At 42.3% G+C, this 122,595-nt stretch overlaps 4 protein-coding genes across 8 annotated transcripts in view; 2 read left to right on the forward strand and 2 right to left on the reverse strand.

Moving 5' to 3' along the window:
- Window positions 1-13,562: 13,562 nt before the first annotated feature.
- dpagt1 (dolichyl-phosphate (UDP-N-acetylglucosamine) N-acetylglucosaminephosphotransferase 1 (GlcNAc-1-P transferase)) lies at window positions 13,563-31,627 on the reverse strand. Its single transcript, NM_001139845.1, is given in 9 exon segments — window positions 13,563-14,344; window positions 16,919-17,074; window positions 17,243-17,330; window positions 17,504-17,692; window positions 21,533-21,617; window positions 21,786-21,932; window positions 22,286-22,499; window positions 30,748-30,868; window positions 31,007-31,627. Coding segments are annotated over 9 exon segments (1,221 nt in total). The 5' UTR covers window positions 31,162-31,627; the 3' UTR covers window positions 13,563-14,278.
- Window positions 31,628-36,522: 4,895 nt separating this feature from the next.
- Window positions 36,523-78,033, forward strand: c2cd2l (c2cd2 like). 2 transcript variants are annotated; one of them, XM_014195812.2, is made up of 15 exons: window positions 36,523-36,825; window positions 37,301-37,741; window positions 57,574-57,669; window positions 57,816-57,935; window positions 58,667-58,774; window positions 66,021-66,134; window positions 66,489-66,600; window positions 66,746-66,878; window positions 67,113-67,177; window positions 70,368-70,489; window positions 70,739-70,922; window positions 72,236-72,343; window positions 75,186-75,319; window positions 75,584-75,809; window positions 76,116-78,033. In XM_014195812.2, exons 2-15 carry the CDS (start codon window positions 37,367-37,369, stop codon window positions 76,364-76,366), a joined length of 2,148 nt encoding a protein of 715 aa, XP_014051287.2. In that variant the 5' UTR covers window positions 36,523-36,825; window positions 37,301-37,366; the 3' UTR covers window positions 76,367-78,033. The 2 variants fall into 2 exon arrangements, with proteins under 2 accessions (XP_014051287.2, XP_014051288.2); XM_014195813.2 differs by having other exon boundaries at window positions 70,739-70,907.
- A 22,555-nt stretch (window positions 78,034-100,588) lies between these two features.
- On the forward strand, window positions 100,589-101,202 carry h2ax (H2A.X variant histone). Its single transcript, XM_014195833.2, is given in 2 exon segments — window positions 100,589-100,648; window positions 100,650-101,202. Coding segments are annotated over 2 exon segments (429 nt in total). The 5' UTR covers window positions 100,589-100,603; the 3' UTR covers window positions 101,034-101,202.
- Window positions 101,203-101,910: 708 nt separating this feature from the next.
- The window catches only part of hmbsa (hydroxymethylbilane synthase a), a 23,643-nt gene continuing 2,958 nt past the window's right edge, over window positions 101,911-122,595 (reverse strand). Inside the window, exons 2-16 of one of the 4 annotated variants that reach the window (XM_014195824.2) lie at window positions 115,203-115,317; window positions 115,047-115,100; window positions 110,576-110,648; window positions 110,161-110,210; window positions 109,943-109,998; window positions 109,456-109,551; window positions 109,046-109,123; window positions 108,665-108,742; window positions 108,248-108,323; window positions 106,959-107,072; window positions 105,054-105,092; window positions 103,711-103,830; window positions 103,401-103,454; window positions 103,075-103,161; window positions 101,911-102,834 (exon numbers count right to left, since the gene is read on the reverse strand). In XM_014195824.2, the coding sequence (XP_014051299.1) occupies window positions 102,667-102,834; window positions 103,075-103,161; window positions 103,401-103,454; window positions 103,711-103,830; window positions 105,054-105,092; window positions 106,959-107,072; window positions 108,248-108,323; window positions 108,665-108,742; window positions 109,046-109,123; window positions 109,456-109,551; window positions 109,943-109,998; window positions 110,161-110,210; window positions 110,576-110,648; window positions 115,047-115,100; window positions 115,203-115,232 (1,173 nt within the window). In that variant the 5' untranslated portion in view covers window positions 115,233-115,317 and the 3' untranslated portion in view covers window positions 101,911-102,666. Of the gene's footprint in view, window positions 102,835-103,074; window positions 103,162-103,400; window positions 103,455-103,710; window positions 103,831-105,053; window positions 105,093-106,958; window positions 107,073-108,247; window positions 108,324-108,664; window positions 108,743-109,045; window positions 109,124-109,455; window positions 109,552-109,942; window positions 109,999-110,160; window positions 110,211-110,575; window positions 110,649-115,046; window positions 115,101-115,202; window positions 115,410-122,595 lie in introns of those variants that run through there. The other 3 variants (XM_014195825.2, XM_014195826.2, XM_045716835.1) reach the window with 3 other exon arrangements.

Consider the following 122,595-nt stretch of genomic DNA (forward strand, 5'->3'; position numbering starts at 1 on the left):
GTCACCCGATAGGAAAGGACTGCAGAAACTTACTGATACTTCTAGCCATGGACCTTTGGGTAGTTTCGACATAGACAGTAGTTCCATATGATTTTCTACAGTGGCAGCTTGACATGGAATGCAGTGTGAAATTGCTTTTTCCACCATGTCATCTATACCTGGAAACCAAACCTTCTCTCTCAGTAGCTGTTTTGTTTTCACAATGCCAAGATGTCCTGTGTGAGCTAGGTTGATTGTTTTTTTCTTGGAGAGAGATTGGAAGAACGAGCAGTGTTCCTCTCAGAATGACCTTTGCTTGTGTATTGATTGTTAGTTCATGTTTCATGCAAGAGTGCTTTTAATGTTTGGAAATCAGCATCTTGTGTGTCATGTGGTGAATCTTTCCAGGTTCCTGTGGACAATAGGCGCATCACCTCTGTAGAGCTGAGCCTTTTCTTTGTTTCTTCTCGCACCTCTTCTAAAGTCATCACTTTGGGAACTGTGTTGTCAATGATAACTTTCACATATTTCTGCCATGTGAGAGGTTCTTTGTGGGGTTTCCTTTGCGATGGGATGCCTTGACATGGTCTGTGATGACCGTGAAGTGAGCTCCGTAGAGAAACAAGTGAAAGTTTTCGCATGAACAGATGATCGCCAAAGCTTCTCTTTCGGTTTGTGAGTAGCGCTGGTCAACCTCTGAGAGCGCTCGGCTGGCATATGCAATGATATGGGCGTCTTTGTCACTTGTAGGGTTGTGCTGACTTAGTATGGCACCTAAACCAATTGGGCTGTCGTCAACTAACAGTGTCGACCTCTTGGCTGGGTCAAAGTAGGCTGTCGTCGTGTGCTTCATCAGACGTGTTCTTAATTTTTTTCATCGCAGACTGATGCTGTGGTCCCCCCCAGGTGTGATCTTTTCTTGGGAGCTCGCGAAGAGGCTGTGCGGTTGTTGCAAAGTCTGGTATGAACCGTGAGCACTATTGTGTCATGCCCAGGGGACTGCGAACCTCCGAGGCGCTGGCAGATTCTGTATGGCTTAGATTTTCTTTGGATCTGAGGGAAATGCCTTGCTCTGAGAAAACATAGCCATAAAAACTCAAGTGTTGTTTTGCTGTATTTACATTTTCCTTTGTTCAGCGTGAGATTTTTCTCTCTCAATCTCTGAAACACAGCTTTAAGACTTGCGTTGTGTTCATCTTGAGATCTAGGATGTCATCACTCATGTTTCTCACGTTGGGAATGCTTTGTAGCACTTGCTGTATTGCATTTTGAAACACATCGGCAGCTGAATTTATGCCAAAGTTCAGTCTGGTGTATCTCTAGAGGCCAGTATGTGTAGTGAAGGTTTGTGATGTTCCTTGAGACTGGATGTAACTTGGATTTTTAGTGTGTCAAGCTGCTGTTGAACCTTTTCTCCCATGTGAAAAGGAATCCTCCTGTGTGGTTGTACTGCTGGTTGCACTGTGTCATCAATGTGCAGCTTCACTTGAAAGTCTGAGTTTTCCTATATCTTAGAAGAGGTCCTGGTATTCATTGGTAAGCTGGCTTATGAATGAACCATCAGCTGGTTCACTTGGAGTGGATAGAGAGTTGATTATTTTTAGAAGTCCAAGGTCTGTAGTAGTGAGCCAGAGTCACCTTTGGATTACATAGAAAGTGGTATCTACCATCTTAGTCTTAGAGCGGACTGGTGCTGTGAATTGTCCTCTCAGTGGAAGTGGTTCGGATGGGCCATAAGCAAAGATGTTTGCCTTGGCCTGTTTTAATTCACAGCTGGGCATTAACTTGTCATATGTGACATCATCAACAATGTCAACACTTGCTCCCGAATCAATAATAACATCCACAGTTGTATTCATAATGGTAACTTGGATGTGTGGTTGCGACGGTTTCTTTCTTATACACATAAGCATTATCATGAGCTTGGCGAGATGTCTTGTGTTTTTGTCTTATTGTCATCATGTGACTGCACTTTATGCACTTTGTGTTTCGGACGCCGTTGGGTTAGTTTTTCAGCAACTGGAGGAGTGGACTCTGTGGTTTGTGACCTACAGCATTTTAGAAAGTGATTCAACTTCCACATCCTTTACATTTTGTTTCACCTTGCAGGGCAGTTTGTTTGTCCTCTGTCGTGTGGGAATTTTCCTCTGCGGTTATTGCATGTTCTGTTTTGACGTTTGTCACTTTCATTTATGTAGCCCTGGCTTTTGTTATATTTTTTTATTTTGTACAGCGCACACTGAAAGTAATTTTTGTGATTTTGATTGAACATTCTCCATGCCTGCAGCTTGTTTATCCGACATCTTGTGCACTGCCTGTATCAAGTAGTTGTTGGAGAGCCATTGAACCACCCTTTAGCGCCACCCAGCGGAGGAACGCGGAACTGCAGCTTATTATTATCTGTGGCTTTATTTCTTTATCAACGTTTGCAAACTCGCATGTGGATGCTAGATCTCAATCTTGTGTGGTAAGCGTCCAAGGTTTCGTTTTCATTTTGTCTTGCTTGTCTGAAAACATAGGTTTCATATTCTGTGTTGACTTTTGGACATAAATATGCATTGAGCTGTATCATAGTCATCAGCTGCTCTGGTATCTTGCAGTGTGTCAAATATATCGTACACATCCGACCCTGCATAGTGTAACAGTAATGTCTTTGTCCTTTCTGTTATCCGCGATGTCTAATCCCACTAGAACATTGTTGAATATGTTCATCCATTTTTTTTCCACGTCGAGCCGGGTTCTGTGTGCACATCAAACATCGGAATGTTCGGTAAATTAGCCATCCTGGTATTGTACAGTAATGTACAATGTTAGCTAGCTAATTCCGACGTTAGCTACGCTCAGTTGCTGTCCGCGTTTACTCACATAGGCACGTAGTTCGTCCTGTAAATTGCATTCTTCTCTTGTGCGTTTCACTCGTCGCCAATTGTAACATTCACAGTTGTTCATTTTGCTTATGTTTATAAGAACTGAGGTCGGGGCATTCGTATACTTTAGTTTAACTTTACTCATAAGTATGCTGGCATTACATAGTTCACATGGCATATAACTCTCACTGTCTGTCTATTGTAAAACATGGAACTGGAATCCCACAGTACCAATACACGGACTGGATTATCGCATAATGTTCACTACATTACACCTGTTACTTGATTTGGCACCTAGGCAGTTACTATAGTCATTGATTTATTTAACTTAACATAGCCTTGCAGTCCACCTTGTTGGTATTTTGTACCAATTACCATCTCTGTACAAAGGCATGGTCTTCAAGCAATGGAAGATGGCAAAGCATTTAATAATTGGACTTACATGGCTCTTTTCTAGACACCCAAAGCTCATTACAGTGTAAAAGGAAACTCACCAACCTAACTCTACTTACACTCTTTATTTGTATTTTATTGGCCCATCCACCCCCCTCTTCAGAGGACAAAAGTAACTTTTCTACATTTTTGGTTTTTTACATATATTTTAATGACAAAGTGAAAAAATGTTTTAGTAATGTTTGCAAATTTAGTGCAAATAAAAAACAGAAATACCTGAATTACAAAAGTATTCAGACCCTTTGCTATGAGACTTGAAATTGAGCTCAGGTGCATCCTGTTTCCATTGATCACCCTTTAGATGTTTCTACAACTTGATTGGAGTCCACCTGTGGTAAATTAAATTAATTGGACATGATTTGGTAGGGCAGCAGGTAGCCTAGTGGTTACAGTGTTGGGCCAGTAACTGAAAGGTTGCTGGATCGAATCCCCGAGCTGACAAGGTAAAAATCTGTCGTTCTGCCCCTAAACAAGGCCGTCATTGTAAATAAGAATGTGTTCTTAACTGACTTGCCTAGTTAAATAAAGTGAACATTTTTGGGGACACACCTGTCTATATAAGGTCCCACAGTTGACAGAGCATGTCAGTGCAAAAGTCAAGCCATGAGGTCGAAGAAATTGTCCGTAGAGCTCCGAGACAGGATTGTGTTGAGGCACAGATCTGGGGAAGGGAACCAAAAGATGTATGCAGCATTGAAGGCCACCAAGAACAAACTTCTTCCATTATTAAATGGAAGAAGTTTGCAACCACCAAGACTCTTCCTACTGCTGGCCGCTCGGCCAAACTGAGCAATCGGTGGAGAAGGGCTCCGACAGAGATGGCTGCCTCACTTTTAGTCCTTAGGAAACTTTGCAGTATTTCGTTTTTTTATGTATAATTTCTTACATTGTGAGCCCAGAAAATCTTAAATGTTATTACATACAGCCGGGAAGAACTATTGGATATCAGAGTGACCTCAACTTACCAGCACTACGACCAGGAATACGACTTTCCCGAAGTGGATCCTTTGTCCGCACCACCCAGGGCATTTGAACTGATCCCAGAGGCCGACCCAAAACAACGTCGCCAGAGAAGAGGAATATGGAGCGGTCTTCTTGTCAGACTTCATAGGCGCGTACACCACCCATCGCTTCCTAGTATATTACTCGCTAATGTCCAGTCCTTAGATAACAAGGTCGACGAAATTAGGGCAAGTGTTGCTTTCAAGAGAGACATCAGGGATTGTAACATACTCTGTTTCACGGAAACATGGCTCTCTCAGGACATGCTGTCGGGGTCGATAAAGCCACCATGGTTCTCGGTGTGTCGCGCCGACAGGAATTAGTATCTCTCCGGGAAGAAGAAGGGCTGTGGTGTATGTTACATGATTAACAACTCATGGTGTAATTGTAACAACATACAGGAACTCAAGTCCTTTTGTTCACCTGACCTAGAATTCCTCACAATCAAATGCCCACCGTATTATCTCCCAAGAGAATTATCTGTTGTTATTGGCACAGCCGTGTATATCCCCTCTCAAGCCGATACCACGACGGGCCTCAAGGAACTGGATTTTATGCAAACTGGAAACCATATATCCTGAGGCTGCATTTATTGTAGTTGGGGACTTTAACAAAGCTAATTTGAGATCAAGGCGACCTAAATTCTATCAGCATATCGTCTGTAGCACTCGCGCTGGAAAAATGCTGGACCACTGTTACTTTAACTTGCGTGATGCATACAAGGCCCTCCCCCGCCCTCCTTTTGGCAAATCTGACCACGACTCCATTTTGCTCCTCCCTTCCTATAGGCAGAAACTCAAACAGGAAGCACCCGTGCTAAGGACTATTCAACACTGGTCTGACCAATCGGAATCCACGCTTGAAGATTGTTTTGTTCACGCGGATTGGGATATGTTCTGGGTAGCCTCAGAAAATAATGTCGACGTATATGCTGATTCGGTGAGTGAGTTTATAAGGAAGTGTATAGGAGATGTTGTACCCACTGTGACTATTAAAACCTACCCTAACCAGAAACCGTGGATAGATGGCGGCATTCGCGCAAAACTGAAAGCGCGAACCCCCGCATTTAACCAATATGGCCGAATACAAACAGTGTAGTTATTCCCTCCGCATGGCAATCAAACAAGCAAAATGTTAGTATAGAGACAAAGTGGAGTTGCAATTGGCTCAGACACAAGATGCATGTGGCAGGGTCTACAGGCAATCACAGACTACAAATGGAAAACCAGCCACGTCACGGACACTGACGTCTTGCTTCCAGACAAACTAAACACCTTATTTGTCCCGCTTTGAGGATAATACAGTGCTACCGACGCTGCCCGCTACCAAAGACTGTGGGCTCTCCTTCTCCGTGGCTGATGTGAGTAAGACATTTAAACGTGTTAACCCTCGAAAGGCTGCTGGCCCAGACAGCATCCCTAGCCGCATCCCCAGAGCATGCACAGACCAGCTGGCTGGTGTGTTTACGGACATATTCAATCTCTCCCTATCCCAGTTTGTTGTCCCCACATGCTTCAAGATGGCCACCTTTGTTCCTGTACCCAAGAATGCGAAGGTAACTGAACTGAATTACTATCGCCCAGGAGCACTCACTTCTGCCATCATGTGCTTTGATAGTGTGCTTTGAGAGACTAGTCAAGCATCATATCACCTCCACCTTACCTGTCACCCTAGACCCTGCCCCAATAGGTCCACAGACGATGCAATCGCCATCACACTGCACCCTATCACCCCATCCCATCTGGACAAAATGAATACCTATGTAAGAAAGCTGTTCATTGACTACAGCTCAGCATTCAACACCATAGTACCCTCCAAGGTCATCATTAAGCTTGAGGCCCTGGGTCTCAACCCCGCCCTTTGCAATTGGGTCCTGGACTTCCTGAAACAACATCTCCACTTCGCTGATCCTCAACACTGAGGCCCCACAAGGGTGCGTGCTCAGCCCCCTCCTATACTCCCTGTACAACCATGACTGTGTGGCCATGCACACCTCCAACTGAATCATCAAGTTTGCAGACGACACAACAGTACTAGGCTTGATTACCAACAACGACGAGACAGCCTACAGGGAGGAGGTGAGGGCTCTCGGAGTGTGGTGTCAGGAAAATAACCTCTCACTCAACGTCAACAAAACAAAACAAAGGAGATGATCGTGGAAACAGGAGAGGGAGCACCCCCCGATCCACTTTGATGGGACAGCAGTGGAGAAGGTGGAAAGTGTTAAGTTCCTCTGTGTACACATCACGGACAAACTAAAATGGTCCACCCACACAGACAGTGTGGTGAATAAGGCGCAACAGCGCCTCTTCAACCTCAGGAGGCTGAATAAATTTGGCTTGTCACCTAAAACCCTCACAAACTTTTACAAATGCACAATTAAGAGCATCCTGTCGGGCTGTATCACCGCCTGGTACGGCAACTGCACCGCCCACAACCGCAGGGCTCTCCAGAGGGTGATGCGGTCTGCACAACGCATCACCAGGGGCAAACTACCTGCCCTCCAGGACACCTACAGCACCCGATGTCACAGGAAGGCCAAAAAGATCATCAAGGACAACGACCAATCGAGCCACTGCCTGTTCACCCCTCTACCATCCAGAAGGCGAGGTCAGTACAGGTGCATCAAAGCTGGGACAGAGAGACTGAAAAACAGTTTCTATCTCAAGGCCATCAGATTGTTAAACAGCCATCACTAGCACAGAGAGTCTGCTGCAGACTTGAAATCATTGGTCACTTTAATAAATGGATCACTAGTCACTTTAATAATGCCACTTTAATAATGTTTACATATCTTGCATTACTCATCTTATATGTATATACTGTATTCTATGCTATCTATTGCATCTTAGCCTATGCTGCTCTGTCATTGCTCATCCATATATTTATATATTCCTATTCCATTCCTTTGCTTAGATTTGTGTGTATTAGGTATCTGTTGTGGAATTGTTAGATATTACTTGTTAGATATTACTGCACTGTCGGAACTAGAAGCGCAAGCATTTCGCTACACTCAGAGCCGGGCGGCACCATACGTTCACTACGCAAGTTGCGTTGGGCCCCGCAAAATACGCAAGGGCTCCACCTCCCCCTCGTGTCATTGCAGGTGTCAATGTTAACAACTTCGATGAGAGGATGAAGCGGAACTATCCTTCTGGTCACGAAAAGTTAAGAAAAAAAACAATCATGAGAGTGAATTGCGGGAACAATCAGTTAAACTTGTGTTCTCTCCTCTCCAATTTTGATGTCAGCAAATAATAGTAACGTTAAGTTGATGTGCTAGCTTGCAGTGTATCTCTAGTCTGTCTGTCTGTCTTGCTAACCTAGCTCGGCAGTGCATCTCTTGGTCTGTCTGTGTCTTGCTTGCCGGCCACTTCCAGGGCTGTGTTCTGTGACTTTGTGCCTGACAAAAGTGAGAGTGAAATACAACTATTTATTACGTTTGATAACGGTGTTTTATAAACTGCAGCTCCGGAAAAGATAACACGCGTTCATATGCGTGTGCGCGAAATGAAACTCGTGCTTTCCAGCAGCAACCTCTGTGGGGACCAGTCACAATATATGAGCGTGATGGCACTCCTCATAGGCGCACATCATTTTAAAACAAGACAATGATTATCTAGTCTCTCAGTCAAGGTTTAGTTACAGCTCTGGACTGATGCAAGATGGAAAGCAATGGATTGACATTGACTATTGATTTATACATTGAATTCAAAATGTTGATTAGCTGGGCAATATGGATGCACATTTATCAGTAAATAATAACCACCAAGTATTCAGCCAAGCCATAGTATAAATAGTATTTCATATTTGAAAATGTATAAAAGGACATCTGGGGGAGCCAGTTTGAATGGGCCTGATGCAGCTGATTAAATTAATAGTAGTATTGTCTATAATTTACAGGTGCTATGCTTAAGTTTGTCAGTAGAGGAGATGCTGGATCATCGGCCAGTACAAGAACAGACTCAGTTAATCCACATCCAGCCTCAGCCAGTACTAACACAGACCCAATACAGCCGTCTTCAGCAAATGCTAACACAGACCCAGTACAGCTGGCTTCAGCAAATACTAACACAGACCCAGTACAGCCAGCTTCAGCAAATACTAACACAGACCCAGTACAGCCGGCTTCAGCAAATACTAACACAGACCCAGTACCGCCAGCTTCAGCAAATACTAACACAGACCCAGTACTGGCAGATTCAGCAAGTACTAACACAGACCCAATACAGCCATCTTCAGCAAGTACTAACACAGACCCAGGTGAAATACAGGCAGCCTCAGCCAGTACTAGCACAACCAGAGGTGTTCAGCCAGCATCAGCTACAAGTAGATCAGACCCTAATTTAACAGTTGCTGCTCCACCAAATGACCCAGCAGATTGGCCCCCAGTTTTAACAGACTTTATGAGGACTGAGTTAGTGCGCAGAGGTCCATTCAAACCAGGACTGGATTTTTCTTACCCGAAAGACAAGTCTAGAAGAGGTTTCCTTCAGGCTTATTGCAGAGTGTTGGGTTATATTTTATTAAACTAGATGTGTTGCATAGCATATGAATACATCAATGTTAAACATAATAGGTTTGTATTGTATTAACATAGAATAGACGTGACTAACTGGAGGGTTGCTGGACAGCTAGGGTGTAGGCTGAGTAGACTCGTGACACACACACACACACACACACACACACACACACACACACACACTGCCTGGTTGTGGAACCACTCAAGGACATGTGTACGTGGGGGACTGGTAGAATGGAAGATAGCTGTAGCACAAAAACAGACACTGTCCTTGGGTGTCTGACTCTCGGGTACACACACGAAGATAAGCTAGAAGACAACTATGCTTGGCAACAGTGATGCGCCAGGAGGCTGGGACCAGCCTGTGCGCCTACGATAGGCTGAGTAAGTCTAAACCACACTCAGCCTCTACTCTGACAGGCCGGCTCTGAAGCAGGAACTATCTTTGTCAGAGTATTAAAGAAGAACTTTGGGTGTGACAGTTAGTTCTCTGTCTGCCCTGCGTGGTGTCACAGTGAGCCCGTATATACGAACATCATATTTACCATTTATATATCATTGAATTAATTAAAGTACAAAGAAATCCGAAGTTACTCTGTGCTGACTATTTTGTTCTAATACCAGATTCGAATTGACGTAACCTAACAAGAGACAGCTGTCAAATGGGGAAAAGATTACCAGGAGCTGGCTTTCATACTCAATCAAAAACAACGCTGTGTATTGTTTTTGCTGTAAGCTCTTTTCTACAAAAGACTACAAAATAATAAAGGAAGGCGTGAATGACTGGTCAAATATCAACGGCATTCTGAAACACCATGAGGGTAGTCCTGAACACACAAACAATATGATTAAATGGAGAACTTGATTGGCACCTAAGTCGGGGACAGACTCTTGACCAGATACAAATGACAATTTTGGAGGCTGAAAGAAAGAGATGGCGGGATGTACTTACACGTTTAATAAGTATCACCCAGTCTCTGGCTGAAAGAAACCTAGCATTCAGGGGTTCAGACAAACTCTTCCAACTAGATAATGGAAACTTCCTAAGAGGTTGAATTACTGGCAAAATTTTACCCCATTATGGAAAATCATCTCAGCAAAATTAAAGATGTTGAGAAACATGCTCATTACTTTGGGAAGTGTGCACAGAATGAGCTGATACAGATTGTGAGTGACAATATTCTGGAAGCAATAGTGACTCAAAGTACTTCTCCATTATCTTGGACTGTACACCTAACATTAGTCACCAGGAGCAAATGTCCATTATTCTGAGAAGCGTGGCTTTAAAGGGAAAGCCAGAGATCAAGGAGCACTTCCTTGGCTTTATGAATGTTGAGGTTACAACAGGCTTGAATCTGTTCACTGTCATCTTAGATAAGCTGAACGAGCTGAAGATTCCATTTGAAGATTGCAGAGGGCAAGCTTATGATAATGGGGCAAGCATGAAGGGCAAGCACCAGGAGTACAAGCCAGACTGCTGAAAAAAATCCCAGAGCTGTGTTCATCCCATGTGGAGCACATACTCTAAACCTTGTCATTGCAGATGCTGCCAAATCTTCAAAAGATGCAGTTGGGTTTTTTTGGCAAAGCACTTCACCTTATTTTCAGCTGGCACACAAAGATGGAGTGTTTTGAAGAAACACTTGAACATAACCGTGAAGTCATGGAGTGACACAAGATGGGAGAGTAGGCTCCAAAGTGTTCATGCAATCAGGTATCAGGCTTCTGAGGATCAGGAGGCATTACTGGAAGCCAGACAGACGATCAACGATCCTGTGGTCAAAGTGGAGGCACAAGCACTTGAGGAGGAAGTTGGGTCCTACCACTTCTTGATTTGCTGTGTCGTATGGTGTGAGATACTGACAATGACCAACAAGGTGAACAAGCTCCTCTAATCCCCCTCAATGCAGTTGGATATCACAGTGAATTTAATCTCAAATGCAAAGGTCTCCCTCACTACATACGTACCAGGAAACTGGATTCTCTGAGGCCCAGACAACAGCCAAAAGCATTTGTGAAGAAATGAATGTGGAGGCTGTTCTGAAAGAGAGAGACTGAGAAACAGCAAGAAGCTCATGATGAACCAGTGACTGACGCACTGAAAAACCTTTAAGTCAAGTACTTCAACATTGTGGTCGACTCTGCTGTGACATCCATGGATGAGAGATTTGAAACACTCAACCAGGTGAAAACCAAATATGGAGTGCTGCTGAACTTCAGCACTGCCTCAGATGTCCAGTGAATCTTTAAAGGGTTCACTGCATGGAAGTTGAAAACACTCTAACCTTCAGAGATGACTGTGACATCAGTGGAATGGATCTGGCACACGAGATTCAGAATTGACCTGATCTGCCTTCAGATAAGATGACTGCCTTTGAGCTGCTTTATTTTCTCTGTGAGGAAAAACCTGGAGGAACTCTATCCTAACCTTTGGATAGCCCTAAGAATTGCAGTCACCCTACCAGTAACAGTAGCATCGGCAGAGAGGAGCTTTTCCAAATGAAAGCTCATCAAAAGCTACCTGAGGTCTTCCATGTCACAGGAACGTTTGAGTGGTCTGGCCATCATGACGTGGGGAAACACATGTCCTATGATGACATCATTGATGATTTTACCTCAAGAAAGTGCAGAAGAGGAATATTTTGATGGTAAGATTTTAATTCAAACATTCAAATGTTTGCACACTTAGTAACATTTTAAGATTGTATGTCGGAAGTGCTTTTGTGTAAATGACTGCTTAACTATGTGACATACTTTCTCAATATCTTCCACAGTCCAGATAGACTGGTGCTCATGCTGATGCTGAAAATGCCCAGGCTGTAGAGGGAACCAAAGCTAATCACACAGCTGTATAGGTTTTATTTTACTATTTTAAGACATATAGCTGCAGCCATAGCCTATAGGCTTATGTTTACATTGTATTGACAAAGCTGATTGTATAATATTATGAGGACTGGACTAATTACCAGGCAGCAGAGCCAAAGCTCAGTGTTACATTTAAATCTTTTCTACATTTGATATTTTCTACAATTTCTTATTTATGTTAATATTCACTTATCTTAAGATTCTATAGAAAATATTCTATTCAATAAATATTGTGTGTTTATACCTCATTCTGCTCTGTATGGGTCTACTTATTCTTAGACCGACAGATGGAGCAAACTGTTTTAAAGGAGGGAGGATTGTAGTGGGAGCACTAGGGTGTCAGGTGTGACTGTGTGGCAATGGCAAATGGTTTACATGGCTCACGGGTCAGGTAGGAGGGCCCCTTAGTAGAATTTTGCTTAGGGCCCCAGGGAGGTCAGGACCGACTCTGGTACTCTCGCAATAACATCTGCTAACCATGTGTATGTGACCAATAAAATTTGATTTGGTCAGGGAGATGATCAAGAAACTGATGGTCCCTCTGACAGAGCTCCATAGTTCCTCTGTGGAGATGAGAGAACCTTCCAGAAGGACAACCATCTCTGCAGCACTCCATCAATCAGGACTAGTGATTGATGGAGTGGCCAGACGGAGGCCACTCCTCAGTAAAAGGCACATGACAGCCCACTTGGAGTTTGCCAAAAGGCACCTAAAGGACTCTTAGACCATGAGAAACGCAGAAGTGGCTTCAGGATATCTCCGAACGTCCTTGAGTGGCCCACCCAGAGCCCAGACTTGAACCCGATTGAACATCTCTGGAAAGACCTGAAAATAGTTGTGTAGCAACGCTCCCCATCCAACCTGACAGAGCTAGAGAATCTGAGAAACTCCCCAAATATAGGTGTGCCAAGCATGTAGCGTCATACCCAAGAAGACTTGAGGCTGTAATCGCTGCCAAAGGTGTCTCAACAAAGTATTGAGTAAAGCATCTGAATACTTATGTAAATGTGATTTTAATTATTATTATTTTTTTTAATAAGTGTGCAAAAATGTATTGTTTTTTCTTTGTCATTATGGGGTATTGTGTGTAGATTGAGGGGGAAAAAAGACATTTTAATCCATTTTAGAATAAGGCGTAACAACAACAACAAACGTAACAACGTAAAAATGTGGAAAAAGTCAAGGTGCCTGAACACTTTCCTAATGCACTGTATATTTACAGTTTATGACTGTGTGATATGGGGGTTGGAGACTTGTTATTTAGACATTACAAAGAAAAACTTTTATAAACAATAGCAACACTGCCATGTTGCGCTGAGCCTTGCTGTTGAAAACCACAGTGTATGACTTTTGGCTGTAGTAGATGCATCTCCACCGACTTCACTCCTTGACTTTCATCTGCAGTCGGTTGCTTCAGGCTTACCACTCAAACAAGGCCACGGACTTCTGCTCCATTGAATCGTGCGCATCTTTTTAGTGATGTCAGCATACTAGTCTATAAGCCGCAGGTAGCAAATTAGCAATAAAAACAATGTTTGTGGACCTTATTTTTGTGGATATATTTTGGCCGGACAAAAACCTCTAGCTTCGCCTCTTCCTCTCTGCTGTACTGTCTTCATTCATACTGCACTGTCTGAGTCAGCCCCAGTTCTGTCTTGGCCAATCATGTACTGTAAGGTGGTTCTGTACAACTAGAATATTGTCCTCAAAAAACAGGAACGTTTCAAACCTTCTGGTTAGAAATATCAGTAGGGACTGTATTCAGCATTATTTCAGTGTCTCACAATTATTAAATAACCATTTCAGAAAGGGAATGATTTGTTCTGAGCACTCCCTGGTTGGAGTATTCCATTGCAAGAGTAAAACATCACTCATCAAGTTTTTTACACTTATATTTACATTCCTACAACCAGCAGAATTGTCCAGTGTCAAAAGAAATTAGCATTACGAAGGCAAAGCTTACAAATACATTATAAATTGAGAAAAGTTCACATTCCATGTCCTTCTTGTTCATAAAAATTCACCTCCTAATCGATAATACTAAGAAAGGTAACATCTTCATGTAGCCCTTGTAATCTCACCACTACTGCTCTGAGTTCCCTCCACCCTCAACTCCTCTAGGACTAAAGAAACGCTTTAAACCCCTCAGAGAATAACAAAAAAAGATCCTGCCAATCCCTTCATATGCAATCTGTCTGTCACAAAGAGTAGCCATCCTCAATATAGACTGGGTTTTGACCTGTACATGGACCTCTTGCCTTTCTTTTCACAACAGTATGATTGCCCTTGATTTAGTGCTTAATTGCTCATCCTGAAATAGTTAATTTAGCAGATCCTGAATTCTATCAATTGTGATGCCTTTAAGTGGCATGATTTTTCACCTGTTCTTTTTCCTTTGAAGAACTGAGGTCATCCTCAGCTGTCAGTCTTGTTGTAAACAGACCCATTTTAAAGCAGATAAGGATAGGTGAAGCAATAATCAAGGAATCAATAGTCAAAATCATCATCATGGATGAGACGTTGTTGGTCCAGCATAGTTGGACATCACTCTCTGTAGTCTCTCAGCTTTCTCTCTGTAGCTGTGGCGTCTCTAGACGTCGTAGAAGAGGCGAACCAGGTGATAGCGGATCCCGAAAGCCAACACACTCCCCAGTACCTGAGACGGAGACAAATATGAATTATGCGTTAAAGGTTATTCAAAGATATCTTAGAATTGCTCACAAAGGGGCTTCATATACACTACATTACCAAACTGTTGCCACAAAGTCGGAAGCAAAGAATCGTCTATAATGTCATTGTATGCTGTAGCGTTACGATTTCCCTTCTCTGTAACAAAGGGGCCTAGCCCGAACCATAAAAAACAGCCCCAGACCATTATTCCTCCTCCACCAAACTTTACAGTTGGCACTATGCATTGGGGCAGGTAGCGTTCTCCTGGCATCTGCCAAACCCAGATTAGTCCTTTGGACTGCCAGATGATGAAGCGTGATTCATCACTCCAGAGAATGCGTTTCCACTGCTCCAGAGTCCAATGGCGGCGAGCTTTACACCACTCCAGTCGATGGTTGGCATTGCGCATGGTGATCCAAGGCTTGTGTGCGGCTGCTCGGCCATGGAAACCCATTTCATGAAGCTCCCAATGAACAGTTCTTGTGCTGACGTTGCTTCCAGGGGCAGTTTGGAACTCGGTAGTGAGTGTTGCAACCTAGGACAGACAGTCCCGTTCTGTGAGCTTGTGTGGCCGACCACTTCCCGGCTGAGCCGTTGTTGCTCCTAGACGTTTCCACTTCACAATAACAGCACTTATAATTGACCGGGGCAGCTCTAGCAGGGAAGACATTTTACGAACTGACTTGTTGGAAAGGTGGCATCCTATGACGGTGCAACATTGAAAGTCACTGAGCTCTTCAGTAAGGCCATTTTACTGCCATCTATGGAGATTGCATGGCTGTGTCCTCTTTTATACAGCCTGTCAGCAAACAGGTGTGGCTGAAATAGCCGAATCCACTAATTTAAAGGGGTGTCCACATAATTTTGTATATACAATGTACCTTAACTTATTGATAATATTATAACAATATGGCAATTTTAGCAGACTAAGCGACTTACAGAACTGTCAACATTGACAGTGATACATATGTCACATACATAACATGTATGAATTACATAACATGTATGTGACAGCCGATGTGAGTAAGACCTTTAAACAGGTCAACATTCACAAGGCCGCAGGGCCATACGGATTACCAGGACGTGTACTGCGAGCATGCACTGACCAACTGGCAAGTGTCTTCACTGACATTTTCAACCTCTCCCTGTCCGAGTCTGTAATACCAACATGTTTTAAGCAGACCACCATAGTTTCTGTGCCCAAGAACACTAAAGGTAACCTGCCTAAATGACTTCTGACTTGTAGCACTCATGTCTGTAGCCATAAAGTGCTTTGAAAGGCTGGTCATGGCTCACAACACCATTATCCCAGAAACCCTAGACCCACTCCAATTTGCATACCGCCCCAACAGATCCACAGATCATGCAATCTCTATTGCACTCCACACTGCCCTTTCCCACAATGAACACCTATGTGAGAATGCTATTCATTGACTACAGCTCAGTGTTCAACACCATAGTGCCATCAAAGCTCATCAATAAGCTAAGGACCCTGGGACTAAACACCTCCCTCTGCAACTGGATCCTGGACTTCCTGACGGGCCGCCCCCATGTGCTAAGGGTAGGTAACAACACATCCGCCACACTGATCCGCAACACAGGGCCCCCTCAGGGTTGCGTGCTCAGTCCCCTCCTGTACTCCCTGTTCACTCATGACTGATCAAGACAAAGGAGATGATTGTGGACTACAGGAAAAAGAGGACTGAGCACACCCCCATTCTCATCGACGGGGCTGAAGTGGAGCAGGTTGAGAGCTTCGAGTTCCACCAACAAACTAACATGGTCCAAGCACACCAAAACAGTCGTGAAGAGGGCACGACAAAACCTATTCCCCCTCAGGAGACTGAAAAGATTTGTCATGGGTCCTCAGATCCTCTAAAGGTTTTACAGCTGCACCATTGAGAGCATCCTGACAGGTTGTATCACTGCCTGTTATGGCAACTGCTCGGCCTCCGACCGCAAGACACTACAAAGGGTAGTGCGTATGGCCCAGTACATCACTGGGGCCAAGCTTTCTGCCATCCAGGACCTCTATACCAGGTGGTGTCAGAGGAAGGCCCTAAAAATTGTCAAAGACTCCAGCCAACCTAGTCATAGACTGTTCTCTCTGCTACCGCACGGCAAGTGGTACCGGAGCTAGGTACAAGAGGCTTTTAAACAGCTTCTACCCCCAAGCCATAAGACTCCTGAACATCTAAACAAATGGCTACCCAGACTATTTGCATTGCCCCCCCTCTTTTACACCACTGCTACTCTCTGTTGTTATCATCTATGCATAGTCACTAATAACTCTACCTACATGTACATATTACCTCAACTAACCGGTGCCCCCACACATTGACTCTGTACCGGTACCCCCCCTGTATATAGTCTCACTATTGTTATTTCACTGCTACTCTTTAATTACTTGTTACTTTTATTTCTTATTCTTATTTTTTAAAACTGCATTGTTGGTTAGGGGCTAGTAAGTAAGCATTTCACTGTAAAGTCTACACCTGTATTCGGCGCATGTGACGAATACAATTTGATTTGACTCAGAAATTAGACCTGTTGTCAATACCTGTATGAGCAGCATGATGGTGGTGAGATCTCTCTCGTGTGTGGGTCCCAGTATCTTCAGCACCAGGTTTATTAAGGTCATGTTGTTGCACTCCACAAACTCATCATCGCCCTCCTGTCCACGCTTCACTTCCAGCACCCGCAGCATCTCTGCCACCTGATGGGTGAAAAATAGCACAAACAGCACATTATCCACTCAAGTCAAAGCTTTCTTTTATTCATATCAATCTACCTGACCCAAGTCAAACATTTGCACTGATTCCACTCTTTTGGACAACCAAATAAATGTCAAATTCATACCCCAACATGTGCACATATTGATTACCTGTAAAATAAGATTTCCCAATTTGGAGAGGTCCCTCCTTTTGAATTTAGACCAACTCATTCCTAGTTTTCCTGTGTCTGGGTTCAGTCTTCATGCATCAGGCAAATTTAGGAGGAAAAAAAACACAATGAGGATCACTTTTATAACAAGGGATTATAATCTGAAAAGAAAAGATCATGGAATTGTATCAAAAGTACTATACGATATGTATACTATATCAATGCTATCATAGGAGTAAGGGAGAAAAAGCTGTAGTGTTACCTGGGGAGGCGGTGCCTGGGACAGGGTACTACATGGAATAGCTGGGGTAGTGAGTAGACAAAGTTGACCACTTGAGGAATGAAGAAGAGCAGCATGGTTTTGCTGAAGTGCCCCAGGATTCCTACCACTGCAAAGGTCATCCCCGCAAAGTAGCAAAAGGTGTCTCCCACAAACACGGATGAAGGGTACCTGTAGTAAAGGCAACACATGTTGTGCATGTTGGCAATAATTTACAACATGCTTTATAACAGGAACACCATAAACAATAGCCGTGTCTGAATACCTATACTTGCATTTAAATAGTAGGCATTTTAGGTATGCAAAAAATTAACGTTTTATAGTAAAAATTTAAAAAATCGAGTTTGCTTAAATGCCAGGATATTATACTAATTTCGGTTTTTCACTTAGTAGAATTAACTGCACACTTTTGAGGAAGAGAATTGTCTTTTGACATCAGCTGATAATGAGATAAGAGAGGCACTGTACCCAAATGAACAAATGGCGGTAATGCGCAATTGCACATTAGATGACACACTCTTAGGATGGGTGAGCCTAGTACAGTGCCTTCAGAAAGTATTCACACCCCTAGACTTTTTCCACATTTTTTTGTGTTACAGCCTGAATGTAAAATGGATTAAATTGAGATTTTGTGTCAATGGCCTACACACAATACCCCATTATGTCAAAGTGGAAGTGTTTTTAGAAATGTTTACAAATTAATAAACAATTAAAAGCTGAAATATCTTGAGTCAATAAGTAGGCAATGTGTGTCAATCTAACAAAGAAATCCCCATCAAAATCTGTCAGTTTAAGATAGAGATATGCGGGGGTTTTTTGCATGGGCTGTGTCTCAATCCACCACATCTGCCCATGTTGGCCTTCCGCATCTGCAGTGGAAAGGGGCCGAGGTACAGCGGTGTTTGTCAGACCATTAGAGATACCGAAAATCGTTCTTCTCACGGGAACGTCTGTAGCGTCCGAACGGTTTGGCCTACAAAAAGAGGAGACTCTCGAACACCATGGTGTTCTCCGTTTTGCACTACTACCCCAACAAGTCTCAGTGGACTCGTCTGAAGGTAACTAATACAAATGAATGGAAATATGAAGGTAGTTTTGTGCCCCAAAAAATAAGGGGTTAAATATGTGTTATTTTGTGACTTTCTTTTTGCCATTTCTGAATGTGTTTCTATGGGCTATAGTAGTGTTTCTATGGGCTAATGCAAATAAAAGCCAAATTCAATATTTTATCAAAACATGATCTTAAAATATTTATTTTGATAATTTTGATACAATTCTACATCAAATAGCTAAATGAGCCAATCAACTATTTTACACCATTTGAAAGATAAACATCTCCTTAATCCAACCACATTGTCCGATTTCAAAGAGGCTTTACGGCAAAAGCATAAAGTTAGATTATGTTAGGAGAGTACATAGACAAAAAATTACACACAGCCATTTTCAATGCAAAAGAAAAGCAGAAAACCAGCTAAAATGATGCACTAACCTTTGACAATCTTCATCAGATGACACTCCTAGGACATTATGTTACACAATACATGCATTTTTTGTTCTATCGAGTTCATATTTATATCCAAAAACAGCATTTTACATCGGCGCGTGACGTTCAGAAAATGTATCTCCCCCAAAAATGCCGGTGAATTTACAAAAATACTCATTATAAACGTTGATAAAATATTAAACTGTTATTCAAAGAATTATAGATTAACATCTCCTAAATGCAACCGCATTGACAGATTTCAAAATAACTTTACTGGGAAAGCACACTTTGCAATAATCTGAGTACTGCGCTCAGAAAAATACACTAGGCAATACAGATAGCCGCCATTTTGGAGTCATCTAAATGCATAAATAACATTAGAAATATTCACTTACCTTTAATAATCTTCATCAGAAGGCACTTCCAGGAATCCCAGGTCCACAACAAATGTTGTTTTGTTTCATAATTTATGTCCAAATAACTCCATGTTGTTAGCGCGTTCAGTAAGCTACTCAAAAAGTGTCACGATGAAAAGTAAAAAAAAAAAAATCTATTTACGTTCGTTCGAACATGTCAAATGTTGTATAGCATCAATCTTTAGGGCCATTTTAACGTGAAACTTCAGTAACATTTCAACCGGACCATTCCTGTGTCTTGAAAAACGTTTTGGAACAGAGGTTCCTCCCTCATGAACGCGCGCCAATGAAGTGATGTCCTTCCCTGGGTGACCAACTTCCCAGCCTTCTCATTCGGTCTCTGTTCATCATAGACGCCTCAAACAACTTTCTAAAGACTGTTGACATCTAGTGGAAGTTAATGCTTAGTCACTGTGTGTTCCATTGGCAATGACTTGAAAATAGTACAGCCACAAGATTTTCATTTCCTGCTTGTATTTTTCTCAGGTTTTTGCCTGCCATATGAATTCTGTTATATTTACAGACACCATTCAAACAGTTTTAGAAACTTCAGAGTGTTTTCTATCCAAATCTACTAATAATATGCATATTCTAGTTTCTGGGCCAGAGTAGTAACCTGTTCAAATTGGGTACGTTTTTCATCCGGATGTGAAAATACTGCCCCCTAGCCCCAACAGGTTTTAACATGATTTTCAAATGACTCATCTCTGTACCCCACACATACAGCTAATTGTAAGGTTCCTCAGTCGAGCAGTGAATTTCAAACACAGATTCAACCACAAAGACCAGAGACGTTTTCCAATGCTTCGCAAAGGCCACCTATTGGTAGATGGGTAAAAATAAAAAAAGCAGACATTGAATATCCCTTTGAGCATGATGAAATGATTAATTACACTTTGGATGGTGTATCAATACACTCAGTCACTACAAAGATACAGGCGTCCTTCCTAACTCAGTTGCTGGAGAGGAAGGAAACCGCTCAGGGATTTCACCATGAGGCCAATGGTGACTTTAAAACAGTTACAGAGTTTAATGGCTGTGATAGGGGAAAACTGAGGATGGATCAACAACATTGTAGTTAAGGCACAGTACTAACCTAAATGACAGAGTGAAAAGAAGGAAGTCTGTACAGAATAAAAATATTCAAAAACATGCATTCTGTTTGCAATAAGGCACTAAAGTAAAACTGCAACAACAACAAAAATGTGTCAGAGAAATGAACTTTATGTCCTGAATACAAAGCATTATGTTTGGGGTCAAATCCTATAACACGGAGTACCACTCTTCATATTTTCAAGCATGGTGGTGGCTCCATCATGTTATGGGTATGCTTGACATCGGCAAGGACTAGGTAGTTTTTTAGGATAAAAAGAAAGGGAATAGAGCTAAGCAGAGGCAAAATCCCAGAGGAAAACCTGGTTGTCTGCTTTCCAACACACACTGAGAGACAAATTCACCTTTCAGCAGGGCAATAACCTAAAACACGAGGCCAGATATACGCTGGAGTTTCTTACGAAGATGACATTGAATGTTCCTGAGTGGCCTAGTTAGTTTTGACTTAAATCGGCTTGAAAATCTATGGCAAAACTTGAAAATAGCTGTCTAGCAATGATCAACAGCCAACTTGGCAGCTTAAAGAATTTTTAAAAGAATAATGTGAAATATTGGACGATCCAGGTGTGCAAAGCTCTTAGAGACTTACCCAGAAAGGCTCACAACTGTAATCGCTGCCAAAGGTGATTCTAACATGTATTGACTCAGGGGTGTGAATACTTATGTAAATGAGATATCTGTATTTCATTTTCAATACATTTGCTAACATTTCTTAAAACATGTTTTCAATTTGTCATTATGGGGTATTGTGTGTAGATGGGCGAGATTTTTTAAATTTATTTAATCAAATTTGCATTCAGGCTGTAACACAAAATGTGGAATACGTCAGAGTATGGATACTTTCTGAAGGCATTGTATATTGATATTTGTTGCTTACTGCATTCATTTTTACTAAACAGTGCGTTCTAAATACTCTGTACTAATTGTACTACATACTATGTCATTTTAGTAAGCAGTAGGCAAGACAGATTTCAGACACGGCCAGTGTCTCCAACTCACCAGTTGTGGTAGAAAAGTGCTAAAGTTGTGAAGAAGAACGGGAGCATGAAGTAAAGGGAGAAAATGTGGTCGTCTCTGTAGTCTCCTGCAAAAGTCAAAAAGAATGTGCACAATTACATCCACATTTCTATATATTAGACCAGGAAAGGTTCCTTGATTTATTAATTTTTTTACATTTGGTAGGATGTGTAGACACATAATTGAAGCACTGAGAACAGGGGATATTGATGAAAGACAGAAAAACACCACTTACCACCAAGCTCAAGCAGGTTGAAGATGATGATGGAGCCAGAGATGAAGAGTGCCTGTCCTGACTCGATGCCGTTGATGCCTGCCAGGATGTTGATGGCATTAGTACAGAAAACTGCCAGCATGCCCATGTAGACATAGTAGAGAATACCTACAGAGAAGAGATAACATCAATCAGCATAAGATGTACAACAAAGCATGGAGGATGACTTACAATGTTAATGAAATTGATACAACACTGCCAGCGGGTAAAACTGGTTGAAATTACGTCATTACAACCAGATAACAAATAGATTTACTGTTTGTAAAGTAGTTGGAATTTATATAATTTCAAACATCTTTGCCTGAAGAAACACTATGGATATTTCTAATCCAGCTCTCCTGTGGCTGTGTGCAAACTAAGTGGACCTTCAAGAGAAATTTGCATTGTGCCCAAACAAAATATGTGATACAGATGACGTTATGTTTGCCTCTCCAGTCATTTTTACTGTGACATTCACTCACCCAGATCCAAGTGCATCCCCAGTAAGAGCCTGAAGGGCTTGGGCACCACAATGACAGTGTTGCCGAAGTTGGTGAAGTAGACCATGAGCAGCGGCAGGGAGGCTATGGTGGGCAGCAGGAGCTTGTGTCTCCAGCGCAGGTTCAACACGTCATCAGCGAAACCCAGGAAGATCATACAGCAGATGGCGAGTAGAGCACCGATTAGCTGGACAAACTGGTCAGGACAGAACAAGCAGGCAGAAATGTTGAGCAATGTCAGCCTGTCACGTTACGAATGTTATGTGCTACAGATCCTGAAACAGGCCAGAGATACTTTGTCTGGGATTTTTTTGTCTTGCAATCTCTGATTTTTGTGTATCGTGTTTTGTGTGGACTGCAGGAAGAGTACCTGTTGCTATCGATGGGTTAGCTGATAACGCCACAAAAAACAATTAGCACGCTTCAATGGGGCAGAAGTCCATGTGTTGTTGGGATTGTGGATGGTCAGATAGCTAGCAACAATGACAATAAGCTGCCATGTGGGTACCGTAGGTGGCTTGTTTTAGCTAGTTTTATCTTGTTCTTGATACCATCTCTTGTTTTAAGGTGTTTTGACTGATGTAACGTCTATGCTAATATGGCTAAAATTATCTAGCTAGCTAAACTGTCATCACTGCTAGCTAGCCAACTTCTACCGACTAGCAGCACTGCAGAAACTATTACATTACAACGTAACGACTTGATTAGTGTGGTGTTAGTGTTAGTTAGCCAGCTACATAGTTGTCTTTGCTGTCTCTGTATCTAAGATAATTGTGTAGTTTGAGTAATTATCGAGGTGAGCTAGCCAGCCGCGACGCGGCGCCAGACTTAGTCAACACACCTAGTCATCATTAACCCACTGCTAGCTAGCCAACCGTTACCGACTAGCAGCGCTGTAGATACTAATACTTTACAACGGAACGATTTGACTAGTGCAGTGTTAGCTAGCTAGCTACTTAGTTGTCTTTGTCATAGCTTGATAATTGTGTAGTCTAGTAATTACCGAGGTTAGCTAGCCAGCTATTGAGGTCAGCTAGCCAGCTATTTCCGTCCCCCGCGACGCCATTTTTCCTAACCCAGCCAACTATTACCGACGAGCAGCATTGTAGAAACTAAATACATTACAAGGAACGTCTTGATTAGTGTTATGTTAGCTAGCTAGCTACAAAGTTGCTTTGTATCATGACAAGGGGTAGTACTGAAACTATCGAGGTTACCTAGCCAGCTACACGTTCAAAGTCAACAACGCAGCCACTGCTAGCTAGCCTACTCCACCAGCCAGCAGTACTGTATCATTTTCGTCATTTTAGTCAATAAGATTTTTGCAACGTAAGCTTAACTTTCTGAACATTCGAGACGTGTAGTCCACTTGTCATTCCAATCTCCTTTGCATTAGCGTAGCCTCTTCTGTAGCTTGTCTACTATGTGTCTGTCTATCCCTGTTCTCTCCCCTCTGCACAGGCCATACAAACGCTCCACACCGCGTGGCCGCTGCCACTCTAACCTGGTGGTCCCAGCGCGCACGACCCACGTGGAGTTCCAGGTCTCCTGCAGCCTCTGGAACTGCCGGTCTGCGGCCAACAAGGCTGAGTTCATCTCAGCCTATGCTACCCTCCAGTCCCTAGACTTCCTGGCGCTGACGGAAACATGGATTACCACAGAGAACACTGCTACTCCTACTGCTCTCTCCTCGTCTGCCTACGTGTTCTCGCATACCCCTAGAGCATCGAGCCAGCGGGGTGGTGGCACTGGAATCCTCATCTCTCCCAAGTGGACATTCTCTCTTTCTCCCCTGACCCATCTGTCTATCTCCTCATTTGAATTCCATGCTGTCACAGTTACCAGCCCTTTCAAGCTTAACCTCTATGGGCTAGGTGGGACGCAAGCGTCCCACCCGTGGTGCACTCCATCAACAGCATTTCAAGAGCGGCAAATTTGAATCCAAATAAATGTCAAAATTCAAATTTTTCAAACATACAACTATTTTACACCCTTTGAAAGATAAACATCTCCTTAATCTAACCACGTTTTCCGATTTCAAAAAGGTTTTACGGCGAAAGCATAAATTTAGAGTATGTTAGGACAGTACATTTACAAGAGTTGTGTGTAATGTTGTGCCAATTCAAAGACAGGCGTCACCAAAACCATAAAATCAGCTAAAATTATGCACTAACCTTTTACAATCTCCAACAGATGACACTCCTAGGACATTATGTTAGACAATGCATGCATTTTTAGTTCTATCAAGTTCATATTTATATCCAAAAACAGCGTTTTACTGTGGCGTTGATGTTCAGGAAATCGTTTCCCTCCAATAACCGGCATTCAAGTCAGCACCACAAATTAAATAATTAAAATTAGAAAACATTGGTAAAATATTATATTGTCATTTAAAGAATTATAGATTTACATCTCTTGAACGCAATCAACTTGCCAGATTTAAAAATAACCTTACTGGGAAATCACACTTTGCAATAATCTGAGCACTGCGCCCAGAAAAATACGCGTTGCGATACAGACTAGCCGCCATGTTGGGGAGATCTAAAATCGAAAATACTATGTAAATAATCCATTACCTTTGATTCTCTTCATCAGATGTCACTTCCAGGTATCACAGGTCCATAACGAATGTAGTTTTGTTCAAAAAAGCTCATAATTTATGTCCAAAAATCTCCGTCTTGTTAGCACATGATCTAAGCCCGCCGGACTTCACTTCATGAACGAGGGGAAAAAATATATTTACGTTCGTTCAAACATGTCAAACGTTGTATAGCATAAATAATTAGGGCCTTTTTTAACCAGAACATGAATAAAATTCAAGGCGGACTAATGCAAAATCTTTTAAAACGTATTGGAACGAGGGTACCCAGCATGACCTAGCGCGCCAGATGTCTAATGGGCCATCATCGTTCCATGGCTCTTGTTCGGTCAGATCTCCCTCCAGAAGACTCAAAACACTTTGTAAAGGCTGGTGACATCTAGTGGAAGCAATAGGAAGTGCCAAAATATTCCTCAGCCCCTGTGTTTTTCAATGGCATAGGTTTAAAGGTAATACAACACATCAGGTATCCACTTCCTGTCAGAATCTGTCTCAGGGTTTTGCCTGCCAAATGAGTTCTGTTATACTCACAGACACCATTCAAACAGTTTTAGAAACTTTAGGGTGTTTTCTATCCATATATAATAAGTATATGCATATTCTAGTTACTGGGTAGGATTAGTAACCAGATTAAATCGGGTACATTTTTTAATCCAGCCGTGCAAATACTGCCCCCTAGCCCTAACAGGTTAACATCCTTATCATTTATCGCCCTCCAGGTTCCCTTGGAGAGTTCATCAATGAGCTTGACGCCTTGATAAGTTCCTTTCCTGAGGATGGCTCACCTCTCACAGTTCTGGGTGACTTTAACCTCCCCACGTCTACCTTTGACTCATTCCTCTCTGCCTCCTTCATTCCACTCCTCTCCTCTTTTGACCTCACCCTCTCACCTTCCCCCCCTACTCACAAGGCAGGCAATACGCTTGACCTCATCTTTACTAGATGCTGTTCTTCCACTAATCTCATTGCAACTCCCCTCCAAGTCTCTGACCACTACCTTGTATCCTTTTCCCTCTCGCTCTCATCCAACACTTCTCACTCTGCCCCTACTCGGATGGTATTGCGCCGTCCCAACCTTCGCTCTCTCTCTCCCGCTACTCTCTCCTCTTCCATCCTATCATCTCTTCCCTCTGCTCAAACCTTCTCCAACCTATCTCCTGATTCTGCCTCCTCAACCCTCCTCTCCTCCCTCTCTGCATCCTTTGATTTCCTCTGTCCCCTATCCTCCAGGCCGGCTCGGTCCTCCCCTCCTGCTCCGTGGCTCGACGACACACTGCAAGCTCACAGAACTGGGCTCCGGGCAGCCGAGCGGAAATGGAGGAAAACTCGCCTCCCTGCGGACCTGGCATCCTTTCACTCCCTCCTCTCTACATTTTCCTCTTCTGTCTCTGCTGCTAAAGCCACTTTCTACCACTCTAAACTCCAAGCATCTGCCTCTAACCCTAGGAAGCTCTTTGCTACCTTCTCCTCCCTCCTGAATCCTCCTCCCCCCCCCCCTCTCTCTCTGCGGATGACTTCGTCAACCATTTTGAAAAGAAGGTTGACGACATACGATCCTCGTTTGCTAAGTCAAACGACACCGCTGGTCCTGCTCACACTGCCCTACCCTGTGCTTTGACCTCTTTCTCCCCTCTCTCTCCAGATGAAATCTCGCGTCTTGTGACGGCCGGCCGCCCAACAACCTGCCCACTTGACCCTATCCCCTCCTCTCTTCTCCAGACCATTTCCGGAGACCTTCTCCCCTACCTCACCTCGCTCGTCAACTCATCCTTGACCGCTGGCTATGTCCCTTCCGTCTTCAAGAGAGCGAGAGTTGCACCCCTTCTGAAAAAACCTACACTCGATCCCTCCGATGTCAACAACTACAGACCAGTATCCCTTCTTTCCTTTCTCTCCAAAACTCTTGAACGTGCCGTCCTTGGCCAGCTCTCTTGCTATCTCTCTCAGAATGACCTTCTTGATCCTAATCAGTCAGGTTTCAAGACTGGGCATTCAACTGAGACTGCTCTTCTCTGTGTCACGGAGGCTCTCCACACTGCTAAAGCTAACTCTCTCTCCTCTGCTCTCATCCTCCTAGACCTATCTGCTGCCTTTGATTCTGTGAACCATCAGATCCTCCTCTCCACCCTCTCCGACCTGGGCATCTCCGGCGCGGCCCACGCTTGGAAAGCGTCCTACCTGACAGGTCGCTCCTACCAGGTGGCGTGGCGAGAATCTGTCTCCGCACCACGTGCTCTCACCACTGGTGTCCCCAAGGGCTCTGTTCTAGGCCCTCTCCTATTCTCGCTATACACCAAGTCACTTGGCTCTGTCATATCCTCACATGGTCTCTCATATCATTGCTATGCAGATGACACACAATTAATCTTCTCCTTTCCCCCTTCTGACAACCAGGTGGCGAATCGCATCTCTGCATGTCTGGCAGACATATCAGTGTGGATGACGGATCACCACCTCAAGCTGAACCTCGGCAAGACGGAGCTGCTCTTCCTCCCGGGGAAGGACTGCCCGTTCCATGATCTCGCCATCACGGTTGACAACTCCCTTGTGTCCTCCTCCCAGAGTGCTAAGAGCCTCGGCGTGACCCTGGACAACACCCTGTCGTTCTCCACTAACATCAAGGCGGTGACCCGATCCTCTAGGTTCATGCTCTACAACATTCGCAGAGTACGACCCTGCCTCACACAGGAAGTGGCGCAGGTCCTAATCCAGGCACTTGTCATCTCCCGTCTGGATTACTGCAGCTCGTTGTTGGCTGGGCTTCCTGCTTGTGCCATTAAACCCCTACAACTCATCCAGAACGCCGCAGCCCGTCTGGTGTTCAACCTTCACAAGTTCTCTCACGTCACCCCGCTCCTCCGCTCTCTCCACTGGCTTCCAGTCGAAGCTCACATCCGCTACAAGGCCATGGTGCTTGCCTATGGAGCTGTGAGGGGAACGGCACCTCCGTACCTTCAGGCTCTGATCAGGCCCTACACCCAAACAAGGGCACTGCGTTCATCCACCTCTGGCCTGCTCGCCTCCCTACCTCTGAGGAAGCACAGTTCCCGCTCAGCCCAGTCAAAACTGTTCGCTGCTCTGGCACCCCAATGGTGGAACAAGCTCCCTCACGACGCCAGGACAGCGGAGTCAATCCCCACCTTCCGGAGACACCTGAAACCCCACCTCTTTAAGGAATACCTGGGATAGGATAAAGTAATCCTTCTAACCCCCCCTTAAAAGATTTAGATGCACTATTGTAAAGTGGTTGTTCCACTGGATATTATAAGGTGAATGCACCAATTTGTAAGTCGCTCTGGATAAGAGCGTCTGCTAAATGACTTAAATGTAAATGTAAACAACAACTGCTGATGTATGAGCGAAAACAAGTGTTCATCGTGCACATTTATTTATTATTGGAGATAAAATAGTTTACATGTTGTCAACAATCTATGCCAACCCCCTCTGTTTTGCACCATAGTACACTTGTCACTTCTCTTTCGTAACGGGTTGCCAAATTACTTCATATCAAAGATGTTTAAAGTCACACCACAACCTTACTGTACCCACATGACCTGTCACTATAAAAGGCAGTGTGGCGTGACATACTGTCTTTTTTTTTTACACTATATATACAAAAGTATGTGGACACCCCTTCAAATTGGTGGATTCAACTATTTCAGCCACACCCGTTGCTTAAAGATGTATCAAATCGAGCACACAGCCATGCAATCTCCATAGACAAACACTGGCAGTAGAATGGCCTTACTGAAGAGTGACTTTTAACAAGGCACCGTCATAGGATGCCGCCTTTCCAACAAGACAGTTCGTCAAATTTCTGCCCTGCTAGGGTTGTCCTGGTCAACTGTAAGTGTTGTTATTGTGAAGTGGATATGTCTAGGAGCAACAACGGCTCAGCCGCTAAGTGGTAGGCTACACAAGCTCACAGAATGGGACCACCGAGTGCTGAAGCGTGTAAAAATCACCTGTCCTCGGTTGCAACACTCACTACTGAGCCATTGGATTCAGGAGCAGTGGAAATGCGTTTTTTTGGAGTGACGAATCACGCTTCACCATCTGCCAGTCCGATGGACGAATCTGGGTTTGGCGGATGCCAGGAGAACGCTACCTGCCCTAGTCATTATGGGGTATTGTGTGTAGATTGATGAGGGAAAAAAAACGATTTAATCTATTTTAGAATAAGGCTGTAACGTAACAAAATGTTGAAAAAGTTAACGGGTCTGAATACTTTCCGAGTGCACTGTATATACTCTATTCTAGTCATGCCTCATCCTATATAACTAATGCTGTACACACCTTTTCTATTCATATACTGTCCATGTCTATACACACCATCATATACATTTATATTCCAGACTGTCATTGCTCGTTCTGATAATTCTAAATTCCTTTCTTTTTATGTTTTGTATTTCTGTGTATTGTTAGGTATTACTGCACCGTTGGAGCTAGAAACATAAGCATTTCGCTGCACCTGGGATAACATCTGCAAAATATGTGTACGTGACCAATAACATTTAATTTGGGAGCTAGATGTTGTCCTACGATCACTTATAAGATCACCATTTCAGCCACGGTTTTCACTTGAGCTATGTGAGCTCTCAGTCAAGAATGCCTTTCTATTGGCTATTGTTTCAGCCAAGCGTGTTAGAGAATTACATGCGCTTTATTCCCATCCTTCATGCCTCACATTAGCAGAAGATGGATCTAAGGCAGTGCTTCGGCCAAATCCAGCATTCTTACCTAAGGTGCTTTCATGACTAAACAGCCCTTAATCATAGCGACATTTCACCCGCCTCCCCACAGGAGAGTCGTGAGTTGCATACACTTTGTCCGGTTAGGGCATTGAGTGCCTATCTTGCAGCAAAATATAACTGTTCATCAAACAGAACAGCTTTTTGTGTGTTATGAGGAGAACACCAAAGGGCACGCTGTCTCAAAGCAGAGATTGGCACATTGGGTTACGCTGCAGCAGGAAGACCAACTACAGAGGCGCGGTAGCACACCAGGGGTATGGCCACTTCATGGGCCCTGTTGAGAAGGGCCTCCCTGGACTCTATCTGTGCTGCTGCAAGTTGGGCAACACCAATGACTTTCATGAGGTACTACAGAATCAATGTTATGCCCACACCATCAGTGGGGTCTGTAGTTCTGGACACGGCACGCTCTCTCAACACAGATAAGTGAGCATACCGTGAACCTTGAACCTCATGTTCTAAGTTCTAACTTTCAGCTTGCTTATACAGTTGTATACCACTGTTGTAATTCTGTGGTACCCTGTTGGGTAATTATATTATATTGTATGCAACTCACGACAGGAGAGTCGTGAGTTGCATACACTTTGTCCTGTTAGGGCATTGAGTGCCTATCTTGCTGCAAAAATAACTGTTCATCAAACAGAACAGCTTTTTGTGTGTTATGAGGAGAACACCAAAGGGCACGCTGTCTCAAAGCAGAGATTGGCACATTGGATTACGCTGCAGCAGGAAGACCAACTACAGAGGCACGGTAGCACACCAGGGGTATGGCCACTTGGAAAGAAAACGTTGGGTTATGGATGTAACCTTGATTAGAGTAATGGGTCGCCAAGCTTTCATGTCATTCCTCCGCCTCTGGGGTTCAAGTGAAGTAATAGACAGTATGTCACGCCACACCGCTTTTATAGTGACAGATCACGTGGGTACAGTAAGGGTGTGGCATAACTTTAAACATCTTTGATATTAAGCTTCTCAATCACATCGCTAAACAACCAAACCGTCTATTGCAACAGCTAATGGGGATACAAATAAACAAATAAATAGAGAATAATAGGTACAGTATTGTTAACTCCCCCAGTTCCCTCACCCACCTCATTGTGTGGGAAGCCAGTGCACTGCTCTTCTACAAAGCAGCTGAGGAAAGGCACTGGGATGAAGCAGAACATGATAATGAGGAACACGGTCCCACTGATGACGCCCTGAGACTCTGGCCTGCAAAGAGGAGAAATTAAAATAAGTCAGGACAAAACCACAACAAACAACAACAAAAAAACGAGCCAATGTAAAATAGATTAAAATAGTCTATTGGATAGTAGATCATTGGTAAACAATTTATATTGATAAACGTACACTTCCTTCTTGTTAGTTTTGTTCAGATCCATCCCATAGAGCCTGGCTGAGATGAAGTGGTCTTTGAAGGCTGGAATTAGCTTTAATGTGGCCAATGACCCAAGTGCAGACATACACCCGTTGATAACAAGGGGTAGGACAGGAATTGGCGACATGTTTTCTGGATATTCTTAAGACTTGCCTGGATGAGGTTATATCTGATACCTATCCAACTACCTGTGTTAGATAGCTAGAGATATATGATAGTTAACTTGCTAACTAGCTGAAGCCGAACCTCAAACTTTGAGCAAGCTAGCTTACACTGTCAACAACCCCACATAATGTATCTTCATATTGAGCGAATGAACTTTAACAATAGTAGCTATGTTTATCTGGCAAGCTAGTTAACAAGCATGCTAAATGATCTGACAAGTAGCTAGCTGGTACAGACTCTCTCTTTGCATCATCAGCATTTGCAGAATCGTCTACCGAAGCATGTGTCTAATAATTTTTCAAATAATAGAAATCGCGAAATGACATGCATATTATCTGAAAAATACAGCTTGCTAAAACGACACTCCCTATATTCTCAGTTCTTGTTCTTTCCTAGTTTATAGCGCAGTAGTTCCAAATTGAACGGTGGGACAACCATAGAGAATGCTAGAGAGTGCATCGCTATGTACTATTATTATGGCGTCTGTGAGCGCACAAGCAGCGCTATTGAGGCAATCTCCATTTTGAAGTAGTCAATGTTCTTCTTCACAATTGGCTGATCCCTCCTGATGACCCGGTTGGACATGACTCCAACATGGTCATCAGGAAGGATCAGCCAATGAAGTTGGAAATACCACCCAGTTGACTACATTAAAATGGTGGAAATTATCTTTTAGCTACTAGATGCCTTTATCATTCTCTATGGGGACAACCGAAGTTCCACGTCTACTTCCGGTTATGTGAACTTCTAAAACCCTGGTAAGGTTATTATTAATGTGACAACTCTCTTCACAATTATTTCTCACGTAATTGGTTTCACAATCTATCAAAATTAGACCTCTTCATTTAGATCGAAAATGGGTTTTAATCAGTTTCAGACGGACGCATTACAGGGTAACACGGAAGTTTGCTGTAACTCTTCTTCTTCGTTTCTGAATGTATCGTAAATCCGATGTCGTTGTATACAATGACACTTACTCAGTGGCGGTTGTAGCTTGTATGGCTCCCTGGGCGACACCCCCCCCCCCCTGCAGCGCGCCCCCAACCCCCCCCCCCCAAAAAGCACCATTCTACACTAACTGTAATTTTTATTTAGACATTTGGAACAGCACAAATAAATAATCATAACATTTAAAACTATATAAATATGAATATATCTACAAAAATAACACTCATAAATATCAAAAAGAAGTAACAAAGACAAATAGAAACAAATTGTAGTATATAAATACAAATTGATAAGATAATCTAATAATTACACTTACCCTATTGCTAACAAAAAACACACAAATAAAACTACATTTCACAAATCCTATATCACACAAATAGAATAACACACTTATAAGGAAGAGAACCTGATTATTACACTATTGCACTTCAAACAAGAAACACACAAAGTAAATTGCACAACTAATTGAATTACTAATTGCATCAGTACTGTACAAATTTAGAGGTGCGCTATTTGTTAGCGCACCTTTGTTAGCGGTCCCCCTACCTCGGGCTTCCAGTGGGGAGACCTGAGGACCTGAGTGGGAGACCTTCCCAGGCAGTAGGCTGCCTAGCTCACAAACTAGAATCAGGGCGCCCACTCCGACCAGGTTAATTGACCCACAGTCCCACACGGTGACATGATATCATTGATGTGACTTGCAAATGAGCGATAGAAAACGGATTGCGCAAATGTCACCATTCTGAATATTTATTTAAATTTGTTTATTTAATTTATTTTGTGCGGGTGCCCCATGCCGCCCCCGGTAAGATGCTGCCCTGGGCGGCTGCCCATGTCGCCTATGCCTAAATCCGCCACTGCACTTACTGTTGGACTGTATGAGCAGCAGTAGGTGCGAATTTTTCCTCTCCTCTGGTAATACTTTCGTTAGTTTGCATTATTATCAGGTTGTTGTGTTGTCAATTTATGACTGGCATAACGGGATCGCTATATTCTCCTCCGTTAAAACATGTTACACATATTCTTGTACAAGCCTTAATTTCTATAAAATGTGCGCATATGGCTGACAATGGCTGAATGCCATGGAAAGTTCCAATCCTTCCACCAGCAGTAGCGGTGCGTGGGTAAAATCACTGAGGAAGCCTGAAAAAAAGCCATATGACAACCTACAGTTGAAGTCGGAAGATTAAATACACTTAGATTGGAGTCATTAAAACTCGTTTATCAACCACTCCACAAATTTCTTGTTAACAAACTATAGTTTTGGCAAGTTGTTTAGGACATCTACTTTGTGCATGACACAAGTAATTTTTCCAACAATTGTTTACAGACAGATTATTTCACTAATAATTCACTATATCACAATTCCAGTGGGTCAGAAGTTTACATACACTAAATTGACTGTCCTTGGAAAATTGCAGAAAATGATGTCATGGCTTTAGAAGCTTCTGATAGGCTAATGGACATCATTTGTGTCAATTGGAGGTGTACCTGTGGATGTATTTCAAGGCCTACCTTCAAAATCAGTGCCTCTTTGCTTGACATCATGGGAAAATCAAAAGAAATCAGCCAAGAATAGAATTGTAGACCTCCACAAGACTGGCCCATCCTTGGGAGCAATTTCCAAACGCCTGAAGGTACCACGTTCATCTATACAAACAATAGTACGCAAGTATAAACACCATGGGACCACGCAGCCGTCATACTGCTCAGGAAGGAGACGCGTTCTGTCTCCTAGAGATGAACGTACTTTGGTGCGAAAAGTGCAAATCAATCCCAGAACAACAGCAAAGGACCTTGTGAAGATGCTGGAGGAAACGGGTATAAAAGTATCTATATCCACAGTAAAACGAGTCCTATATCGACATAACCTGAAAGGCCGCTCAGCCTGACTCAGCTACAAACCTGACTCAGTTACAACAGCTCTGTCAGGAGGAATGGGCCAAAATTCACCAAACTTATTGTGGGAAGCTTGTGGAAGGCTACCCGAAACGTTTGACCCAAGTTAAACAATTTAAAAGCAATGCTACCAAATACTAATTGAGTGTATTTAAACTTCTGACCCATAGGGAATGTGATGAAAGAAATAACATCTGAAATAAATCATTCTTGCTACTATTATTCTAACATTTCATATTCTTAAAATAAAGTGGTGATCCTAACTGACCTAAGACAGGGAATTTTTTACTAGGATTAAATGTCAGGAATTGTGAAAAACTGAGTTTAAATGTATTTGGCTAAGGTGTATGTAAACTTCCGACTTCAACTGTATATATATATATCTTTTTTTTTTTTTCTTGGTCAATCTTTTGGGGAAGCCTGGCTTCTCTTGTCATCCATGAATACACACCACTGTCCACCAGGAAGAAAAGGTGATAATGTATCATGTTATCATGTGCCAGTAACCATGTCAGTAGGCTATCATATTTCGTCATTGTCTCTCGGTGTTGGGGCATTTGATTGTTGCTGCCAGGACAACCGTAAAACAGTGCAGGTTCCGGTCAAGGCACACTGATCTGAAGATGAAGCATTCTAATTATATGGACATAACATGGACCAATAAAAGACCAGTTCTCATTTTGTTCTGAATTTTTACAGTAATTTACTCCATCTTGGCACTTCCCCATTGTAAAAAATATTTTGGAAGTTATAGAAATGCATTTATTAATGTCTACATTCATTTTTTGCCATATTTATTATCTTACAAACAACTTAATGTATGGGCTACTTTTAAGGTATACAATGTGAGCTAAACATACACCAACAAATATATATAAAAACATTTTCCTTGGAGTATCATTTTAAAGATGACTAATGTTACTGTCCCCACTACAACAACAAAAAATACATAAATGCATGTCCTTGAAACATGTAATTGAAATACTGTAGAATTCCATTCATTCCGTATGGAGGCCTGCGTCTACTGGGAAGTGCCAATATGGCCGACCGGCAGCTTTGAAATGCCTTGAAATGGCCAATAGTATTTATTTTAATTTAAAATTTTTATGTTATTAACGACAAATCAATACAGAGAGTACATGAGGGAACACAAGTGTTTATAGATTATATACAATGGACAATTGAGCTAGGGGGTACAATATCACATTACACAAAGACCTTAAGGGACATACATACACTTATAATTCTAACAGCTTTTTTGTTAGTAGAGTATTTAATTGTCTTAAAATACAGTTCAATTTCTTTTTGTAGGTTAAGAAAATATGTTTTTTTGTTTGTAAATTTACATTAGGTAAAGAATCCAAGCAGCACATCTCTCCACAATAGTGTAAGACCTTCATAAAAGTGTTCAATTATAAATCTACTGATGTCTTGCCACAGTTTTCTTACATGAATACAATGCCAAAAAAGATGCAACACTGTTTCTGGGTGGTCATTCCAAAAGTAGCAATTTGAGTTTATGTTTTCCTTAAACTTCTTCATATGGTGGTTGTCAGGATAATATTTATGAATCATTTTAAAGGAAACTTCCTTAATTTTGTTAACAAGTAGGTATGTGTGTGGCAACATCCAAACTTTTTCCCAACAGATATTATCAATAAATCCATTCCAATAAGGCATGACGTAAGGTATAGATACAACATCCTGCTGAAACAAGGTTCATATCGCTCTGTTGTTGAATAGACCAAAAGAGAAACAAATCTTTCCTACTGATGAGTCAACAGGGTCAATAGAAGGTAGGCTCTGAGGGTCAGGTCTTGACATGTTCCTGAATAATAAAGCAACACCTGAGGGAATGGCATCTAAAACAATTGCAAAATCTTTAGGTGTTACAGGGACCTTGTAAAGTGATAAGAATTCCTTATAACTGAGTAAAAGACCCTCTGCATTTACCAGTTGGCTCACCAATAGGATATTATTTACCAGTTGGCTCACCAATAGGATATTATTTACCAGTTGGCTCACCAATAGGATATTATTTACCAGTTGGCTCACCAATAGGATATTATTTCGGAACCAATATTCTAAAAAGAAATAAGTATTTTTATACAATATATCCCGATTATTCCATATATAATATCTGTGTGGAGAAAAATTGTGTTTATAAATTAAGGACCATGACAAGAAAACCTGCCGATGAAAAGCAGAAAGTTTCACTGGAACTTTGTCAACATTATAATTGAAAAACAACATGAAGTTAAGGCCACCAAAAGTAGAGAAGAAATGATGAGGAATAAAATTCCAGATAGAAGTGGGTCTTCTTAGGAATTGTTTTATCCAATGAAATGGCCAATAGCAGCAAAAGCAATCCCGGGTTGATATACATCATTGGTGCGCGCCCAAGGAGGACTTGCCGAAAAATAAAATGTTGGTTGGCCCTTTAAATATATGGTTCAGAGTGGTTGTGCACGCGCTGTTTGTGCGACTTGACAGTTTATCAGTTCCTGCGCAATAGCGTACCATTGCCGAATTTGTACTGGATCAGATGATCGGAGGGCATGCAGGCTATAAACCAGTTGATATCCAATCATGCAACTTATTGAGGATATAAATAGCAGTTGCACGTTGATCGGGAAACGGCACAACCGCTGATCATGACAACAGAAGCACATTCGGATGACGGACACAATGTATCCCGCTGTTACCGATTTCTTGCTGTCGCTGCCTCCACTGACTTAAATGGTGGCGCTGTCAGATCCGACCTTTCGTGAATTACACTGTAGGCTAATTCCGTGTTTTACTATTTTAAAGGCTATTGCAATAGGATACACTCACTCTTCAATCAAGAGCAATAATATAGCACCAGCATTTGTTTTATTTATGCATGGTTTATTCTACTGTAGAGTTACGTAATGCATGTGGTGTTACTAAATATGGCAACCTTTTGATATGACGACGCAATGTGCCTGCAAACGCACATGCAGCGTTTTGCATGTGACTACAGCCTATACTGCCATACGTGCACAGCATTTTAGTAACGCACAGTTGTAATTACAGTTTTCATGCATTACAAATCAAACGTGTGATTCTTGTCATGGCTAGATCTATTCAGGCGGAGTTCATTTCAAATGACCAACCTAATTCATCCAATCCTTCTTGAATATTTCTTAATAGATTATTAATAAATATGCTCTTGAAATATGTAGACCTAAATGACTCATGAATGACTGTTCTCTGGCCCTCCACCCCTATAGGCATACAAAAGAAGACCCAAACTTAATCCTCCAGTCTGATGATATGAGAAGCCCAAGAAGGTCTGCATGATGATGGAGATGCTCCAGTACATCAACTGGCTGTGCCTGGTGGGTCTTTTCCTGGCCTCCCTACTCATCGTGTTGGCCTGGCTGGTCCAGTACTCCCTGGCCGTACTACGCCCCAGGAGCCCCAAGTCACTCACCCAGGGCTGGGGTGCCACATCCAGCCTACTCCCACCTATCACCCTCTCCCACCGGACTCAGGCTGGGGGTGTGTGGGGCACCCTGTTCAAGCTCTGGCTCGGACGAGATCGAGGAGGAGCAGCGTCCCAGGCCGGGGTGAAGGGTCTGCTCACGTCACTGTTCTCCTTCAAGTGTTTCCGGGAACATTGGCAGAGGGCTTGGGTCAAAGTGCTCAATGAACAAGCCTGCAGACATGGGGTAAGTTATTTTTGTTGTTGCTCCTGGCCGTTCTATGGCAAGATTTACTAATTCATTAGACGTGGAAGAAATCATGTCCATAAGAGCATTGCGCATCAAAACCCAATATATAATTAGCCTGTTACAGATTGCTTGTTTTGACATTAACTGTCAAGCAACACGGCAGCAGTTGCAATGTTGAAATCTGAAAACATTGTGCCATAATGTGTGTCTGTGTGCTGTAAGTATGTGTAGGCACTGGTATCTCCATCATTCCAGGCAGCAGGCAGGGAGGCGGGCAGTGCTTCTCATTGTTGGAGTTTTGTGTGGGAGTTTGAGTGTCACGATAAGCAGGCGAGAGAGAGCGGTTATTGTGTAACAGCACTGAATCAATCCACATGTGAGTGGTGAGACCATAGAGATGTGTTATAATATGTTCGACTTATTTCTGTGGGTGTGAGACAATCCCACAAAGCCCAAAGTATGAACAATCAGCTGTGTCCCAAATGGCACCCTATTCCCTACATGGTGCACTATTTTTGACCAGGGCCCATAGGGCTCAGGTCAAAAGTAGTGCACTATATAGTGAATAGGGTGCCATTTGGAATGCCGACCATATGTTATTGATTATATAACTATCCCCTTTTCACCTGTATGGCAACACAGAGATAGTGGTATCAAGGAAAGGGCTGAAATAAGCAGCCACTCTCTCTGATGAATGTATGCACTCAAATGGATGCCTATACACAATTTGTCTATCTTCTCTATTACTGGGTAATGCACATCCACTTTCAGTACAACGTTCGAGCCTAGAAAACCCTTTGATTTCTCCCTGTCATGCTGCCAGTCACAAAGAGACAGTCTATCCCCTACTGTTGTAAGTCCTGTGTTTGCGGTGGACACCAGACTGTTAATGTACTCTTACTTTATTCAAACTCTATGTTTGATGTGCCTGTATCAAATCCCACTGCTCCGACTACTGCCCTAGTGGGCACCTTCGACCATCACGATCTGTATGTGTGTGGGTGAGTGCATGTGTAAGGACGTGTGCGTGTTAAAGTTTTAAAGGGGCTCAAACTACCACCAGTCAGCTCAAAATGTGTGTGCCGTGTGCGTGCGCAATTGTACGTGCGCAATTGTACGTGCGTGTATTTGCGTCTGTGTGTGTGTTAGTTTAAAGGTAGTCGAACTGCAACTCCCTAGGGTGAAAGGGGACACTGCTCAGAGCTCTCCTCTTGTTCTGACCTACAAAGGCTATTGTAGACCCGAAGATGGTACTGTACAAAGACCAGAGCGTCAACAAAACCCTGTAAGTCTAGTCCAGGAAGACACTGGAAAATCCAGTTTGTGTGTTACGTCAATGCAGCCAACAATAACATCCTGGTGCAATTGATCAGATGCAATTGTAATGTTGAGGCATGGTCCAACAGCATTCTTGTAGAATGTATCTCTTCATATATTCCACACTGCTTTATTCCTTCAACAAGCTCTGCAACAGAACTCTCTTTCTAATCAAAGAGGGTCAAATGGGTGTTTTCTAGAGAACAGAAGGCTTGTTAAGTTAAATGCTTTGCACACCGTTTCCACTAATACTAGTGTTTGTTCAGCAACCCAGATATAGCCTCCCCGTTGTCAGGGGGTTAAGAACATGGTTACATTATTTTTTTGCTTACATTTCACAGCCAGTTTGCAAATAAATGCGCCAGGAGAAGACGAGGACAAGACCGAGTCAGAAAAAAGCTGTTTACCCATGTGGTGTTTAATTTGTACTCTGGCCAACCGCCAAAGCTGGTAGAGGCACCTAATGTTGCTATTTCCTCTGCGTTACGAAAAAACCCGCAATCAACTCTCATTGGTGTAATCTGTGCGGTATCTTGGATTAGGCCAAGAAGTATTTTGTGTGGGCAGCTGGGCATCCCAAGCACATCAAAGTCTCTGGTTAATTTTACATCTGTGAGTAGGGTGGTTGAAGAAGGAATGTCATTGTATTCTTCACCGACTAAAGCTTTACATGTTGACCTCACACAATCATCCAATAACACTTGACTTCAAGTGTTCACCCCCTCATTTTGCTAGGCCCAACAACTGACTCTTACTGTACTTAATGGACTGTACGTATATTAACCTACATTTTAACCTATAACCTACTGTATTTGAAGGCAAAACACAGCTCCACAATGAACCTGTGGTGTTTAGCATGAGGTGGTCACATGCCTGTGTCTTAGTAAGAGGTCTTTGGTTCCTCCTTACCAGCTCCCCTCATCTTCAAATACACCTGACCTGACAAAACAGCCGGAAGGGTTGTGCTGCTACAGTATGACAAGTGTTAGATAACCAAGGGTAGGGCTGTGGCGGTCATGCCATTTTGTCAGACGGTGATTGTCAAGCAAATATCTGCCAGTCTCGCAGTAATTGACTGTTAATTAACATAAACACATTTAGCATCTCCTGTCTTCTACGCATAGCCTACAAGCCACTGATGCAAACCTTTGGAACATCTACATTTTAAAAAGTCAAATAAATCCATGTAATGTAGCCTATACCATCACAATAAATCCATCAATTATTTTAGACGGGTCTAAAGAAACATGATATTAAGAAAATCTAGTCTATTTCAGGAGAATAGAATAGCATACTCTGAGTTGTCCTTATGTTAGGCCCAGAACTGGCTATGCGACAGTGGGTTCCAAAATTACTGGCACCCCTGACTGGCAATGCACAAAATATAAACCATCAAAACACTAACATGTGAGAAATACTGTACTTTATTGTTTCAATAGAACCCACCAAAATTATTTATTGATTTAATTAAAAATCAATCTCCTCCAAATCAAGGTTTCACAATTAATGGCATCCTTAAAGATTATTGTAAATAACAACTACCAAAATTAAATCAGGAATTAAATTCCACTTATTTAAGTTTATGTAAGTCTTAAGGAACTATATTGAGCCGTTACATCACTTCCTGTTTCACTAGTGTATAAAAATGAGGTAACACGCTGGCTAATATTAATAATATGCGTGTCAATCTTTCCTGGCTGAACGTGGAGGAGAGATTGACTTCATCACTACTTTTATTTATGAGAGGTATTGACATGTTGAATGCACCGAGCTGTCTGTCCAAACTACTGGCACACAGCCATGACTACATGGAACTCTATTCCACATCAAGTAACTGACGCAAGCAGTAAAATTAGATTTAAAAAACAGATTAAAAAAACGCCTTATAGAACAGAGGGGACTGTGAAGCAACACAAACATTGCCACAGACACATGCATACACACACACACACACACACACACACACACACACACACACACACACACATGGATTTAATACTGTAGATATGTGGTAGTGGTGGAGTAGGGGCCTGAGGGCACACAGTGTGTTGTGAACTCTGTGAATGTATTGTATTGTTTTAAAATTGTATAAACTGCCTTAATTTTGCTGGACCCCAGGAAGAGTAGCTGCTGCTTTGGCAGCAGCTAATAGGGATCCATAATAAATACAAAATACAAATATCCCTTTTGTCATCCAACACCATTAAGAAAACAAAAGAACTGGCAGTTCAAAAGAGACAGATGGCCATAGACCTTCATAAATCTGTTAATGACTACAAGAAGATCCACAAACGATTGAATATATCACTGAGCACTGTCAGGGTAATTTTTGATATTTTTTTAAAGATACGGAACAGTTGAAAACCTCACTGGTAGAGGACGCAAATGCATTTGACAGAGATGCATTCGAGGAGAGGCACCTCATACCCACAGTGAAATATGGTGGTGGGTCAAAGATGTTTTGGTGCTGTTTTAATTCCAGATGTCCAGGGGCACTGGTTAAGATTGATGGCATAATGAATTTTACCAAGTATCAGGCAATTTTGGCTCACAATCTGGTTGCCTATGCCAGAAGGCTGGGACTTGGCCGTAGGTGGACTTTCCAACAAGACAATGACCCAAAACATACCTCAAGATCCACACAGAAATGATTTTGTTGTCACAGAACCAATGTTCTGCCATGGCCATCTCAGTCGCCGGACCTCAATCCAATCAAAAACCTGTGCGCTGAGTTGAAGAGGGCAGTTGATAAGCGCAAACCCAAGAATGTGAAGGATCTTGAAAGGATCTGCATAGAGGAATGGTCCAAAATCCCTCCAAAGGTGTTCCTTAACCTTGTCAAACATTACAGGAAAAGACTCCATGCTGTTATCCTTGCTAGAGGTGGTAGCACTAAGTACTAAATGAGGAGTGCCAATAATTATGAAACCTTGATTATCCTTATCCAATTCCTGAGACGCATATTGAAGATATTGGAAGAACTGTCCACATTTACTTTTCGTCAGCCAACAAGATGAGTAGGCCTAACGAACAGCAAAAGCACTAGTTTATGTCAATCTACTATCCCCCATAGTACAAAAGTTGACCTATTCTGTGGGACAAATAAATATTCCAAACATAGTCCGGGACAGTTGTGGGATGCGATAGATCCCAAATGAACACAACACCAGCATAAAACAAACTGTTTTAAGCAATGAGCCTGACGCAACAGATGAGAACGTTTAGCTTAAAATTTGATAAACTATTAGGCTATTTCTTCACATTATAAGCACAGCAATGTGCATACAGCAGTAGGCTATAAGTGCGAATGTCCCAGGGATGCAAACTAGTCACCTTTCGCGAAATGTATTGTTTTGAATCCAAAATAGACTGGATGCCACTTTCCATCTTTCTCACTTTTTCAATACAGTGGATAAAAGGGGTATGCCAGGTGTACTCTCTGCCTGAAAGAGATCAATTATGCCAACCAATGGTATCATGCTCTGCTGGCACATTGTAGAACAGATGTCCACATGAAAGTGGACACATGAAACAAATGTTCATGAAAGTGTACAATGTAATAATGTGCAGTGTAGCCCAAAGATATTGTTTTTGTTGTGTTGAACTTGACAGTAACACGTGTGAGTGTGGGGGGATTATTGCATTGTTTTTACTCAGTGAACGTTATTTTTGCACACATGTTGCCTTGTGCACTTGATCGATGTCTACTATAGTGGCCACTATAATAGAGCAAAAATAGAATGCCTGTTTGTTTCATTGTATTTCTACTTAAGATTTTTTTCCCGAAGGGACATATTTAGATGTGTGTGTGTGTGTGGTCACAAGCGTTCTATTATAAAGGCTGTCATGGCTAACTGCAATATTAGTGTATTGTTTTTTGATCAAGATCAGAGAGTTATCAGTCACGCAGAGTTACAGCGGTGCAGTACAGCACCGATTACACGGAGTACCAGGCAGTTAGCAGGTTTGGTAGGCTACTAATGACCATCAGAGCTTGGAGAATCCTAATTACCGTGACTAAATGGTCACATGGAATTTGACTGCCTTCATGACTCTTGGCGGGATTATGCTCACCGTAACAGCCTTAACCAAGGGGTGAGCCATGTCACCGTCGTCAAGCTCTCCGCTCCTCACACACAGGCACCTGCCAGGCATGTTGCCCTGGACACTCGGTAACAGATACCTTGGCAACAGTCCCAAACCATGGTGTCTGCGACTGTGACTCACGTTCACACTGACCTGTGCACTGTCACGATTATGTCTGAAATTCGGAGGTTGTCATCATGTCTCGTCGTGAAATTATTACATTATCCTAAAGTGCTGCTCTGGCATCATCCACTGATGTTGTCATAGAATACTTGTGCTATGAAGACATGGCTATTCAGGTTTAAGATTACCACCAAGATTACGATTACCATATCCTACACAGCATCATCAGATATGTGATAGTCCACTAAAGGCTATATTTTGTAATAGAAATGAGAAAAGTTGTATCTTACTCATAAATAAGTATGTCATGTCTGTCTTTGTTTTCTGATACACTTAAATCCTTACACTCTAGGCATACAGTATGTCACCACCTGACATCACACGGTAGAGTCACATGGCCTTAGTCTTGCATTACCAAACTCCCAGGTCTCATTCCCACGTGTCGTGCAGGGAGCGTGGAATCAATTGAGGCTACCATAGCCTTGACCTGAGTGTATACCCAAGTCCGTCTTTGCTTGGCACTAGGCTGTCATGCTGTAAACCATGGCCCAAACACGCAGCCACTTTGAGGCTAACAGCTGTGGTGAGGAATCTATGAGCGCATACAGTGCATTTGGAAAGTATTCATACATCTTGACTTTTTCCACATTTTGTTACATTACATTCTTATTCTAAAATTGATTAAATTGTTTATTTCTCATTAATCCACACACAATACCCCATAATGACAAAGCAAAATCAGTTTTTTAGATTTTTTTGCAAATGTATTAAAAATAAAACACTGAAATATAACATTTCTATAAGTATTCAGACCCTTTACTCAGTACTTTGTTGAAACACCTTTGGCAGAGATTACAGCCTCATCTTCTTGGGTATGATGCTAAAAGCTTGGCACACCTGTATTTGGGGAATTTCTCCCATTCATCGCCACAGATGCTCTCAAGCTCTGTCAGGTTGAATGGGGAGCGTCGCTGCACAGCTATTTTCAGGTTTCTCCATAGATGTTCGGGCTCTGGCTGGGCCACTCAAGGACATTCAGAGACTTGTCCCGAAGCCACTCCTGCGTTGTCTTGGCTGTGTGCTTAGGGTCGTTGTCCCGTTGGAAGGTGAACCTTCACTTCAGTCTGAGGTCCTGAGCGCTCTGGAGCAGGTTTTCATCAAGGATCTCTCTCTAGGCCTCCCGAGTGGCGCAACGGTCTAAGGCACTGCATCGCAATGCTTGAGGTGTCACTACAGACCTGGGTTTGATCCCAGGCTGTGTCGCAGCCAGCCGCCAGGGAGACCCATGAGGTGGCGCACAATTGTCCCAGCGTCATCCGGGTTAGGCGAGGGTTTGGCTGGCCGGGATGTCCTTGTCCCATCTCGCTCTAACAACTCCTTGTGGTGGGCCGGAGCGGATGCACACTGACTTCGGTTGCCAGTTGTACGGTGTTTCCTCCAACACATTGGTGTGGCTGGCTTCCGGGTTGAACGAGAAGTGTGTCAAGAAGCAGTGCGTCTTGTCAGGGTTGTGTTTCGGAGGACACATGACTCTTGACCTTCGCCTCTCCCGAGTTTACGGGTGTTGCAGCGATGGGACAACACTGTAACTACCAACTGAATATCACGAAATTGGGGAGAAAAAGGGGTAAAAATTAAAAAGGATCTCTCTGTACTTTGCTCCGTTCATCTTTCCCTCGATCCTGACTAGTCTCCCAGTCCCTGCCACTGAAAAACATCCCACAGCATGATGCTGCCACCGCCATGCTTCACCGTAGGAATGGTGCCAGGTTTAACGCTTGGCATTCAGATCAAAGAGTTCAATTTTGGTTTCATCAGACCAGAGAATCTTGTTTCTCATGGTTAGTGTCCTTTAGGTGACTTTTGGCAAACTCCAAGCGCGCGGCAGGCAGCCTAGTGGTTAGAGCATTGGGCCAGTAACCGAAAAGTTGCTAGATCGAATCCCTGAGCTGACAAGGTAAAAATCTGTCGTTCTGCCCCTGAACAAGGCAGTTAACCTACTGTTCCTAGGCTGTCATTGTAAATAAGAATTTGTTCTTGACTAGTTAAATAAAGGTTAAAATAAATAAAAAATGCTGAAGAAATGTTTTGGTACTCTTCCCCAGATCTGTGGGGAAGGGTACCGGATTCTAACCTCAACATCCAAACCTTACTACCAAGGATTATCAAGAAAAAAAACTTCTAACAAACAAAACCTGCAGAAGAAACACAGCAGAACCTGGAAATACTATCGAACTCAAAACTGAGTGAGTAATGTTCAGTCTGAACCTATTTCTGAAGTCAAGTTTTTTTTACTGAGAAGTGGCTTCTGTCTGGCCACTACCATAAAGGTCTGATTTATTTGAGAGCTGCAGAGATGGTTGTCCTTCTGCAAAGTTCTCCCATCTCCACAGAGGAATTCTGGAGCCCTGTCAGAGTGACCATCGGGTTCTTGGTCACCTCCCTGACCAAGGGCCTTCTCCTCCGATTGTACAGTTTGGCCGGGCGGCCAGCTCTAGGAAGAGTCTTGGGGGTTCCAAACTTCTTCCATTTAAGAATGATGGAGGCCACTGTGTTCTTGGGGACCTTCAATGCTGCAGAAATGTTCTGGTACCCTTCCCCAGATCTGTGCCTCGACACAATCCTGTCTCGGAGCTCCTTGGACAATTCCTTCGACCTCATGGCTTGGTTTTTTCTCTGACGTGCACTGTCAACTGTGGGACCTTATATAAACAGGTGTGTGCCTTTCCAAATCATGTCCAATCAATTTAATTTACCACAGGTGGACTCCAATCAAGTTGTAGAAACATGTCAAGGATGATCAATGGAAACAAGATGCACCTGAGCTCAATTTTAAGTCTCATAGCGAAGGGTCTGAATACTTATGCAAATAAAATATATCTGCTGTTTTCACTTTGTCATTATGGGGTATTGTGTGTAGATCGACGAGGAAAACAATTAGTTTCATTCATTTTAGAATAAGGCTGTAATGTAACAACATGTGGGAAAAAAATCAAGGTGTCTGAGTACTTTCCGAATGCACTGTAGGTGAGGAAGCCAGGGACACACGAGTGTGTGTATGTCTGCGTGCGTGCACCGTGCGTGTGTTATTCCGCAGCCTGGGCTGGTCTGACATCCAAGCGTCTGATACTATGTGACGGATGTATTCCATGTCCACACACAGACTTTGGCGTTGATACCCACACATAATTTGGTGTGACGGACACTGGTGTCCCCCTTGTTCCCCCACTCTCCTGAAGATGCTGGATCAGGAAATTGTCATTTGTTAATTGGTTCTGCAAACACAATTCCGTAGTGCCATTTTAGTCCGATTACCACCCGTGTGCTGCTGATAGAGAGGGATCACAGGAGTGCATAGGCCTATGTGAATGGAAGAAAGACTGGAGAGGAGGAATGCAGAAGTGGGTGTGTGTGTCCGGTTCAATGATGATGATCAACAGGGTAAAACTAAGAAGCTTTGCCGTCTCTCTCGCTCTCTGTAATCCAGGGATTTGGCGTGAGGCCTCAGCACAGCTGGTTACGTGTGACGCGGATGTCAACAGAAGGACATCCTCTGGGCGGACACACACAATTACACATGGTGCTGTGTAATTACAATTATAATCACCTCTATTGACTAATACTGTACAAAAACATAAGTACATGCCTCTGGCTAATGTACCAACACATGCTCCTATCCACATGGTGGGTAGCCCATATGATGGCGGATCATATAGATTTTCATTTAACACAACGCAGATGAACACATCAGACAGACACAGCTCTGACCGGCGGACTCATTCCACAGCGTAATGCTCCAGGCTAATGCACGCAGAGAGAGTAGAGCAGATGCTTACAAACACTAACATAGTGGCTCCAGCTTCACTTATACATGAGAATGCTAAAGCAAGAGCAATTAAGCACACACACAAACACTGAGCTCTTTGATACTGCGTATGTAGAAAATGCACATATACAGTACTCTCCTCTGATGGATGCACATGAGGGTCCTCTCTCTGATTTAATGCTGCACAAAAATATAACTTAATTTAACATGTAAAACACACAGTATGAGTCACGGGTAGTAGCGTATCCATTGAAACGTGATTTGCCGACTGCAGTATGCCATGTGGGCAATTCCACTCCAGCGGGAGCGGGAAATATGTTGTTGTATGCCAGATTGTGTTTCCATTGCAGTCATTTGGCTGTGGCGCTGTCATTATAAGTGTGTGTGGGTAGAGTCCAGTGTGTGTGCATAGAGTCAGTGCAACAGAGTTGTTAAAAAAAAGGGGTAAATGTAGGCATCCATTTGAATAGCTATTTAGCAGTCTTGTTTAGAAGTCTTATGGCTTGGGGGTAGAAGCTATTCAGGGTCCTGTTGGTTCCAGACTTGGTACCGCTTGCCGTGCAGTAGCAAAGAAAACAGTCTGTGGCTTGCGTGGCTGGAGTCTTCCTCTGACACTGCCTGGTATAGAGGTAATGGATGGCAGGGAGCCCAGCCCCAGTGATGTACTGGGCCGTACGAACTACGCTCTGTAGTGCCTTGTGGTCAGATGCCAAGCAGTTGCCATACCAAGCGGTGATGTAGCCAGTCAAGATGCTCTCGGTGGTGCAGCTGTAGAGCTTTATGAGAATCTGAGGACCCATGCCAAATCTTTTCAACCTCCTGAGGGGGATGAGGCATTGTAGTGCCCTCTTCACGACTGTGTTGGTGTGTTTGGACCATGATAGATCCTTGGTGATGTGGACACTGAGGAACTTGAAGCTCTCAACCCACTCTAATACAGCCCCATCAATGTGAATGGAGGTGTGCTCGGTGATCAGCTCCTTTGTCTTACTGACGTTGAGGGAGAGTTTGTTGTCCTAGCACCACACTGCCAGGTCTCTGACCTCCTCCCTATAGGCTGTCTCATCGGTGTCGGTGATCAGGCCTACCTGCGTCGTGTTGTCGACAAAGTTAATGATGGTGTTGGAGTCGTGTTGTGAACAGGGAGTACAAGAGGGGACTAATCACGCACCCCTGAGGGGCCCCCGTGTTCAGGGTCAGCGTGGCGGATGTGTTGTTGCCTACCCTCACCACCTGGGGGCGGGCCATCAGGAAGTCCAGGATTCAGTTTCAGAGGGAGGTGTTCAGTCCCAGGGACCTTAGCTTAGTGTTGAGCTTCGAGGGCACTGTGGTGTTGAACGCTGAACTGTAGTCAAGGAACAGCATTCTCACATAGGTGTTCCTTTTGTCCAAGTGGGAAAGGGAAGTGTGGAATGCAATAGAGATTGCGTCATCTGTGGATCTATTGGGGCAGTATGCGAATTGAAGTAGTTCCAGGGTGTTTGGGATGATGGTGCTGATGTGAGCCATGACCAGCCTTTCAAAGTATTTCATGGCTACAGATGTGAGTGCTACAGGGCGATAGTCATTTAGAAAGGTTACCTTTTGCGTTCTTGGGCACAGGGACTATGGTGGTCTGCTTGAAACAAAATGGGAGAGGTTGAAAATGTCAGTGACACCACTTGCCATCTGGTCAGCGCATTCTCTGAGTACGGTCAGCGCATTCCTGGTATTCCGTCTTGTGAATGTTAACCTGTTTTAAAGGTCTTTCTTCGGCTATGGAGAGTGTGATCACAAAGTCATCTGGAACAGCCGGTGCTCACACATGGTTCAGTGTTGCTTGCCTCAAAGTGATCATAGAAGGCATTTAGCTCGTCTGGTAGGCTTGTGTCATTGGGAATCTGTGGCTGGTTTTCCCTTTGTAATCCGTGATAGAGCCGGTGTAGTAGGATTCGATCTTAATCATGTATTGATGCTTTGCTGATTTGATGGTCCGTCGGAGGGCGTAGCAGGATTTCTTTTAAGTGTCTGCCATGTTCTTTATACCATGACTGTGGAACAAACCAACATATCCATTAACTTCAATATTCACCAATTTACATGTTACCTCATTATCCTTAATTAATTAACAGTTATACAACTTTGCCAAATGATATCAAACGTCATGACTATTAATTACTTCTAGAAATTCACATGATCAACAGTGATGGGAACCCTTTCATAAAAAGCGGCTGAATGTGCCGTCACTTCCTTTACAACACCCAGAGTGAGACGAAGCAAATGGAATGCACATCACGCTAAGTACACGGCTCAGCTTCTGAAAACAAATGCAGTTAGCGAACAGACATTCAAATACAGAAGGAGCACAACATAACGACTCTTAACAATATTAGGGGATTGGTTTAACAATGGACCAGAGATCACTGAAATGTGGTGTTTGTTTGTTTATGTTACAGCTTGCTGTGTGCCCACTGTTTGTCTTCCCCCGGCTCCCAACACCTCGCGCATATGGCACTCTGTTGCACATTACACACCGGTGCTCAATAAACAAATAAATAGTAACTTGTAATTCGTGAAAATTTCTAATAGATGGTGACGGAAATGAGAACCGTCACAGGGTGTGAATACTTTCTGAAGGCACTGTAGTTACCCAGAGGCCCGTGGGCCTTAGGACAGTGACACAAACACAGAGTGACACCCTGGACATCCTCAGGAAGGATCTCGCTCTCTAAATTCCCCCTGTAGAGACTCCCACTCTCTCAAGAACAAAGCTGTAACTGGGACTGTCAGTTCTCCCACATGAGGAGTAAGCCAATCTTTAACGACTCGGTTGTTAAACCATATAGCATCAGGTGCAGTAAAGAATGGATTTAAGAGGATTTAAATAAGAAAAGTTTCATTGTAATGACTCAGGATATATGAATGTAGTCTCATTGTATTACACAAATAACTGAGGATGATGGTATTGACCATTCAATGTTTTTTTGCACAGGGTTGGGATTCAAGGTGAATGATAATAGTGGGGGAAAGTACAGTAGATGCTGCTCTACACTAGCTTAACCTCATGGTGAGGGTAAATGTTTGTCATGCCATGTTTTGATTTATTGAAATGATATGGTCATAGCTATTATTGAAGGCAAAGTGATATCCGAGAGTTATGCAAAGTTATATAAACTGGATGGTCGAGTCATTGTCTATATAAAATCCTTCACTGCACACAGCGTAGCTATGGGGGGGTTGAGTAAGCACTCCATATGCCAGGGAAAACGGATGTTGCCTCATGACTCAAACTGAATTATTCTGCTGCTCTATGATCGCTACATATTTCTGTCTGAGACTGTCATCATTGAAGTCGTTCGTGGTGATGTCAAAATGAGGGGCGTTGTACAAAACAAAGTCATCAGCGATTGGATCGTCTCTAACCAATCAAGAGTAATAAAAATGATAACATATACATATTTACAACTGTAACAATGATAAATGTCCATTGGGGGATGTGAGCAGGGTAAATGTCCATACAAGGTGCAGCAGGAGGTGTAGGTAGCTGCCTAGTATTCAGCAGCCTGATGGTCTGGGGGTAGAAGCTATTGGCCAGTCTGACAGTTTTTGCCATTATTTTTTATTTTTTATTTAACCTTTTATTATTTATTTATGACGCTCTTATACTGCATGCGTCTGAGTGATGGAAGCGGGGAGAACAGGCTGTGGCTCGGGGGCTGAGGTACTTCATGCTCTTTTTGGCCTTCCTGTGACACTAGAGATGTAGGTGTCCTGAAGGGCAGGCGGTGTGCACCAAATGTTGCGTTCGGCTGAGCGTACCATCCTCTGTAGAGCCTTGTGGTCAGCAGTGATGCAGTTGCCGTACCAGGCTGTCATGCAGCCTGACATTATGCTCATGATGGTGCTCCTGTAGAACACTGAGGGCTCTCGGTGACAGGCCAAATTTCTTCAGCTTCCTGAGGTTGAGGAGTCGCTGTTGGGCCTTCTTCACCATGACGCACCCTTGTGGGGTCCCCGTGTTGAGTATCAGTGTGGAGGAGGTAATGTTGCCTTCCTTCACCACCTGGGGATCGCCCATCAGGAAGTCCAGGACCTAGTGGCATAGGGAGGAGTTCAGTACCAGGGCCGTGAACTTTGTTGTTTGCTTAGAGGGCACTGTGGTATTGAAGGCTGAGCTGTAATCAAACAACGTCCTCACATATGCATTCATTTTGTCCAGGTGGGTGAGGGCAGTGCATTGGCAAAAAAGGTGTTTAGTTCGTCCGGTAGGATGGCATTGGTGTCCGCGACGTGACTGGCTTTCTTTTTGTAATCCGTGATCTTTAGAAGCCCCTGCCACATACCTCGTGTCCTACCCGCTGAATTCCTCCTCCACTTTATCCTTATACCTGTGTCTTGCAATCTTGATCGATCTGCGTAGGTCGTATTTGTACTGTTTAACCATACAATTCTCCCTGGTTACCTTGTCGTGTTTATAAGCAACATCTCTCTCCTTCAGTTTTCTGACAAGGCTGCAATCAATCTATGGTTTTTAATTCAGTAAGTTTTGAAAGACGCCATCGGTATCACATCATCTGTATGTATTGATGAATCCGGTGGCTCAGTCAGTGTATACCACAGGCCACAATAATCATCCTGATCAACTCTATGTGAAGGAGATGTGTCGCGTTGCATGAGGAAAATGGTGGTCACACCAGATACTGACTGGTTTTCTGATCCACGCCCCTACCTTTTATTAAGGTATCTGTGACCAACAGATGCATATGTGATATTGTGTTGTTTTTTTACATTGAATAAAAGCAGAGACACAGAGCTACAAAATGGTATATCATACACTGCAGTTGAGGAACAACGGGAAAGTAATCCTGATTTGAAAGTTGATAAACTTGTAACTTCACTTTGGAGAAAATGTCCTTTTGAATGTTTTGGTACCTACTGGAGAGCTCTTCTTTGTCTACACCCATTCAGCATCGTTCATTAGCACCACCCTTCTCTTTAAGGGTTGATTGAGTGTTCTGTCCTAACAACAACAGTCAGGCACTCAAGCTAACTGGCTAGCGTAAGAGAACCATTCACTGACCATTTTACTCGCCCTAGCAGAGATGTTTAGGCTGTTTTTATGTTATTCAGAGCATTGGTGACTGAAACTGTGCTGCTGGCAACAATTTACGCTTTTTTGCCAACGTTTACTGACAACGCCCACATTCAAATGGTGTTGAGCATTTGTAAATTCGTCAGTTATTCTGCGCTCTGGCACACTCAAACAAGAGTCCTCTGAGATCTGAGTAGATAGCCAGAGTGAATTTACCAGCTACATCTATCAACAGTTGTCACAGTGATATTCTATTTAAATGGTTACTTGTATAGTGGAGTCTTTTGTTAAGACGTGTAGCTAGCTAGCTAGGTAAACAATGAACCATAATCCTAACTCATGGCATTACTACCCTGCATTTATCTGCAGGTAGCTAACCAACCAGGTTCAATGTTAACTAGCTGACATTAGGCTATAACTAGCAAAGCAAATGGCTCTGAGCTACAAATAGTAAGATCAGACGCATAACGTTAGCTAGCTAGCTAACAGTACACTAACTTGAAATGAAAACAACTTTGTCAAAATTAGAAATGTGTAATATCTAAAAATGTAGCTATCTGAAATTCCAAATACTGTACCACTTGGCAGTTGTTATGTACATATTGTTGTTTTATTCCTTTTGCTTATTTTCTGAATAACTGTAAGATGTAAATATTGTGTCGTTCCTGGAAGCTGTTGCCGTAGTGATAACCAAAAGAGACCTGTGTTGTCTCTCTGTCTGTAATAGTAAGGGTTTATTCTTCTATGCTGTCACAACGTTTAGTTGCTCAGTTTTAACCCGAACCCATACTAAACGTTGTGACAGCGTAGAAGAATAAACCCTTACTATTACAGACAGAAGCAACAATGCTAGGACCAATATGTACAGACAATAGTCTAAAGATATATTTTCCCCCCAGGTCAAAGAGTTCAATCTTGGTTTCATTAGACCAGAGAATCTTGTTTCTCATGGTCTGAGAGTCCTTCAGGTACCTTTTGGAAAACTCCAAGCGGGCTGTCACGTGCCTTTTACTGAGGAGTGGCTTCCGTCTGGCCACTCTACCATAAAGGACTGGTTGGTAGAGTGCTGCAGAGATGTTTGTTCTTCTGGAAGGTTCTCCCATCTCCACAGAGGAATTCTGGAGCTCTGTCAGAGTGACAATCGGGTTCTTGGTCACCTCCCTGACCAAGGTCCTTCTCCCCCGATTGGTCAGTTTGTCTGGGCAGCCAGCTCTAGGAAGAGTCTTCTTGGTGGTTCCAAACTTCTTCCATTTAAGAATGATGGAGGCCACTGTGTTCTTGGGGATCTTCAATGCTGCAGAAATGTTTTGGTGCCCTTCACCAGATCTGACATGCACTGTCAAATGTGGGAACTTATATAGACAGGTGTGTGCCTTTCCAAATCATGTCCAATCAATTGAATTTACCACAGGTGGACTCCAATGAAGTTGTAGAAACTTCTCAAGGAAAATCAATGGAAACAGGCTGCACCTGAGCTCAATTTTAAGTCTCATAGCAAAGGGTCAAAATACTTTTTTATGTAAATAAGGTATTTCTCTTTTCTATATATTTTTTTTGTGTTTCGATTGATGAGGAAAAATGTTTATTTAATCTATTTTAGGATAAGGCTGTAATGTAACAAAATGTGGAAAATGTCAAGTGGTCTGAATACTTTTTGAATACCACATCTGGAGTCGATGTGACTTTTGGTTCATGAGAAGATTTGAAAGTATTTTCTGCGTTAGCATATGTGCTAACAAGCATCTATAGGTCCAGTGCGACCATATTTGAATGCAGCATCTATTGAAGACATTACATTTTTTTGTAATGAGTCTAAATACAAAATCTGGAGGGAATCTGACATATGTTTGAAGAGAATAAGATGATTGCAGATAACTTTGAGCATTAGCGTTACATATGCAAAGAATGAGTTGTTAATAGTTTCCTTGTTTTTTAAATATCAATACCAAATTCAGTATGGTTCATCTTAGGGACGTCCATGATAGCGATGACAAAATTGATAGGCCACTGTGGAGTGGATTAACAGTAGCTTAAATGGACACGTAAAATCAGAATACTTTTTTTTACTCAGGCATCTTTTGACCAATTGCTTAGCTTTTCTCAAACTAAGTAAACCTTTTACTGCAGTGGGCAAATCAGGGTCACGCAGAGTGTTTCTTGGTAGTCTTAAACAAAACTACTTTGAAACAAAAGTTGACACCTCAAACACATGGTTATGGGCTTAAAAAAAGAAGACCCCTGTACCATGTCAGATATAGAAATGTATTACATCCAAATATTACACTTCATATACAGACTGAAATATAACAAAACCTTTTGACTAAGAAACACCAGATTTTCGGCGGGTTTTTAGAAGTAATGTTTATTAATCATGAAATTATTAATTATAGGGCTTTTTGAAATAATGTTTAATAATTTAAAAAAAATGAATAACATTCCACCCATCTACTGGTGGCTATCTTTGAATGCATCAATGTTATTTTCTCAAACTCTTTAGGGACTCCCATACGTCTGTCAGCTTCATTAAGTAGTACCCGCAAAACACCAGTCTCAACATCAACAGTGAAGAGGTGACTCGGGATGCTGGCATTCTAGGCAGAGTTCCTCTTTCCAGTGTCTGTTCTTTTGCCCATCTTAATATTTTATTTTTATTGGCCATGGCTTTTTCTTTGCAAGTCTGTCTAGAAGGCCAGCTTCCCAGAGTCGCCTCTTCACTGTTGACATTGAGACTGATGTTTTGCGGGTACTATTTAATGAAGCTACCAGTTGAGGACTTGTGAGGCGTCTGTTTCTCAAACTAGACACTATTGTGCTTGTCCTCTTGCTCAGTTTTGTACCAGGGCCTCCCACTCCTTTTTTTATTCTGGTTAGAGCCAGTTTGCGCTGTTGTACGAGATCTTCAGTTTCTTGGCAATTTCTCGCATGGAATAGCCTTAATTTCTCAGAACGAGAATAGACTGCCAAGTTTCAGAAGAAAGTACTTTGTTTCTGGCCGTTTTGAGCCTGTAATCAAACCCACAAATGCTGATGCTCCAGATACTCAACTAGTCTAAAGAAGGCCAGTTTTATTGCTTCTTTAATCAGAACAACAGTTTTCAGCTGTGCTAACATAATTGCAAAAGGGTTTTCTAATGATCAATTAGCCTTTTAAAATGATAAACTTGGATTGGCTAACACAACGTGCCGTTGGAACACAGGAGTGATGGTTGCTGATAATGGGCCTCTGTACGCCTATGTAGATATTCCATAACAAATCAGCCATTTCCAGCTACTATAGTCATTTACAATGTTAACAATGTCTACACTGTATTTCTGATCAATTTTATGTTATTTCAATGGACAAAAAAATGGATTTTCTTTCAAAAACAAGGACATTTTTAAATGACCCCAAACTTTTGAATGTCTTTCAGAGGTTTTCCAAAAAGGAAAATCCATCCTGATGGACCTTATGGGTCCTCATGCAAATTTTTTCAGCATGAAGAAAGACACCTACATACAAAGTTGACATTTTCTAGGTCAAACGAGGTGGCGAATATGAGGATTTAAGTGAGACTGCTTGTAACTGCGCCACCTATAGGCCAATCAGTGACATTCTTTTTGACAAAGTTTCTCATGGCTTTTTGTTTCTATGTCCCTGGTCATCGCCTTGACCCTGAATTATTTTAAAATTTTTTGCCTCATTTACCTGGTCCTCCATCAGTGCGATCAATGGGAATATGACAATGATTATGGGCCTTTGAAAACCCATTTCTTTGAGTACCAGCGGGGGCTGCTGGAAAATTAAACTCTTCCCAAACCCTGTGGGAAGAATCCCGAAAACGTCTTCTCCTCGAAGGAAGGTCTTCAACACTGAAAACTGTTCTTCTTTCAGAGCATGTATCTCCTCCAGTCTTTGTAAAACTGTCTTTGTAAAAATGCACAAACATGCACATGTGTACTTATACACAGACACACAGACAGACACACACAACCTGGCCGCGTCACACCAGCCACCTCTTGCTTCCCTGCAGTTCCATTTGATGGAGATTTCAGTAAGACGATGAGCAACACATGCTCTGACAATAGGGGATTTGTTTCCCCCTCCCAGCCTCTCCTCCTGAGCCAGTTAAAGCTACCTATTGAAACTTAACTTCTAATCCTCTGGCACAGGTACACAGAGATTCACAAAGGGGTCTCCAATCTCAAGTCATATTGGGGGGCGACAGGTAGCCTAGTGGTTGGCCAGTAACCGAAAGGTTGCTGGATCGAATTCCTGAGCTGACAAGGTACACATCTGTCATTCTGCCCCTGAACAAGGCAGTTAACTCATTGTTCCCTGGTAGGCCATCATTGTAAATAAGAATTTGTTGTTAACTGACTTGCCTAATTAAATAAAGGTTAAATAAATACAAAATAAAACAGTTGAAATATCAGAGCTCTGCTCTGAATCTAGTTGACTGGGTTATGTATTACAAATTGGCTAAATATTTAGCAGAATTTGATCAACACGAACTGACAACTCTCCGACTGTGGGATTTGGTTTTCATCATGGAGACCAGAGACTAGGATGCGATTGCTGCAGTCAACCACATGCACCTGGTCTGTGATGATGGCACTGGCCCTGCCCACAACACAACAGGGAAATGAACATGTGAATGTATCATGGCAGTTCATTAAAAATAAGCCTTTTCAATGAGCGTGCCATGGCAGCCGAGCCGGGCTACTGGAGCATTCAGAGCATATGTTTCATCTCCTTGCCAATTCCTATGCACTTGCCAGCAGCACAGAGAATCTAACCGTATTTTCCTTTGTACTAAAGTGACTGCAGTCTTTGCGCTGTCATTCTCACATGGCACAGATGGTGGTAGCGGACAGACAGACGTATGGGAGCACCTGTGTGGTATTATGCCACAGAATGGATTCAATGGGTACATGACGTCATGGGTCTTGAACTAATGTACTATGACAGAGAATGTGTCCCTATCCTTACAATAAATATATTCTGTTGGTATTGCAAGGAAGCATTTGCATTTTTCACATACCAGCAATGGATTTGTGTCAGCCACATGCTTTGCATAGGCATTGTATCTATCTGTATCGGGTGGTACAAAGTGCTGTGAATTGTTTAATTGATGGGAAGCATATACAATTTCTTTCAAGAGGAGTGTTACTAGAGGTACTTTTCACTGCAGGAAAAGCTCAGAATCTGATGTATTTGCATTTCAATGAAGTCAAGTGGTAGTGAAGTCTCTTAGCAGCTGTTGGAGTTTAAGCCTGAGCAGGCAAGGTCATGCAAGGCCAACTCTATTATAATCTGTATCATTGCTACAAAAATCTGCTTAAATACTTCCTCCTTGCGTGTTTAAGTCCTCTAGATTAGACTGATGTACAATGTCTGATGTTTTTGCTTTTTGCTCTCTTCCTCAGAGCTCCATCCAGATCACCTTTGACAACAGTCTCCAGCTCCCTGCCTCTGCTATTGTAGATAGTGTGACCTGCACAGACCAATCACCTACCACTATGGTGAGTATCAACTAAACATGCATGCCTTTTCTAGAGGTTAACATGATATAGAACCCATGATTTGTTATTTTTAGACTTCTCATAGATCCATTTCTTCTACAACATTATAGATTCTAATGGTTGTCTTTTCCCTCTCCCTGCTCCAGGTCTTACAGTGTAAGTGTGCGGTTGACACTGTAACGTTCCCAGTGACTGTCACCCAGCAGTCACCTGCAGCTGTTTCCATGGATACCTACCAGATCACCATAAAGCCAATGCTGGCCCAGGTATGGTACATCACCATGGTTTTGCATTTGTAAGTTTGCATGTGTGTGCGCCTCAAAAAAGTTAACCCTGTTGAGCTTTCACTTCATTGAATTGCCCTCAAGTGGAATGGTGTACCTGCGTTGGATGAAACTTCATAGGCTTACGTATGCATATGTAAAATCACTTTCATTATAATTAACTCGCCCACGCTTCATGAGTATTCCATTGAGTTGAGCTATACTAAGTAGGGATAGTTCACTCAAATTACAAAATGACATTGGTTTCCTTACACTGTAAGCAGTCTATGGACAAGGTATGAAAGCAGTCCATGCTTTGGATTTGTTTACCTGGCCACGGTTTAAAATGCAAACTTTTTAGCATTTGTGGCAATAATCCAATACAGGTCAATTTGCACCTTTGCGCTTCATGTCCAAATCATCCTAAAGTATCCAAAGATGTATTGTGTAACTCAATGAAGTTACTTTAAGATGGTTTGGACATGAAGTGACAAAATGCCAATATAGATACCATTGACTTGCATTGGAGTTGTGCCACAAATGCTAAAAAGTTAGCATTTGAAACAGTGGCCAGGTAAACAAAACCAAAGCATGGATTGCTGTCATACCTTATCCATAGACGGCTTTCAGTGTAAAGAAAGCAATTTGTCCTTTTGTAATTTGGGTGAATTATCCCTTTAAACCAGCTTGCGACTGCCTCTTGTAACATGCCTGTCCCCCTCTCCCCCTATCAGTTGGTGGTGCGTCTGGAGGAAGTAGAAGAAGAGGGTCTGCTGGTGTCCTGGACTTTCTCTCAGCAGCCGATCTCCCTCACCGTGGCACCACGCAGGATCCAGAGAGAGGTGAGAAACAGTCACACTAAAGGTCCGTTTATATCTTGCCAAGTCTGAAGAATGAAGTACCGTCGCTTATATGTGAATTAAATTCGGAGCATGTTGGGACCATGTCGGGAATGTGTTGGAGGCCGTTGGTTGAAATCGTCCCCCTTATGGAGAATGTGATGGTCTCATCGGTTCGGCCTCCTATGACACTAGAACATTACGATGGTCCTAGTGACAACAGACCTAGATATGGGGGAGGTTTTAGTCGGTGAAATTGTCATGGAAATTGCAAGATTATGTTATAATGCTTGTATTGCATTATAAAGGTTGTTTTGTTCGACAGAATAGAGTATTCTGTTAACTATTGTGTGTGTGTGTGTGTGTGTGTGTGTGTGTGTGTGTGTGTGTGTGTGTGTGTGTGTGTGTGTGTGTGTGTGTGTGTGTGTGTGTGTGTGTGTGTGTGTGTGTGTGTGTGTGTGTGTGTGTGTGTGTGTGTGTGTGTGTGTGTGTGTGTGTGTGTTCTACTGAGGATGGGCCTCTATGAGAACACTGACAGAGGAGATTTACGATGTCTTTGGGGGATAAAACCTAAAGAGCATTCCAGAGAACATGAGTTAATGTTTCTGCTCTATAACCGTACCAGGGAGAGATGGCTATCCAGTTTGGAGTCTTAACCTTGTGACACATTCTATGTATCTGTTGTTCGTCATGTAGGTTGAAAGGGGTGTATCTTGGCTATAAAAGACCTTTGTACTTTACGGATCATTAGAAATGGTGAACTGTTGACAAGTCATTGCTATTGCAAAGCTCTTATAATTAAAGATTTAGTTTAAGTATAACTCTGACTTGTGTGATAAGTTTGTCTCCTCATTTGATAGTAAAGAAATAAACCACCACAGAATATTAGGACAATTGGAGGTTTACAAAGTTCCAGCTACAGTATGTTTAACAGTGCAAATATTATGGTACAGCTATGTGGACACTCAATCATCATGGTGCTTTTTAATGGTATGTTTTTCAAACATTGGTTGTGGTAAGTATAATTGAAACTTATCATTATGGTAAGTGGGAAAATACAGTTGAAGTCGGAAGTTTACATACACCTGAGCCAAATACATTTAAACTCAGTTTTTTGCAATTCCTGACATTTAATCCTAGTAATAAATCCCTGTCTTAGGTCAGTTAGGATCACCACTTTATTTTAAGAATGTGCAATGTCAGAATAATAGTAGAGAGAATGATTTATTTCAGCTTTTATTTCTTTCATCCCATTCCTAGTGGGTCAGAAGTTTACATACACTCAATTAGTATTTGGTAGCATTGCCTTTAAATTGTTTAACTTGGGTCAAACGTTTCGGGTAGCCTTCCACAAGCTTCCCACAATAAGTTGGGTGAATTTTGGCCCATTCCTACTGACAGAGCTGTTGTAACTGAGTCAGGTTTAGGCCTCCTTGCTCGCACACGCTTTTTCAGTCCTGCCCACACATTTTGAAAAGGAATGAGGTCAGGGCTTTGTGATGGCCACTCCAATAGCTTGACTAAGTTGTCCTTAAGCCATTTTGCCACAACTTTGGAAATATGCTTGTGGTCATTGTCCATTTGGAAGACCCATTTGCAACCAAGCTTTAACTTCCTGACTGATGTCTTGAGATGTTGCTTCAATATATCCACATAATTTTCCACCCTCATGATGCCATCTATTTTGTGAAGTGCACCAGTCCTTCCTGCAGCAAAGCACCCCCACAACATGATGCTGCCACCCCCGTGCTTCACAGTTGGGATGGTGTTTTTCGGCTTGCAAGCCTCCCCCTTTTTCCTCCAAACATAATGGATGGTCATTATGGCCAAACAGTAGTCTGGCTTTTTTATAGCGGTTTTGGAGCAGTGGCTTCTTTCTTGCTGAACGGCCTTTCAGGTTATGTTGATATAGAACTCGTGGATATATACATACTTTTGTACCTGTTTCCTCCAGCATCTTCACAGGGTCCTTTGCTGTTGTTCTGGGCTTGATTTGCACTTTTCGAACCAAAGTACGTTCATCTCTAGGAGACAGAACGCGTCTCCTTCCTGAGCAGTATGACGGCTGCGTGGTCCCATGGTGTTTATACTTGTGTACTATTGTTTGTACAGATGAACATGGTACGTTCAGGCATTTGGAAATTGCTCCCAAGGATGAACCAGACTTGTGGAGGTCTACAATTTATTTTCTGAGGACTTGGCTTATTTATTTTGATTTTCCTATGATGTCAAGCAAAGAGGCACTGAGTTTGAAGGTAGGCCTTGAAATACATCCACAGGTACACCTCCAATCGACTCAAAGGATGTCAATTAGCCTATCAGAAGCCATGACATAATTTGGAATTTTCCAAGCTGTTTAAAGGCACAGTCAACTTAGTGTATGTAAACTTCTGACCTACTTGAATTGTGATACAGTGAAATAATCTGTCTGTCAACAATTGTTGGAAAAATGTCATGCACAAAGTAGATGTCCTAAACCAATCAATCAATCAATCAAATTTATTTTTATATAGCCCTTCGTACATCAGCTGATATCTCAAAGTGCTGTACAGAAACCCAGCCTAAAACCCCAAACAGCAAGCAAAGCATGTGAAAGAAGCACGGTGGCTAGGAAAAACTCCCTAGGAAAAACTCCCTAGAAAGGCCAAAAACCTAGGAATAAACCTAGAGAGGAACCAGGCTATGAGGGGTGGCCAGTCCTCTTCTGGCTGTGCAGGGTGGATATTATAACAGAACATGGTCAAGATGTTAAAATGTTCATAAATGACCAGCATGGTCAAATAATAATAATCATATAATAATAATCAACGACTTGCCAAAACTATAGTTTGTTAACAAGAAATTTGTGGAGTGGTTGAAAAAATAGTTTTACTGACTCCAACCTAAGTGTATGTAAACTTCCGACTTCAACTGTAAGTATAGCCAGTTATAATTGTAATAGCTTAGCAGATCATAAAAAAAGATACATATTTACCTGGCTAAAAGAGAAAGAATATAATATCTATTGTTTACAGGAAACTCATTCTACAAATATAGATGACATTGGGTGGAAAAAGGACTGGGAGGGAGAAATATATTTTTGTCATGGGCAAAGAAACTCAAAATGGGTGATTATACTAATTAATTAATACAACATTTTGATCCGATTGTGCAAACAGATTTGCAAGGAAGATGGATTCTTTTAAATATTTTAAAACAGATCTGGCTAATTAATCTATATGGGCCAAATAATGATGATCCACACTTCTTTGAAAATATATATAATAATCTATTGAGCTCACAAGCAACGAATGAATCTATTATTATGGTGGGAGATTATAATGCGGTTTTTAGTACCTCAATGGACCGTAAAGGAAATCACACTACAAACTGTCACCCTCAAGCACTTAAGGAGATCATGAAGATCATGGATACATTAGAACTAGTGGATATATGGAGGCTGAAAAACCCTGACCTAGTGAGGTATACATGGAGGAAGCTTAATCAAGCTAGACGTCTTGATTACTTCCTAGTCTCATTCTTGCTGGCATCAAAAGTTTAAAAAACGATTAATAGGAGACCGAATGTGATCGGACCACCATCTAATTGGCCTCCATATAACTCTTACTGTCAGAACCACTCTAAATAGCAGGAGGGTGAAGTCAGGCGCAGGAGGCCGAGGTACGTGAAACACATGTTTAATGAGTAAGTCCACAATAGCAAAAAACAAGGCAGGGTAACAAATCTCCAAAACAACAGGAACAATGAATCCTAGAAAGAGTCGGGACGCAGCCCAGCAACCCTAATGCCCAAAATGACAGTGGCAGAGGAAAACACAAATCCCCAACATACTAAACGGACGACACGAAAATAGTCCCGCACAATACCCCACTAATGACCTAACACAAAACAGGTGCTACCCTAAACAGACATAACCAAATGACACAGAAACAGAGATCGGTGGCAGTTAGTAGGCCGGCGACGACGACCGCCGAGCGCCGCCCGACCAGGGAGAGGCGCCACCTTCTGTGGACGTTGTGACACTTACAGAATTTCCAGATGGATGGGGATATTGGAAATGTAATCAAAGCCTATTGGATGACAATTTGTTCTTAACTAAGACAAAATAATTAATTATTTACTTTTTTTGCACAACATAGGTACAGCAGATCCCCTTATTGTATGGGACACTTTTAAATGTACTTTTAGAGGACATTCAATGCAATACTCATCATTAAAAGAAAAGCAGTTTAGGTCAAAAGGGATTAGACTAATAAAGGAAATAGAGGAAATAACAGTGCAAGTAGATGGTAATGGAAACTGTACTGTAGAGGCACAAAATAAGTTAGAGGAAAACAAAAAGAAATGGAAGTACTTATTCAAGAACGATCACGTGTAATGTATTACAAAAATAAAGCAAATTGGATGGAAAATTGTAAAAAATTCACAACATGTTTCTTGAATCTTCAACATAGAAATGCTATCAAAATGAATTTACAGAAACTCGTTACAAATTATGGAGTTATCCATGATTCACCAAATTATATTTTGAAAGAGGAAGCAAAATATTTTCAGCATATGTTTTCTTTTCAGTCTCCTCCATTTCCACTGAATGATGTTAACTGTAAGGATTTATTTCATAATAATAATAATAATAATGTAAAATAAGCAAATTTACAGAAGATGAACTTTGAGGCAATAAAATATTTTCAGTCTAGAAAAATACCAGGGCTTGATGGTATACCAGTAGAGGGATATCAGACCTTTTTTGATGTACTCAAAGATCCATTATTAGCATATTTTTATTACTCCAATAAAAATGGTAGACTTTCAGGTACTCAACAAGAAGGTCTGATTTCATTACTACTAAAACAGGACCCAGGTGGTAAGTATAAAGATCGAGTCCATTTAAAAAAACTGGAGGCCTCTTACATTTCAATGTTGTGATGCGAAAATCCTGGCGAAATGCATAGCACATAGAATATAAAAAGGTTTTACCAGATATTGTTTATCCTGATCAGACAGGTTTTTTACATGGATGATATATTGGAGGTAATATACGACAATTACTTGAAACAATAGAAAATGATGAAACATCAAAGATACCAAGCATGGTCTTCATAGCAGATTTTGAAAAGGTGTTTGATAAAGTATGACTAGAATTTATCTATAAATGCCTGGATTACTTTAATTTCAGTGAATCTCTTATACAATGGGTTAAAGTTATGTACAGCAACCCCAGAGGTAAAATAGTAAATAATGGTTCCTTCTCAGAAAGTATTGAACTTTTTAAGAGGAGTAAAACAAGGCTGTCCGTTGTCTCCCTATCTATTTATTATGGCCATTGAAATGCTAGCTATTAAAATTAGATCCAACAAGAACATCAAGGGGTTAAAAATCAAGGGGATAAAAACAAGTGTCGATGTATGCAGATGACTCATGTCTTTTCTTAAGTCCGCAATCTGGATCCCTGCACAGTCTCATTGAAGATCTTGATCACTTTTCTAGCATCTCTGGACTAAAATCTAACTATGACAAGTGTACCATATTATGTATTGGATCATTAAAAACCAGTGTTTACACTACTTTGTAGTTTACCAATAAAATGGGCGGATGGTGAAAATATATAAATGAACTTACCAGAATCAACTTCAAAAGAAATCTTGCAAAAATAGATAATATTCTGCAACCATGGAGAGGTAAATACTTGTCTATTTATGTAAAAATGACATTGATTAACTCTTTGGTCCTATCACAGTTTACTTACTTACTAATGGCACTGCCTGCTCCAGATGACTCGTTTTTTAAATCATATGCATTTTATTTGGAATGCTAAGGCAGATAATTAAACGTGCCTATTTATATAATGAATATGAGTTTGAGGGACTAAAATTATTAAAGCTTTAAACCTCTCACTAAACGCTTCACTCATACATAAGTTATACTTAAACCCAAAATGTTTTTCCAGTAGATTATTAAGAAAGGCTCATCCTTTGTTCAAAAATTGCCTTCATACAGATTACAACTTCTCATTTCTGACTAATTGAAATTACATTTTGTTTAAAGTATCGCCCTTTCTTAAACAAGGCATACAAAGCTGGTTACAATTTAAGTTTTATCCTCCAGAAAAGATAGAACAAATGTTATGGTTAAAGTCAAATATACTGATTAATTAAAAAAAAACATTCTTTATGGATTTTTTTTAAAGAAATTGCACCATACAGGTTGTAAAATAAGTAAGAAAAAGTAAGAGATTTTCAATGTACCGATTCCATGACACATGAACTGGTACAAAAAACACTTGATTCAACACTTACAGTTTTTCAATTTAAATAAGTATATACAATTCTTGCCAACAACAGAATGCTATATATATGGGGCATACAACAATCTCAGCTCTGTAGACTTTGCTGTGAAGAAACAGAATCAATAGATCATTAATTCTGGTATTGCCCCTAAGTAGCTTGTCACTGGTCACAGGTTCAGGAATGGTTAAAAATTAACAACATGCAATTAAAATTAACCTTACAGATAGCAGTGTTGGGTGATTTGGAAAGCCATAGTCAGTCAATAAATAATATTTATTTTATCTTTATTTAACTAGGCAAGTCAGTTAAGAGCAAATTCTTATTTTCAATGATGGCCTAGGAACAGTGGGTTAACTGCCTTGTTCAGGGGCAGAACGACAGATTTTTACCTTGTCACCTCGGGGATTCGATCTTGCAACCTTTCGGTTACTAGTCCAACGCTCTAACCTGCCGCCCAATAAATAATATAATACTCGTAGGAAAGGTTTTCATCTTTAGCTCACAATTTGTCGATTACTATACGATTAGAAAGGTACATTTTGTTTTAGATTTTTTGGGATCTTGTGCGTATTGTTTTGTATTGCTAGGTATTACTACTGCACTGTTGGAGCTAGAAACAAGCATTTCGCTGCACCTGCGATAACATCTGCAAATCGGTATACATGACCAATAAACTTTGATTTGATTGGAACCCTCTATGGAAAAGGTTCTACATGGAACCCAAAAGCAAAAGGGTTCTACCTGGAACCAAAAAGGGTTATTCAAAGGGTTCTCCTATGGGGACAGCCAAAGAACCCTTTTAGGTTCTAGATAGCACTTTTTTTTCAGTGTGGGGCCCAGAGTTTTTTTCTTCAGTCCAGGTCACCATACACCTAATCTGTTTACTATCTAATATATGTTAGTCTGTTTGGTGTATTTCTTGGTGGCAGGTAGTGCTTACTTTAGTGGTGTTTTGTGCTCAGGAGAGTGATGCAGAGATAGACCCGGACATGATTCGGGAGCTGGTGAAGGATACTCTGTTCAGCACACAGCCAGCCATGATCCTCAACCTCAGGGCCTGTGTGTCCAGCACTACGGTAAGACCATTGCACTACAACTACGCTGCAAGTGTTTTCCTTCCATTAGCGTTGTTTTTAGCCTGCTACATCAGACTAGAAGCATCAAAACTGAAGCAGAAATCAAAAGCAGCGAGAGTTCGCATCACTGACTTGATGCTTCTGCATACGTAATAGCGTGTCACATTGAAACGCACCCACTGTAATGAACTGTGGCTAATAGGCATGGGAAAAACCAACATGCAAAACTTGCAGTATAATTACCATTACCATTGGCAAAACCTTCCTGATAGGATGAACCAAGAGCTATGACTAAATGTTCTAGTGATTTGACTCTCTGGTCTTTAATTCCATTTCTCTCTTTATTACTTCCAGTTCCCCAGGGGAACAGGTCTAACCCCGACAGGTCTGACCCCCCCATCCCAGAGTTTACCCCCCATACGAAGGCTCCTGCTTCGCCAGCTCAGGGGAACCTGCCTCAGAGCAGGTCAGCTATATCACATCAACCACGACCCACCAACTTCTCTCAAAAACCAGAGTCGATTACTGTGTGTGTGTGTGTGTGTGTGTGTGTGTGTGTGTGTGTGTGTGTGTGTGTGTGTGTGTGTGTGTGTGTGTGTGTGTGTGTGTAGCCAAGTCATGCAGTTCAGGGGAGCTGTGCTGTACTGTGAGTCTGGACCAGCCATCAACAGAAAGGAGGACCTGCTTCCTACCTGCAACCCCCAGCCCTGACACCTCACTGGACTGGAGTGAGGACATCTCACTGTAAGACAGCCAGCTATAGCCCAGCCAACCGCTGGCAGTCACACACATACGACCCGATTTATAGATGTGAATTATTGATATTATACAACAACAATATTTCTACAATAATAGTTCAACAATGATTTTACCATCAAGTGAAAACTCTAAATAGCATGCACTCATATTCTTTGACACTGTTATGCCTACTGTGAGTCTAACATACAATCTTTGATTATCTGTGATTGTGTTTTGCAGGGATCTGGCTCCAGAAACCAAAGAGCTGAGAGTGAGAATGCTGGAGAAGACCACCAAGGGGGAACGTAAGGCTCCTCTCAGTTAGATACTTATTATTAACAGTCATAGATTAATGAGAAATTCTGGGGAACCTGCCTCAGAGCAGGTCAGCTATATCACATCAACCACGACCCACCATCTTCTCCCAAAAACCAGAGTCGATTAGTGTGTGTGTGTGTGTGTGTGTGTGTGTGTGTGTGTTTATATAGCCAAGTCATGCCGTTCAGGGGAGCTGTGCAGCCGTAAGGCTATAGACCCTCTAGACCAGTGGTTCCCAAACGTTTTATAGTCCCGTACCCCTTCAAACATTCAACCTCCAGCTGCGTACCCCCTCTAGCGCCAGGGTCAGCGCACTCTCAAAAGAAAATGTTTGTTGCCATCATTGTAAGCCCGCCACACACACTATACGATGCATTTATTAAACATAAGAATGAGTGTGTCACAACCCGCCTCGTGGGAAGTGACAAAGAGCTCTTATAGGACCAGGGCACAAATAATAATATAATAATAATCAATAATTTTGCTCTTTATTTAGCCATCTTACATATAAAACCTTACTTACTTGTTCATCCAAAGTTGTGAATAACTCACCACAGGTTAATGAGAAGGGTGTGCTTGAAAGGATGAACATAACTCTGCAATGTTGGGTTGTATTGGAGAGAGTCTCAGTCTTAAATCCTTTTCCACACACAGTCTGTGCCTGTATTTCGTTTTCATGCTAGTGAAGGCCGAGAATCCACTCTCACATAGGTATGTGGTTGCAAAGGGCATCAGTGTCTTAACAGTGCAATTTGCCAAGGCAGGATACCCTGAGCGCAGCCCAATCCAGAAATCTGACAGTAGCTTCTGATTAAATTCAATTTTCACAGAACCGCTTGTTGCAATTTTGATGAGGCTCTCTTGTTCAGATATCGGTAAGTGGACTGGAGGCAGGGCATGAAAGGGATAACGAATACAGTTGTTTGTGTCATCCGTTCTGGAAAAGTACCTGCGTAATTGCGCACCCAACTCACTCAGGTGCTTTGCTATATCACATTTGACATTGTCCGTAAGCTTGAGTTCATTTGCACACAAAAAATGATACAATGATGGAAAGACCTGTGTGTTGTCCTTGTTAATGCAGACAGAGAGGAGCGCCAACTTCTTAATCATAGACTAAATTTTGTCCCGCACATTGAATATAGTTGTGGAGAGTCCCTGTAATCCTAGATTCAGATCATTCAGGGGAGAAAAAACATCACCCAGAAAGGCCAGCCGTGTGAGAAACTCGTCATCATGCAAGTGGTCAGACAAGTGAAAATGATGGTCAGTAAAGAAAACTTTTAGCTCGTCTCTCAATTTAAAAAAAAACGTGTCAATACTTTGCCCCTTGATAACCAGCGCACTTCTGTATGTTGTAAAAGCGTTACATGGTCGCTGCCCATATCATTGCATAATGCAGAAAATACACGAGCGTTAACAAAGTTAACCATTTTCAGTGTAGTGTCCAAAACGTCTTTCAAGCTGTCAGCAAGAGCTGCCAAGGGAATGGTGGATGCTGCAGTGTACCCAAGTAGCTTCGGGAGCAACTGCTTGCATGCGCGTTACCACTCCACTATGTCTCCCTGTCATGGCTTTTGCGCCATCACTACAGATACCAACACATCTTGACCACCAAAGTCCATTTGATGTCACAAAGCTGTCCAGTATTTAAAAAATACCCTCTCCTGTTGGCCTGGTTTTTGGTGGTTTGCAGAAGAGGATGTCTTCCTCTTCTGCAAACCACTGGAAACGGACATATACCAGGAGCTGTGCCAGGCCTGCCACGTCTGTTGACTCAGCCAGCTGTAACGCATAGAATTCTCTGGCTTGTATGTGAAGCAGGAATTGTTTCAAAACATCTCCTGCCATGTCACTGATGCGTCGTGAAACGGTGTGGTATGATGATAGCATTGTCTGTATTGTTTTTTTGGCCACTCGGTAGCTCACCATATATGACGCTTCTAGCCCCTTCTTATTAATGGTATCTGTTGCGTCTTTATAAGGACTGTGGCTCAGTTGGTAGAGCATGGTGTGTGCAACGCCAGGGTTGTGGGTTCGATTTCCACGGGGTCCAGTACAAAAAAATACAAAAATAAAAATGCATGAAATTAAATGTATGCATTCACTACTGTAAGTCGCTCTGGATAAGAGCGTCTGCTAAATGACTAAAATGTAAATGTAAACAAGGCGAGACCCAAATGCAGACACAGGAAGCAGATGGTTGATCTCTCATATTTATTAATCCAAGGGGTAGGTAAAAGGTAGGTCGGGGACAGACAAGAGTTCAATAACCAGATCCGAGTCCAAACAGTACAAGGGGATAGGCAGGTTTGAAGACAGAACAGGCAGAGTGGTCAGGCAGGCGGGTTCAGAGTCAGGACAGGCAAGGGTCGAAACCAGGAGGACTAGAACCAAAAGAGACTGGGGGGAAAAAATAGGAGCAAGGAAAACTGCTGGTTGACTTGGCAAACAAGATGAACTGGCACAGAGAGACAGGAAACACAGGGATAAATACACCGGGGCTAATAAGAAACACCTGGAGGGGGTGGAGACAATCACAAGGACAGGTGAAACAGATCAGGGTGTGACAGTCTTAATTCTCGCTCCAAAAACTCCTGTGGCTTTTTTTTTTCAAATTTTGTTTTGTTTCTAAATGTCTGTGAAAGAGTAAAGGTTTCCCGCGAGAGAGTTCCGGGTAATGTGATTGGATGTTAATTATTTGACTAGCCTACCTGTATTTGACATTGTGTTGTTATTTCACTGAGCACTGGATGGTTTAATTTTATTTTGGTCAGTGAAACGAGGCTATTCAGGCAAGAAAAAAACTTCACTCAAATGTATAGTCCTGTTAAAAAAATGTTTTTATGTGAATCGCATTTTTATTTGGCGTACCCCCGACGGCATTCATTCTGGCATGTCTACCTACAGGTTATGGTAAGACTTTTTCATGAGCACAATTCCTGCCTGCATTATAAGCCAAAACTTGTGCCCGAACTTTTGATTTTTTTGAGAGATTTGTCCAAGAGAATCCTTTGTGATTCCCAGAAGTAGGGCTGTTGCCCTAGTTTGGGATTTCCGATACTATAAAGACTATATTCAAACCATTTTTCAAATGTCATGTTATACTCTAAGTAAGCAAAACACTGTGATGTTGTCTTCTCTGTATTTCTATTCTTAGTCTTTCTCTTTTGGCAGAATTCTTGTCTGGCTTTGCCTCGCTACCCTTGGACCTCGCCCGCAGAGCTCCTACTGGTCAGCATGTGCTGTCAGTCAGCCCAGGGCACGGCCTGGCACCCAATGCTACGGTCACCTTTGAGGTGAATGGCATGTGATAGGTGGAATGCTGTTCCAAAATGTGTAGATAATTAGTTGGTGTGTTACAACATAGATGACACAGAAATACAATTACAGAACATTGACTTGAATGGAGAGTGTTCTCTCTTATCATATCAATGTATTGTGGAGCACTCCACATGATAATCCTAGAGGGTATAACATAATACATAACAATACTTCATACACAGTCCATAACATTTATGGTAATTTGGGTCCCTCTCCACCTGTAGCTGTTGTACCTGGAGGTAGTGGACCCCCTTGGAGCTCACCACACCACACCCCTCCGCACCTCCATCACCCCAACCAAGAAGGTGGATGTGGACCGAACCATCATGCCAGACGGCACCATCGTCACCACCGTTACCACCATACAGTCACGACCCAGACTGGGAAAACTAGGTACAGTAGGTCTGGGTGAGTTAGCATATGGAGGGGCTGGAGAGTGGACTGTAGCTAATGATAATGGCAAATATGCTATTGATTTCTTGATAGTACTGATTCTATGAAAAAAAGAGGATTGCAACCCTGTACGCCAATCCTTCATTTTACTATACTCTATTGCAGTGGTGGAAAAAGTACTCAATTGTCATACTTGAGTAAAAGTAAAGATACATTAATAGAAAATGACTCAAGTGAAAGTCACCCAGTAAAATACTTCTTGAGTAAAAGTCTAAAAGTATTTGGTTTTAAATATACTTAACTATCAAAATTAAATGCAATTTCTAAAATGTACTTAAGTGTCAAAAGTAAAAGTATAAACCATTTCAAATTCCATATATGAAGCAAACCAGATGGCACAAATTTGTATTTTTATTGACGAATAGCCAGGGGGCCTCTCCAACACTCAGACATGATTTAGTGAGTCCACCAGATCAGAGGCAGTAGGGATGTTCCCTTGATAAGTGTGTGAAGTTGACCATTTTCCTGTCAAAATGTAATGAGTACTTTTTGGGTGTCAGGGAAAATGTAAGTAGTAAAAAGTAGATTATTTTCTTTAGGAATGTAGTGAAGTAAAAGTTAACAAAAATACCCCAAAAAATGACTTAAGAAGTACTTTAAAGTATTTTTACTTAAGTACTATACACCATTGCTCTATTGCAGTGGTCACCAACCTTTTCTGAGTCAAGATCACTTTCTGAGTCAAAATGCAAGCCGAGATCTACCACTCAGAATGTATGCCAATGCAACATTAACCTCTAAACATATGGAATAGTGAGAATGTGTATTTTATGGCTTATAAAAGTGTTGAACAAAGTGTTGACAGTGCTGAATAAACTAAATCATAAATCTACTCATAAAAACATCAGCTCTTTGCTGTATTCATTGAGTCGCTCTCTAGTCATGGTTTTTAAATCTCACAGTATCAACTTTGCTGTGCGTTTGAGGCTTCTTTTTACAGTCTATGGCTTGAGGAAATCTGATTGGCCAGCGGTAGGCCTATAGGTGCACTTGATTTGCTCTCTGGGCCTGCCGGGTAGGTGGAGTTCTACCTTCAGACACATGACATGGTTCAAAATGGGAACACTTTTCCTTCCCGGTGCTAGGGCTGCTGAATCAAGTGCACCTACCGCCAATAGCACGAGACAAAAAAAAAAGGCTTTATCAATGGGTTTTTTAATCAAAAAGTTTGGTGATCGACTAGGAATGCGTTGGAGATCGACGAGTTGGTGACCACTGCTCTGTTGCTTCTATTGACCCTCACATCCTCTGTCTCTGCGTTTACTCAGGTGACTCTCCCTCGCGGTCCCCGTCCAAAGTGGAGGTTACAGAGAAAGGGACCATGTTCCTCACCGATGGCTGCCATAGCAGGACCAGCTCCAGCCCTACTCTAAGCAGTGAGTTATGTTCCTCCATCGTTTCATAGCCTGGTCTCAGATCTGTTTGTGCTGTCTTGCCAACTCCTATGTTCATTGTTACAGCCATAGTCATTATTGTCACAAACAGATCTGGGGCCAGGCTAATGGCTCCACACTCTTCAACACTTACTTCCACAGATATTTATTCTAGTATTTTTCAACATGATACATCCAGTGGGTCCTCATTTAGTAGTTGTGTCACGTTATGGTGCATTACAGAGCTTGCCGTTAATGCTCATTCAAGGCACCAGAGGGCATCTTTGAGCACATCTACTCCAGCCTGAGTTAAATAAATACTGAGGTGAGCACTAGTGGTGCGTGGGTCAGCTGTTTGTACACCCGCACCCGCAATTACTAATAACTCATCTGCGACACCTGACTATATGTGAAAATCTGAGGCCCGCACCCGACCCTAACCCTCAAATATATAAAATGTGCTGTAGGCTACAGTTAGAGACAGCAGAAATATTTCTTGACAAGGGGTGCAGGATTTTCTGTTGTTGCCTAATTTATATATGTTTCTGCTTATAATTTCCAGCATTTTGGTAGGCTATTTGTTAGTCAACTTGTCTATAATTAGATACATGCAGCTTCTCTTCTGTCATTATATGTTGCCCTAGAAGACTTCAGAAACCCTTGCTCACCAGAATAATGTCATAAATGATCAAATGAATGCTTCAATCTAGTTGACATCAGTAAAGTTTTCTCTGTCATCTCTGTTTCTTTCATGGTGCAAAGATGTGTTAAGGAAATAGAAAGCTGTGAAAACGATCCAACATGTTTCTGATGAGATTTCAGTTTGCATATATTATGTGGTTGAAATACTATCAGCTTTTATGACGCAGACGGTCCCTAACTGCGCATTCACATTCTCTCAAGCTTAAATGCTTAATGAAATAAATCATATTTCCCCACTCTTGTTCCCGAGTGAAAATGTACAATTTGTGTATTATTTTACTGCAAGAAATGCTTAATTCTGCAGGAGTTAATATTAAGACTATGCGAGTGGTTATAGACCTACAGTCAGTGTAATAATTAAAACATAAATTGGATTGGTGTTCTCGGGGTGATGAGAGGTGTTGGGTTTGCGCCAGACATAGCGTTTTCCTTGATGGCCATAAAGCTCAATTTTAGTCTTATCTAACCAGAGTACCTTCTTCCATATGTTTGGGGAGTCTCCCACATGCCTTTTGGCGAACACCAAATGTTTTTTTCTGGCCACTCTTCCTAAAGCCCAGCTCTGTGGAGTGTATGGCTTAAAGTGGTCGGATGGACAGATACTCCAATCTCCGCTGTGGAGCTTTGCAGCTCCTTCAGGGTTATTTTTGGTCTCTTTGTTGCCTCTCTGATTAATGCCCTCCTTGCCTGGTCTGTGAGTTTTGGTGGGCGGCCCTCTCTTGGCAGGTTTGTTGTGATGCCATATTCTTTCCATTTGTCAATAATGGATTTAATGGTGCTTCGTGGAATGTTCAAAGTTTCTGATATTTTTTTATAACCCAACCCTGATCTGTACTTATCCACAACTTTGTCCCTGACCTGTTTTGAGAGCTCCTTGCTCTTCATGGTGCCGCTTGCTTGGTGGTGCCCCTTGCTTAGTGGTGTTGCAGACTCTGGGGCCTTTCAGAACAGGTGTGTGTGTATATACTGAGCTCATGTGACACTTAGATTGCACACAGGTGGACTTTATTTAACTAATTATGTGACTTCTGAAGGTAATTGGTTGCACCAGATCTTATTTAGGGGCGTCGTAGCAAAGGGGGTGAATACATATGCACGCGCCACTTTTCCGTTTATAATTGTTTCGAATTTATTATTATTTTTTTCATTTCACTTCACCAATTTGGACTATTTTGTGTATGTCCATTACATGAAATCCAAATAAAAATTCATTTAAATTACAGGTTGTAATGCAACAAAATAGGAAAAATTCCAAGGGGAGATGAATACTTTTGCAAGGCAATGTATACAGGGTATTGTTAGAAAATATCATATTTTGGAAGTTTGGAACAGTGCTGAAGTTGTCTATCAACTGTTAAAATTGAGCACAACAGAACCAGTTAAAACTGAAGTATCTGACCATCAATGAATTCAAGAAAAAGGCATTCATTGTTTAACACATCAGCCGCATATCATCAGGTAGGCCTATGTGCACTTGTAAAAAATGATTTGTGTTGACTGTGATTAGGGCATGGTAATAATATAAGAGCAGCTGCTAGGCTAAATTAACAAACTAGGCATGATCCTCAAACCAAAGACTGGCCAAACTCATGTTTCTAAAAGTACATTCAAAAAGGCACTGTAGATTGACTGTATAGCCTAATAAGGCATTTTACATTTCATTATTATTTAATTGTTCCTCCCTGTACTCTTTCATTCAGTTTCTTCTTCACATCAGAAAAGAATGACTCTCGTCCTTAATAAACTCACTTTATATAGACTAGAACTATTACTCTTTCCACACTGTGGTAATTAAAGCCAGTTTGTTATTTTAGAATTATTTCTGTTTTTCTTTGTCTACTGCCCACATCTTATTGTCACAATAGAAACATTCTCCATTTATTCTTATTTGTGCTTATGAATTTAACATGTTAAATCTGACTGTACTATTTAATTTGTTTGTTTGTTTGTTTAAAAGAGAGAGGAGAGGGAGAGAAAGCAAATCAGCATTCTAACTCCCCCTTGCGATGGTGCGACGCAGTCTACCACGATCTGCCACAGTTTACCGCAAATGTGCTACGGCATAACCTCAACTTTTAGTTGAGGAACAACTGTGTATGACTAGTGTTTTGTGACTGTGTGTTTTGTGACTGTTTGTGTCTAGCTGATAGTCCCCTGTCCAATGGGCTGGACCCAGTGGCTGACACGGCTATAAGACAGCTGACAGAGAACGCCAGCAAGGTGTCCAAGAAGACTCCCACTAAACGGAGCACGCTCATCATCTCTGGCGTGTCAAAGGTTAGAAACAAACAGTGGTGTCCAAACCATAGAAATATAATCTAGAGCAGCTAGCTGTTCTCTGTCAATCTCACAACACACTGCGCTGAAGGGTCTGGTGCTGAAGTAGCTAGGAATACATATATTGTGTACATACTGTATATACATATTTTTACATTTAGGTTTTGTAATCATGTAGGACATTAGGCTCAAATACAAGTACTGTAATTTGGGCCTCAGTGTCTTGTTTCCTGTGTGTGAATTTAAATTAATTTAATACCTCAGGTCCCCATCTCGGAGGATGACTGTGGCCTGTCTTGTGGCTACGCTGCAGCCATGGATGCTGCCCTGCAGGGAGGAGGAGCCTCCAACTACTATGGGGCGGGGCAACATCAGGAAGCAGACGAGACCACGCCCTCGGATGTGTCTGAGCGGCCGTCTGTCGATGACGTGGAGTCAGAAACGGGCTCCACTGGGGCCCTGGAGACACGCAGCCTCAAAGACCATAAAGGTACCAGGCTGCCAGAGCCCTGGCTGGGCCTGCTCCAGACCAATTCCACTCCATCTCTATGGAGAGATACTCTGGCTGTCCCGAGTACTTCTCTCTGGAAATGTACAGCATTTTATAGAATCAAGAAAATACGATAAGAGGAAATTGTGTTGTGGTTTGCATAATCTTATGAGCATAATTGGATATGGATGTAAATGTTTTGATATAAATTTACGGTATTTATGTAAACTGCAATATCAATATAGTATTTTCCAAATCACCGTAATAAACCATGATGTAACTCCTGTCTTTATTACGCTCTTCTAGTGGGCTTCCTCCGCAGCGGAACCAAGCTACTATTCCGTACAAGACACCGAAAGAAGGACCCGACCTTCAGCCAATCCCACGAGGACCTCTCCAACCTGGCCAGTGTCTCTGCCTCTTCTGCCTCTGGCACCATTGTGCGTAAGAAGTCCGGCAGCTTCTCCCGACGACTCATCAAGCGCTTCTCCTTCAAGTCGAAGTCGAAGGACAAAGCCAGTGCCACCAATGGAGGGCCGAGCACAGCAGACAACTGATAATGGTGTAGCGGATGGCTAATAGCATTGCTACCGCCTTCCTGAGACCTAGAAGTAGGCTACTGTTGCCGTGGACCCAGAAATCGCCCTGGCTTTTCTGGGTCAATGGTATTGGGTTGGGTAGGATCGTAGGACTGCTTGAAATGGTTGGAAGATACTTAGCATTGGTCATCCTGTCCCACCATTTCTTCCTCTGTGTTCACCATCAGAGGAGGAACCCAAATTTGCCACTTTTATCCAGTTTTTGCAGGCAGTACACGTACAACCCAGGTTGGTGGTTACCTATCCTGCATCTCTTACCTCTGATAGGACTCATTTTCCTCTGGATGAGAAACACACACGTCAGGGACAGATAGATGGATCCAGGGACTGTTTGCTTATTATCAAAGCCATTTATTTTCAGAAGTAGCCTCTGCTGCTCTGGTGGATGTAAAGGGGGATAACGAAAGTAGGAATAAACTTGAAGATGTTGCAATTCAACGCTAAAGGGGCAGTAGGTAGAGTGAGTGTGGCCTCTTCCAAATCAATTTATTTAAAAATATGATTTTCTTGGTTGCACTTTATCGGATTGTTTACAGAACTTGAAAGCTTCTTCTGATGTTAATTTTATTGGTATTTGTATTGTTTGCTCTCTGATTCACATGATTATCCTTCTGTCACCCCCCAAAATATTGGGTCACAGTTGGTGGTTTGCATTATGTAGGCCTAGTAGAGACATGACTATCTTTCTTTCCTGCTTAGTTGTAAATGTAATCTTAAATAACAAACTTAGTTGAAGAACAAATATCAACCCCTCGCATAGGTCTTCAGTTGGTGGTAATGTTGACATTCATAGTGGCTTATACATTATGTTTTAACAATGTTGTTCATAATTGTAAGTTGTACAAAAACCAAATGCAGGCATACTTATGTCTGTGTTTTGTATTTTGTTATTTTAGAAAGAGAAACCTTCAAGGCATACTGTTATAAAAAAGGCAAACTGATTTAAATGATCAGCTCAGACCCTTTTTAATTTGGCAAGTTGAAATACCTCCATCGCCTGAGTACTAACGTTACACATTCTCTGGGTCAGAATTATTGATAGTTGAATGGTAAATGATATACAGATTGAGTCCTCTTAATATTAATATCAGGGAATTATCATGGTTGAGGTAATTAAAAAAAGATGGTCAGATGGTTATGACTTTTAAGATGTCACAGTCCTCCAGGACATGCGTTGTCATGCACAGAACATAGGGTAGTGTAAAGATGTACATAAAAGTAGTTATCTTGTACAGTATTGGCATATGCGTTTTGTAAGACAATTATTTTGCCATCCTCTCAGAATTTGTATTGTGTATCCCTAAAGTTTATTTGATGTTATAGTAAGGGAATGTGGTTCAGTAGTAATAGACAAGGAAATATTGTTACTTCTGCCCCACCTCTACTCTTTAAGACAGACTCCCATAATCATCAACACATAGTATTGTTTGCCAAGCAAAGTCACACACATAATTAAGTTTTCTTTATGAAATTGTCACTGAGGTTACATTAACTTTTTTGTTGGTTGAAACCCAACATTACTACTTGAATTTGCAGCTTGTCTGAAGACAATGTATAACAGCATATTGTGCCTTCAGAAAGTATTCACGCCTCTACAAATTGGGATTAAAATTGATTTAAGTGGGGAAAAAAATCAAAATCATTCAAAGCTTAATAAAAAAATAAAACACTAATATATCTTGATTCGATAAGTATTTAATCCCCAGAGTCAATACATGTTAGAATCACCTTTGGTAGCGATTTACAGCTGTGAGTCTTTTGGGTTAAGTCTCTTAGGAGCTTTGCACATCTGGATTGTACAATATTTTCCCATTTATTATTTTTTAAACTCTTCAAGCTCTGTGAAGTTGGTTGTTGATCATTGCTAGACAGCCATTTTCAAGTGTTGCCATAGATTTCAAGCAGTTTTAAGTCAAAACTGTAACTAGGCCACTTAGGAACATTCAATGTCGTCTTGGTAAGCAACTCCAGTGTATATTTGGCCTTGTGTTTTAGGTTATTGTCCTGCTGAAAGGTGAATTTGTTTCCCAGTGTCTGTTGGAAAGCAGAATGAACCAGGTTTTCCTCAAGGATTTTCCCTGTGCTTAGCTCTATTCCGTTTCTTTTTATTGAAAAAATTAAATCCCTAGTCCTTGCCGATGACGAGCATATTCATAACATGATGCAGCCCCCACCATGCTTGAAAATATGAAGAGTGCTACTTAGTGATCTGTTTTGTTGGATTTGCCAAAAACATAATGCTTTGTATTTAGGACAAAAAATATTACTTTAGCGCCTGCAAACAGGATGCATGTTTTGGAATATTTGTATTCTGTCATTTAGGTTAGTATTGTGGAGTAACTACAACGTTGTTGATCCATCCTCAGTTTTCTCCTATCACAGCCATTAAACTCTTTATTTATTATATTTTATTTATTTAACCTTTTATTTAACTAGGCAAGTGCGTTAAGAACAAATTCTTATTTACAATGACGGCCGACATGTAAAGCCCAAACCCTCCCCTATCCCGGACGACGCTGGGACAATTGTGCGCTGCCCTATGGGACTCAAGATCACAGGCGGTTGTGATACAGCCCGGGATTAGACCGCTGCACCACTCGGGAGGCCTGTAACAGTTTTAAAATCACGATTGGCCACATGGTGAAATCCCTGAGAGGTTTCTTTCCTCTCCAGCAACTGTGTTAGGAAGGACGCCTGTATCTTTGTAGTGACTGGATGTATTGATACACCATCCAAAGTGTAATTATTAACTTCGCCATGCTTACAGGGATATTCAGTGTCTGCTTTAAACATTTTTTTTACCTATCTACCAATAGGTGCCCTTCATGCGATGCACTGAGGGACCTTACAATTATCTGTATGTGTGGGGTTAATTTAATTTATTACCCCTTTTTCTCCCCAATTTCGTGGTATCTAATTGGTAGTTACAGTCTTGTACCATTGCTGCAACTCCCATACGGACTCGGGAGAGGCGAAGGTCGAGAGCCGTGCGACCTCCGAAACACAACCCAGCCAAGCCGCACTGCTTTCTTAACACAATGCCCGCTTAATCCAGAAGCCAGCCACACCAATGTGTCGGAGGAAACACCATACAGCTGGCGTCTGAAGTCAGCGTGCATTGTGGCCAGCCCGCCACAGGAGTCGCTAGTGCGTGATGGAACAAGAACATCCCTGTCGGCCAAACCCTCCCCTAACCCGGACGACGCTGGGCCAATTGTGCGCAGCCCCATGGGTCTCCGGTCGCGGCCGGCTGCGACAGAGCCTGGACTCGAATCAGGATCTCTAGTGGCACAGCTAGCACTGCGATGCAGTGCCTTAGACTACTGCGCCATTCGGTTGGCTGTGGGGTAAATGTTTACTCCTGAACGTATTTAGGTTTACCATAACAAAGGGGTTGAATACATATTGACTCAAAACATTTTAGAATTTTTTTACAAAATAAAATCTAAAGCTGAAAACTAAATTCCACATTGACATTGTAGGGTGTTGTGTGTAGATCAGTGGCAAATAATCTCAATATAATAAATGTTAAATTGAGGCTGTAACACAACAAAATTTGAAAAAAGTCAAGGGATGTGAATACTTTCTGAAGGAGCTATATGTTTTTTAGGGGTTCAAGCAATTTGGTGAAAAAACTCAAATTCCTGTGAGACGGTAAGCCACGCTGGTGCAACATTGTAGGATGGTGAAGGGCCATGGGCCACACCGTCTCATGCCATGCCAATTTCCCACATGGTGGCGCTAAAATAAACCATTGAAAATGGAAACTTTGAAAGCTCACGTCCCTCTGCCCGTGTGATGTAGCGTCAGAAATTCGGTACATAGGTCCCTCTCCTCACAAGGAACAAGTTTGCGTTAAGGACCCATAACAAAAAAAATGTTTTAACTAACCCAAGCTAGACCACAGCCTGTCGTTTCCAATGGGAACAAATGAATCAGTGGGCAGAACCAGCAAGAAGGGGCGAGCTAGATCCTTTCTATTTGAATCCTATAAAGTATGGTGTGATCATTTAAATGTTTAATTTATTTTAAATAAATAAAAAAAATTAAACGCACTGATACTCATCATTTGTCACATCTCTAGTGTAGTGATGTGTTGTTTGAATGTCATACTGTATGTTGAACAATACTGAACATTATGTTGAATTGACCAACTTTAGGTTTCCTACCCAAAATACTTTCTCTACCTCCAAGACAATGGGTCATAATAATGGCTCTAGACGCCTAGGTGTGATACCATGTGATCAGGCAGGATTAGAAAAGTAATGCTCCCCTTTCTCTCATTCTCTTAACTCTGGACCCAAACGAGGAAGAAGCACCTCGAGCTCCAGCAGGCTGACGACAGGCCCTGGTCTTTGCCTTTAATGGCCAGAACTGCTAACTGATAAATTAGGGGGAAAAGTACCTTTTAGGGAATTGTACTTGTAATCCAGTACAGAAATTGGGACGGAGGTTCCCACGCACTAAACAGGCTCAGAAGAAGACATAAGACTTAAAAGTGCTAGTGTAGCCTGAACAGTACACTTAAGCTAACCTTCTTCAAAGAAAGAAGGAGAAGACTATTACAGCACAGCCTCTGCAACTCAAGCAAGGAGCCAACAGAGAAAAGCATCAAGCATAAGGACACCAACGCCGCACCAAAGGAGCAACCTGAAGGAGGAACCCCAACTCAAGCAGAAAGGACATCTTCTTCCTTTGTTCTTCACATGCAGCCTGAACAATCACGAAGCCACAACAGACTTTGATCACAGACTGAGAATAACATAATTTAATGTTCAGGATCTCAAGCCCTTCAATTCTTGTCTTTCATTCTATTTCCTAACTTTTCATGATCATTCTCATTATGTTTGTAAATATTTAGATTAGTGTTATTAAATGGTGATTGTATAAATAAATCGTGTTTGTCTTGTTATTCTGGTAAAGAACTCTCAATTGATTCTCAAAATAATTCATACCTTCAGATAAGTCAACTATTACTATTATTCTTATTTTAGTCTTATAGAGTTATTCCTAAAATATCTCATAAACCACATCTTCTTAGAATACTATTTTTGTCCAATACTGGACTGATGCCTTGTTAATAATCTAATAGAAATGTGTACCACTACCACACTAGGCTAAATGTGTGACTGAGAAAGGAACCCCAAAGATTCACTTTCGCGTGGGGGTAGAATGACAGAGACGGTGTAGATTGCCCAGTGAATATGCCGACCAGTGGAGGCTGCTGAGGGGAGGACGGCTCCTAATAATTACTGGAACAGAGCAAATGGAATGGCATCAAACATATGGAAACCATGTGTTACATGTATTTGATACCATTCCACTGATGCTGCTCCAGCCATTACCACGAGCCAGTCATCCACAATTAAGGTGCCACCAACCTCCTATCGTGCTGTCTCCTGTGAATGACTACAGAGAGAGACTACAATTTCCATAAGTGATGGAGGCAGGCGATGGCCCATACCTAGCCCATTTAGCCATCTAATCAAGGGACACATTACATTTTATTCATTGATGAGGGATAATTTTTTTGCAGGTGGGGTGAGCAGATTATGTTCCAAAACAGATTCCAAACTAACAACACGGCTGTGCAGATATATTAATATCTTTTTATGGAAAATAAATAATGCATTTTATTTTTTTTAAAGCAGATCTGACCTACCCTATATACCCAGCTACCTCAGGAGTAGCTGGGTATATAGCAATGAAATGAAAAGACAAAACTACTTTGCTTGAATTGTTAACCCAACCTGTAAACGGTGACTGTACACTAGATTGCGGTAAATTGCCGCGTGCCGTTTAGGCCGCCCATTGTGACTCGCTTGTGGGTGTGCTGGCAGCATGATCGATTGTGCGTCAAGAATTCAGCATAGCAAGTTTGTATGAAGGTCTGGTTATTAAATGGGTACATAGTTCAATAGTAAAATCCTCTAAAATGCTATGGTGATAAACACTCTGCTGCCCTGTTTCCAATTGTCCACATGGCTGGGAGAACCTATTAAAGTAAGTAAATACTTTTCGAAAATGTAAAAAAAAAGAGGTATTATTAGCTAACTAGCTACAGTGCAGGCTAGCTCAAATGAGCTAGCTAGTTGGCTAGCCAACATCTAGCCAACTTCACATACTGTATAGATAGCCAGCGAAGTGAATTAAATATCACCAGCTACCTAACTTCATATTAGCTAGCTATCTTGATGTATTTATCACTGTAAAAAACAAACTCCAAATGTATTTGTAGGTAGCTAGCTAGCAGCCATGGAGGAGGGTGAAAGGATAGCAGCCCCAACTGTCAAAGTGAGAGAGTAGGCTTTTCTGGATAGGGCAGGTAACGTTACTTTTTTGTAGTTCCTGTCCCTAGAAGTGAGGATGGAGATAATAGTAATATCATATTCAGTGCTGTGTAATTTGGCTATAATGAAGTCTGTTTCTTGTGAGGATTTCTGTCCTCAGATAAAGAGAGCTATGAAAGCCTGTCTACATATGAAGAGGTCCCAATGAAGAGCAGTGGTTCTCAGTCCTGGTCCTGGGGACTCAAAGGGGTGCACATTTTTGTTTTTGCATTAGCACTGCACAGCTGATTCAAATAATGAACTTATCATCAAGCTTCAAGTGGTATTTATGTATTAATTTGTGATGCTATCCTTGATAGGATCCTGTTATCACATGCACATATGTGTGCCCATGCATCTATCAATCCAATGTTATCATGATTTGTTATCAAGGATATTATACTTTAGTATTCCACAATGACCTGGTGATGTAAAAGTCTAATTATTACATTGTCTTCCATATTCCTAGATACCTTGTAACTGGAGATTCCTTCACAACGATTGCCTACAGTTACTGTGTAGGGCACTGCAAGGTTGGGTGACCAGGGCTATCTGGGACTGCCTCCTGGAGAAATTCAGGTATGTGAAGGCTACCCGTGTCCTGCATAACTTCATGAAGATGGACACGAGGACCAGGAGGGGATCTGCAGCTCGCCGTCGTGTGCCAGAGGAGAAGTCTGCTGCTCTGCAGGATGTTTCAAGGATGGAGTCCAACAAAGCAGCAAGAGAGGCAATCCGTGTGCGGGAGATCTTCACCTACTTCTTCGAAGAGGGTGCTGTTCCCTGGCAACACCATAGACTACACTATGCACAACCAATGGCTCTTTTAAGAGCCATTCACATTGCAATAAGAGTATTCTTCCATTTACTTAGCTATGTCAACTGCAGTTATTCAATTCCCAGTTTCTCTCCCTTTGATTTCTACTTCTCAGGTGAGGGTGCTGTTTAGGTAAGGGTGTGATGTCTGTACAAAAACAAAACAGGCTATTTTAAATCACCCATATTGAAAAAATGTAGAACAATTAGACACCCTATAACCCACACCTACACACTCATGTATCAATCTGATTGATGGATTGTGTTGTGCAGTAAGTAGGCTCGTGTATATAACTATGGCTTTTTCTACCTTCAAAGAATAGGCAAGAGGGCCAAACATGGAGAATAGTAAGACACTTCATTATTTCTATAACTACGCTATATTGTTTGTCCTCGTGTGTCCGTTCATGTTTTTCAGCATAAAGTACTCTGCAGCCACTTAGTGTGGTGTGGACACCAGGTGAGGCCACACACACACAGATTCCCGTTGAACACTGTCTCTTTAACCTGTTACGGCTAGGGGGCAGTATTTTCACGGCTGGATAAAAAACATACCCGATTTAATCTGGTTACTACTCCTGCCCAGTAACTAGAATATGCATATAATTATTGGCTTTGGATAGAAAACACCCTAAAGTTTCTAAAACTGTTTGAATGGTGTCTGTGAGTATAACAGAACTCATATGGCAGGCAAAAACCTGAGAAGATTTCATGCAGGAAGTGGCCTGTCTGACAAGGTGTCGTTCTTCTTGTCTCTGTTTATTGAAGAGTGAGGATCTTAGCTGTCCCGTGACACTTCCTACGGCTGCCATAGGTTCTCAGAAGGCGGCAAAAAGCTGAATCGTGGCTTTGCAGGCTCTGGCTGAAACAAAGTAGCGCGTTTGGGTAGTGGCTGGTTACAGTACTGTGAGACTCAGGCTCGTGCCCGCGTCGACCGAAAGCTTTGTTTTCTTTCCTCTGTTTAGCTAAATGGACATTCCCGGTCGGAATATTATCGCTTTTTTACGAGAAAAATGGCATAAAAATTGATTTTAAACAGCGGTTGACATGCTTCGAAAGTACGGTAATGGAATATTTAGATTTTTTTGTCACGAATTGCGCCATGCGCACGACCCTTCTTTACCATTCGGATAGTGTCTGGGACGCACTAACAAAATGCCGCTATTCGGATATAACGATGGATTATTTTGGACCAAACCAACATTTGTTATTGAAGTAGCAGTCCTGGGAGTGCATTCTGACGAAGACAACAAAAGGTAATCAAACTTTTATAATAGTAAATCTGATATTGGTGAGTGCTAAACTTGCCGGGTGTCTAAATAGCTAGCCCGTGATGCCTGGGCTATGTACTTAGAATATTGCAAAATGTGCTTTCACCAAAAAGCTATTTTAAAATCGGACATATCGAGTGAATAGAGGAGTTCTGTATCTATAATTCTTAAAATAATTGTTATGCTTTTTGTGAACATTTATCGTGAGTAATTTAGTAAATTGTTAGCAAATTCCCCGGAAGTTTGCGTCTAGTTCTGAACGTCACATGCTAATGTAAAAAGCTGTTTTTTATATAAATATGAACTTGATTGAACAAAACATGCATGTATTGTATAACATAATGTCCTAGGTGTGTCATCTGATGATGATCATCAAAGGTTAGTGCTGCATTTAGCTGTCTTTTGGGTTTTTGTGACATTATATGCTAGCTTGAAAAATGGGTGTCTGATTATTTCTGGCTTGGTACTCTGCTGACATAATCTAATGTTTTGCTTTCGCTGTAAAGCCTTTTTGAAATCGGACAGTGTGGTTAGATAAAGGAGAGTCTTGTCTTTAAAATGCTGTGAAATAGTCATATGTTTGAAAAATTGAAGTTTTTGTATTTTTGAGGAATTTGTAATTCGCGCCACGCCTATCATTGGATATTGGAGCAGGTGTTCCGCTAGCGGAACGTCTAGATGTAAGAGGTTAATTAACTACCTTATTTCCTCAATAAGTCTTTCTCCTTCACTTCATCTCTCTCTCCTCTAGGTTATCAGCTGTGTCGGTGAACCCCTCCTGCATCTGAACTATCTACATACAGTGGGGGGGGGACAGTATTTGATCCCCTGCTGATTTTGTACGTTTGCCCACTTACAAAGAAATGATCAGTCTACAATTTTAATAGTAGGTTTATTTGAACAGTGAGAGACAGAATAACAACAAAAAAATCCAGAAAAACGCATGTCAAAAATGTTATAAAATGATTAGCATTTTAATGAGGGAAATAAGTATTTGACCCCTCTGCAAAACATGACTTAGTACTTGGTGGCAAAACCCTTGTTGGCAATCAGAGGTCAGACGTTTCTTGTAGTTGGCCATCAGGTTTGCACACATCTCAGGAGGGATTTTGTCCCACTCCTCTTTGCAGATCTTCTCCAAGTCATTAAGGTTTCGAGGCTGACGTTTGGCAACTCGAACCTTCAGCTCCCTCCACAGATTTTCTATGGGATTAAGGTCTGGAGACTGGCTAGGCCACTCCAGGACCTTAATGTGCTTCTTCTTGAGCCACTCCTTTGTTGCCTTGGCCGTGTGTTTTGGGTCATTGTCATGCTGGAATACCCATCCACGACCCATTTTCAATGCCCTGGCTGAGGGAAGGAGGTTCTCACCCAAGATTTGACGGTACATGGCCCCGTCCTTTGATGCGGTGAAGTTGTCCTGTCCCCTTAGCAGAAAAACACCCCCAAAGCATAATGTTTCCACCTCCATGTTTGACGGTGGAGATGGTGTTCTTTGGGTTATAGGCGGCATTCCTCCTCCAAACACGGCGAGTTGAGTTGATGTCAAAGAGCTCCATTTTGGTCTCATCTGACCACAACACTTTCACCAGTTGTCCTCTGAGTCATTCAGATGTTCATTGGCAAACTTCAGACGGGCATGCATATGTATTCTTGAGCAGGGGGACCTTGCGGGCGCTGCAGGATTTCAGTCCTTCACGGCGTAGTGTGTTACCAATTGTTTTCTTGGTGACTATGGTCCCAGCTGCTTTGAGATCATTGACAAGATCCTCCCGTGTAGTTCTGGGCTGATTCCTCACCTTTCTCATGATCATTGCAACTCCACGAGGTGAGATCTTGTATGGAGCTCCAGGCCGAGGGATATTGACAGTTCTTTTGTGTTTCGTCCATTTGCGAATAATCGCACCAAATGTTGTCACCTTCTCACCAAGCTGCTTGGCGATGGTCTTGTAGCCCATTCCAGCCTTGTGTAGGTCTACAATCTTGTCCCTGACATCCTTGGAGAGCTCTTTGGTCTTGGCCATGGTGGAGAGTTTGAAATCTGATTGATTGATTGCTTCTGTGGACAGGTGTCTTTTTTACAGGTAACAAGCTGCGGTTAGGAGCACTCCCTTTAAGAGTGTGCTCCTAATCTCAGCTCGTTACCTGTATAAAAGACACCTGGGAGCCAGAAATCTTTCTGATTGAGAGGGGGTCAAGTACTTATTTCCCTCATTAAAATGCAAATCAATTTATAACATTTTTGACATGCATTTTTCTGGATTTTTTGTTGTTATTCTGTCTCTCACTGTTCAAATAAACCTACCATTAAAATTATAGACTGATCCTTTCTTTGTCAGTGGGCAAACGTACAAAATCAGCAGGGGATCAAATACTTTTTTCCTCCACTGTAGAGGGCACAACATGATCACAGGTGAGAGGTCACTTGGTCAGGTCAACAGGAAGTATTGTTAGAGATGCTTTACATTGAAATACAGATAGATGCAGTAGTCCCAGAATTAATGATCCAAGGTCAGTTTTGCATTTCACCTCCTGATTATTATGATGACTAACAATGTTAGAATAAAAAATAAAAACAAAGCTTAAACATGCTCTCTCTCTCATCTGCAGATATGTTTTGATGTGAGAGGATGCCAACCCCCCAGTCCCACCATCGCCACCTCACCCGCTTTTAAGATAACCTTCGGGCTGACTAGAGATTTTGTAAATGTGATGAACTGAGAGAATATTTGGGTGTGATTCATTAATCATATGCTGCCTTCCCTGCTCCTATGTTCTTACCTCTTTCCCTGTCTGTCTTTTACACCTCTCTTGCCACCTCTTTCTTCCGGTTTTTATAATGCACAACAGAAGTACAGATTGAACTTGTATTTATAATATTACAATTATAATATTTATAATGCATGTATTCATAACACTTGAATAATGAACTTTCAATAAGGTGTTTCACATTCTCTACTGGTTGAAATTAAGTCTAATTTGATGAAATACTACACCTTTCCTGTTTATCAGATCAATGCAGATGAAGGGCATTAGATATTGAGATGAACCGGTTTTAGAGTATTTACATGATAGGAAGTGTAGTGTACTGTTTTTTAAAATTATATTTCTGTATATATGAATTACAAATCAGCCATTAACTAGTAAAATCCTGTTTCTAGTCTATTAGTTACAATGTGTAACCATTGATGTCCCAGGACCAAATTGGTAAACACTGTTGAAGTGTATAATTGTAATACATACATGCAGACACAGCATCATACAAAGACTGGAAGACTGAGGTTCATAGCTAGGCTCTGAACTAATATGTATACCAAACATGTGGGTCCATACACAGATCAGCTAGATAGCTAGCTACACATCCATAGGCATACAGGTATTTTTATCTGCCACTGCACAATAAGCAAGAACATAGCTAGCTACGTTATTTAATCTATCTGCATTGCATAGCAAATATCAGCAAGGCAAGCTTACAAACTTGTACATTCAATTTGCAGTAAATGCTTTAGCTAGCAAGATTCTTTAGATCCACTGTTTCACAAGATGACAGCCTGGTTTGCTGGTTGTTTCAGGAGTCCCTAAAACATGAAACAACCAGAATTACAATTTCATACTCATGTCACAACACCCATAAAGCTAGCCAACCAGCTGGCTAATGTTAGGTAGTAAGCTAGTTTGCTAAATTGGGATTTTCATAAATGAACTTTATGATTAAAAAATATGCATAATCGTTTGTCTCTACATTAACTAACATATTCCTGTCAACTGTACATTTTTTGCATGATTCATCATGACATTATAATGACTTACATTTGCTTCCATCCTAGTATTTTTGTCTGCCATCTTTGCTGAAGAAAGTCTCCAGCCTTGGGTCGCATAGCGTCAAATTCGTCATGGGAACCACTCTATGATTGGTCATCGCCCAGCAGTCGCCGATGGTGATTTGCATAATGTTGGGAAAAGTGTATTTTTTTCACCGCCTCCCACACTACCTTCACACCGCCCAAAGGTCCCCTGCCCTCTCCACTTTCCTTCCATTGAAATGAATGGGAAGCGGTGTTTCACCGCGCTGCATCCTGTGCTAGTGTATCATGCCCGTAAGGGTGTTGCACCCATTCATACTTCTGTAGGCCTATACATTTTTTCATTCTTCTGTTTTTGTTGGGGAGGGGGGATACAACGAAAGGATGCATTTTTCAATGCATGAGAAGCTAAAATGGTTTGTTTCTGTCGTGCATGTTTACTGCAGGTTTGAAAGCATAGCAAGACTAAGCCTACTTTGCGGGTTTGTGGTGCTTTCAAGACAACTGGTGCCATGTTCAGAACAACTGGGAACTCGGAAATCTCCGACTTCAGTGTGTTCAAGACAACTGGGAACTAGGGGAAAAAATTAGCTCCGACTGGGAAAAATCATTTTGAAAGAAAGGTCATCCAACTCGGGAACTCCTGTACTCTTTCTAGAGCTCTGACTTTCCGACCTGAAGATCACTGACGTCATGATTCAACCTCGTATTTTTCTGTAAAAAAACGAGGTCATATCATTATGTTGGTGATCAGAGCTTGAAACATCGCATTCCGAGTTGGATGACCATTCAAAACGATTTTCCCCTGTCGGAGCTCATTTTCTTCTGAGTTCCCAGTTATTTTGAACACATTGAAGTTAGTGATTTCCGAGTTCCCAGTTGTTTTGAACGCAGCATAGAGCTCGCCAGTTTGTAGTCTTAAAATCGGGAAATAAATTACCTCTGGTTCATTCAGCCATCCCTTTGGGAAAAATAAATAGGGAAAGAATAACGTTTTGGAATAAACAGCGAAAATAAAGTCTGACGTTAACACAAGTTTAGGAGCAGGGTTGGAAACTAACACCCCCAAAAGCTCAGTCAGAGCTCAGTGTAGCTGCTCTTCAATGGCGGTGTTTGTGGACTCACGCGACCTATGTTTCTTGGGTTTGGGACCACAGCACACCAGGAGCGGCCTCACGGATCCCCCGCAATGTGCCAGCTGCGCCCTCCATCCTTTGAAGGAGAGGAAGCAGCGGTGGCCTTTTTTTCAGGAGGACATCCATCTAGAGGACGTACTCTTGGTGATAGCCTCAGCTTCTGAGGCATAATCTAAGGACGCCGTCTCAGGAGATGAAGGGATATTGGGGAAGACATGGACATTCCCTTGGAACAGTCCATACCGTTGACTCAAACACGTGAGCCCTCCTCCCTAGAGAGGGTGTGCGGGCTCACACATCCTTAGGCGATGAGGAAACGGGCTCTGAATTTTCAGCAGCCCCGTCCTACAAGACTAGAGATTAAGCTGACCCCATTCCCTCCAACCCGGAGGTGGATATGATGGAGGGCAGCCCTTACTCTCGGCCAAAGAAGACTGTGGAGCCCATGGCCCCTGCCATGCCTTCTCTCCACAGATATGTGGAAGGCTCATGGAAGTCACCTCTAACAGCATGTTCGCCGGTTAGAGCGTATCTCCGGTTCACCAGAATGGATGGTAGAGAGTAGGGAATTTCCCAGGGAATCCCCAGACTTGAGAGCGCCATGGCTGCTTGTCTCGTTCCATGTTGGAGTTCCTGGCCCTCGTCTAAGAAGGCCACGCTGCGAACACTCAAGGAACGATTCACGGAACAGCTGGTAGAAAAGTCCTTTGTATTGGGAGCCCGTGCTGAAGCAGCAGCAAACAATATTGCCCTCCTCACAGCCTCTCTGTCCCGTCTCACCACGGGTAGGTCAGCACTCACAGGAGAGGAGATCGAAGAGGCGTCGAGAATTACCGGCGCCGTACGTCATCTCCATGGCCACTTCGGTGGTTGTGGAGCAACACTGTGGAGCAACACTTCCGGCTGTCCTTGACGGCCATGAAGGAAACCGACAAAACCATGAAGGAAACCGACAAAACCATGCTGCTCACACTGCCCTACCCTGTGCTTTGACCTCTTTCTCCCCTCTCTCTCCAGATGAAATCTCGCGTCTTGTGACGGCCGGCCGACCAACAACCTGTCCGCTTGACCCTATCCCCTCCTCTCTTCTCCAGACCATTTCCGGAGACCTTCTCCCTTACCTCACCTCGCTCATCAACTCATCCTTGACCGCTGGCTACGTCCCTCCCGTCTTCAAGAGAGCGAGAGTTGCACCCTTCTGAAAAAACCTACACTCGATCCCTCCGATGTCAACAACTACAGACCAGTATCCCTTCTTTCTTTGCCAGCTCTCCTGCTATCTCTCTCAGAATGACCTTCTCGATCCAAATCAGTCAGGTTTCAAGACTGGTCATTCAACTGAGACTGCTCTTCTCTGTGTCACGGAGGCTCTCCGCACTGCTAAAGCTAACTCTCTCTCCTCTGCTCTCATCCTCCTAGACCTATCTGCTGCCTTTGATACGGTGAACCATCAGATCCTCCTCTCCACCCTCTCCGAGATGGGCATCTTCGGCGCGGCCCACGCTTGGATTGCGTCCTACCTGACAGGTCGCTCCTACCAGGTGGCGTGGCGAGAATCTGTCTCCGCACCACGTGCTCTCACCACTGGTGTCCCCCAGGGCTCTGTTCTAGGCCCTCTCCTATTCTCGCTATACACCGAGTCACTTGGCTCTGTCATATCCTCACATGGTCTCTCCTACCATTGCTATGCAGACGACACACAATTAATCTTCCCCTTTCCCCCTTCTGATAACCAGGTGGCGAATCGCATCTCTGCATGTCTGGCAGACAAATCAGTGTGGATGACGCATCACCACCTCAAGCTGAACCTCGGCAAGACGGAGCTGCTCTTCCTCCCGGGGAAGGACTGCCCATTCCATGATCTCGCCATCACGGTTGACAACTCCATTGTGTCCTCCTCCCAGAGTGCTAAGAACCTTGGAGTGACCCTACTAACATCAAGGCGGTGACCCGATCCTGTAGGTTCATGCTCTACAACATTCGCAGAGTACGACCCTGCCTCACACAGGAAGCGGCGCAGGTCCTAATCCAGGCACTTGTCATCTCCCGTCTGGATTACTGCAACTCGCTGTTGACTGGGCTCCCTGCCTGTGCCATTAAACTCATCCAGAACGCCGCAGCCCGTCTGGTGTTCAACCTTCCCAAGTTCTCTCACGTCACCCCGCTCCTCCGCTCTCTCCACTGGCTTCCTGTTGAAGCTCGCATCCGCTACAAGACCATGGTGCTTGCCTACGGAGCTGTGAAGGGAACGGCACCTCCGTACCTTCAGGCTCTGATCAGGCCCTACACCCTAACAAGGGCACTGCGTTCATCCACCTCTGGCCTGCTCGCCTCCCTACCTCTGAGGAAGCACAGTTCCCGCTCAGCCCAGTCAAAACTGTTCGCTGCTCTGGCACCCCAATGGTGGAACAAGCTCCCTCACGACGCCAGGACAGCGGAGTCAATCACCACCTTCCGGAGACACCTGAAACCCCACCGCTTTAAGGAATACCTAGGATAGGATAAAGTAATCCTTCTAAACCCCCCCCTTAAAAGATTTAGATGCGCTATTGTAAAGTGGTTGTTCCACTGGATATCATAAGGTGAATCCACCAATTTGTAAGTCGCTCTGGATAAGAGCGTCTGCTAAATGACTTAAATGTAAATGAACACCCCATTTCTGAAGGCAGCTTTTTTGGGGTTGCCGTCAAGGAAGCGACTGAGCGTTTTGGAAAGTTGGATGAAGAAAAGAAGCAGCTCTCTAGACACCTACTATTAGCAGGCAGATCTAGTTCCCTGCCCAGATCACCATCCAAACCTACCGCCTACAGCAGACTATTGCTCGGAGTCGTGCCCGGCGCCAGCCTCCAGCAGCACGGGAGCGGGCCATGCCCCCCCTGCAGCACCGGAGATACTAGCCGTCCCACCGAGAAGAGAGGTCATCAGCGCGTCCACCTGGTGTCACCTGAAGGGCAGCCAGAAGTGACGCCGCATTTGACTGAATGCGGGGGAGAGAATGGAGGACGCCACAGTACCATGTTTAACTGTGCCCACATTCCCCCCTCCCACCCCATTCTTAACTACAGATCGGTGTGTCCCCCACGGGACGGTTGAGCTAACGTGCACTAATGTGATTAGCATGAGGTTGTAAGTAACAAGAACATTTCCCAGGACATAGACATATCTGATATGGGCAGAAAGCTTAAATTCTTGTTAATCTAACTACACTGTTCAATTTACAGTAGCTATTACAGTGAACGAATACCATGCTATTGTTTGAGGAGAGTGCACAGTTATGAACTTGAAAATGTATCAATAAACAAATTAGGCACATTTGGTCAGACTTGACACAACATTTTCAACAGAAATTCAATGGTTCACTGGATCAGTCTAAAACTTTGCACATATACAAAATCTAAATTACACCTAAACTGGAATAATACATTGTGGCCTTTCTCTTGCATTTCAAAGATGACGGGAGGAAAAATATGCATGTTTTCTTTTTTGTATTATCTTTTACCAGATCTAACATGTTATATTCTCCTATATTAATTTAACATTTCCACAAACTTCAAAGTATTTCCTTTCAAATGGTATCAAGAATATGCATATCCTTGTTTCATGTCCTCAGCTACAGACAGTTAGATTTGGGTATGTCATTTTAGGTGAATTTCTTTTTAAAAGGGTCCGATCCTTGGGATGGAGGAGCCTATGTGTTGTTTGCTCAATAAAGAGATTACTTTTCACAAGAGAACCTCTTTTCCATGACAAACAAGGAACTGATCAGGTTCTCTTTGCTCTCTCTCGCTCTCTCTCTCTCTCGCTCCTCTGGTTGTAGGACAGCCCACCGCGGGTGCGTAGTTGAGCACTCACACAAGGTTGGTTTGAGTGGGGCTAATGACAAGGTAGCAGGGCGGACACCTTTGATGAGCACCTGCGCTACACATCATAAAAACTCACACCACAGTCTCCTATGAGCAAGGTGGCTCGGGTTTCACATAACAGCCTGCATACACAGCCCGTTTCTGGGCAGGTAACGCAATCCCCTTTCCTACTGAATACTGGACAGGACGCTGGAGAAGGGTTATACCATCCAATTTCGCCGGACCCCTCCCCCATTTACGGGGTTCGTGGAGAAGGTAATGAAATCGCCCCAAAAAGTCGCCGCTCTCATTGCAGAGATCACAGAACTTTTGGCGAAGGAGGCGGTCACAGTGGTTTCCCGAGAGCAAAGGAACAGCAGGCTATATTCGCCCTACTTCCTAGTGTCAAAAAAAGACAGGGGGATGAGGCCGATTCTGGATCTACGCGTTCGCAACGAGAGCGTAGCCAAACGGCCCTTCCGAATGCTCACGACAAAATGTCTGCTGGAATGTGTCCATGCGAAAGAATTTTGCATAGACCTGAAGGATGCATACATTCATGTGTTGGTGCATCCGCATCACAGAAAGTTCCTGCGTTTTGCCTGTCAATGGGTGGCATACGAATACTAAAGGATGCTGTTTGGGTACGCCCTGGCACCTCACATCTTTTCCAAATGCGTGGAGGTGGCAATAGAACCGTTGCATCGCCAGGGGATAAGGGATTTGGCCTACCTGGACGACCTACTGGTTCTCACCCCGTCAGCAGAGATGCCGATCGCACACACAACACAGATGGTGTTTCCTCTCACACATTTGGGGTTCATGTGAATTGGGAAGAGCGCACCTTGGCCCAGTCAACAGATTGTCTACCTGTGTATACAGATAGACAAATAAAATAAAATGTTATTGGTCACATACACATGGTTAGCAGATGTTAATGTGAGTGTAGCGAAATGCTTGCGCTTCTAGTTCCGACCTTGCAGTAATATCTAACAAGTAATCTAACAATTCCACAACAACTACCTAATACACACAAATCTAAGTAAAGGGATGGAATAAGAATATGTACATATAAATATATGGATGAGCGATGACCGAGCGGCATAGGCAAGATGCAATAGATGGTATAGAATACAGTATATACATATTAGATGAGTAATGTAAGATATGTAAACATTATTCAAGTTGGATTATTAAAGGGACTAGTGATCCATTTATTAAACTGGCCAATGATTTCAGAGAGTCTGTAGCCTCTCTGTGTCACTGATGGCTGTTTAATAGTCTGATGGCCTTGAGATAGAAGCTGTTTTTCAGTCTCTTGGTCCCAGCTTTGATGCACCTGTACTGACCTCGCCTTCTGGATGGTAGCGGGGTGAACAGACTGTGGCTCGGGTGGTTGTTGTCCTTGATGATCTTTTTGGCCTTCCTGTGACATCGGGTGCTGTATGTGTCATGGAGGGCAGGTAGTTTGCCCCCGGTGATGCCTTGTGAAGACCGCTCCACCTTCTGGAGAGCCTTGCGGTTGTGGGCGGTGCAGTTACCGTACCAGGCGGTGATACAGCCCGACAGGATGCTCTCAAATGTGCATCTGTAAAAGTTTGTGAGGGTTTTAGGTGACAAGCCAAATTTCTTCAGCCTCCTGAGGTTGACACCATGACTATGAAGGCTCAAATTTCACATCCTTGACGGGCCGCCCTGTTGCTAGCCCTATGAAGGTTTCCTCCGAATCACTCGCAGCATCGTCGTCGATTGTTGGTGGTTCCCCTCTCGCTCAGAGCGGATCTGAACTATTGGCGCACGGGGTCCCGATAGGCAGAGTGTCCTCGTACACCCCAGTGTTTACAGATGCTTCTCTGAATGGATGGGGCGGGACATTTCAGACTCGGGCAGTAGGAGGTGTGTGGCCTCCTTCAGGATGTCACATCAACCTCCTAGAACTCCTACCCTTCGGGGTTGTGATGTGCTGGTCTGGTCGGACAACCGAACCACAGTAGCCTACATCAAAGAGGAGTCAGGTCTCCTGCACTCCACCATTTGGCGGAGGAATTGTGGCTGTGGGCTCACGAGCAACTTTGCTCATTGAGGCCAGCACACATTCCAGGCTACCAGAACGCAGGGGGCGGACCTCATGTCCCGAGGGTGTCCTCGGTGCGACGAGTGGTGTCTACACCCCGACTTTGTTCTCCAAATATGGGAACGGTTCGGGAGAGCCGAGGTGGATCTATTTGCACGCCGACCGTGGCTGAAAGTTCTCCTGTAAGCATTTCCACCACTGCGGATTCGGCCAATGCCTAGAGCCACGCTCCCTCAGTGGGATAAGACTTTGGTACTCGAAGTGCTTTGTAAGCCTCCTTTCGAGCCATTGAACCAAATCCCCTTCAAAATGTTATCTTTGAAGATGGCACTGTTACTCGCTCTGACCACTGCTAAGCGTGTCAGTGATTTGTGCGCTCTTTAGATGAGACCCGACTGCCTTGCCATTAATGGAAATCAGAGCAGGGCGGTGTTACGTCCTAACCTTTATGCCTACATTTATTACGATTTCATACAGATAACAGATTGTAGATTTGTGGGCCTTCTCTACCCCTCCGCATGTTGAGAGGAGAGGAACGGCTCCATCGCCTGTGCCTTGGTGTACTACTTGGAGCGCACGGCGGCCATTAAGTCATCGCCTCAGCTGTTTGTGTGTCATGGTGCTGCGGCACTCGGTAGACCACTCTCTAAACAGCGTCTGTTTCATTGGCTTTGTGAAAGCATTGAGATGGCTTATGAGGCTGCAGGGCGTCCATTGCCTCTGGGTAGAAGAGCCCACTAGTTGCGGCTTCTGCTGCTCTTTTCAGAGGAACAGGGGTAGAGGATATTTGCGCGGCAGCGTCCTGGTCGTCACAGTCCCCTTTTATCCGTTTCTATCTTTTAGATATGTCTTCCAACTCTCTGGCTCAGTCCGTACTAAGTGTTGCTGATGGGAGGACTTGAACTAAAGGAGAAAGATGCTGGGTCAATGGGAATATTCCCAAGAGGCCCACTTTTTCTCTATTAGAGTGACATATGAGACTTGTCTCCTGACTGACGTTCAGTGCAGTAGAGTTCATGTATTTTTTATTACATGCCAACAGTTTAAGACTGTGTTGGGGCGGAATGATGAGGGAAATAGTATTTGTAACCTTGTATTACATTACTATTATACCAATCTTTGAAATTACATTGGAGCATTATTACTGTCTGAGCGTTCAGTTCAGTATTTGCCCATGTTTTATATACTCTTATACCTATCATCATATATTAACTGTGCATGTGCAGTTCAGTTTCTGGGTTGATGTTTTTTGAGTGAGGCGGATTTACTGATAATACGGTCTAGGGTGACACCTTGTGAAGATTTATTGTAATATCAGTTGTGCGGGAATATTGGAATGCAAACTGCCTGATGGTTCAGGTCGTCCTTTTCTCTGCCCGCTAGTCTGTGGATTATTCCTCAGACTAGGTGCGGTGGATTTACTGATGACACGGTGAAGGACGACACCTTGTGTCACATCACTGTTGAGTGTCAGTTATTGAAGGGATATTGGAGCGGTAACTGTCTTGCTTGTTCAGTTCAGTTGGGCTCTTGTAATTACTTTTCTGCCCACTAGTCTTCCGTTTCCTTAGACTAGGGGAAGCGGATTACTAGAAGCACACTGTAGGGCGACACCTTGTGTTGCAAACACTGTAGTACCAGTTGTTACAGGGATATTAGAGCATTAACTGTCTGCTTGGTTCAGTTAATTTTAGCTCATGTCCTGCATCTCTACCCACCAGTCTTTGTGTTCCTCAGATTGAGTGTGGTGGGTTAACGAAAACACAGTGTAGGGTGACACTTTGTGTCACTTCTCTGGTGGGCCTGTTTTTCTTGACAGGATATTGGAGCACTATCTATCTGCTTGTTCAGATTAGCTGTGGCTCATATTCTAGTTGTCTGTTGACTAGTCATTGGCTTTGCCTTAGACTGAGTGTGGCAGGTTTCCTGAGGACACAGTATATTGTGACACCTTGTGTTACTGTACTGTGGGACTCAGTCAGGGGCGGACTGAATTATAATTCAGGCCGGGAATTTGACTCCATCCCAGGCCAACCTGTTCACGCAAACCACCAAACCGCTAATTTTGTAGGCTAACCCTATTTGTTGATGCAACGGGTACCAAACTAGTTATACATTTGGTCACTATGTTCATCTGGGAAGAAAGTTACCCACATTACAAAATACAAACATTTGGGACTGACCAACAAGTAGCCTATCTGAACACTGAGTTTTCAAGGTATGCTATGGCTATGGGTGCACCCTCAAAAACTCACTAGGAATACACCAATAATAGCACATACAAATGTACAAGGTATGCCCCCGATTACAGTCTTACTGATAATCTCATAAATAAAGCACATATTAATCTAAAATCATAGCCTACATGTTTAGGTTTGTGCCTTTAAGTTGTACCTGAAGGGTTCCTGCTCTGAGTCTGACTCTGAACTGACCACCATCTCCAGTTCTGCAGGAGCACCTGAAGCTCTAGTGCTGCTGCTGCTTCCTTCTTCACCTTTGCAAAGAAAATTACTGTAGCCTGTTTCTCTGTACAGTGTATGTGCACTTTCCCTAGCTTATGTGGCATGAGTCATGACCGAATGCTGGCAAGTCCATAGTCTAAGTTTACTATTTTTTACTAGTTGAAACATATTGCCTTCAAATGTCATATTATGATATAATTCCACCAGGAAGACGTAAGATGTGCAAACTGTTTAGCCTACCGGCCGTTAGCCATGCTACTTAGCTAGCCATGCTGGGTGTCGTGTGTGTGTTTTAGCTAGTGTTTTTGACTGACCTGGTCCCTTACTGGCGAACATGTCGCTTATTTTGCAGCATTTAGCTGCGTCTGTGGCAAGGGCCTTTCTCTTTTTTATTCTCTCCCTCTCTGCTCCACCTTTCCTTTTCTGACCGTCCATTTCACCGTGCGACTTGTCTAAAATGTTATCGGTAGAGAAGCAGGTAGACGGTTGTGATATGCGTCGTGGAGAGACCTGGTGTCATTTTTGGCGCGGGGACACTGCAGCGAGAGAGTGAGAGTCGCGCCTGATATGTGGATTCTCCGTCAACTCATTGCTGCTTGCTATATTATCACTGGTCAAGTTGACTATTCACGGCAGGCCAAAACGACCCTCAGGCCACCGGGAAATGTCTCGGTGCTCCTGACGGCCAGTCCGCCATTGGACTCGGTCACAGCTATTGCTAGGCCCGACCTTGTCATTAAGTGTTTGGCTCGGCAGGGAGTACATTTTGGAGCGTTTCGCTCCGCCTTAAACCAATAGGAGCAGAGGCGGAGCGCCACGATATAGAACGATAGTTACTGAAGTTGTAACTCCAGCTCTATAAGTGGAGCAGAGCCCCATAGGCCTTAAGGCCCTGCCGACCCCCAGTCTCGCTGAAGATCATTTTCAGGAGGCTGATTGTGGGGAGGCATCCCCATATATAGGGACACCTGTACTCCCATTGGCTGCAGGTGTGTGCATAATACATTTCTCAGGCGATTCCCTGCCTCCGCAGCAAGGTAAACCAACAAGAGCAGAGTTCCGTTATGGGGCTCCGCGCCACTCATAGAACTGGAGTTACAATTTCAGTAACTGTCGTTACCACGGGCCACCTGAAATGTTTTTTGCTCACCTAATGATTGTGCTTGATTGAGTATGGATCACTCCCCAAAATGTTTATTCATTAAGTTTTAGTCATTGTTCTCTTAGATTTATTTGTGTACTTCTACATTTCTAATTAGGGGCACATCATGTAGGCCCTATCCTTGTAAAAAAAAAATCATTGACCCCTGAACTATAATAATGAATAAGCTGTATCACTCAGCATTTTGTGGAAGGGCACTTTGTTGATTCTTGATGTTTATCTTTTTATTATTGGATCTAAATTATTTATTTTAACACAAATTGAGGCAGGTCACAAAATTGTTCTTAAACATACCCTATTACTTAATAGTAATACATCTCATCTTTTAAATTAGAAAGCATGCTCACCGTTGTTTATGTATTTTCTTTGTGTAATTAAGGAGCAAAATATTATTTTGATAGGTAAAAATCTGAGTGGCTGCTAGATTTTTTTGTATCTACCTGCCACATTGGCTGTGGAAAGAAAAAGTTAAATTTCCCACCCTGCTTATGAGACGTTATGTTTTGATCTATGATATAATGGCAGTCAGTTAACATGACCTTTACGAATTATGAAGCCTTTGTGATTTGTTTTTATTATTAAATAGGCTAAATTCTTCAAAATAAAAAAAAAGTGAGGTTAGATTAAGATTATCTCATAGAACAAAACATATAAGATGCCTAAACCTGTGTTAACCATAGACTGAACGGCGTTCATCCAAAAACGCCATCCATTTTCTTCATAGGCTTTGTCTAACGAACCATTGCCTACAAAAAGACGCCATTAATATTTCTCTCTACCGTTGGTAGCAATAGCTATACCCCCGCTCCCCAACAATTCGTTGTTTACCAAAACATACTTTCCCCTATTCATCTGTGATAGAGTTTGAAAGAACACCTTGTTGCGAACACGCTGATTCATGTAACAAATAATTGTTTCGGCTTCATAGACTGCTGGCTTTCCTCCAAAAATTTAAATTGGGAGGGAGGGTATTTGATTGGCGTGACATTTCCCCCCAAATTTGATCGAGAGCAATGTGATCCAATGACAACAGCGATAAGCACAATAAACCAATCAAACACGGTCCTCAGACTACTCTGATATGCACAGAAATTCCAGGCCAATGAGGGTTCATCTCTTTCAAGCAGTTACCGCTCAACGCCAATTATATGCGCCTTCTCATTTCAATATCCAATAGGATTTGAAGGCGGGATTAAATTGCAGCGTTTATATTCCGCAGTAGTTCCTTTAATGCTCATTATTTCCTTGTACCACAGCCTGTTTGTTTCTCTGATATACCTGAGTCTTGAAAATCTGCATCATGTCTGGACGAGGCAAAACCGGAGGAAAGGCCCGCGCAAAGGCGAAAGTCCCGCAGCTCCCGCGCTGGTCTTCAGTTCCCCGTAGGTCGTGTCCACCGTCTGCTGAGGAAGGGCAACTACGCTCATAGAGTAGGTGCTGGTGCTCCCGTGTACATGGCTGCTGTCCTCGAGTACCTGACTGCTGAGATTCTGGAGTTGGCTGGCAATGCCGCTCGGGACAACAAGAAGTCCCGTATCATCCCCCGCCATCTGCAGCTGGCCGTTCGCAACGACGAGGAATTGAACAAACTACTCGGCGGTGTAACCATCGCCCAGGGAGGTGTGTTGCCCAACATCCAGGCTGTTTTGCTACCAAAGAAGACAGGGGCGGCCGCTGCACCAAGCGGGAAGGCGGGAAAGAAGGCTTCTTCACAGTCCCAAGAATATTAGTTGGCGATTTAAATAAACCTCCAACGAACTCTTCAACCAAAAGGCCCTTTTAAGGGCCACCCACACATTCTGAAAATTTGTTAAATTTCCATTCCTATTTTCCTTTGTTGGAAATGTGCTGTTTTTTCGCGCTTAAAATTCTTAGGTTGCAATAAATGTTCTTTTGATACATCTTGTCACGTTTTGTATGCTATCGAAGGTTTAACAAGTGAGTGAAATCAATGTTTGAGAAAGCTGACCTTAAGTGTTTACGACAGGTTTGAGCATGCTAACAGTAGCCACTACACTACTGTTGGGGGAACTTGGCTAACCAATATACCAACCGTAGTTCTCAAAGGACCTGCCATGGCGATTACCTTTGCCTAGTTTGTCCAGACCACGAATGTACTGTCTAAATCTATTTTTGGGAAATGTCGCTAGCCCTGGTTGTGAAAGGTTCGCGTAGAGTCCAAACTAAACAATCTGGTGAAACAAAGGCGTTGTGTAGTTTGTACCCAAGGAAGTGTTCAGGAGCCGCACTCCTGCAGCTGAATTATCTAACAACCTGGTTGGTAGTGCTGAGCAATTAAACGAATAACTGACCTACATCGGTTCAATTTGAATTCCATTTCGTTCTTCCTGTGCGCAGTTTCTCTAGAGATAAATCAGATCAAACCCAAACTGCGATTTAGGGAGTTGTAGTTTTATACAGTTTAACGCAGAAAACGTAATTAACTACAATGACCATTATCCATTGGGCGCATACCCGGTCTGTTTCTCTTTTACACCTGCTACAGACATAATTCGAGAGGGATACAGTCAAAAGTATGCCCTTCAATAACTAAAATAGCTCCGCCCGAATGAAATATCAAACATGTAATTTACACATGACATTCGGTAAACTGATGGGCAGTCACTACCATCATGGGACTTTTATTTAATCTGTTACTGCATTTAATGTATAACATTTAACTACAAATCTAAACCAGTGATAATTTTTTTAATAATCGAAACGACCTCAAAGCACTAATCACTCAGTACAACTGGTCGGTATTTATAGAGCTGAAGCAGATATGAAGGCTTCATAGAAAGCACATACTGTATACAAACATGGCACTATCGGTATGAGACATTTTCCAGTAAGAGTTGATAGTTATATATTCACTTGTGACAACATTCTCTTGCTGTCAATATATTCCAGGTTTTATCATTTTGTTCTGGTTTAGAAAAGTGATTAAAAAACGGCCAGGGGCCTTGCCTGAGATGTGTCATACGGTTCAGTTGTAATACTGTGTGTGGAGTTGGTCAGTCATACTCACAGAAATCTTTGTTTGGTACATTCTTAACCCTCAGCATCTATACAAATTTTCACCTAGTATTTACCCATTCTCAAGAGTAGTAGCTCATACATACATAGGATCATATACATTTAGCTTATACAATACAACTGAGGTAAATCCATACATATTCAGAGTAAACATTATTCAAGACTCTGCCGACTTCTGCTGGTCTTGGATGCTGATCATGGCTTGCACAGTGTTTGGCAGCCGGTCCCAATCCGCTTCCTACTTATTCCCCTTAGCCAAAAGGTTAGAGAGCCAAAGGAAGGGGTAGGGAGCAAATTGGGACCTGCTGTAGGAGTGGAGAGAGGGCCTTAGCGTGCGTCGTTGAGTTTCCGAGCAGTGGTCAGGATCTCCATGGCTCCTTTGCTGAGCAGGAGATCGGCCAGGTCCACCCCCAGCTTCTCAGCTGCTACCTGGGCACACTGAGGCACATTGTGGGCTGTTACCCCAACATGCTGGATGTCTGCCGCCGACTCTAACTGAGAAGAGGAAAATGGAGACAATCAATTGGCTAAAATATCACATTCACGTTCTAGGTATAAAATGAAACTAGCCATAAATCCAAACTTTCACCACAATGTTGAAACTGAGCATACCAGTTTACATTCCAGAAAATCGTAAGCATGACGACCATACAAAAACAGTAAATATCACATACAGTAAATAATAAATTAGGAATATGGCATGACGGCCATATAAAAACAGGTCCTGTCCCCAACCTTATTTCCTGGGTCTACATTGGTTTCCATGGCCTCCTTCAAGCTGTCAGCTCCATCCAGGCTGTACACAGCACCAGTCAGAGAGAGCTGGAACAGGAGAGAAGAGCATTAAACTCATGAGCACACCTACTCTCATCAATTACAGAAAACTTCCATCTGTAGATAATTTCTACAGTCTACTGATTATTTGAAATTGGCCATTGGAAGTGACTGAATAAAATCAGTACAGTACAGCAATCTGCTTAGAGGTAATTCTGCTCAGCTCTATGGTTGGTGGTTTCTGCATCTATTCCCGATTCTGATTAGATGTCTAACTACTTCCTTACCACCGAGTCCTTCACTTCTGTGTTCACAGCAACTGGTACACTGCATCCTCCCTCCTGTGTACAAAAAGGACCAAGCAGCAAGGGTCAGAGTGATAATATAGGAGAAGGCTTTGTAATATTGATGCACACAAATTATGATCCATGCACCAAATAAATTGATTGTGTGAGGCAAGAAAAATACACACATTCAATTCTATAAGCTGCAGCTTTTGAACCGCAGCTATTCAGCATCAGCAGGTGCAGCTGCCAGCTGGTGTCTTGTTTATGTTTTTGTCAGGCGTGTGTATGGGGAAACGCATGGTTAACTTGCCAGGCGTCTGAGGAAGGCCCTCTCTGCGATGCAGCGCAGCACAGTCTCTGAGTGGTGCAGGGTAGACACCATCTCCAGGATGTCACAATCTCGCGCCCGCACCTCCACGGCAAGGGCACCCTGGGGGATACAGACTCTCTTAAAGTCTCAGTGCAGTCAAAAATGTGATTTCCCTGTGACACTTGTCCTTTAGTAGTGGTTTCTTTGCAGCAAATCGACCATGAAGGCCTGATTCATGCAGTGTCCTCCGAACAGCTGATGTTGAGATATGTCTGTTACTTGAACTCTGAAGTTTTTATTTATTTGGGCTGCAATTTCTGAGGCTGGTAACTAATGAACTTATCCTCTGCAGCAGAGGTAACTCTTGGCCATCCTTTCCTATGGCGGTCCTCATGAGAGCCAGTTTCATCATAGCGCTTGATGGTTTTTGCGACTGCACTTGAAGAAACTTTCAAAGTTCTTGACATTTTCTGGATTGACTGACCTTCATGTCTTAAAGTAATGATGGACTGTTGTTCCTCTTTGCTTATTTGAACTGTTCTTGCCCTAACATGGACTTGGTCTTTTACCAAATATGGCTATCTTCTGTATACCACCCCTACCTTGTCACAACACAATTAAATGGTCTCAAACGCATTAACAAGGAAAGAAATTCCACAAATGTACCTTTAACAAGGCACACCTGTTAATTTAAACTAATTAAAGCAGCATGAGTCCATGGCCCCATCCTACCTGGTGTCAACAGTACAGGCTGGTGGCAGTGGTGTAATGGTGTGGGGAATGTTTTCATGGCACATGCCCCAAAGATTTCAGGCTATTCTGGGTGAAAAGGGGGGTCCGACCCAGTACTAGATGGGTGTACCTAATAAACTATTTCCAAATTGAGGTTGGAATAATACTGTGAAATTGTGAAAATGATAATGACCTTTTAGTAAATTAGTTAATAAACCAACAAGAAAGATCTAAAGTTCTCTGCCAACAATAGCTCGTTTTCAATTTTCCCCTCCCCAATCAGACCACTCCCAGACAGTCCTAACAGAATTCTTGCTTGAGAAATGTCTGCTATTTTTTGAAATATTTTGATTGAAAACAATCACAGTAATGTGCTTTATTGTTACCTAGACATGTTTTAATATTGCGATAAAAACAGCTGTATTGGACCTTTAAATATCATCAAAGGATTCATATGTGTTCGGTCTTCCAAGATTAAATATTTTACAGTGAATCTATGCCAACATGCAGAATGGATGTACACGGTGTGGCACTCATGGTGTAACGGTTATAACGGCTGGCACCCCAGGTGCTTCCTGTAAACATCAACAATAGCTAAAAACTGTACCCACCTGGCCAACAGCATACATACAGTCCTCAGGGCCAAGAACCTGTAGAGACAAACCCAACAAACATTTAATTTCTACAGCAGCTACCAAGAGACATACAGCACAACAACATTATCAAATCAATTTTCCTAGCATATTTATCAATTTAGGGAAAGGGGGATACCTAGTCAATTTATAGGTATGCACTGTGAAATTGTATTGTTTGGTGAAAAGTTGTGTGTCTTGTATTATGCCATGACATTTGCCTTGAGGGCCAGGCACACCAGAGACCTTCTCCCCTTCCTCACCTCGCTCATCAACTCATCCTTGACCGCTGGCTACGTCCCTTCCGTCTTCAAGAGAGCGAGAGTTGCACCCCTTCTGAAAAAACCTACACTCGATCCCTCCGATGTCAACAACTACAGACCAGTATCCCTTCTTTCTTTTCTCTCCAAAACTCTTGAACGTGCCGTCCTTGGCCAGCTCTCCTGCTATCTCTCTCAGAATGACCTTCTTGATCCTAATCAGTCAGGTTTCAAGACTGGGCATTCAACTGAGACTGCTCTTCTCTGTGTCACGGAGGCTCTCCGCACTGCTAAAGCTAACTCTCTCTCCTCTGCTCTCATCCTTCTAGACCTATCTGCTGCCTTTGATACTGTGAACCATCAGATCCTCCTCTCCACCCTCTCCGAGTTGGGCATCTCCGGCGCGGCCCACGCTTGGATTGCATCCTACCTGACAGGTCGCTCCTACCAGGTGGCGTGGCGAGAATCTGTCTCCGCACCATGCGCTCTCACCACTGGTGTCCCCCAGGGCTCTGTTCTAGGCCCTCTCCTATTCTCGCTATACACCAAGTCACTTGGCTCTGTCATATCCTCACATGGTCTCTCCTATCATTGCTATGCAGACGACACACAATTAATCTTCTCCTTTCCCCCTTTTTGATAACCAGGCGGCGAATCGCATCTCTGCATGTCTGTCAGACATATCAGTGTGGATGACGGATCACCAGCTCAAGCTGAACCTCGGCAAGACGGAGCTGCTCTTCCTCCCGGGGAAGGACTGCCCCTTCCATGATCTCGCCATCACGGTTGACAACTCCCTTGTGTCCTCCTCCCAGAGTGCTAAGAACCTTGGCGTGATCCTGGACAACACCCTGTCGTTCTCCACTAACATCAAGGCGGTGACCCGATCCTGTAGGTTCATGCTCTACAACATTCGCAGAGTACGACCCTGCCTCACACAGGAAGCGGCGCAGGTCCTAATCCAGGCACTTGTCATCTCCCGTCTGGATTACTGCAACTCGCTGTTGGCTGGGCTCCCTGCCTGTGCCATTAAACCCCTACAACTCATCCAGAACGCCGCAGCCCGTCTGGTGTTCAACCTTCCCAAGTTCTCTCACGTCACCCCGCTCCTCCGCTCTCTCCACTGGCTTCCAGTTGAAGCTCGCATCCGCTACAAGACCATGGTGATTGCCTACGGAGCTGTGAAGGGAACGGCACCTCCATACCTTCAGGCTCTGATCAGGCCCTACACCCAAACAAGGGCACTGCGTTCATCCACCACTGGCCTGCTGGCCCCCCTACCTCTGAGGAAGCACAGTTCCCGCTCAGCCCAGTCAAAACTGTTCGCTGCTCTGGCACCCCAATGGTGGAACAAGCTCCCTCACGACGCCAGGACAGCGGAGTCAATCACCACCTTCCGGAGACACCTGAAACCCCACCTCTTTAAGGAATACCTAGGATAGGATAAAGTAATCCTTCTAACCCCCCCCTTAAAAGATTTAGATGCACTATTGTAAAGTGGTTGTTCCACTGGATATCATAAGGTGAATGCACCATTTTGTAAGTCGCTCTGGATAAGAGCGTCTGCTAAATGACTTAAATGTAATGTAAATGTAAATGTTTGGGGAGGCTGGTTGCACTATACCTGGCTGACTCGTGCCTCCCACCCCATCCTCTTCAGCCCTGCTGCCGCCAGGATGATGGCAGCATAGTCTTCCTTCTCATCCAGCTTCTTCAGACGAGTGTTGAGGTTACCTCGCTATAGTGCTCAGGTTAAGGAACAATTACTAGGGGAGACTGGGGGCAATTGTAACACCGTGAATTTTGCCAAACAGAAGCTAGCAAGAGTGATGAAACACACAGTACATGCCCATTTAGTTTTTTTCCTGCTTGAAAAGTTACAGCCAAATATCTCACATTTTATGGGCAATTTTTGAAATATATTTTTTTAGGGGTGAAAGTAGTTTTGTGTATTTAAAAAAATTGGCTGTATTTTTCTTATATTGCACTGAGCATTAATGTCCAATAAATCCAACTAGCATAATTTGTTCACTATATGTTGGCTAAACATTGACATGAATGACATGTGGTCACTATTCAAGATGGCACGACAGATATGGCAGCTCTGCTTCTAGCGCCTAAGCAACTTTACAGTAATTATTTTTTGGGGGGTGTTATTTCTTACATAAAAATGTTCACAAGCGTTTCAATACACTGCAATAACATCTGCGAAATATGTGTATGTGACCAATAAAATTTGATTTAATTTGTTGTCTCTTGCTAGGCACATGATGTTGTGACATGGCTGCTGGGTTGGGGGCATTCGTAACACAGTGTTAAAATGACCCTGAGCCAAGCAGCAATATGATGAAAACAAGTGAATTTAACTTTAAGATTGTATGAATTATACATATAATAACTCTAAATAGCCTTGGGGTCCTGTAAAGTGCCAAATAAGTTGTAAACGGATATAATCTCGGCACCATCGACTATTCAGATGTTTTGAGAGGAACCAAATGGCCATGTAATTATTGGTTACGTACATAGAAATAGTCACATTTCTTGCAAAATCATTACATACGTCTCTGATATGATTATTCATAAACATTACTTTTTTCATTTTAATACATTTATTTGGTTGATTTTGTAGGTGTTACATTTGACCCCAGCTACTGTTACAATTACCCCTGCATGACTTTTCGGATTAAAATCAATATTGTGATCCGACAGGTATGAATGATTAGGTGACAGATATATAAGAAACTTGAATGACTGGCCTAGTTCAAGTCTTCTCTGAGCAATAGAGTAGGACAAAAAGTGTTATAATTGCCTCCAGGCTCCCCTACAATAGCTACATGCATGAATACTGACAGCAATAAGACACACAGATGGACAGACAGTAAATCATAGCAGTTCTGCATAAGAAAACGATACAATGTCTTTAAACTCCAGATGAGGAAACCTCTTCTTCAGCTGAGCTGCCCGACGCAAAGAGCTAGTACCAATCACACTGTGAGAACAAAACAGACACAGACGTCAGTGGAGTTTGGTCTGAAAATCAGCCATTGAAGTTCTCAAAATGATCAAATATAGACATACACACTGACCATTGCATTGTAAGTGTCAGTAATTCAAAAGGACATGGTCGCAAAAAAAAGAATACTAAGTTCTTTCTTTTTTTGCAGGTGCAGTTTTGCAATTACTCCAACTGAATATCATAGGATATGCCATGTCCTAGTCTTAAAGCTTGATGAAGACATTATAGGCTGTGTGATGTGTCAAGTTTACCACAGAACACTGAGAATTGGTCTCTTTCATTCACTATTCTCCCTGGCATAGTGGCACACCTACCTGCCATCTGGCAAAGTGTCCAGGGTCAGTCCACTGTTCTTTGGATGTAGCACCACTGCATCATGTGGGCTTTCACGCCTTTGAGAAACATTGGAAAGGAAGAGAAAACATATACACAGAAAATCTTAGTATTCAAAAGGGAAACTTATTTTGCAAAAAAGACAGGCCCAGTCTCAATGAATGTGAAAACTAAAACTAATTTCCATAGATCAGTTCAAAATCGATTTGTATGAATGGACATTTATTGGAAGACATCAGCTTCCGGCTGTTGTTGTTCGTACTATCCATCCCACAACACTGTCACTGCTTAGTCCATCTATAAGAAGAGTGTGGATGACAATGGACAGTATTGATGATGTACTAAGTAGGGTTTGTACTCACTGAAGCACTGCTCCTATAGTGAAGCCATTGGGCAGAGTTGTAGGGAGGTCTTTGAGAGAGTGCACTACTAGGTCTACCCTGTTTGAAAGAGAGATGCTGGTTATAGAATAGTTGTACACTCCAAGTTTTTGCATTAACTCCACAGCCTTGTCATTTCAAAACACCAAAAATAAACCCCCATTTCACAATATAGTTATTACTATAATAAAGAACTGCTCTTTATTTTTCAACCTCTAACGCACTCATCTACAAGTAACTGACAAAATAAAGGAAACACCAACATTGTGTCTTAATAGGATGTTGGGCCACCACGAGCCGCCAGAACAGCTTCAATGCACCTTGGCATAGGTTCTACAAGTGTCTTGAACTCTATTGGAGGGATGCAACGCAATTCTTCAATGAGAAATTACCTAATTTGGTGTTTTGTTGATGGTGGTAGAAAACGCTGTCTCAGGCGCCGCTCCAGAATCTTCCATAAGTGTTCAAGTTGGTTGCGATCTGGTGGTCTAGCCATGGTAGTCAAAATAATGGGCAACTGAGCATTTTTATACATGACTCTAAGCATGATGGGATGGGGGCTTTGTCATCCTTTGGGGGCATAGCCATGGTAGCCAAAATAATGGCCTTCCCACCATTTTTATACATGACCTTAAGCATGATGCAATGTTAATTGCTTTATTAACTCAGGAACCACACATGTATGGAAGCACCTGCTTTCAATATTCTTTGTATTCCTCGTTTCTTTATTTTGGCAGTTACCTGTATGTGTTCTTACGCAATGAAATTTGATAAAGTTCAGAGTTCTGGCAACAGAGGGCGCTGTTTATCAGACTTGCTACTTGTCACTAGGAGAGTGTCACTCAAATCAATACTGTCATTAACATTGTCCATACTTACTCATTCCTCTCCAGAGCATTCTCGAGCTCCTTTGTGAAAAGACTTTTCTCACCTATCTGAAACAACCAAGACACATTTCGAGACGCTAAATACAGACATACCATCCACGTTGCCATACCACCAGCACTGATAAAGTTAATAAAATAGCATCCTGCAAAGGTTTGACAATGATCTCAAACCTACAAATACATTTCAAGCATTATTTATTCTGAACTAACCTTTGATAATGCAGTGTCCAAGATTTTGTCACCAATTGTGGACATGGCAACTGGGATGAATGAAAAAGTAGTGTATTACAATCATGACTATGAATGACAGTGGTAGTGAGGTCATCAGTTCTATTTCAGCAGATTCTCTTTAAAAGACAGTCAGAGCAACAAAGCCAAAAGACAGTAAACTGTGTGTCAGTACAGTTGTATGCTTTACACCATCTTCTCCCAAACACAATCTACTATTTGTTCAGAAACTGAAAGGCTGACAAACAGAGGAAAGAAATACAGAGAGAGAGAGAGAGAGAGAGAGTCAGGGAGGGAAAGAGAGCGGGAGGAAAAGTGAGAGAAAGAGAGTGGGAGGGAGAGAGAGTGTGTATGGCTGTATGAGTGTTCTTGTATTACGCATCTCTACTTTTCTCACCTATTTCCAGATGGACATCTGGATAAAGTGTCTTCAGTTTCTCTGCCACATAATCAGTCTGGATGCGAGCCAACTGAAATATAAAAATACATTATTTTATATTATTACATACATTATGTAGATATGTAAGGAATGATGTGCCAGGTGAAACTGATTTATCATCATTGCTTAGAGCAAATGTGGGCACTTAACTTTCCTTGATAAAGGCTACGACATGGACATTAAAGTGAAAAAATAAAAATTGTGAAATTACAACATTGAACAGTGAACCATTGTATTTTTGTATAAAAGATCTAATAATGAGAGAAAGAATAGCGGGTTTTGCATTTGGTCAAGTTAGTGTGGGAGAGGTTGAAGAACTATTGTTATCCATCAATAATGATAAGCCACCATTTATTGGTATAGATAACCTAGATGGGAAACTATTGAGAATGGTAGCAGACTGTATTGCCGCCCCTATTTGTCATGTCTTTAACCAAAGCCTAAAAGGAGTGTGTCCTCACAGGCGTGGAAGGAAGCTAAAGTAATTCCACCACATAAAATTGTAAAGCACCATTTGCTGTCTCTAACAGCCATCCAATTAGTTTACTGCCTATTCTTAGTAAATGCTATTTTTCTAAACAACAAGTTAACTACTGACCATTCAGTGACCACTCGTGTCCTGTGGATGGGGGCTCTGTCATCCTATGAGGGCATAGCCATGGTAGCGAAAATAATGGCCTGCCCAACATTTTTATACATGACCTTAAGTGTGATGCGATGTTAATTGCTTAATTAACTCAGGATCCACACCTATGTGGAAGCACCTGCATTCAATATACTTTGTATCCCTCATTTACTCAAACGTTTGCATTATTTAGGTAGCTACCTGTAACTCTCCAACCATGTGATGGCAGGTGATGTAAAGGTGATATTTTTTCAATAACAAATGAGGATCAATAAAATTAAAGGCTGCACTGAAATCTAACAAAACAGCTCCAACTATCATCTTATTATACATTTCCTTTAGCCAATCATCAGTCATCTGAGTCAGTACAGTACAAGGGGGAGTCCACACCGGAGTAGGCAGAAAATATTTTTGGTATCTCAGAATTGGGATAGGCAGGATGCTTGACAAACATTTTTTTTTTTTTTTAAATCATGATGAAACTGGCCATTTCAGGTCCTTTTTTAGACCTATTCATGCCTCCTGTAAGATGTTACGACATGAGAATTGTACAAAAGACAGACATCTTGGTGGCATTATCCTCCTTATAGTGTGCTCTAACATATGGAGTATATCTGGATTCTGAAATAAAAATGTTCACATTCATTGAACATAAAAAATATTAATATCTCAAAAAGTACACTTTTTTCTTTTGCCTTTTAGACATTATTTGGAACAATATACTCTTTAAACATGTCACATTTCCAGAGTAGGCTCTCTGCTAATTCTGAAGTGATGATACATTTTATGAGCAACACCAACACAGTAAATGGGTCAATGGAGCTGTGCATAACGAGTGTGACCATTGAGCAAGTTGAGGAAGCTGAACTCCTAGGAGTAACATTGGATGGTCAGTTATCATGGTCAAGTAAGTCATATTGACTAAGTTGTATTAAAGAAGGGGTGAGGTATGTCTGTTACAAAAAGTTTCTGTGTTTTTGACTAAACTCGACTGTACTAGTTGTCCAGGCGCTGGTCTTGTCCGATCTTGATTACTGTCCAGTAATATGGTCAGCTGCAGCAAAGAATGACCTAGTAAAGCTGCAGCTGGCTCAAAACAGAGCAGCACAACTTGCCCTTAACTGCACACACAGAACTAATATCAACAACATAAATGACAGTCTTTCCTGGTTGAGAGATTGACTATTTCTCTTCTAGTCTTTTTAAAAACATTTGTGTATTGAAAATTCCAAACCTCTTGTATAACCTATTTGCATACACTTCAGATAGACATACATATCCCACTAGACACGCCACTATGGGTTTCTTCACGGTACCCAAACCAAAAAAACTGATTTAATGCGTCAATCAGTCATGTAGAGCAATGTCATCATGGAATGCTCTGCCACCAGAGGTTACTCAGGCAAAAAGCAAGTTTAGTAAAAATGTGCACCTCTCCTCTTTCTAAAGATCTAATTTAACTGTACTGTATATACAGTTGAAGTCGGAAGTTTACATACACTTAGGTTGGAGTCATTAAAACTCGTTTTTCAACCACTCCACAAATTTCTTGTTAACAAACTATAGTTTTGGCAAGTCGGTTAGGACATCTACTTTGTGCATGACAAGTCATTTTTCCAACAATTGTTTACAGACAGATTATTTCACTGTATCAAAATTCCAGTGGGTCAGAAGTTTACATACACTAAGTTGACTGTGCCTTTAAATAGCTTGGAAAATTCCAGAAATTATATCATGGCTTTAGAAGCTTCTGACAGGCTAATTGACATAATTTGAGTCAATTGGAAGTGTACCTGTGGATGTATTTCAAGGCCTACCTTCAAACTCAGTGCCTCTTTGCTTGACATCATGGGAAAATCAAAAGAAATCAGCCAAGACCTCAGAAAAATAATTGTAGACCTCCACAAGTCTGGTTCATCCTTGGGAGCAATTTCCAAACCCCTGAAGGTACAATGTTCATCTGTACAAACAATAGTACGCAAGTATAAATACCATGGGACCACGCAGCCGTCATACCGCTCAGGAAGGAGACGCGTTCTGTCTCCTAGAGATGAACACACTTTGGTGCGAAGTGCAAATCAATCCCAGAACAGCAGCAAAGGACCTTGTGAAGATGCTGGAGGAAACAGGTACAAAAGTATCTATATCCACAGTAAAACGAGTCCTATATCGACATAACCTGAAAGGCCGCTCAGCAAGGAAGAAGCCACTGCTCCAAAACCGCCATAAAAAAGCCAGAATACGTTTTGAAACTGCACATGGGGATAAAGATTGTACTTTTTGGAGAAACGTCCTCTGGTCTGATGAAACAAAAATAGACCTGTTTGGCCATAATGACCATCGTTATGTTTGGAGGAAAAAGGGGGAGGCTTGCAAGCCAAAGAAAACCATCCCAACCGTGAAGCACAGGGGTGGCAGCATCATGTTGTGGGGGTGCTTTGCTGCAGGAGGGACTGGTGCACTTCACAAAATAGATGGCATCATGAGGCAGGAATATTATGTGGATATATTGAAGCAACATCTCAAGACATCAGTCAGGAAGTTAAAGCTTGGTCGCAAAAGGGTCTTCCAAATGGACAATGACCCCAAGCATACTTCCAAAGTTGTGGCAAAATGGCTTACGGACAAGAAAGTCAAGGTATTGGAGTGGCCATCACAAAGCCCTAACCTCAATCCCATATACAATTTGTGGGCAGAACTGAAAAAGCGTGTGTGAGCAAGGAGGCCCACAATCCTGACTCAGTTAAACCAGCTCTGTCTGGAGGAACGGGCCAAAATTCACCCAACTTATTGTGGGAAGCTTGTGGAAGGCTACCCGAAACGTTTGACCCAAGTTAAACAATTTAAAGGCAATGCTACCAAATACTATTGAGTGTATGTAAACTGACCCACAGGGGATGTGATGAAATAAATGCAAGCTGAAATAAATCATTCTCTCTACTATTATTCTGACATTTCACATTCTTAAAATAAAGTGGTGATCCTAACTGACCTAAAACAGGGAATTTTTACTAGGATTAAATGTCAGGAATTGTGAATAACTGAGTTTAAATGTATTTGGCTAAGGTTCCGACTTCAACTGTAGGTATGTGAATATGAAGTGTGTAAATAGTTTTTAAATAATTGTCTCTTGGTGCCTTGACAATATATTACTTTTAATTTTAATGTAATAATATCTAATGCCGTTCTTGTCTATAACTGTTCTTTACCCTTTCATGTATTTTATGTTTTATGTGGACCCAAGGAAGAGTAAATGCTGCAAGTGCAACAGCTAATTGGGATACGAATAAACATCAAGTTAACCACAAATGTATGCATTGTCATCAGTTAAATAGCCTGTGCAGTATCTGTGACACATGGCCACAGACACTTGTGTGACTATCACAATGGTGACAGATCAGGGATGAGCTCTTATCAGATGAGTACACACAGACCCACCCTTTTCAAGTTGACCTCCCTTCCTAACCTCTCAACTGAAAAATCCTTACTAATATGGAGGTTGAATACAGAGGCTTTTTGAGAGGACATTTTACTATGATGACTGAATGATTTTAAGTCAACATTTGGTGACCAGAATTAGTGAACGGTAATATTAATGACATGAAGTGATCAAATATCCTACAGTAGATCATCTGAACAAGCTTGTGAATCAATTAATGATTCCATTTTTATTTAGTCACATGCACAGATGTAGTTGCTGTGTACAGTGAAATTCTTAAGCTCTGAGCGCTAACAGTGGAGGTGTGAATAAAAATAAATATTATAATGATATACATTTACAACTAAATGAATGAATGAATTTACCTGGCTCTTCCTGGTCCCCATCCTAATGACCCGATTCACTGTTCCGTTTCCATCCTGTTAAGAAAATAATAAAAAGACATCAACTTCCTTATAAGCCATCTTCCTAATAACTCCAGCTTATTAGGAAAGTACCAGGTTAAACCTTAAACCACTCACTCTAACACACTTATAAGGTCCTTCCTCCATTCTTTCGGGTGACTTAAAAAGGGGGATCTTCCTGGTAAGGGTGAAAGAAGACGAGAGTTCTTCCTCAGGCTCTACAATGATGTGTCTGTGAGGAGTATGTGAAGAGCACAGCTATGAGTGTCTTTGCCCTGTAGTGTCTTAGACTCTAGCCTCCACCCTCGGTCTCCTGGCATATGCTGATAAATTAAGAATGCAGATTCATTGTGTCAGTTGTTGGGTGCGTGTGTGTGTGTGGTAAGCCTACACATAGCCTTCACACTGTATTATTTAGGGACAAATTAAGAGTTTAGGCTATACTTTTCGCATGTTTTCTTCTCATTGCCTGTGCATGTAACACTTATCATTACAATAATAATACAATCATTCAAATTGAATAACAGAATATTATTTTAAATGTAAAAAAAAAAAAATGTCTGATCCACTCAGAAAATTGAAAATGTTCAACCCTGCAAAATTGAGATTGATATAGTTTTTCCAATTTTCTAGTTGATATTTTTTGTTTGTAGAGTCTAACAGCTAGCCTATATGTCGAAGCGGAAGGTTAACTTACAAATCTGCACATAATGGTATTTTATGTACACTTCCTATGAAATAGCCTTATAGGCCTATGCTTATCTTGTGAATTTAGCCTAATGCATGGATTGCGTAAAGAAGAAGGATTAAGCTTCCCTGCCGGACCCCAAACCCCTGTGATGGCCACCTTGCATAGCCACTGGACAGGGGGCATGGGTAAAGACCCATCTGAGGCAAAAATGGGAAAAAGTCAAGCGGTCTGAATACTTTCAGAATACACTGTAGACAGGTGTGCCTTTCCAAATCATGTCCAATCAATTGAATTTACCACAGGTGGACTCCAATCAAGTTGTAGAAACATCTCAAGGATGATCAATGGAAACAGGATGCACCTGAGCTCAATTTAGAGTCTCATAGCAAAATATCTGAATACTTATGTAAATAAGGTGTTTATTTTCAAAAAAATTGCTAACATTTCTATAAACCTGTTTTCACTTTGTCATTGTTGGGCATTCTGTGTATATTGATGAGGATTTTTTTATTTTTTTATCAATATTAGAATAAGGCTGTAACGTAACAAAATATAGTCGAAGTAAAGGGGTGTGAATAGTTTCCGAAGGCACTGTATGTAGCCTATAGGCCTACTGGATTTTGTTTTTTAATGCAGTCATCTCGTTTTGCATTTGAAATATATTTTTATCCTTTGCTTGTTCAATTGCAAAGACATTGCCAATTGTGTATTTTAGTCAACTTTGTTTCCGAATTATCAACGGTCACAGAGAGACAAACACAGCTTGATTCTATGTTGAGCAGAGATCTTCTGTGTATAAAGTGATGCGGAATTGCAAAAAAAAAACATCTAACGACCCTGTTCTACGAGTAGTCTGAGGCAATCAGTAAATAAATAGCATTTTGAAGTGCAACTTTAGTAACGATGGATTTGGGAAACAGCTTGTCGATTTAACAATGTTCCTAAGAAGGTTATATAAATTCAACTTAGCCTTAAAATGCTTTTGTCAAACCGGGCCCTGATGAATTGCAGATACTCACGGCCAAGACACTTTGAATGCGTTAATTCAGATTGCCACGTCAAAGATTTGTATAACTAAACTGATATAGACCACAGCCTGTCGTTTCCAATGGGAGCAAATGAATCAAGGTGGGCAGAGCCAAGCACGAGCTAGCGAAATCCTATTGGCACGCTCTAGCATGTATTTGCATATTTCTGTTAGGGAATGCCTGCTCTGAAGTTCGTGTGTGCAATAACTCAATTCGCCCTTACACTCCAAACAACGTCAGGGTATAAAACAAACTGTTTTGTATTCCAGCCAATGTGGCAGTTAGATTTATTATTTAGATTATTATTATTTTTTATCAACCAGCCACTCAGATTTTTTACCAGACAAAATATTTTTTTCTGCCATAATTACACACAAAAAATGGATGAGCATTCTTAATTATGCTTCTTAAACAACAAATGCCGTACTATTAAGAAGTAAATGTGGTATATTGCTCGATTTAATATTCTGTGACCTGAGTTTTCAGAGACTAAAATGTTCAGCTGCCCCTTTTAATTGATAACAGGGCCACTGAGCATAGATAGAACAATTAGAATATTTCATATATAAATGTGAAGCATCCAGTTGGTTTCCACTCACTACCAAAGTGGTGGTGAGAGGAAGCCCAGTGGCCGGCAGTGGTGAGACATGGATTTTGGTCGACGTCCTGCAAATTCAGCGAAGCATTTGATGTCAATACAGTTCTGTTTCCAACTAGAATATGTTACTAACAGAGTGGACTAACTTTTGTAAACTTTACCTAAAGTTTTTTTTTTTTTTTAAAGCGTTGTTTAGAATGAGTGCAAGTGCGAATTGAGTTATTGCACTTCAGAGTAGGCGTTCCTTAAGGAAAATATGCAAATACATGCTAGAGCGAGCCAATAGGCTCTCACCTCCTTGCTTGTTCTGCCCACTATGATTAATTTGCTCCCATTGCAAAAGACAGGATGTGGTCTATCTTGCTTTAGTTATACAAATATATGACTCGAGTCGTCACGTGTGCCTGTGGAATCTCACTAGTAGAGGCTGACGATGTCTATTTCTGCTAGCTTGTGAACAAAACAATGTAAATATCCAAGATACGAGGACAAAGGCACAATTTAGTAGACTTGAGTAAATTAGACCAACTTTTATGCCTGTGCGCATTGCTTCTATAAACAAATATTTTAGCACTTCACTCGCAGTGCTCACAGCCCCCCAGACAGGCAGTGTTGCTGCGTGAGGTGGGATATCTTTAAGATTCTGATTTCTTTGTGCATTACAAGATATGAAACAAAACAGCAGAAATACTTTGAAAACAGCTATTGCAGCATTTATTTAGCTATAAATCACAACTCGCACTATTTGTATGAAATGCTGCACTGTAGAGCCTTGACTGTGAACCTCCGCCAACGTGGCTGGTGAATTAGAGAATCTTACCCGCCAATGTCAAAATCTACCCGCATTTGACGGGTGTCGGCTGTTAATTTTAGGCCCTGATTTAGGCAAAAGGGTCAAGTCTACAAAACGTACTCCACTCTGTGCGTAAACTGAACAAAAATACACCGATTTACAGTTCATATAAGGAAATCAGTCAAATAAATGAATTATGCCCTAATCTATGGATTTCACATGACTGGGCAGGTGTTGTAAGTCGCTCTGGATAAGAGCGTCTGCTAAATTACTTAAATGTAAAATGTAAATGTATGCAGCCATGGGAGGGCATAGGCCCACCCACTTGCCAGCCAGGCTCACCCACTGTGGAGCCAGTAGCAGCCAATCAGAGCTTTTCCCCCACAAAATGGCTTTATTACAGACAGAAATATCCCCCCCGACAATCCCGCAGGTGAAGAAATCGGATGTGGAGGTCCTGGGCTGGCATGGGTACACGTGGTCTGCGGTTGTGAGGCCGGTTGGACATACTGCCAAATTCTCTAAAACGACATTGGAGGCAGCTTATAGTAGAGAAACGAAAGTAAAATTCTCTGGCAACACCTCTGGTGGACATTCCCGCAGTCAGCATGCCAATGGCACACTCCCTCGAAACTTGAGACATCTGTGGCATTGTGTTGTGACAAAACTGCACATTTTAAAGTAATCTTTTATTGTCCCCAGCACAAGGTGCACTTGTGTAATGATCATGCTGTTTAATCAGCTTCTTGATATGTCACACCCGTCAGGTGGATGGATTATCTTGGCAAAGGAGAAATGCTCACTAACAGGGATATAAACAAATTTGTGCACAAAATCTGAGAGAAATAAGAAAATGTCTGGGATTTTTTCATCGGACCAACACTTTACATTTTGTGGTTATATTTTTGTTTAGTGTAGTTTTGGGAACAGAAACCCATATTGAGATCAAATGTTTCATTGATCAGACAATTTGCAGAATGGTGGCTAAAATTCATCTCGTTCCATCTTCTCCCAATGCCAGCCACTAGGCTTCCTCTCATCACCATATTTGGTGGCGAGTGGAAACGTCAACTGGATAATTATACATCCGGTGAAACATCTGGCTCATTGTTCCATCTGTGGCTATGCTAGCTTCAACCTTATGTTGGTGCTAGCAAGTAAGCTAGGTGTCAACAGCCAATCCGCTTTCCACAACTTTGGTCACACACTGTTCACACTCCCTTGCGTCGCCCAACGGTCTCATGCCCAATACGCTTCCCTTATTTGGAAATTAATGGGAGTCTGTTGTTTCACCCTGGAAATCCACCTTGCACGTTGGGGGAAATGAAACAATGGAGTCCCCTTCTGTTCAATGAAGGGAATTATATATTGTTGATTAAGACGACATGGAAGTATGTTAAAATTGACCAACCATGCATATACAAAAATGTTTATAGAATGATAAAAATAAGTAAAAAAATCTATGCAGCCATTGTCGGGTTATGCACAATGTAGGCAATTTAACATGGGAGTAACAGGAGTACCCTACTCGGGTGCGTGGTCACGTTAGGCCATGCCACGCCGTGAGTATCTATGGGTGAGGAAGCGTGAACAGGGCGGGACCAAAGTTTGGGAAAGCCAAAGATGGAAATACTGACAAGATACACTATATATACAAAAGTATGTGGACACCCCTTCAAATTAGTGGATTTGTTTATTTCAGCCAAATTCGTTGCTGACATGTGTATAAAATCGAGCACCAAGCCATGCAATCTCACTAGACAAACATTAGTAGTAAAATGGCCTTACTGAAGAGCTCAGTGACTTTTATTGTGGCACCGTGATAAGAACTAGTCAGTTCATCAAATGTCTGCCCTGCTAGACCTTCCCCGGTCAACTGTAAGTGCTGTTATTGTGAAGTCGAAGCATCTAGGAGCAACAACAGCTCAGCCGCGAAGTGGTAGGCCACACAAGCTCACAGAACGGGACCACCGAGGGCTGAATTGTAGAACGGGACCACCGAGGGCTGAATCGTAGAGAAATGGTCTGTCCTCGATTGCAACACTCACTACAGATTTCCGAACTGTCTCTAGAAGCAACGTCAGCACAAGAAATGTTAGTCGGGAGCTTCAATGGGTTTCCATGGCCGAACAGCCACACACAAGCCTAAGACCAGCGTCGGCTGGAGTGGTGTAAAGCTCGCCTCCATTGGACTCTGGAGCAGTGGAAACGCGTTTTCTGTAGTGATGAATCACGCTTCACCATCTGGCTGTCCGACGGACAAATCTGGGTTTGGTGGATGCCAGGAGAACGCTACCTACCCGAATGCTTAGAGCCAATTGTAAAGTTTAGTGGAATAAGGATAAGGGTCTGGGGTTGTTTTTCATGGTCCGGGCTAGGCCCCTTAGTTCCAGTGAAGGGAAATCTTAACTCTACAGCATACAATGACATTCTAGACGATTCTGTGGTTCCAACTTTGTGGCAACAGTTTTGGGAAGGCCCTTTCCTGTTTCAGCATGATAATTCCCCCATGCACAAAGCTAGGTCCATACAAAAATGTTTTATCGAGATTGGATGCTCTTGTGGCTGAAAGTCCCCACGGAAATATTCTGCTAGTAAAAAGCCTTCCTAGAAAAGTGGAGGCTGTTATAGCAGCAAAGGGGGAACCAACTTCATATTAATGCCAATGATTTTGAAATGAGATGTTCGACGAGCAGGTGTCCACATACGTACACTACATGACGAAAAGTGCCTCTCTGCCCTAACAACTGCAGTCGTTGTCCACCAAGCGGCACTACGGCATCTTCATGCATGCTTCACACTTGAATTTGCGTCAAAAAGGTACAAAAATATGTGTTTTTATACAGTGTCCTTCGCTTCCCGCCTGCCGAACACCTGTCCTCACTGTCATTAACAGAGCTGCAGGAGAACCGTGCCCGACAGGCGGGGGTGAAGGACACCGTCGACCTGTCGTCCACACCTCCCGCTAGCACAGCATCAGATGGAAGGCTAAGGCGACACTGTGTGGCTTGCTAGTTAGCTAGCACACGGTGTCGCCCCTGCCTCCAGCCTGCTGTGTACCAGAGTCCTCCTTAGGACTAGTTGGCAAAGCTACCACAGAGTCCTTTGCTCCCGCCTGCCCACGCCATCTTTAACAGAACTGCGAGAAAACAGTGCTCGACATGCGGGGGTGAAGTACAGTCTACCAGTGTACGGATTACTAGCAACCGTTAGGCTGGACAATAGAATGAGTCAAAATTCACCCAAGGCTGAAAAACAGCCAAGGAACGTTGGCTGAGCTGGAACACTAGAGCAAGGCAATAGAAAATAAACTTTGCAGAGCCTCTTCTGATTAGAGTGATGCTTAGAATTCCATTTACCCTAAATGTCACAAAAAATGTATCCTTTTTATTTTACCACTACAATCTGTTCTTAGGACAAATCAGAAAAATAACAACTTGTGTAGAAAGTAAACATCCGCACCTCGATGGTGTCAACTGTGCTTACATCTGCATAATGAGGAAGTATTGAAAAAACATAATTACAAAAGGGAGATTCTCCTGATTAAAATGGTGTCAGACTTGAAAAAATATATATATATACACATTGTGAGATATTTGCCGAAACAATGGGCGGAGCTCAGGGTTCCAGGGGCAAAAAGTATTTTGGGGCTAGCATTTGATGACAACCCGAAATTGCTGCCCAGACTTACATCATTATAAAGAGGAGATTCTCCTGATTAAAATGGTGTCTGACTTGATAAAAAAAAAAAATACACATTGTGAGATGTAGTAACCGCAAAAAAAAGTGTTAAAAAAAAATCCAAAAATATTTTATATTTCAGATTCTTCAAAGTAGCTACCTGTGTTTGTGTTAAAGGAGAATCAACAGTTACTACATTTATTTTTAGATCCAGATCCATTTTTGAACTTTAATGAATTAATGATATCTACTCATTGATTCAGAAAATAACTTATTGCCTCATGAGCTTAGTTCAACTGCCATTCTCTATCAGAACCCAAAATACAAGCTTGTTTTACTTGTTCGTAAAAAAAAAGTTATTTTTTTTTACAAAAAATAAAACATGGTTAAAACTTGTTGTACCATGGATGGTCAAATCTTTCCATCCATAACTCTGTCTATACATTTTAGTGGTTACATTTCTCCAGCCCCATCACAGCGTTTTACCAAAACATTGTCGGGAGTCCACTTTGTTATTGTTTCAACTACTGATTGGTGCATAAGAAAGATATATTTTTTTAATTAACTAAATGTATGGTGTTTTTGGTTTAAGGGTATATGGACCATTGTTGCATTGTTATGCTGTAAATTGCTATTTTATGGTTGTAAGTGATAAAAATTAACTAACAAATATAGTATATTTTGCAATTCTGAGTACTTCAATAAAGATATACACTTTA

Source organism: Salmo salar, chromosome ssa04, assembly GCF_905237065.1.
Source record: "Salmo salar chromosome ssa04, Ssal_v3.1, whole genome shotgun sequence".
Classification (NCBI taxonomy): Eukaryota; Metazoa; Chordata; class Actinopteri; order Salmoniformes; family Salmonidae; genus Salmo; species Salmo salar.

Coding starts and splice junctions, on each gene's coding strand:
- c2cd2l (XM_014195812.2), top strand. CDS start 37,367: ATGATGATGGAGATGCTCCAGTACATCAACTGGCTGTGCCTGGTGGGT. Junction 66,879..67,112: donor TGGAGTGAGGACATCTCACT/GTAAGACAGCCA, acceptor TGTGTTTTGCAG/GGATCTGGCTCCAGAAACCA. Junction 75,810..76,115: donor CAGCCTCAAAGACCATAAAG/GTACCAGGCTGC, acceptor ACGCTCTTCTAG/TGGGCTTCCTCCGCAGCGGA.